This window comes from Lissotriton helveticus, chromosome 2_2 (genome assembly GCF_964261635.1).
Source record: "Lissotriton helveticus chromosome 2_2, aLisHel1.1, whole genome shotgun sequence".
Taxonomy (NCBI): Eukaryota; Metazoa; Chordata; class Amphibia; order Caudata; family Salamandridae; genus Lissotriton; species Lissotriton helveticus.
The window spans coordinates 311781181-311925359 of NC_136060.1; positions in this window are offsets into that span (position 1 = coordinate 311781181).

Genomic DNA, 144179 nt, shown 5'->3' on the forward strand with positions numbered 1-144179 from the left:
CTGGGTCAGAAGCTGCCACTCCATTTCTGCTGGAACAGTTGGGAATTTTTGAAATGGGTGAATGTCCTTTATGAGGTAATTCGGATAGTCTAAAGAGTGGGTCAGGTTTTTTAGTTCATTCTGTTGAAAGAATTGTGTGCTCACAGAAGGATCTCATCAATATCCACAGGCTTTGCCCTAAAACCAGAATGAGAACAGAGTGTTTTGAGAGGAGCTCATCTGCCTCAGCTTCCATGTCAGCCCTTGACTCTGCTGTTCCTTCCAATGCCTGAATGTGAACAATGTGCAGTGTTTTACAAAAATAAACAGTATAACAATGGAATGACGTGTCTGAGGATGGTACAATTTATTTCACCACATATTGCTGCTTTTATACCTACAATACATGTGTTACAATAGTGAATGCATATTTCACAAGACGGTAGATGGGTTCTTTTTTGGCACTTCACCTGCTGTGTTGCTGCTGAGTCAGATTTGACCAGTAACCACACTTATTAGTGCTTTTGCTAGATACACCAGGTTCTATTTCAAGTGAGAATGAAACTTACAAAAGCAAACAGAACACATCTAAGGGTGGGATGGAAATGCTGTACGCATTGCATTCTGGCAGCTTAGATCTGGGAGTAGGAAATTGTCTGAGCCCATGCCCTTCAATGAGAATCTGCTGTTTATTTGTAAACAGCCATGCACAGTAGATCTAAGGAGGATCTAAGGAGTAAATTGGCAAGTTGGAGTGTGTAGCCGATGGCCACTGTTGAGTGCACAGGGATGTCTGCACACAGTGGCTGGTGCTATGCCTAACCCCCAGATTCTGATGCGCACAGCTAGGGGCTGAGCACAGCATTATGTTTTGATTAAGGGCTTACTTTTAGAGAACGTCCCTCAATTTTGACTTCTTCATATTGAATTAAGCTTGGAGAAATTGTTTGATGGTCTGAGAAAGGGACCAAAAGTGCTGAACTTCGCAATAGGTTTTGGATGTATTTTTGCTAAATTGAAATTAGTGTAAATGGCCTAGCTCAGCAATTGATCTTTCTATTGCTTGATGAAAATGCGTTCAGCATTTTTTGCATAAAAAATAGAAAACTAGGAGTGAAGTGAAATTAAAAATATATACAGATGGCTGGTCTGCCATCTAGGTAGGATTTCCAAGTCTATCAACCCAAATTTATAAAATAAAAGATTCTACTTGGATAAAGTAATAATTTTTCCTTAGCTCCAGTTCAGATTCCTGTAGCCAATTTGGATTTACAGACCTCAACTGGATGACTGGCTGGCCACTACTGGACATGTTAGAAGTACCCGTACGAGGGTGCAATAGCAGGAGCATTAGGAGAAACATCTTGTGGCTCCCGGGAAGACGTTCGGAAGTCCCTTGGTGCAATTATTCTCCCCCACCCCATGTGAAGCCCTGGTTGTTCTATTGAGGTCCGGGGATCCAGATCCCATGAGCAGTCATTTTTTATTGGAGTTGACCAGCCGGATCCACACTTTTTTTTAAAGTTGTTTGTACAACACATTATGAAAAACCACGTAAAAGAAAAAAGAAACCCACAGTGCACCGGCGAGAAGCCAAAAACAATGCCTAGTGAGAACTAATGAGACATGTGCAGGCATCAGCGTACAGATGGTTGGAGAGCAGTCTCTGCACCCAGACTCCAATACGGACTGCTAACGTTAGCTAGCTTGTCCAGACCCTGTGCAATAAAATACTCTTCAAAGCCCTGGGCAGCTGATTTTCTGGAAATGGCCTAGACAGGTTGACTGGCTCTAGACTAGGCTAAGTACATATAGCTGGCTATTTGCATGCTTTGGTCACACGCAGTTTTGTTAGTCAGCCCAGGTTTTGCACACAGAATATGGAGGTCCTGCAAAGATGTTTTGTTGTGATAAGCAGGATAGAACATCTGGTTTGGTTGAATGGGCATTAGCACAGGGACAGGCCATATGCAGTAGGTAGGATCCTGCACCCTTAGCACTCTGCACCTGGCGGTGTTTAGATCATTCGTTGGGACTTGCCCCAACTCATGGCCTGATGGTAGGCCACACCTGCAGGCAGAACCAGCTTTGCAAAGCTGAAGGCCATGCACACTTGCTTCGAGGGAAGAGCGTGGGTGCAGATTCTTGCCACTAAAGCACAGCACACGAGGCCTTTTGACCATGCATAGAGGATCAATGGGATTGGTGGGCCTGTGCACAGAGCCTGGCCCTCTGCAAAGAGACACTGGTAAAGTCGATACACATGGTGAAGCCATGTGCATGTAGCTCGCTTCACACAGCCTGGGCAAACGCTATTGGCAGCTTCTTTAGTTGGAGAGATCCTGTGCTTAGAACCCACTGCCCTGCCAATGCATGTGTGGCGTATGGTGGAGGAGTGAGTAAAAGTCGGTGCGGCATAATTTAACTGGTAATGTAAGTGTTTTCTAGACCTTGTATTGTAACTATACTATACTTAACAGTTTAACACTGAATATACATACACATTTTATAGTTTCTATGGAGTGGCAGATGATTAATCTAAAATGAGTTCATTGACAGACAAACTACCTAATACTATAGACTTACAGAAGTTTAGTCCAGAATGGGTGCTCCGATAGTCAAACAGACAATATGTCAAGGTGGCAATAAAACATTCAGAAATATTTTTAAATCTCAAGGAGTTTACACTAACGCACTGTTGAACATTCAGTCTGGCACCATAATTCAACATAATATTGCATTTTGCATTCCAAACAGCTTTCTCTGGCAGGAGGTTGTTACCACAAATCAGTCTGACACTTCCTTCTTCTTGGAATGGAAGCTTATTTTTAAAATACACTTAGGTGTCCACTCACATATTCTTTGAATACAGCAAAGTGTCAGGTTGATTTGCATGTACAACTGGTTGACATGAAAGCTACCTTTGGCACCCGAAGCTGACATTTAAGTCTTTACTTAAGCTTAAAACGTCTAGAAAAGAAATTCAATTCTGTATCAATCAATGATAAATGGACAGAAAACCGTCCATTTTAATATTGTGAGGCATGAATCTCTGCTTGAGGAAATAATGGAACAATGATTTTTGGGGTAACATTGATCAAGGTTGGTTTCCTGTAGTAGGAGCTAAGATTGTATTTATTGTATGTTTTTTTTTTGTCCTCATTTACCACCATAGTTTCAGGTGCAGCCGCGGGTGTGGTTACGACATGCTGTCTCAGTTTATACAACTGGTAGGGATTAGGTAAGGTGGAATGCCAACATCCCTCAGCAATGGCTGCTCCTCCCGAGACAAACACCAAGAAACCATTGCAAAAAAGATAAAAAATATCTGGTGGAAATTACAGCCAATTGGGACCGGGCTTAGGACCGGAAAGCGGCTCTACAACTGACGTAACCACAGTAGTATAATCATTGGAGCCGGGGGGAAACCCCCCCCCCCAAAAAAAACCGGATATCTCAATGCTCCCAGGTCAGCAGATGCCAGAATGTCCTTTTACTTTGGTTGCCGGCCCTAGCCAGATCTAATCTGGAGACCTGCAAGACTGAAGCATACCAATCATTAACAGAGGGAGGTAAAGGGTCTTTCCATTTTTGGCAGATCTCCCTTCTGGCCAGTAAGATAGAATAAAGCAGCAGACTTCTTGCCGGATTCTGAACCCCATCCAGGATCCTAAAGATCACAAGGGGGAGCTCAAGGACTACTTGAAAGCCCAATGATACAGTGAGAATGTTACTAATCGCATCCCAAAATGGAGCCAGACGGGGACATTCAAAGAACATATGGACATCCGAAGCAGCTACCAGACCACACTTAGCACAAGCTACAGACTTCCCCTCAGGGAATTTTGAAAGTCTAAGAGGACAATAATATGCTCTGTGCAGGGTATAAAGATGGTTCCTGCGTAACCATGCAGGCTTAACGATGTTCCATAAAAGCCCACATGAAGAGGTCCAAAGATCTTGCAGATGACGGCCAACAAAAAGAGAACCCCACAGCAGGTCTGGTAGCCGAAACTCACCATCTGTTTCTTCCAGGATGAGCTTATACCACAGGGAGATCTCCTTCTTTACAGGTGGGTTATCAACTAGGCTGGATATTAGCTGACTATGACCGGCAAGTGGCAACTTATTCTCTCCAGAGGGTGAGGAAATATATGAATGGGTCCAGCTAGCTATTTGCATATATTTAAATCTGGCAAAATTCGGGCCGATTTTATTCTTAAGACAGTCCCAAGAGAGCAAGTCACCTTCAAAAAAAAGGTCACCCCAAACTTCCAGGCCTGCTTCTTTTAAGGGAACAGCCAGATGGTCTCCCACCAAGCGGGGCTTTCAGGAAGGCCCCATAGAGGTGTCTTACTACAAAAACACCCCAACTTTATAGATTTCGTTAATTCCGACCATGTTTTGGCATCGCTTGCAAGACCTTCAATTTAATTTTCTTTAAAAATGTGGGGTTTCCAAATATAAATAGGAAGCCTGACTGGCTAACTCCTTCCCCTTTAAGTTGAGCTGAATACAGGGTCCCAACCCCATAGTCAGTAGGCATTTTTAACAACATTCGGGTATGGGATAGCTGAAACGCCCATGCATACATTTTCAGGTCTGGAGCTGCCAACCCACCCTTCTCCCTGCTAAGTTTCTTCCAAGCGATTCTTGGAAGATGCTTGTCCCAAATAAAGGATGTAATTTCCGTCTGTAATTTTGTTAACAAAGATGGATCAAAATATAATGGGATGGTATTAAATAAAAAGGAAACTTTAGGTAAAATCGACATTTTGGTCAAATTAACTCTCCCTATTAAAGAAAGAGGAGGTTGAGCCCATGCTTGCATAAGTTTACGGCAATCTTTTGCAACGGCAGAGAAATTAGATGTGACAATTTGATTAATGTCTTTCACGATATTCAGGCCAAGATATCGCATGCAGGACCCAGCCTGTATACTAGTGTCCCTCTCATCATCATTCCAGACAAGCATCTCAGTTTTTGCAGCGTTAATCTCGTACCCAGACACTCGCCCAAATTCTAGAGCAGTTTTTAGGACTGCAGGAAGTGCAGTATGGACCTCAGATGTAAAAATGATGACATCGTCCGCGTACAGGGCCACTTTTGTCTCCTATAGATAAAAGGTTTGATGTTGACATCCTCCCTCAATCGTTGAGCAAAGTGTTCGATATATAAATCAAATAGGAGAGTGGAGAGAGGGCAGCCCTGCCGCGTCCCCCTTGAGATGTTAAAGGGGTCCGATAAGTCTCCATTAACCAAAAGGGGAGCATTGGGGCTCTGATATAGAAGACTAACAGCTCGACGGAAACCCTCACCTACGTTAAACTTGGCCAAAGCCCCCGACAGGTACAGCCAGTTAACCCTGTGGAAGGTCTTGGTTGCGTCCAACGTAAGAGCGGCTAGAGGGAGGGTCTCAGCTGATGCCATATCAATGGCCCCTATCAGATCGTATGTTAGCTCGTATAATTGACGCCCCTTTACGAATCCCTTCAGGTCATGATGTAGGAAATCAGGGGCCACCGAAGCCAGCCTTTTTGTGAGAACTGTAGCAAAGATTTTATAATCTACGTTCAGAATTGAAATTGGCCTATGAGACCCGCAGGCATCAGCTGGCTTCCCTGGTTTCAAAATGAGGGTGATTGAAGCACTGTCCCAAGATGCTGGGGGACGCTGGCCACGAAGTAGGATTTGATTGAACAAGATGGTAAGAAAGGACACTGTTTCTTGTTCCAGGGCTCTATAAATTTCAGCTGAGAGCCCGTCGGGTCCTGCGGCCTTCCCTTTCCTGCCATTTTGGATAGCTATCCTAACCTCTTCCTCAGAGATAGCACTATCCAAAAATAAACGCTGCTCGGCGGAGAGTACCGGAAGAGAGATCCCACTCAACCAGCCCTCAATCAACTCTGGATCGATTTTATTGTCCTCCTGATAGATTGTTTGGAAAAACTCTCTAAAAGACCATCTAATGTCTTCATCTGAGGAAAATGTGGTATTATTAACAGTAATAGAGACTATATTATTACGAACCCGATCTGTTTTGGTCTTCCAAGCCAATAGTTTTCCTGCCCCTTCGCCATATTGAAAATGGGCTATTTTACTAGCCTCCTATTTCTGCTGGATTCTTTGATTTAAAACAGAGGCCAATTGACCTTTCAAAGCTAACAGTTGGTTATGAAGCGGGTTTAACACGGAATCAGGAGAGGAAAGATTGGCGTCTATATCAAGTTGTATTTTTGTATTTTTGCTATATTTGCTTCAATGGAAACAATTTCCGCCCTATACTGTTTCCTGCGATATGACACTTTACCGGTAATAAGGCCCCTCAAGAAAGCCTTCAAGGAGTCCCAAACAACTCCAAAGGTCGCCGAGCCAATGTTAAGGCTCATGAAGTTATGGACTTCAGTTTTAAGATACGAAATATCATCTGGGTGTGAGAGTAAAGAGCGATCAAATGACCAAGTCCTGTGGGAGATCTTAGTAGGCCCCTCAAATTCCATAAAGGCTGCTGAGTGGTCGGATAGGTGTAGAGGGAGATAGATAATACTCTTAACGGTATCTACCAATCTCTGGCTGATTAATATATAATCTATCCTAGACTGATAATGGTATTTGTAATTTCGAAAGGAGCTACCCTGTTGCTGTCCTGACCTTACTCTCCAGATATCGACATACCCATATTGTTTCATTGAGCTGTGCAACAAAGTCCTAGTCTTAGAAAGAGCGAGGTGACGACTATTAGTGGATTTATCTAACACAGGGTCCAATACTACATTAAAGTCCCCCGCCAAGATAGTTGGCTCAGGAAAAGACAATAGATGTGAGAAGATAGACTCTAAGGTTGTGGGGTCGTCTTGATTGGGTCCATAATAACCCAGGATTGTAAATTGTGCACCGGCTATAACGACCGATGCAATGGCCCATCTGCCACCTGGGTACACCGTATGAGATACTAGCCTAGCTCTTAACTGTTTCTTAAAGATAACCGACACTCCTCTATTATTCATTGTTTGTGATGTGGATACCGCAAAATCGATCCACCTATACTTCTTAACAAGAGCAAGCTTTTCAGTCTGGGTTAAATGAGTCTCCTGGAGTATAATGACCTGCGTATCCGAGTCTCGTAGATACTGCATAATTTTATCAGCTCTTCCAGGAGATATATTTTAAACTACCCGTACTTACTAACCCAGACTCGACAAAGACAATCAAGAAAAGGAAAAGGGAGAGTGCCTAATTGTGACCATAAATCGCTAAACATTACCTGCTTTGTACCAAACCCCACAAAACTCAACTGGACAATGAGGACATTTTTAAATTTCTGCCACCACCCAACCCCCATCTTACCCCTGTGCCCCCTCATCCCCCCATCCTCCCTTCCCTTGGAAAACCCTTGCAATATCTAATCGGATCAAGTCCAGTAGATAGCACCCCTCCCCAAGCTCCCGCTGAGTCTCCCCATCTCTCATCCAAATTACTATGTTTTTATACCATGTGTACCAGGGGAAGGCTAGAATCATTCATCACCGTTTTCATTAAAATGTTGAAAAGATAAGGTGAGTTCTTCAAAAAGTTAACAGAAGGTGAGATGATTAAACGGGGGTAAAATTTAAACAGAAAGGAATTTTTCTTTTAGCTTTTACCCTTATTTATATATATTTTTTTTATTTTTTTTTATTTACATTTTCAACACTTTTTATTTTAGTTAATAACAAAGTTTCAAACCGAGTTAAGTAGACCTATAAGAAGAAAAATCGGTCAAAAAAAGTACTAGCCTACGCAGAAAATCCCTTATTGCCCAAATCCAATAATAACTCATCAGCTGCCTGCACAGATCTAATGTTAAACATCTCGTTATTGTGCATAATTTTTAAGGCAGCTGTAAACATGGTTTGGGCAGTTGCACCTAGTTTCCTAAATGCGTCTAAATGCCTCCCAAACTCCCACTGCGTCTCCAAGGTAACTCTAGAGAGATCAGACCTAATAAGGAAAGTAAATCCTTTCCCAGCCAATGACTTCTGTTTTAGGGCCAAGTTAAGAATCTGTTCCTTAAGTAGATATGTGTGGAAGTTTACAAGGATCTTACGTGGTTTAGACATTTGGGGATTTCGTCTAAAGGGATCCCTGTGAACCCGCTGAATATCAATAGCCAACTCCTCAATTGAATGGTCTAAGCATAGAGATTCCTTCAATAGTGTGGTAATAAACTGTTTGATATTCGACCCCTCTGACCCTTCAGGGACATTGAGGATGCGTATGTTGCCGCACCTAGCATTATTTTCCAACGTTTCCATCCTTTCACTCTGAGCCAAGTCCTCACGTCTAAGTTTAACCATATCGTCTTTAGCCTGGTCCAAGTGGTCCATAATACAGCTACTGTCTCTTCCAGTATCCCTGTTCTTGATGTAAGACCATCGATCTTATTGTTCAGAGATTCACAGTAGTTTCTAATCTCAGCTTGATTTGCAGATGACTCGTTGAAGCCTTTCCTTATATCCAGAGATAAAGAAGAGAACATTGTTAGAAGGGAAGTGGCAGTAATGCCAGAGTCCGTACTGAGGGCCGTATCCTCTATAACAGCATTGGAAAAGGTGATGGGACTGCCGTGCTGATCACCTGATTCCTCTACACCATCCCCTGCATCTGCGAAAGCTCCAACATCGAGTGCAACCCCCTTATTATTAGTAGAAGAGTCGGCGAAAGAACTGCTAGAGGATTCCACGACCCCCAAAGGTTTACCCGGCAGAGGCGGTAGATCTACCAATGGTTTAGCTCCGGATGGAAAAAACAATACTTCCCCCAAATTAAGGGGAACCGGATCACTCGGGTCGGAAGGGTTGGGAGATACCAATACACTTCCCAGATGGGGGCTAGATGGTAATAATAATACTAGTTCACCCTCACCTTCAGGTATGGGTGAAAGAGAGGTCGACAATGAGACAGAGGCTAACGAAGTGGCTGCATCCGCAACAAAAGACATAGCACGATCCACTGAGAGGTCAAGCACCTGAGGAACTGCTTTAAAGTAGGAACGTAGCGAAGGAGTGATTTTTCACCTCAAACTAAGTACTGCTTTGAGATTCTTTGTATCTCTAGGGGACCTTGTCCTTTTTGACTTTACCTCAGTAGATACAAATGAGGAAGGCTTCTTCTTTACCGAAGATTCTTCAAGACTCTGCACGGGGGGAAGACTTTACATGCACCTCTTTCTTTTTTCGCCCACGTTTGCCTTTATTTTTATTTTGAAGAGGAGATGGAAGAGGTGACGCAGATACTGCTGACACAGATGGTGTTAATGCGGATGTTGCTGAAAAACATATAGAATTGGATCTCTTACCGCACTCGATTGCGCTGGTCATCTCTAACCACTCCACCATCACAACAGAGACCGTCTGAGCCTCACTCCTGGTTGACTCGCAGCTCCGATTTATGGCGGCCTCAACAGTTACAGCTGAGCTACAGGAGGTATGCACGAGACTGCGTGCCTTCCTCTCCCTTCTGAACTCCAGCGCAGCCGCAGACCACAGCCGCAGCCCCAGCGGGAAAAGTTGCAGGTTCGTAAGCGCCGCGATTGAGACGGCAGAGAAACACTGGGGGGTGCTACGCGAGCACAACAGCAACCTCCAGGCATGGATAAAAAAAGCAGACTCCCCAGTGAAGTACTTGAAAAGAAACTCCAGTTTTCACAAAAAAGTCAATTTTCAGCGTGGATTTATTATTCCGTTAATCCTCCGCTTAATGCGCTTAATCCTCCTACAAGAACCGGTTAGAAAACCTCCATCGATGATAACGGGGCAGGCTCTAGCGGGAGCTCGTTACGGAGCACTGCAGCAGCTCAGCAAGCTGCTGCCATGTTTTCCCACTGGCCGTCCTTATGTATTCATTGTATGTTGTAGAAGCAAGCACAACATACTTTTCCGCATTGAAAGAATATTAAAAAATGACAGTGAGATTGAGCTACTGAACCCCTTCACACTGATTGTCCTCAAACATGTTTACATTAAATTACAAAAACAAATCATTAAATATTTAAGTGTGACAACAATTCTAATAATTCTTTTTTTATTAAGCGAGTTCATCTATTTCATAATCAATAATTACATAGAAAATAGTAAAACAATTTTTGAAGTGATTACATCATTAAAACCATTTTTCCATTTTTTTCTTTATTTTGAAAACGACTTTAGAAATTCAATTTGATAAATAGATACATTGATAAGATAGTGAAAAGGGTGGGAAGTATTATATTATCCTAAACTTACATTAGATGTAGCACTGGAAAGCCTCTCACAACTTGATAAAAACCAATTCATAATATTACATTTTACATTGTACATATTGTCAATAAAGCTCCTAAGCAAATGCCACCCAGAGTAAAAGAAATTTCCTATAGGATCTTGATCTTTGTGCATATCGATTCTCTAATTCCTTGATTCTACATAGTTTGGACCACCAAAGTTGACATTTTGGAATTTCCTCAGACTGCCACTTTTGAAGAATTAATGATCTGGCTATTAAAATAATAATATATAATCTTTTCTTTTGTAAAAGGCCAACATTGCAATCAGATGAATACCCCAAGTCCACTGTCTGAACATCCAACGCGTGCTCCAATTCTAATGTGTAAGAACAGTACTGATCGATCTCAGCCCAAAGCTGTCTTAATCTTGGACAGCCCCATATGGTGTGGATCCAATTCCCCCATAGAGCACCAGAAACTATTTGTAGAAATCTGAGGGTTACATTTATGGAGAAAGGCAAGAGTTCTTTAAAGCAGCCACTGCAAACTTATTTACTCTATCTCAAGTTGTAGTAGATACATGAATATTTTCTTTACACTGACATTTATCATGCACCTTCGCACAGAGCTTAGCTGCCTTGTAATTACGCAAAGAAGAAATCCACCAGCAACTGATTGATTTGCGCGTCCTATATTCTATCAGGTCGTCAGCAAGTTCCATAGTTGCTCCTGCATCTCTGGAATTTATATCTCATAAGAGATGCCTTATGTTAATATAAGACCACTTCATCACTGCTTTGAAATACTTAATGCTAGGCTCTATTTCTCTCCATCTTTTCCAATTTTCATCCCAAAAATCCCATATCTTGCGATATCTGTTATTCTCCCACCTGGAAGCAACAGTTTTACCTACAAGGGGAGGATCCCCAGTACATAAATCTGTCAGATAATTCTCTCCATTAAAAAGGAGAATATCATAATGCCTAAACAGTTGGTGCCTACACTTAATGGTCCACTGTAGAATCTTATATCTCACTTTTTTAGGAACTTTCATAAGGCCTTAAAAGTCAACCATATTATATTTTTAGAAAATAAAGTCTAAAAAAAATGATCAAACCTGCTCGCATTTGGGGACATAAAAACCCTATATCTGGTATGTGTAAAATTCACTAAATAATATTCTTTCAAGTCAGGGAGGGCCAATCCTTCTTGCACTGACCTGCATAATATATCCATTGCTAATCTGGGTGGTTTTTTAGCCCATAGAAAAGCCGACAAAATACCCTGCATCTCTTTATAAAATGTAATCCTTACATCATTAGGGATAGCAGCAAACAAAAAATTACACAAAGGTAAAATTGACATTCGAATCAAAGCAGCACAGCTCATTATTGAAAGAGGTCAATTGTTCCATTTCAAAAGTAGCCCTGTGATCTTACTTATTAAGGGAATGTAATTAAAAAAATATAAATCATTAACATAAATATAAATTCCAAGATACCTTTTGGGATTGATTGAGTAAACTGTGCAATGAAGTTCAGTTAATAAAGTGTCTGATGCAGTATTGAAAAATCACAGTTTTTAATTGTTATATGTTAGAATTTCTGAGTAATTCATATACTTGGAAAATTTCCAACATGCTAGTTTAATATTGGTCATCAACGGTGATGCTAAGTCAACATTATACAACAAAAGAGCATAGGTGATGGAAAACAACCCTGTCTTGTACCTCTGTTAACTTTACAAATACCAATATTACTAGAGTTGATGATTATTTGCCTGGATGCCCTTTATAAAAGCAAGAGATTATTTTAATGAATTTAACAGGGAAACCACATTTTCTGAGCATAGTAAAAAGGCTTTCCCAACACACTAAATCAAAAGCCATTTCGGCATCTTGTAACATGACCTGAGCCGGGATTTTTTTTGGTGAAAAGTTTTCTAAAGCTTCAATCAAAAAATTAGTATTGAAAGATAATTGCCTGCCGGGCATGAACCCGCACTGGTCTGAACCAAAACTCCTACACTTTCTATTGGCCAAAAGCGTAGTTATAATTTTATAATCAACGTTTAAAACTCTTATGGGTCTATATGAATTGACATCTTCCTTGTCAATGCGAAAAGGTGCCGGGATTTCACTCCCTTTTAAAATATGGTTGGCTAATTTGACCAACTCTGGATTTCATACTGGGGCAAACTTTTTATATAGTTTTTAAATAGTTCAGCCGGCAGTCCATTTTCTGTGCAAGCCTTCCCATTTGCCAAGGATTGCACAATGTCTTACATTTCTTTCAGAGAAATGTTAGCTACCAAATATTTTGCTTGGCTTGTCTGCAATTTAGGAATAGAGAATACTATGAAAACCACTGTCTTAAAACATTCACATCCTGTTGTGCACTGTATATTGTTTCATAATGATTAAAAAAGCTATCCGGTATTTGTACCGAATCCTTTATACGAGTTTTTGTTTCCTTATCTATGAGTGATGTAATCCTATTTTGCACTTAACGTTCTCTTACTTGCCATGCTAAAAAGTTTCCTGAAAATTCACTCTCCTCGTATACTTTTTGGAGATATGCTGAGTTAGCCAAACACCCTATGGCATAGTAATATTCTTACATACATTTCCTTGTTTGTTTAAGTGCCAGTTTGTTATTAATATTCTTATTATGTAATTATTGCACATTTTTCAGAGTGGCATTTTGTTCTAATTGTGTCCTGCGTGCGCTTTTCCTTAGTGCTATATTTTTGGAGGTTATAAAATAACATATATATGTTTAAATGCATCCCAGGTAGTCTCTTCCCTCGTAGTGTTAATATTAGACTGAAAAAAGCACATTATTCAAATATGTAAATCCGTACACCAATCTTCATCTTCGAGATTAACCTTATTAAAAAAACACCTTGCAGAAGTTATTAGTACTCCGAACACTGATGCTTCCCGCTTTACCAAAGTGTGATAAAAAAAAACATTCTGGATGTGCTTGCAGCTAATTAATTTTAAAATGTGAGCGGAGAGGAAATAATCCAATTTGGTGAAGGTTTTATATTTTGTCAAAAAGCAGGAATATTCTTACTAATTTAGATATTCTAATAATTCATAAATATTCCTTCAGTCCAAACTCTATTAGACACTTTAAACTGGAAATAGACTTCCAAACAAGGAGTCCGCGGTTCCGCTTCCGCAATTAGGATATGCCGCCTCCACTACAGTAACATAGTGTATATTTTCTATTGAGGCTTGTTTCAGGTTGCAGCACCCGGCCTCAATAGAAATTTACACTTTTAAAGGATCCCTTTACAGGGATGTGAATATAGCAGAGGCCTCGGGAGATGGCTGCCATGCTAGGTGCCCCCAATGGCACTTTCCGATAGCATTTCCATGTAAGAAAGGTTGACATGGAAAGGCTGTGGGAAACGGACATCATAATCCCAAAGGCGGTGCCTGAGCAGGCATCGCCACCATACGGGGATTATTAGTCCTTGTGACTCTCAGATGGGTTACTTGAGCCTGCCGGAAGTGAAGTGGAATCCCCCTGCGGGTTTCCCTCCAACTACCGACATTTTAATATGGCGGTCGGAGGGAAACCATCGATGTCGGGCTGAAAGCCTCCGACTAGGTGTCAGATGGCTTTCCGCTCCAACATCATAATCGGGCCCTTTGTGTAAGAGGTTGCCTACCTTTGGGAAGCAGATAGCCACCTTTTGAGCACATGGTGACTGTCCAGTTATTCTGTTAACAGGAGATACAGGTCCTATTGGGATTTCATCAAGTGCTGAGGAGTATTTCCCTTGACTGCTGAAAGTCTGTGTGAAATAATTAATTCGCAATGGGTATGTACAAGGGGGTCTATGTCTTCCTGGAGAGCAGGAATCTGGATGGAGGCGATGCGTTGGTTCTGATCCCCGCACTCAATGAAGGTTTTGTCTAAAACCCCTTTATGATGCCAGCAATGCATCGTCATCGAACCTAGTAATCCTTCGTCGATGAGCCGCTTAGTCTATCAAAGTTATGTCGTCGATCAACAACAGCATTGGTGTTGAAGGGCAATGTGTCAGTTCCAATCGGTGCAAAGTCATTGATGCAGCAGTTGTGATGGATCAGCACAGCAGAAATCCATTTAATGAGCCCAGAACTGTCTTGGCACTGCTTGGCAGGGCAGGACTCACAGATGGTGGAGTCCAGGTGTTGTTGCAGGGTTGAAGGAAGTCATTGATGGCCTTGACGCTTCAGGACAGGGGGCAAACCAGTGAGCCCTTGGAGCACTCTCGGTTCAAGTGAGATAGAAAAAAACTTCAGAGAACTCCCACACGACCTGTATTCCTTCTCTGTAGACTTTCTAGAGCTCTATGTGCTGACCGTCCCTAAATTTGTTAAGTCATAAACATAAGCATACTGATATTTATAATTTTATTACATTTTCCTAAACATATTCATATTTTTTCAATGAGAATTTCTGATTATACAAAGTTAAAAACATAATTGTAAAAACACAAATTGTTCATTAATACAGCTATACAGTTCTTCCACATTGTAATACATCATATAATTGCCATATCATAATAAAACAAATTTTAAAACTATACATATTTGGTAAAACATATGCCAATTCTAATATACAATATGACCCCTATAGCCAACCACACATAAACTTTCTGACCTCATACAACACACTATCACACTCTCATCTCATACATTACCGACCCAACAGCAATTACATACACCGAAGATAATAATTGAGAGAACACTTCAAAGAATATCCGTACTTGTCTTGTGGGTTGGGATTTCAAAACAACAGGTCAACACATGTTCCGTTCCAGTGGAATTTCAGGACCACCCATTTATCTGTTTTCAGGAGAGTGGTAGGGGGTGTCTGTAAACAAGTAAACATAAAACCAGAGGAAGAAAATGTATTATCAACCATTCCAATCTGAATTTAAAAATTGAAAAGATCTTTGACCAAAATTGGAAGATTCTTAATACAATCAAAAAAGATGACAAACTACAAAAACCTATGCTTGCGTACAGAAGGAATGCTTACCTAAAAAAACTAATTGGCCGACACATATTAAAACAAAAAGCAGACCTGCTACAAAGATGTATTATGGGTTTATCCCCCATCAAAGGTAATCACAAGTGCGGTACATGCCACGCATTTGAAACAGCTTTAACTACTGAGCAATCGGAATATAGAGGTAACACTGGTCCTCTAAAAGATATGACCAACTGTTAAAGTACAAATATAATGTACCTCATCTTATGCCCATGTGGCCTAGGTGCATCGGTGAAACTGGCATGAAGTTTAGAGCCTGATTCAGTGAGCATAAGCTAGCAATTAGGACTAACAATTTCCGTGCTCTTATGGTCCAGCACTGTTACGAGAATGAACATACAGAGAATGATCTCAATGGCTCATCTTGGAAAAGGTAATATCCAAACCAGGGCGCTCTACCTTGGAGATACGCAAAGAAAGAGAAACATATGGGATCTTTTTGTTGAACACTGTAAAAGATGGTCTGAATGAAGAAAATGTTTGGAACATCAAATGATTGGCCGCACTGGGAGCTAAGAAACCTAGGAGTATACCCCAATTATATTCATGACCCCTCTAAAGGTAAGTAGTCTGGCTCACTAAACCTTTTGTCTCTCAGGCCCTTGTATATTACATTGCCAAGGAAGGCCCCCTCCTGTAATCATCAAGGGCAGTATTTTTATGCCGCACTACTGCGAGCATTCAATACTATGCTTATTACAAGCCCTTCCAATACTATTATTAATCACTAGGCATATGCTTGTGTATTATAACCACTTTTGCGTAACCGTGCACAAATGTCGATGACCCGCATAAATGTAAGTAGTTTGTCACATCACACTTTTGGACACCAGGTTCTTCGGGCCTTTGAATATCGCAACATTAGGGAAAGCCCCTTTTGTAGTTAATAAGAGCAGTACTGTTATACCTCACCACTGCGAGCATCCAAAATGAAGCTTATTGTGAGCCCTTTCATTACTATTATCAACAACTAGATATAACCGTAATAGATCTAACTATATTATAGTGGTATTTAGTTTTCTAATTTATATGCCTTCGCATCGCAACCTTTGTTGCTCAGACAGGCATGTTAGGTTTTCTTATGCCACATGTCTACATGTAAAAGGGAGAGTAGGGAACCCACTAGACCCTTGGAGGCTTGGGTAATTAGTATATCATCAGGTAAGAGTGCCTTCAAGGAATTCCTTCTTATACTCATACTCATGTGTTATGCTCTGAGCAGTAGATTACATTGAGTTTTTTTGCAAAAATGAGTCCTTCATTTAACATGAGCAAATCTATGGAAGACTGCAAAAGAACAATACAAACCTGGTGTATACTTCTTGAAACACAAATTTATGTTGAGAAAATAAACATATTGAAGGGTATATAAAATACTGCACATATAAACACACAGTGACCGTGATTATAAAAAACAATTCTAGCTGTTCTTATCTCATTGACAATTATGTGATCACCCATTCCATACACTATATACTTAAGTAAATTGCAACTAATTTTGCAGAAAAAAATTCCTCTAGTGAAAACAATCACAAAGAAAATGTGTGCAGTTGTCGAGGTTTAGGTCTATATAGTGAAGGCAATTGTTAGACCTAAGAAAATGAATGTTTACTTATTTACAGATGCACCTTACCATTCACCTAAAAACAGATAAATGGATGGTCCTGATGAATGCAAATGAGAAATTCCACCGAAACGTGGGTTGGCCTGGTTGTTTTGATATCCCAACCCACAACACAATTACGCATATTTTTTTAAGTGTTCTCTCCATTATTATCATCAGTGTATGTAATTGTGGTTGGTTAGGTTATGTATGAGATGAGAGTGTGATACTGTGTTGTTGTGTATGACGTTAGAATGGTTATATGTGGTTGCCTATAGGGGGCATACCGTATGTTATAATTGGTATATGTTTTACCACATATGTATAGTTTTTGAATTTGTGTTATTATGATAAGACGAACATCTGATGTATTACAATGTGGAAGAAGTGTGTATATGTATTAATGAATAATTTGTGGTTTTATAAATATGTTTTTTACTTTGTATAATCAGAAATTCTAATTGAAAAAATATGAATACGTGTAAAAAAATATAAAATGATTAATATCAGTAAGCTTAAGTTTATGACTTAACAAATTTAGCGGTGGTCTGCCTATAGAGCTCTAGCAAGCCTACAGAGAAGGAATACAGGTTGTGCGGGAGTCCTCTCAAGTTTTGTTGTGTTTTGCCCCTTGCTCCCTGACCTACAAAGTACATCCAGGGGGTACCTCTTTCTACATAGTGGTTCAAGTGAGATGGGCCCAGTCCTTGTACTGAGCAGGGCAGAGATCAGAAGGCAGAAGGCAAGCAGAACGAAGCAGAAAAGCAATTCTTCCAGAGCAGCAGTTAATCAGAGTGGCAATCCTGGTAGCACAGCAGTCTTAACTGCTGGCAGAGTTCTTCACAAGTCCAGTAGTGTACTGTATTGGCAGGGTCAGAGCACCAGTATGTATACCCAATTGTGCCTATGAACTGACACTGACTTCAAAGAAGGGTCTTTGAAGTGCACACAGGCCCTTTCTCCCAGCCCTGGCTCCAGACTATCTGTATGGGATAATCAACCCTTCGTGTGGGAAACAGGACACTCTCCATGCAGGTGTAAGTGTCAGCTCCCACCTCTATTTCTTCCTGTGTTTGTAGCTGTCAAGAGGGGATGCACAAAGTGTAGCTGTCACCCAGCCTAAATGTGTATGGGAGACAGGCCGCAGGAACACAGAGTAGTAAGAGCAAAGGAGTGTCCATTTTCTAAACGTGACATTTCTAAAGGAGTAATAATATATCCAGCTTTACCAGCAAAGAGGATTTATCATAATCATTCCAATGATACAACATATGCGGCTACTCCATTCTAATCAGGAATTACAGCTTCAAAGTGTTTTAAGAAATTCTCAATGTTAACCTATGAGAGAAGTAGGCCTCACAGTAGTGAAAAATTAGTTTGGGTGTTTGTCACTACAGGGACAGGCAAAACGTAGCAGTACATGTCCTATCTTTAACCTGCACAGCACGCTGCCCTGTGGTATACTTAGGGCCTACCTTAGAGGTGACTTAATGTATTAAAAGTCATCTTAAAAAATAATACTAGTATTATTAAAAATAGGTTGTTGTACTCCTGCAAAGGTTCGCAACTCCATATCGAGGGTACACTGTGGCTACGCGGTGGAGTCGCGACTCCAGTAAGTTATAAAACCAGATTGGGCACTTTTAGAAGAGAGTAATAAAGGGTTAATATATGTATCCAATAGAAAAGGGTTTTAGAATTTGAAAAAATTAAGGGAGCATTTTAATTTCTTACTTACATTCATTTCTATGCAAAAGGAGAGGAAAATTTGCCATTACTGGTTTTTACCTTGTTGAGAGTGGTGCATCACCTTTATTGTGAGGGGAAGAAATTGTTTAGGAGTTTCTGATATTTTCATATTGTACAATAGTATTTCAGAGGTGAGTTACAAATGTGTAAGGAGTGTTATGTATTGTGTAGAAGTGCTTCAGTGTTTGTGATGACATGTTTAACTTTGAGATGCAGTATTTATAAAGCTTGAAAAGCATTAGAGAAATGTGATGTTTAAAATATGTTACCAAATGTAAAAACCTGAATTGTAGTCTGTATAATTGTAGTGAAATAAAGATTGGAAATAGGTTGTGCATACTGATATTTGTGCTTCCTGAGTGTGTAATGAAAGTAGTACAGAAAACTGAGGTTTAACTCATGTTGGCTGATGTATTCACCTTTATCCCAGTCCATGTAAGTCTATGTTTGGGAAACATCCATTAGAACATAGGCATTATAATGCAATGCCTTTACAACGCAGGCAATACAATGCAAGTTCCATTACAATGCATGGTACTAGAACGCATATGCGTCACTGACCAGCACCTTACCTGGGGTAAGCACCTGGCAGTGTTATAATAGCAATATGTGTTCTAATGGTACATTTGTTGTAATGGCTTGCATTGTAATAGCAAGCATTGTAATGGAAGTTGCATTGTAAAAGTCAGGTTGTAAAAGTATGTGTTGTAATAGTTTGCATTGTAACATCATATATTCATGAAATAAGTTTAAAAGAATGCAGTTTATCATACCTCTGCACAAATCTTGTTAGTGCTTCCACAGCATTCAGTGGCAGAAGCCTGGATCCCTTACCTAGGTAGGCATCACAGTAGCACTTGAATATAGAGTTCAATACTTGCCTTCCCTGTATAATGAGCAGAAAGTAAACCATACATTTTCTTCTGGACACATTTAAAGAGCATGTGGTGTGCAACAGAGGAATTTTAGTATGTATAGGCTTCTATTGTGTGCTTTCAGTAAATAATGATGCTACAAGAGAAAAGTAAGGTTTAAAACATGTTGGCAGATGGATTATTGTATATGGTAGGTCATATGAGTCTCTGGAAAGGTACACTTGAAGTAGGCCACATAAATGTAGGTGTGTGCTTTGAATGGAAATTGTACTCTGTCAAGTTTGAATATCTGCTTGAAATCATGTCTGAGGTATGTCTCTACTTCTAAATGTACTCTGACACTTGGGGTGCTGGTATGGACCATAACTTAAAACTAGGTCATTTATCAATCAAAGTTGGACAAATGTTGTCGGTGGTACTACAGCATTCAGTTATAGAAGCCCAGATCGCTTACCTAGGTAGGAATCACAGAAGCACTCAAATACAGAGTTCAATACCCACCTGCCCTGTATAATGAGGAGAAAGTAATGCATAGATCTTCTCCTATACAAATCTAGAGAGCATGTGGTATGAAATAGAGGAATTCTAGCATTTGTAGGCTTCTTTTGATGTATCATGTCACGACAAAAAGGCAGAGACATACACATTGACATCTTGAGAAAGATGCTCAGACTTACAACAGTAGCATGAGAAGAGTCAGCCTTTTATTTTTGTGTAGGCCTTACTTTGTGAGCTGTTAATGTATAATAAAAATGCAAGACAACAGTGAGGCTTAAAATATGTTGGCAGATGTATTATTCTATATTCTAGTTCATATGAGTCTCTGGAAAGGTTCACTTGAAGTAGGCTCTATAAATTTGTGTCTGCTTTAAATGGAAAGTGTACTCTGTCAAGTTTGAATATCTGATTGCTATCATGTCTGAGGTATGTCTCTACTTCTGCAACATGTGTTGTGCAGCTGATGAGCCTAACTTAAAAACTATGGGGCACATTCTCAAGCATGTGTGATAATTACCGCAAAATTAGCTTAACGCAACTCTTCACATCGCAGTCCATCGCGGGAAAATAACGCTGTGTTAACGTTGTATTCCCAAAACGGCAGTACCATGCGATAGTCCAATGCCTATGCATCAAATGACTACGTAAAAATTAACGTGACACCAAAAAAAAACGAAACACGAATGTGAAAATAGTAGCGATGAGGCCCATCGCGATACAAAAATCAGCGATAACCAGCGACAGTCCTGCAATTCCCAAGCGTCATGCGGGAAAATGCACCAGAAAAGAAGTGTGGAAAAGTAAATTTTGCCATGTTCTGTGTCCCTACGTGTCCTCCATCTTATGTTATGTGTGCATGATTAATATGCATATGTATTCCCCATGTTCGATTAAAGACGCAATTATAGTTGTGTCCATCTCTAGTATGCCGGTTTCCAGTTCTCGTGAATACTATGAATATCAGGCCTATGTAAAGTTGCGTTGCCACGTTTCTCAGTGTGCACGTTATTTCATTGTAAAGTCCCCGTTTCTAGGCCTCAAAAGGGCCCGGACACCAGATTCAGCTCCTGTCTTCTGAGTCCTCGCTGAGGAGCGATACAGCCCCCACCTGTATCCTCGACCCTTCACTTACTTCCTGCCTCACAGTGCCCGGCTCAGCCTGGCTCTGCCTCTGAGTCTGCCAAGAGTATGTTATGATTCTAGTTATCAGTCCAGCCCTCCTTCTCTGCATTCCTAAGCTACTGAATCGCATCAATAGTTTCCGTCATTGTCTAGCCTTTACGTCTCCATGTAAGAGAAATACTGCATTTAATGGTCATTTAATATTCTTCATCACGCACTACATGTAGAGTAATGCATGCACCATTCTTAGAGTCTGTTAGCCTTTACCCCGATAACTTTTGGATTCTATCAACATGTTCTCTAAACATCAGATACTAGATACTGTTTAGGTACATGTCGCCCTGACTCTCCAGACTTCAGTCTCTGCTCCTAGCACAGAGTTCATAGCCCCCAGCTTCTCCTAGTAACACGTCATTGTCAGTTTGCGCGCACCATTAGGTTAGAGGTCCCGGCTCCTTAGGTAGCCCCCTCCATGTTTCCGCCCCATTTATGACATATTCTGTTACGTTTGCATCACATGTCTATGTATACGCCCCTGTTACACCCATTTTCACCCTTATCTTTCGCGACTACTATTGACCACACCCACTGCTCCGCCTACTGTAATTCATTGTAATGTAACTGTTTTAGTATATATATTTGTGCACTGTTATTAAATGTTACGCCGATTCTGATCCTTCCCCCGGCAGCGCTGTCCATCCTGTTCCCGTGCAGGTTGTCCTGTTCCTGTCCTTTATGCTGTATTAAACCTGCAAACTCCTACTACCTCGAATCTTGACTCTTATTTATTGAGCTATCTGTTATTGCTATGTCCAGTAAAACCTAGATCCGGTATTATTTATTTATATACCACAGAATGGCGCCCGAACAGGGACTTGCCCTTTCCCCACGCGCCGGTGAAGCCACGCCGGCCCCCTGACCCTCTGCAGCCGTGACGGAACCATACCGTGCACGTGCAGATATTTCTGCTTCAAGTATCCCTCAGGCCCACGGAGGAGACGGAGGTGGCGGTCCAGCATCCAGACGAGGCGGTGGAGGAACGCGGCGAGTCCCGACCAGAGCCCAAGCCGAGAGTCCAAGGTCCGAGGTATCCGGAGGCCCACCCGTAACAGAAGTCCGAAGTTCGTCCGTCCGGCGTCGAAGCAGTCCAGTCCAGTCCGAGGCCTTCCGTTCTTGCTGCCCGGTGAGTACCATTGCTGGGGTAGTATCTAGACAGGGTCAATCTAATTGACTCTGGTCCGTGGGTTGGTGGTACACAGACCCACAAACGAAGTGTCCACTTCGGTGGATGCGGGTCCTGACGTGTCTCTTTATGAGACCGGTAAGTTTCGTACTGTTTCAGCAGTGCATCTAGTTTCTGTTCTAGTCAGTTCTGTTCTCGAGAAAATTCATGTATTCTGAGTATTCCAGGTAGTATTCTGTTCGAACTGTTATTTTAAATGTTCTTCATGTATTTTTAATGTCGTGGTATGAAAGTGGTGTAGTTATCGTGTTCGTTGTGTATTGTATTGTGTCTAGATTACAGTTCAGTCATGCCTTTATTCTCGAAATTACGTCAGTTAAAAACCAGAAAAGGTCTGCTAGAAGCAGCAGTTCCTGTCCCGCCTAGGGACAGTCCAGGTCATTTTATGTATCAGAAGCATGGCATAAGTGCCATATTATATCTAGATTTATGGGTAGAGTATACCAAACAGTTAGAGGAAAAGTATAGATGGCCTGTATCAGGCACATGGGATGCCGAGTGCATCATGCGAGTAGAAGAAGCATTATGGAAAAAGAAAGCCAGACAGTCACAGAAAGATGCCATCGAGTTATGGCGCAAAGAATCTCATAAGAGAACCGAAAAAGAAATCAGAAAGTCAGAATTAAGTAGAGAATCTTTAGAACGAGCCCAAGAAAGGGAATTAATCGAGATAGGTGAACGAGTCAAAACCGAACAGTCAGACAGACAGAGGCATGCCCTCATTAAGGGTATGTATCCTCTTCTTGCCGAGGGCTTGCCAAAAGCGACCCCGGAGGCATCCAGTAATTTTCCGCCACCACTAGTTCCGACTAAGCTACGTCACAAACCGACCGCAGCTGATATTTTCATCTCGTCCTATTTGGACGACACAGTCCCGGAATATGCGAATCCTGTTCCGCCAGTCCCTGTAAATAATGTAAATCTAGCTCCTCCAGACACCGGGGCACCTCTTGCAGTACCTGCTACGGTACCCCCGGTCCAGCCTACATTACAATTTCCCGCCGCGCTAGTACGAAGAGTATCAGTCGACGATTCCAGTTTAGGGGCCGCAGGAGGAGGTCCTCCTGGTACCCCGCCACCACACCAACGTAGAACGTTGGCCGAGTTACATGAATGTGCGTTACAACGTACGCCCAAATTTAAGTCCGTTGCAGACATCCGACGAGCTCTTACTGAATGCCGCTATGATCCAGTTGCAGGTGATGATAGTACAGTAATATATTCCATCCGTGTAAGACGGGTGACCGGGTATTTAGACACCCTACCAGATATGAAAGGAGATCTAGACAGAATATATCGTTTCATCCGTACAGGGGATGATCCAGAAAGTATTGGCGAAGCCATGTCTCAAAGGAAAGCTGAGATCCAGCTCATGTTATTAAAGTTCCTGATTAATTGTCTAATAAGAGAACAAGATTCCCCGACTAAAGATCAGGCCGAAATGAAAATCCTGACAAGGTGGAGTGATAATATAGCCGAGGGTAAACACAAGACTATCAGTAGTATAGAGAGTATGTACAAGAAAATCCGTAAAGAAATAATAAAGTTACACGAACAACGTAAAGCAGCACAAGTAAACGAGAAAGAAAATGACTCTTCTACTGAAGAGGTAGAGGACGAGAATCCCGCCAGAATAGCGTATGTAGGAAAATCTAGATTTCCAGACCGACATTCACGTCTAGACTACAAGAAAACTGTTCCTCATCCGGCACCAGAACAAGGTTCTCTAGAACAAGTATTTCAAGCTACCGATCACATTTTGAAATCACGAATCGGTTATAGTGAGTTAAGTACTATGCATGAACAAGAACTAGCCCGATCAGCAGTCCGATGGATTACTGATTCTACCACTTTTCCAGACGAAATAGTGGCACAAATGTTTCTGAAACTGCCTCCAGCCGAGCAACGACTGGTGGGTATGTATATGATCCAGCACCTCATTACTCTGTATGAGGGTCAACATTCTGATCCAGGTCCGTTACACGATGTCCTGAACGAGTTACTCCAGTATAGATGGAAAGGTTTAGGTACCGATTTAATTAGTGTCATTCTAGAACAGCGCCACAAATATAGAACGTTTTTGAACCCGCATTTTGTTCATGTCTCACCTCCAGAAAGTAAACCCTTTTACGTAGACAGACAGAATCCGTTACGAGAAGTACACCCAGTCAGGACAACAGATGGTGAAATGCAACGAGTGTTTGTTTACACTCCGATTACAAAGATGGAACTCTTAGAGATGAAGAAATTAATTCCCTGTCATGACAAAGATCCAGCAGGGTTCCACCGAGAATTAAAAGACATGCTCCGTATGGGAGAATACACGTATCCAGATATAATTAAAATGTTAAAAGTCCTGTTGCCCGCAGGGGTATACGAAAAACTCAAGGAAAAAGATTGGGAGGTGGGAGAGAAAAAGATCGATTGGGCAGTTCTCGAAGCTGAAGATAAGATACGAGTACCAGGTACCGGTCTAGGAGAGAAATGTAAAGAATTACCAGAATTGTTAATACAAGTTTTGCCAAGATTATTAGCCACTAAAAAGGAAGACTGGGATGCAATCTCAGCCTGTAAACAGAAACAAGACGAAGACACTAGTGATTTTTATTCTAGATTCGAGAAATGCTTTAGTATCAACAGTGGCCTCAAGACAAGTAGCGAGTCATACCCTCATCTTTTTGTTACTAAATTAGTCGAGAATTCAAGTCCACAAGTTAAGAATCGAGTTTTGAAAGTCGAAAGTACCTGGCAAGCTAATACCCCGTCCCAGATGTTACAGATGCTTCAGTATCACCAGAATAGAATCAGAGAAGAACAAGATCACGAAAGGAAACGTATGAAAGACACGAAAATGAAAGTACTAGTTGCACAATCTGTTCCTCAAGACAGTCAGAAGAGGGGTACGAATCAAGCCAGTCATTCTGCAGCTCCCGTTAAAGGGAACTGCAATTATTGTAAACAGCCAGGTCATTTCATAAACAAGTGTGCAGTTCTGAAACACAATATAGCTACCGGTAAGACTAAAGAAAGACCACGTCCGCCTAGACAAGAACAAGTTTCACAGACTTCTCAGCCACAGAATGCACAACAGACAGTTCCAGCACCGCAGCCTATCGCTGCAACACAGCATGTTACACAGCAGATGTACCAGTATGCGCAGTCCGAGTATCCAGAGTATCAGCCATATTCATGAAACAGCCTAGAGAGGGAGGTAGGCTTGCCTCTCATCGAGATACCTGTAGATCAAGAGGGTCCCTATGTTCATAGTCAAGTATTAGGGAAAGACAGAAAGTTTTCGATTGATACAGGGGCAAGTATGACCACCATTAGTCACGCCGAAGTTCCAGGGGCTCCGCTCTCAGGCTCTAGAAATGTTTCCCTTGGATTTTCAGGAAAGCCTATTGTAAACGAGATATCTAAGCCAGTTACTCTAGAAGTAGGTCCATTGTCCCGCACTACTGATCTGTTACTTACGAAGTCATGTCCAGAAAATTTATTAGGCATTAAAACACTGAAAGAATTAGGTGCAGTTATTTGCTGTTCCCCAGAGGGAATACGATTGTTCCTACGTGACTTCAAGGGTCACTATGTATTACGAGATTTTGATCCGAGATTGTCTAATGTTCCGCAGCATCTATGGGCGCAAGGTCCAACTGATGTAGGTTATATGCAAATCACACCCCATCGTGTGACTCTCAAGTCAGGTGTAGTGTTACCACGAATCAGACAGTACAGATTGCCACCTGAGGCTGTAGCAGCCTTATCCAAAATTATTGACGAGCTCATGGCTCAAGGAGTAGTTGTAGAAACTGACTCCAATGTATGTAATTCTCCGATCATTCCAGTCATGAAACGTACTGATCCAAATGCACCCCCAGTATATCGATTAGTGATTGACCTACGAGAGCTTAACAAATGTATTATTCCCCAGTACCCAGTTGTCCCAGATATCTCTTCCCTATTGACAGCCATTGATTCTGAAGCCTCATTTTTTTCAGTCATAGACCTCAAGAATGCATTTTTTAGTGTCCCCATTCATCCAGACAGCCAGTTTCTTTTCGGATTTTGTTTAAATGGAAGGAGCTATATGTTCACACGAGCTCCTCAAGGTTTCACAGAAAGTCCTAGTATTTACAGTCAAGCACTTAAGAGACAACTAGACAATATTCACATGCCAACTGACACTGCCCTGCTCCAGTATGTCGATGATCTACTGATCACAGCCCGTTCTGAACGTGCATGCGAGCGAGCATCCCTTACAGTCTTGTACTTCTTAGCAGAGATGGGGCACAAGGTGTCCCCTTCTAAGCTTCAATTCTGTGTCCAGCAAGTGATCTATTTAGGCCACTTGCTGTCCAAGAGGGGTAGGCAGTTGACACCTGACCGTATCCAGCTAATAGCGAGTCTTCCTCAGCCCAAGACCCAGAAGGAGGTACGTGCTTTTATCGGCCTCACTTCTTACTGCAGACAATGGATTCCTCAGTATGCATTTCTAGCTAAACCACTGATACAGTTAACGACACAGGAGGCAGCCGTATCGACTGTCCTCCCTTGGACATCTGAACATACACTTAGTTTTAATGAGTTAAAGAAAGCTCTATGCCAAGCTCCAGTTCTAGCAACACCGAACTACAGTAAGCCTTTTACACTTTTTGTCACTGAACGGGAAGGTACAGCATTATCTGTTCTCACACAAGATCAAGCAGGACAATACAAGCCCTGTGCTTATTTTTCGAGCACATTAGATCCAGTAGCCCAGGCTCTGCCTGCGTGCCTCAAGTCAGTTGCAGCCACAGCACTAGCTATCAGACAAAGTGATTCCATAGTATTAGGACATTCCTTGACAGTACAAGTTCCACACTCCGTGGAAGTTCTTTTAAACCGAACACAGACTCAGCACTTGACAATTGCACGTTTAACAGGTTATGAACTGACACTGTTCCAGCCACACATAGAAATCAGACGCTGCAACGTTCTAAATCCTGCAACACTGTTACCGTCAGTTACTTCAAATCCTGCCACACACGACTGTGTGGAAGTAGTTAACATTATGACAAAGCCAAGACAAGACTTGACAGATATTCCATTACCAGATCCCGACCTGACACTTTATGTGGATGGTTCATGTCTGAGAACAAGTACAGGAGAACTAGTAGCCGCGTATGCAGTGACTACTGACACTGAAGTTATTGAAACACACCGTATTGACACCCTGTCTGCTCAAGCAGCAGAGCTAGTTGCTCTGACTCAAGCCTGCATACACGCTAAAAACCTGAAAGTTAATGTTTACACAGATTCACGTTACGCATTTGGAGTCGTACACGACTTCGGAGTGCTCTGGCAGGAGAGAGGTTTCATGACTTCTCATGGAACCAGGATTCAGCATGGTCTCCTTATTCAAGCTCTGTTAGATGCCATACACTTACCGACATCTATTGCTATCATGAAGTGCAAAGCACATACGAAAGTTACTGACACTATTTCCCAAGGTAATGATCTAGCAGATCGCACAGCCAAGCTTACAGCACAGACTCCAGACATGTCAGTTAATCCGATACAGACACATACTCCAGATCCGACTACATGTATGACAGTTAAGGACCCTACTCAAGATGTCATAGATATCCAGTTACATGCTACTCCCGAGGAAATCAAGAAATGGTCCGAACAAGGAGGGGTCCAGACAGATCAGGGATGGGTAACAAAGGGTAAAGCCACATGGTTTCTCCCCGACTCTATGGTTCAAGTCATTATCAATACCGCACATAGTCCAGCACATTTAGGAGAAAAAGCTATGTTAGATAGTATCCAGAACATTTGGTTCAACAAGCATTTACGAGCTGCAGCCAAGCAGAAAGTCCGTACCTGTATGATATGTTGTCAGTTTAATCCAGGTAAAAGTGTCCCGGTGGAACAAGGTGGATTCCAGCCCCCTGACCACCCTTTTGAAGTCCTCCAGATGGATTATATTCAGATGGAGCGATGTCGAGGTTTCAAATATGTCCTCGTAGTTGTATGCGCTTTGTCCAGGTGGACAGAAGCATATCCAGTCCCAGATTACACAGCCGCGACCACTGCCAAGCAGTTGGTTCGTGAGTTCTTCCCCCGTTATGGACTCCCTAGAGTCGTGTATTCAGACAATGGCCAGCCATTCTCATCCGAGCTTATGAAACATATTTCCCTGTTGTTAGGGTACCAGTGGAAGTTCCATTGTGTACGCCATCCAGAAGCAGCCGGTCTCGTAGAGAGACATAATCAGACCCTGAAAATCCGAATTGCAAAAGTATGTAAAGAGAAAGGTGTGGACTGGCTGGTAGCTCTGCCAGTTGCCCTATTTTATATGCGCATGGTCGCACATTCCAGATCAGGTCTGTCCCCGTATGAAGTCGTATTCGGCCGCCCCCCTAACATGTGGGGTACACCTAGACCTCGAAGTATTACCGATGTTTCAAGTAATATGCTGACAGATTACCTAGCTTCCTTGATGTCTGCCCTCAACTCTTGTCGTTCACAGGTTGCTGCCGCCTTTCCAGACAATACCGAGGTGGCACCGCATGAAATCGTTCCCGGATCCATGGTTCTGGTCCGGAATTTTGATCGTTCAAGTCCGCTGGAGCCTCGCTGGAAGGAACCCCGACAGGTCCTCCTGGCCACCCGTACTGCCGTCAAGCTGGAAGGCAGGAAGGGCTGGGTCCACTTGTCACATGTGAAAAGATTTTTTGGATTGAAGCCTGTTTCAAAGAACATTTCCGAGGATCTTAAAGACTGCCAAAGTACTATTCTTAAGGACTGTCCCGCAAAAGACATTGCTACGAACCCTTCCCTGTTAGAGAAAACTCCGCAGCAGGAGTATAAGCTTAAACTAAGGTCTAGTAAAATAAGTCAGCCAGTTTGATTGTCTAAGTCCTCCCCTAGGTGAAACGGTTAGACCGGTTTCTGACATGTATATAATAGACCCCCATAGAGAGAGAGTTAGTGAGAACTCTAGAAGTTGCACTATTATTTTATGTTTTCTGCTATATTTCAGCATTATAATTTCCTGCACCAGTTATGCATTTTATTTGTGTTTTTCAGTTTCTCATGTAAATAAGTCTGTTAATGTTACAGTAGAGCACACGTTTAGTGATCTGCCTCCTCATGAACTCTCTTATCGTCTTGCTATGCGTAATAACTCCTTTATCCGCATGTTACATTATTCACACCAGACCAGCAATGCCACTAATTGTTGGGTGTGTGGTCGACTCCCCCCTTTCCAGACACCGAAGGGAGTTCTGCCACTCTTTCCTTATCCATTTTCACATAATGGTTCGTGTGGAGCATGGTCCACGTTAACGTCATCCTTAACAGATATGTCTTTTCTGAACAGTACATGTTTCCCAGACAAGCAAGGTCTTCCCCACAGAACAGGGTTAGATCTAGAAAATGAAGTTTATAATTTGGGTAATTATTCTTCGAGTTTTATGGTCCTGAATGTTCAGTCTGATTCTACTCCAGACTTACCTGCCATGTCAGTATTACCAGTCAAAGGTGAATTATGTGTCCGAAATAATGGTTCCGTACATGTAGGCCATAGTGATTGTACTACTATTGTCAAGTATAGTGACAGTGGGAAATCTATTTTCAAAGCTTCACGTCATTCTTATTTTGTTTGTGGTCAGACCGCATATGTTCGTCTGCCCCTTGATTGGGATGGTACATGTTACATTGCCTTCCTACTGCCACCAGTTTTCCTAGCCCCACCTGACTATCATAGGAATTCCCACCTAGTACATACTAGACACAAGAGAAATCTCCCGATTGTCGATTATACTGAAACTGCTCTAGAACAATACATAGATATCAATAAAGGTGTCTTCCCCTACTTAGGTACTGTCGTGAATAGTAAACTGATACGTAGATTAACCAGAACACTTGAAGCAGTAGTGATTGAGACTACTTCTGCTCTAGGTAACTTAACCGAAGAACAATCCTTTATGAGAATTGTCGTGCTCCAGAATCGTCTCGTCCTTGACGTCATACTGGCCGATAGGGGCGGGGCCTGTAGAGTCATCGGATCTAGTTGCTGCATTTTCATTCCTAATAACGCACCGTCTGTTTATTCAGCTATTACCAGACTCCATAAAATTGCCCATATGTTACACCAAGATCCAGGCACCTGGACATGGTCCGGTTGGTTCTGGAATATAATTTCCGCCTGGGGATGGAAAGTATTGTCATTTCTGGGTATTACAGTAGCGATCATATTCAGTTGCTGCCTCTGTTTACAATGTGGCCCTGCGATTTGCGGCATTTGTGCTACCTCTTGTATTCCTAGTCCCGTCCTAAATCCCGCTCCGAGAAAATTCGAGACGAGCAAATGATACTGTATGAAATGATAGATGGTATCATGAATATTGATGTTTCCTGATGGAAACGTAGTGACAAGGAGGGAATGTGGAAAAGTAAATTTTGCCATGTTCTGTGTCCCTACGTGTCCTCCATCTTATGTTATGTGTGCATGATTAATATGCATATGTATTCCCCATGTTCGATTAAAGACGCAATTATAGTTGTGTCCATCTCTAGTATGCCGGTTTCCAGTTCTCGTGAATACTATGAATATCAGGCCTATGTAAAGTTGCGTTGCCACGTTTCTCAGTGTGCACGTTATTTCATTGTAAAGTCCCCGTTTCTAGGCCTCAAAAGGGCCCGGACACCAGATTCAGCTCCTGTCTTCTGAGTCCTCGCTGAGGAGCGATACAGCCCCCACCTGTATCCTCGACCCTTCACTTACTTCCTGCCTCACAGTGCCCGGCTCAGCCTGGCTCTGCCTCTGAGTCTGCCAAGAGTATGTTATGATTCTAGTTATCAGTCCAGCCCTCCTTCTCTGCATTCCTAAGCTACTGAATCGCATCAATAGTTTCCGTCATTGTCTAGCCTTTACGTCTCCATGTAAGAGAAATACTGCATTTAATGGTCATTTAATATTCTTCATCACGCACTACATGTAGAGTAATGCATGCACCATTCTTAGAGTCTGTTAGCCTTTACCCCGATAACTTTTGGATTCTATCAACATGTTCTCTAAACATCAGATACTAGATACTGTTTAGGTACATGTCGCCCTGACTCTCCAGACTTCAGTCTCTGCTCCTAGCACAGAGTTCATAGCCCCCAGCTTCTCCTAGTAACACGTCATTGTCAGTTTGCGCGCACCATTAGGTTAGAGGTCCCGGCTCCTTAGGTAGCCCCCTCCATGTTTCCGCCCCATTTATGACATATTCTGTTACGTTTGCAGCACATGTCTATGTATACGCCCCTGTTACACCCATTTTCACCCTTATCTTTCGCGACTACTATTGACCACACCCACTGCTCCGCCTACTGTAATTCATTGTAATGTAACTGTTTTAGTATATATATTTGTGCACTGTTATTAAATGTTACGCCGATTCTGATCCTGCCCCCGGCAGCGCTGTCCATCCTGTTCCCGTGCAGGTTGTCCTGTTCCTGTCCTTTATGCTGTATTAAACCTGCAAACTCCTACTACCTCGAATCTTGACTCTTATTTATTGAGCTATCTGTTATTGCTATGTCCAGTAAAACATAGATTCGGTATTATTTATTTATATACCACATGGTGAGATGACAATGTACGAGCACAACCCCACACCTGTGACGTAGAACATATGACCATTGTCCCGCATCAAATAGGCCTCTCCTCACAAACAGTCACAATGCACATTGACATGCAGTGTGCATGTATACTGCGCCAATGCGGAAACATACATGTAACACACTGTGAAACCGCATCTTCCCTTCACATTGGAGAGGGACAATCAACGCCTCATGCACACAGACGTGTCATGTCCATGACCAATCAATTATGAAAGCATGGACGAATGTAGGGGCAGTGACTTCCACTTACGTACATGTTGCCCATGTAATGGAACTTGAGTCACAGGGTGCATCCCTGCATCATGGTGGTACGTATCGGACCCCAAAAGGAACCCTGTTGTCACTTGTAGACCACAAAGACAGCCAAAATGGAATGATTTGGGACATATGTGAAACGTCGAAAAGTGTGATTCCGTACTAACTGTGAAACACAGAACTGGCAGGTCTAATACACAGGGGTGACACACCCACCAGCCAATAACAAATCATAAAATTGTTAGCACTGCATGTCACACTCACACCTCTCTGAGTGATGTGCTTGTATGGATGAGTGACATTCACTCAGGGAATGTGTCTTGGAATGCATTTATTTGCAAATGCTGTGCTTGTGTTTATTTTGTACTGTCCCATGATTGCTAAGGAGTGTCACAATGTGACGTACTATTGTGAAGAAATTGTCAATGATGGTGCTCTTATGGACTATTCCTTCTGCGGCTGCACTGGGGTGTGGTCCACCTACCTCATCCTGCTACAGCTGCACTGGGGTGTGGTCCACCTGCCTCATTTTCCTCATCATCGTCCGGTGCATCTGTCAATTGTATCCATGGGGCATTGCTGCCTACACATGTTTTGCAACACACAACATGCAACGATCATCTTGCACACGATGTCAGGGCTGTACAGGACCTTCCACCTGTCATGTCCAGGCACCTGAAACATGACATCAACATGCCAAATGTGCGTTCCACGATGCCCCTGGTGCGTTTGTGGGCCACAATGTACTGCCTCTGGGCCTGTGTGTTCAGGGCACGGAGTGGTGTCATCATCCAAGCGCAGAGTGCATATCCTTGATCACCTGTGACAGTGCAAAGAGACATGAGTCAATAGTTTGTTCTGCATGATGTGTTGGCAGGCTCACTGGTACATTGGTGTGTGATATGTGTGACTCAGTGATTCCTGTATTAAATTGTATTTATTTATTTATTTTATTTGAAAGGATTTATATAGCACTGGCTAGACCCGGGGGTGCTTTACATGTGCGAAAAGAAAACAAGAACGAGAATACCGGAGTTGCTCAAAAGAGAAAAACACAGTATTAACAATCAATAAAATAAATGTTCCATAGTTGTCTAATAAACAGAGACATAGCACGAGCAAAATAAATTACCATATACAGTTGCTGGTGCGGGGGAAGATTAAGGGCTGAGGGTGAGATAGAGATTTAAAAAAGGATAGAGGGAGGAGGGAAGGGAGGTGGGATTAGAGTGGGGGAGATTAGACTGGGAGAGGGGAGAGGTGAGGGGAGGGAGTGAAGTAGAGGAGGATAGGGTCGGAGGAGGTCAGAGGGCTGATTAAGGACCCCAGTATTTGTCGAGGAGGTGCAGTTTATGGTCTTTTTTTAGGGCAATGTGGGAAGGGTTGCAGCGCAATTCCTTTGGGAGGGCATTCCAGACGGCGCATTTCCAGAGAAGGAGCGGGATTTAGAGGTTTTTCTTTTCGAATAAAGGGGGGATGAGGATGGAAGTGTTTGTGCTCCTCGTCATTCTGGAGCAGCCTGCTTTTTGGAGTTTGTTTGTGTGGTACAGCGGGGCATTTTGGTGTAGGGATTTATGTGTGATGCATGCTGTCTTGTATGTGGATCTTTCTTCGGTGGGAAGCCAGTTGAGAGCCTTCAGGGCTGGGGAGATGTGGTCAAGCATTTATAGTGGGTGATAAGCCTGGCTGCTAAGTGGAGCACAGATCTGAGTGGGACTAGGTAGACTTTGGGGGTTCTTGTGAGGATAGTGTTCCCATTGTCGATTTTTGGGAGAACCAGGGATTTGATGACCCATTTGAAGTCTTCAGGAGGGATGAAGGGTTTGATTTTCTTCTGGTGACGGAGAGTGAAGAGAGCTCCTTTAGCAGAGTTTTTTAGTGGTCGTTGAGGGTTAGGTTTTTGTCAACAGTAAAACCACGGGATTTCACTGAGTTGGACAAAGAGAGCGAGCAGTTGAGTGCACTGAGGTCAGAGATCCAAGTTTTAATGGGGAGTCTGTTGTTTTTGGGAGAGAAGAGGATTATTTCAGTTTTCTTATGGTTGAGTTTGAGATGGTTGGAGTGGAACCAGTGTTGGATCTTGTTTAGGGTTTGGTTAAGATGAAATACATCAGGGTGAGACCTAATCTTATAGTACAGTTGTGTGTCGTCAGCATAGAGGTGGTAGTTGATTCCTGCATGTTTCAGGATGAGGGCAAGAGGTTCCATAAAGAGGTTAAAGAGTGAAGGGAAGATGATAGAGCCTTGGGGGATGCCTAGGAAAACTGGAGAGGTGTTGGATAGACAGTCGTTCATTTTGACTTGTTGTGTTCTGCGTTGGAGAAATGAGGTGAACCATTTAAGGACCTGACTGTTAAGGCCAAAGTGGGAAGTGAGCGAGTTGAGAAGGGAGTTGTGGTTGACTGTATCAAAGGCAGCCGAAAGGTCATGGAATATGAGTAGGCAGGAATCACTGTTGTCAAGGGAAGAGTAGATGTCATTGATTATATTAAGCATGGCGGTTTCTCTGCTGCATCCTTTTCTGAAGCCGGAATGCAAGGGGTCTAGAAGGTGGAAGTTGTTAATGTGTTTATCTGGTTCAAGCAAAGCACATTTCTCCAGGGCTTTGGACAGGAGAGGTAGGTTAGAGATCGGACAGAGGTTGTTCAGGTCATTAGGGTCTGCGGTGGGATTTTTAGGGATAGGCGTGATTTGACCGAGTTGAAGTGAGTCGGGTACACAACCAGTGGAGAAGGAAGTGTTGATGATGGTAGTCCAGTAAGGAGCAATGATGTGGTTGAGATTCGGGATAAGACTGGAGGGGATAGGGCCTTTGGTGTGTGAGAACGGTTTAAGTTTGGTTATAATGTTAAGGACTTTGAGTTCAGTCACGGGAGAAAGTTTGACCAAGATGCATAGTTTTTTAGTTCCAGGGAGGGAAGGCTGGGCTCTGGGGGGGTAGTAGCAAGAGGGGAAGGGGATGGCTGAGGAGATGGGGTCAAGCCGATGGGATTGTTTAGTGTATTGTCAGCAACGAGAGGGGAGTTGGGTGGGATCACAGTTAGGTGGAAGGAGTGAACGATTTTGGTAATTTTATCCGAGAAGAAGTTGGCAATTTACACACATCTATTAGTTGATGTAGTAAGTTTGGAGGGGCTGTGGATATTTGGCTCTGAACAATGTTAAATAATTCTCTGGGTCTGTTTTTTGCCCGATCAAGTTGTATTCAGAAAGAGGAGGCCTTCTCCTTGAAGATGTGTTTTTATAGGATTATCTAGCAGCCCTGAGACAGGCAAGTAGCAGCGGGGTGTTGTCTCCAAGATCTTTCAGTCAGTCTAAGTGTTCGCCTTTCTTCAATGAGATCAGAGTTAAACCAAGTTCTAGATGGAATGGTTCTTTGTTTTTTTAGTTTGGGAGGGGCTAGGAGGTCTATGACCTCATTGGCTGTCCTGTTGAAGTGTTCGGTGAGCTCATTTGTGTCGTGGGAGAGAGTGGTGAGAAGAATTTTAGTTCAAAGTTTAGATTAGAGTTCTCCAGGAGGAATTTGGTTGAGGTTTCCGGTCCATTTCAAGGGTAGGTGGTTTTTAATAGGGGGGTGAGCAGATCCGATCTGGAACAGGATGAGGTGATAGTCAGACCAGTCAATGAAAAGGATGATGGAGATGGAAGCCAGGTCATTATTGGATATGATGGCATCGAGAGTGGCACCTTTGGTGTGGGTGAGTAAGTGACAGAGTTTAACAAGGCCATTGATTTTAAGAAGATTGACGGGATGGGTGACTGTGGGGTCAGCAGTATTGTTCCAGTGGATGTTAAAGTCTTCAAGGAAGATGTTTTTTGAGTTGAAGAGAGAGGATTTAGAGAAAAGGTCGGATAATTCCTCAGCGAAGGGAAATGAATCACCCGGAGGGTTGTAAATGTTATATAGGCGAATTGGGGGGAACCTTGGACAGTGAGTTCGACATGTACTGCTTATTGCAAATGAGTGGCTTCAATGTGTATTACATAGCCCCACTGCTGCTCCTCCCTCCCCCGAGCCTATTCACTAGTGGGAGCAGCTTGGTTGCATCACTTGCACCCCTACAGCACATCATTGTCATGCCTGTCTGCGCATGTCCACAAGCCTGACAACGACACAGTGATGTTGTGCGCTGAAGGGGGGTACGACACAGCTACTTGTCCCAGGTCTACTCCACTGCCTGAGGTGACAAGCTTGCACCTGCTGTACACATCACATTGTAATGTGGTATGGCCCAGGGCCCTGATGCATACATAATGACAAAACGGACACACTGAGATAATTTGTGGAACTGGCTCCAAATACGAGCACCCGGCACCTTTTATTGTCACATGTCCAGTGACGCCTGTGCTGGATGGGTGTTGGGTAGTGTGAGCCACACCTCACGTGGAGCGTGGAAGGGTATACTCAGACATGAGTCCCTTGCTCACTGCTCCATCAGGATTCAAGCAAGCCGGGCCGACGACGCCTGAAATGGCAGAAACCGGTCCCCGGAAGCTTGTCTCCTTTCTGGTGAAGAATTGGCTTGGTAGTTTGGTCTGCCCTGTTCCCATGATGCACTGGGCCAGGGACAGACTAATTTGCATATAGCCAGGTTCTGAGCTGGGATGGGGCAGTGAGCTAAATAACGGTGATGGATCAAGCCCTGATCTTTGGACTGGGTAAGAGTGGTCTGCTTAATTCAGACACTCTGTTCATCACCACCCCCCTTTTCTGAATCATTTTGTCCAGAATAAGCGTGGAAGGGTATACTCAGACATGAGTCCCTTGCTCACTGCTCCATCAGGATTCAAGCAAGCCGGGCCGACGACGCCTGAAATGGCAGAAACCGGTCCCCGAAAGCTTGTCTCCTTTCTGGTGAAGAATTGGCTTGGTAGTTTGGTCTGCCCTGTTCCCATGATGCACTGGGCCAGGGACAGACTAATTTGCATATAGCCAGGTTCCGAGCTGGGATGGGGCAGTGAGCTAAATAACGGTGATGGATCAAGCCCTGATCTTTGGACTGGGTAAGAGTGGTCTGCTTAATTCAGACACTCTGTTCATCACCACCCCCTTTTCTGAATCATTTTGTCCACCATAAGCGTGGAAGGGTATACTCAGACATGAGTCCCTTGCTCACTGCTCCATCAGGATTCAAGCAAGCCGGGCCGACGACGCCTGAAATGGCAGAAACCGGTCCCCGGAAGCTTGTCTCCTTTCTGGTGAAGAATTGGCTTGGTAGTTTGGTCTGCCCTGTTCCCATGATGCACTGGGCCAGGGACAGACTAATTTGCATATAGCCAGGTTCTGAGCTGGGATGGGGCAGTGAGCTAAATAACGGTGATGGATCAAGCCCTGATCTTTGGACTGGGTAAGAGTGGTCTGCTTAATTCAGACACTCTGTTCATCACCACCCCCTTTTTCTGAATCATTTTGTCCACCATAAGCGTGGAAGGGTATACTCAGACATGAGTCCCTTGCTCACTGCTCCATCAGGATTCAAGCAAGCCGGGCCGACGACGCCTGAAATGGCAGAAACCGGTCCCCGGAAGCTTGTCTCCTTTCTGGTGAAGAATTGGCTTGGTAGTTTGGTCTGCCCTGTTCCCATGATGCACTGGGCCAGGGACAGACTAATTTGCATATAGCCAGGTTCTGGGCTGGGATGGGGCAGTGAGCTAAATAACGGTGATGGATCAAGCCCTGATCTTTGGACTGGGTAAGAGTGGTCTGCTTAATTCAGACACTCTGTTCATCACCACCCCCCTTTTCTGAATCATTTTGTCCACCATAAGCGTGGAAGGGTATACTCAGACATGAGTCCCTTGCTCACTGCTCCATCAGGATTCAAGCAAGCCGGGCCGACGACGCCTGAAATGGCAGAAACCGTCCCCGGAAGCTTGTCTCCTTTCTGGTGAAGAATTGGCTTGGTAGTTTGGTCTGCCCTGTTCCCATGATGCACTGGGCCAGGGACAGACTAATTTGCATATAGCCAGGTTCTGAGCTGGGATGGGGCAGTGAGCTAAATAACGGTGATGGATCAAGCCCTGATCTTTGGACTGGGTAAGAGTGGTGTGCTTAATTCAGACACTCTGTTCATCACCACCCCCCTTTTCTGAATCATTTTGTCCACCATAAGCGTGGAAGGGTATACTCAGACATGAGTCCCTTGCTCACTGCTCCATCAGGATTCAAGCAAGCCGGGCCGACGACGCCTGAAATGGCAGAAACCGGTCCCCGGAAGCTTTTCTCCTTTCTGGTGAAGAATTGGCTTGGTAGTTTGGTCTGCCCTGTTCCCATGATGCACTGGGCCAGGGACAGACTAATTTGCATATAGCCAGGTTCTGAGCTGGGATGGGGCAGTGAGCTAAATAACGGTGATGGATCAAGCCCTGATCTTTGGACTGGGTAAGAGTGGTCTGCTTAATTCAGACACTCTGTTCATCACCACCCCCCTTTTCTGAATCACACCTCAGGGGTTGGTTGGTGCTGGCAACAACTACAACAGTGATCGGACAATCAGAAGTTCAAAGTTCAAACAGCAAGGGCCCATGACTTGAGCTGCTGTACAGAGTTAGTGGCCCTGGATGCACTGTGGCCGGCACCGGCACAGCGCCACGGGACGGTGACTTGCGATGCACTGAGGTAGGGCCACAAGAGCTGAATGGGTCCTCTTTGATGTCCAGGTCGAATGTCGTGGAATGTTACGGGGGACAGTTGAAGCTGTCCATCCAGGGCATGATGCAGAGGGCAGAAGCAAGCAGAAACAGTCTCCTGTTTACCACCATGTCAGTATCAGTTACATGATGATGAAGACAACCCCCAGGCCATAGACTCAGACACCACCAAAGTTCAACCACAGAGTGCCCATGACTTCCGTGGCACAGAGTCAGTGGCACCAGAGCTGGAAGGGGATGTAGGCTGCGTTGAGTCCTGTTCACTGATATGAACTCTGCCATGAAGAGATCAAGACTCAGAAGCAATTGTGTGAGCAACTTGTCATCAGTGTATGCCAGTGGAGTACGTCAACGAAAAAGGAGTACCTCAGGCCTGCGTTGCTGAGGCCATGATGGTCTGAGGAGGCTGCCAAGGTCGCGGGCCTCAGGCTTGGAGCTTGCACCAGCACATGGTGGGCCCTCTTTGACACACGCCGGAGTCCTCGGGTGAGCAGTTAGGCCTGGGTACACAGGGGCGGGCAAGACGAGTTCTGGGACCAACAGCCCGGGGTGCAGCAGGCGCACAGGATCGCAGGCTACACTGCTCACGGAGTCGGCCTCGTGGCGGGGTGAGAGGAGCCTCCCTGGCAGAGACATTGGGCATTCCAGAAGAAAACCACGCCCAGAGCGAGGTGCTTTTTATTCACAACCCTACGCTGGCCTGGCGTATGCCGGGCCAGTCACTGCACTCATGGGGGGATGTACCAAGCTATATTTACGCGATCTTCCCCGCTGGCTGGGGTGACATGGTTGCGTCCACTGTCCACTACAAGCCATACACCAGCGGTGTATGTCAACATGGATATGTCTGTGGTCTGCATTCTGCAGCCTGTCCAGCACATCGATGCCACACTTGGCATTGTGTACCTTCTCATTCATGGGCCACTTGCCTCCTCCGCACATGCCTGGTTCCCACCTCTCCCCACAGTCTGCTATTGTGTGGCTGAGGTGCCATGCCGTTGAGAGCTCATGTACATAGCTAGCCCAGATTACCGCAGTAAGTTGTGCTGTCGTGTTGTTGTGGGGCTGAGCCGTGCATTCACACAGTGTTAAGTTGACATGAGCTTATTAGAAGTTTAAACGCCATTTTTCCTTTCTGCTGCCTTTTGCACAGGGCACACACTTTATTAATTGTTTAGAGTTTAGCAGAGTGTTTTGCTTCACACGAGAATAATATGTTTTTCTACATTAGTAGCCTTGCTTGGTAAGCTTAGTCTGAACAGTGAGTGCCTAGGCCTTCAAGGTTATTTCAACACTGGTTGTTTTTCGGACTGATCAGCGCACGTTCTAGACATAACACATATGCAGCTGTGGCCGCCTCCGATATTGGCACGTTTAATAATGCACTGCGCAGGCATGATAACATACACTTGGAGAACATTTGTATGCTGAGAGCTTGTGCAGAACTTGATGTGATCCACTTCTGCTAAATACCAGAGGCCGCCTGTGTAATCCCAAGAGACCTTCTTTAGTTATAAAATAACCTACTAGCAAGGGAGGGTGAAATATAGGTATATTTTAAACCTGTTTCCATTTAGCATTATAACATGCTTTCGCCCTTTGTATTTTATGGAATAGTAACTATGCTGACAATCTTGTTTCTAATAATATGTCTGCTTGTATTAGCTAAGGTGCTGCGCATGAGAACACTGTGTTAGAAATAGATATTTCAAACTTGCTTGTGTCTTTTTTTACTCCCTGTTTTGGACTGGTATGAGAGTATAATGAAGGAGTGTTCTTGTTTTCCACATTGCCTGAGGTAGCCTAAGTCACGTGTTCTGGGTTGTCGAATCATTGGTTTCTTTGCTATAGGTTGGGAATGTTGGGTACTAAGGTGAGTTGTGGCACACCCTAATTCACTAAGGTCCTGAGTCTCTGTGCACAGTTCTGTGTAGGAGCAGAATCCCTGCAACAGTGTCTGGTAGGTTGGCATGTTGTCTGGCATGTTGTATGTGAGTTTGTAACATGTTCATTCCCAGAGTTGTGAGTTGCATGATTGTGAAGTTGAGGTGTGTGGTGTGTTCATTTGATACCTACCAATGAGCAGGGCATTTCCGGAGTTGCCAATCTGGAAATGCTGGTTGATGATGGACTGCCTGAAGATTTAGGAATCATGCACACTGCTTGGGAAGTTGGCGACGACATTGGTGAAGAGTCCCCAGTGGTCCACTATTGCCTGCACATTTAAGGAATGAGTGTGCTTTCTGTTGTAGTAATTGTGTGCAGTGTTGGCAGGGTGCGCTAGTAGGTCATGCGTGCAGTCAATTGCCCCCAACATTTGCGGGAAGCCAGCTACGACATAGAAGCCTTGTTTGGTCTCCAGCTGTTCCTGCACAGTGTGGGGGAAGTATAGGTACTGGAGTACCAAGCTGATGATGGCATCCAGTAGAGTTGTGAGGAACTTGGATAGGGCTGGCTGTGAGACACCTCCGACTTTGACGGTTGTCGGTTGGAAGGTACTAGAGGCCAACAGGTGCAGCACAGCCAACAGCTTTGTCTGCAGAGGGATTTTGGTGGTCCGCTGTGTTGGTACCATCAGCGTGTGGGCAATGATGTTCAGGATGCGGAGAATGGTTGTCCTTTTGAGCCTGTAGTGGGCAATGACATTCTCTGGTGTTAAGTCTGTGAGGTGCAGTTCCTGAAGGTTCGCTGACTTTGTTTGCGCTGCCTCTGTGGTGGGCCGGGGGAATGGGGGCGTGCGGGAGGGTCTGGGGGAGTGGCGGGCCTATGGGTGGTGGCAGTGGATGTTGTGGCCCTGTTGGGGGTCCGAGCTGCATGATCAGTAGCTCCATGGCATCGGTTGTTCTTCAGGTGTGACTCTGGGCTGGGCTCCCTGTTCTGGTGCAGTTTGTCATCTAACTTTACACCAGGTCAGAGCAGGTGTTAAATTACTGCTGCTAATGCACCTTATCGCCTGTTTTGTGATCTTATCGCCGATCTGGCTGGTCATTGTGAATGTTGTGGAGTGGTATTGTCGGGGCTTTTTGCTCGGAAATGCCTACTCTGCATCTTATTAGAGATAGTTGCCGGGGTCATCTGTGGCGATGTTTTTTTGCGGCTGCTTTCGCAGGTAAGCTTGTGAATGGGGTGGTATATTTATCGCCACTTTAGCTGCGATAAAGTGCTAATAACTCTGTGAAAAATCCTTGAGAATATGCCCCTTTGTAGGTTAACATACAGCTGGACAAATGTCCTACTACAGCATTCAGTCTCTGAAGCATAGATCCTTTACCTAGGTAGGTATCACAGAAACACTGTAATATAGAGTTAAAAATCTGCCTGCCCTGTATACTGTGCAAAACATAATGCATACATCTTCTTCTACACAAATTTAGAAAATAAAAGGCTACAGTCATTTTATTTCTGAGTGTGTGAGTCCCTCCTGAGGCGGAAGCCGGGAGGTTGTTGTGCCCTGTGACTCTGTGACCATTTTATATATTTTATTGCCTCTATTTTCGCCGCATTTTAAACAAAGCGCTTGATTTCTTTGCACATTGCACATCGTTTTAATTTGCTCATAATCTCAAACTCGACGTGGTATCCTACCTAAATTGTTTTCCCCCGCACTGCCTTGCTCCCTGAGCCTACCTCGGTCGATTTTGGGGCTGGGAGGCTCTCCCTCGAATCGGCAGAAGCGTGGCGGCCATTTTGGGTAGGGGAAGCGTCCAGTCACCAGCATGAAAGGCACTCCCCTCGTAAGGTCTCGCCCTTTCTGAGTGAGTGTGTGAGTCCCTCCTGAGGCGGAAGCCGGGAGGTTGTTGTGCGCTGTGACTCTGCGACCATTTTATATATTTTATTGCCTCTATTTTCACCGCATTTTAAACAAAGCGCTTGATTTCTTTGCACATTGCACATCGTTTTAATTTGCTCATAATTTCAAACTCGACGTGGTATCCTACCTAAATTGTTTTTCCCTGCACTGCCTTGCTCCCTGAGCCTACCTCGGTCGATTTTGGGGCTGGGAGGCTCTCCCTCGAATCGTCAGAAGCGCGGCGGCCATTTTGGGTAGGGGAAGCGTCCAGTCACCAGCATAAAAGGCACTCCCCTCGTAAGGTCTCGCCCTTTCTGAGTGAGTGTGTGAGTCCCTCCTGAGGCGGAAGCCGGGAGGTTGTTGTGCGCTGTGACTCTGTGACCATTTTACATATTTTATTGCCTCTATTTTCGCCGCATTTTAAACAAAGCGCTTGATTTCTTTGCACAATGCACATCGTTTTAATTTGCTCATAATTTCAAACTCGACGTGGTATCCTACCTAAAAAATTTTTCCCCGCACTGCCTTGTTCCCTGAGCCTACCTCGGTCGATTTTGGGGCTGGGAGGCTCTCACTCGAATCGGCAGAAGCGCGACTGCCATTTTGGGTAGGGGAAGCGTCCAGTCACCAGCATGAAAGGCAACGGTCATGACTTTGCGCAGCGAACGCGGTCAGCGGACGCGCCGGATCTGCGCCGGAGTCGTGCCAGAGTCCTGCCCGTCTGCGCCCGTCCGCGATCAGGACGCGGCCGAGGCCGGGTGCTCTGTGGAAACCCCATCATCTTGCTTCAAAACATATAGTAAGGAGTCTCTTTTTTCGCTACAACACAAATGCTGTGCTCTCACTGTTTCTCTTCAAAGGGACCTAGCCCTATATCCAGTGTTGGGCATACCTTGTAATATGCTGAATGACACATTGGTCCCGTGCCCCTTTGATCAGCCGCCGTCTAAGGCCCCTAAAGACACCAGCAATTTCACTATTAAGGCTGGCCTAATTAATTGTCTCTCCCTGCCTAAACATTCTCTCGATATCGCCCAGTCTCTGATGGACAATAACTGGGATTTACTTTTTCTTACGGAAACATGGCTGGAGGATGAATCTAATCCGTCTTTATGCCTGGCCATCCCCCCGGAATATAATATCTTATGCGCCAATAGAGCGGGTCGCAACCGGGGAGGTGGGGTAGCTAATATTTATAGATCCCAATGGACTATCTCTTCCTTCCCTTACACACAAATTGAACTGATTGAAGCCCTTCCCTACTGTATTAAATTAGCTGAACACACCACACTGACAGGGCTACTGATCTATCGCCCTCCTAAATCTAAGGCTTCCTACTTGGCTATATGTTTGGACTCTGTCCTTCAGGCTAGCTTACGCTATGCCAATTTTACCTTACTAGGAGACCTAAATTTACACGCAGAGGACTCTTCTGACAAGCTTTGCCTTAACTTTCTTTCTACTTTAAAAGATGCTGGTTTAAGCCAACTGGTTTCTCAACCTACGCACAAAGCTGGTCATACTCTTGATCTTGTTTGCTCGAATTTCTCAAACATCCTGATTGAGGATCCCTATCCGGTGATTTGGTCGGACCACTTTTTTATCCCTTTTTCTATTCACTTTTGCCAGCATGTGAGACCTAGAATTCCCCCTAAGGTGGTAGGACGTAATTGGAATAAGATCTCCCCTGACAGTGTTGCCCTACATCTTGTAAATACCACTCCCAGAGACGCCCCTGATTTAGATTCACGCCTGACTAACCTCAACTGCTGGGTCTCCTCTGCTATTGACTCGCTCGCTCCTATGCGACCGATTAAAACCTTTCGAGCAGCTCCCTCCGCCCCATGGTACTCCGACGAACTTCGGAAATATAAATCTTCTTGCAAGCTGTTGGAGCGCCGGTGGAGGTCATCCTATGCTATTGACACAAAACCTAAATATAAACTGGCCCTCAAAGAATACCGTAGGAAAATAATTGAGCATAAAAAACGCTACCTGGAGGAGAAAATTAATAGAGCGCATGGCTCGGCCAGGGACATTTTTAACACAGTGAAGACTTTCACAGATCCCTTGGCTCTTAAACAGTGTCTTCCAGTCTCTCAGGCCCTTTGCTCCCGCCTCTCTGACTTCTTTGAAGACAAGATCGCGAAGATCTATGACACCTTCCCCAAGAATAATGATCTAGGGAGTAATACGTCTCTACCTGACCGCATCGAGTCTTCCTCCACCTTTTCAGACTTTGAGGCAATCTCACTGGAGCACTCACTGATGGAACTGTCTAGATGCCGCTCCGGCTCACCACTTGACCCTTGGCCAGCTAAGCAATATAAATCATTGGCCTCCTTTCTTAATCCCTTCCTCAACTACATCTGGAATGACTCGTTCAAAACCGGAATTTTCCTGGAGTCTTGGAAACATGCCCAACTGATCCCGATCTTAAAGAAAGCTAATACAGATCCTAATGAGCCGGTGAACTATAGACCCATCTCTCTGCTCCCAGCCCCTGCCAAGGTCCTTGAAAAGCTAGCTCAGCAACAACTGGCAGGTTTTCTTGAATCCCACGGCCTACTTCATGAATCCCAACATGCTTTTAGAAAGTGCCATAGTACTGAGTCGGCCCTTATAGAAATGGCCGACTCCGTACGGTGGAAACTGGATGGGGGTTCCAGAGCGGTGCTGGTGCTGCTCGACTTGTTGGCAGCATTCAACACCGTCTCTCACCCCATCCAGATTGACCGTCTTCGGTCGATGGGTATTCAGGGGAAGGCCCTGGAGTGGCTGACCTCTTGTTTGTCTAATCGTACCCAGGCAGTCTATATTCACCCTTTTACTTCTGTTAGCCGTACCCTGAAATGGGGTGTCCCTCAGGGCTCTGCTTTGAGCCCACTATTGTTCAATGTCTATTTTTCTCCTCTGGCCGAACTCATTGCTAGGTCGGGCATCATAGCTACTTCCTATGCAGATGATATTCAGCTGCTTTTCTCCTACGAGAGTGCCACGCAGACTACTTTTGATCCTCTGAAGGATTGTCTGCGTGACATTTCAAAATGGATGGACCATAACTGCCTCCGCATGAATGCGGCGAAAATGGAGGTTCTCTTTTTCCATCAACCCTCCCCTCTTGATGCAACTCTCTGGTGGCCACAGGAACTCAGCCTCCCCCCTGTCCCTAAGGACTCTGTAAAAAATCTAGGGGTCAAGTGGGACTCAAATCTTTCCTTTAGTAACCAAATACAGACCGTTTCTGCCGCTTGTTTTTCCAAGATTAGGATGATTAGGAAATTCATCCCCTATCTCCCCAGTGACACCAGGAAAACCATAGTCCAGTCATTGATTACATCTCACCTGGACTATGCGAACGGCCTGTATTTAGGGTTGCCCGCGGGCCTCCTACATCGGCTCCAGACAGTCCAGAATGCGGCTGTTCGGCTGGTCTGCGGGGTTTCCCTATGCACCCATATTTCGCCACATCGCAGAGCATTTCACTGGCTACCAATCCATCAAAGAGCTGAATTCAAAGCCATGACCTTAGCCCATCGAGCAACTAGGGGTAGGGGATCGGCCTACCTCTCTGTTAGTATCCGTCCCTACTGTAACTCTCGGAACCTCTGTTCCAACTCCCAACATCTGCTTTCCATACCAAGATTCAGGAAAGCACGTTCTGGAGGTAAAACCTTCCAGGTCTGTGCCACAACTCTCTGGAACAAACTCCTGATCGCAATTAGGATGATCCAGGAAGAATTACCCTTCCGTAAGGCACTAAAAAATTTCCTCTTTTGTTAACCCCCCCAGGACTATCACTCTGATTTCACTCAGAAGCGCCGGGACACCCCGTTGGGGTAGCTGCGTGCTATACAAAATACACAATAATAATAATAATAAAGGTTTTCTGCCAGAGTGTCAACCATATATAAAAAAACTGTAGGGGTTGCCCAAATCCCCCCAACACATTGGGGCAAAACCATAATAACAGACACAAAAAGAGATATGTGGGAAATGATCCAGATAATTTTTGTGGAGAAAACAATGAAATAGTCCCTACATGTTGGCGCTCAGTCCACAGACCTATTACTTAATTAATTGAACATTCGCAATTCTGCCCCAAGCAACCTGAGTTTTATATTTTCTTTTACAGCATAAAACACATTCAACAAATAACAATAACAGTGATACAATAATCATCCATTTTCAAGGTTCCTTCCTACCCATACAGTCTAATGAATTCCCATGTCCTATAATTTCTAAAGAAAGAGTAAATAGTTTTTCTCAGCAGTAAGACATACAAAAGCTCAACAATCTCCCAAGAATACATACATCCTAAGATGAACAGAAGCTTTAAAGTACATTCATGACTGTAATCCAGTTATTTTAGAAATGTGCAATGCACAAATGGATGTTTCAGTTTGTTGCAGACAATTCAATTGCTGTTGCTCGTTATGTCACATCATATGTTACAAAACTTGAAAATTCAGAGATGAAAGAAATGTGGGAAGAAATTTCTACAGAAAAGATTCCTTGCAAGAAATTGTACAGCTTCAGCCTGAAAATGCTTTCCCATAGAGAGATAGGATCCTACGAATGTTCAGCTTGCTTGAGCTAAACCAGTTTGTATTCAAAGTAAAGAGGAATCATTTGCATAAGTCTTATGTTGGAGACATACTATCCCAAAAGAAGTCCACATCTTGAAAACGTATGTCTGTATGAAATACTTCAACATGATAGGTATAAAAAGAATGTTATAGAAAATATAAAAGAAGGACAATATGCAGTAATTGGATGTGATGGATGTTTAGTGAAAAATATTAAAGGAGATCTTATTAACCACAGAAAACTGAGTTGTGAAAACACAGATAAGAGAGAATTTTTATATTTACCACTTCAGCAACTGTTTAAGCCTTGGCATAGTGCAACAGAATTACTTGGAAATTTTGACTGCTATGAAGATTGTTTTAATGCAACTAAAAACAGCATTCAGTGAACGATTATTCCAACGTACAAATGTTAAATGATAAGATTGAACAAGAAGGAACTATTGCAGCTGAAATAGCTAGAGAAAGTTCACAAATCAGTGAAAGTTCAGGTCCAATGACTGAAGATCCACTGGAATAGTGGTTCTGTCAGGTGAGTAGCAATTTCTTTGCTTGTCTATGTAAATAGTCAGTCTTTACGTGTGTTGCAGAGGAATTTGAATGTAGAAGTAGGATTAGTAAATGGAGCAATGGGAAAAGTTGTCCGCTCACTTCTAACCCCTTTTTAGCCTCCCGTCTCTTTCCTCCTTAGGAGTAAGCTCACAGCGCCAGGATACCTGCCAGGTGACAGTTGCGCTTTACAAGTGTTTTAAATAAATAAATAAATAAAATAATTTTGTAAATTTTCAAAATAGAGATGGAATACAATTTTTGATTATAAAATTAGACCAGACTAATGAAGTAAGACGGATTAGGCATTGTGCTGTATGTTTTTTGCTTGTATGTTTGTATACAACAGTTTCCTCTGTCCCTAGCATATGCAGTAACTATTCACAAATCTCAAGGTTTAACTAAAGACAGATCTTTTGTAAATATTTGAAGTACTGTGTTCAAAGAAGGAACGGCATACATTGCATTGTCTCGAGTAACAATATTGTCCGGTTTGTATTTGCTAAATTTTGATAAGAAAGAGCTTAGTGCTGATGCAAATTGTGTAAGAGGTAACAATTATTTAAGAAGACTTTATGCTCCTCATTTAGGTGAATATCGGATATATGAGAAACGTTTAGTGTGTCCAAAATGGAAATATATCAAACATTCAACTGAAGTTGAAAATAAGAAAACAATTGAAGAGAATGTTGAGGGTCCAAAGAATAAAAAAGTGGAAAGTGATGATGATATTGTAGGATGATGATGACATTGTAGGATGCCAGTTGGAAAACAGTTCCGGTATCAACTGATAAGCTAATGCGATTCTGAACATACTGTTTCATTTACCACATCTTCAAGATAAAAACATGGGAAACCGTGAAAAACGATTATGTCCTGAACTACATTATTTATTTCAACAGTTGGTAAGTGACAGAAGTCAAATACATAATGCTTATGACATTCGACATCTTTCAGATATATGTACTGGTTCATTGACATTTATAGAACAAGACGCACAAGTATATCTAATGCTCATGCTTCTAGTTTTAGAAGATGAAGGAATAAACAATGATAACTTATTTGGAATAAGTTATAAATGGAACCATACGTGTGAAGACTGCGTATTTACTTCTACCACTGAAATAAGTAGAGAACGATTCTTCTACTTAACAATACCAGTCTGTAAACAAGTACCTTTTAACAAACTGATTAAAACAGCAAATCAGGATATGACATGTTCACATTGTAGATCAGAGATGTTGTTTACATTACAAATTGAAAGATTTGGAAAATATGTCATTTTATTGTTACAAAGTTGTAGAGCAAATGGACAAAAATTGGAAACAAAAATAATAAATTTTAAAGGAAGTCAAATATCTATTTCCGTACAAAGTTACACAACAGCAGCTATTATTTTTCATGATGACCTAATGCAATATCTGGACACTATACTGTTTATTTAAAGTGTACCAAAGGATGGATACATTGCAATGATAACCTGGAATTCAAAGCCAGATTGCCTTGTCACTTACCAAATTTCTATATGTTATTTCTCCAGCCAAAGTTTTGAGAACATAATTCGGGCTATTGAGGAAGATGTCAACGGAAAACAGAACAAATACAAGGAGATGATGGATGGAGCGCTGAAACTTTTCAGACACTCACCCCCAGTCACATATCTGGGTTAAATGCATCACTATTCTTTAGCTCACTTTGCCACCTCAGTTCAGACCCAGCTATATGCAATTCAGTCTTGACCCTATATCTCATGGGAACAGTCCAGCCCGAACTGCCAAGCCAGGTCTTCCCTAAACCGAAAATAAGCATCCGGGAACCGAATTCTGGGTAACACCCTTCATCAGCCAGGCTAACTTGAAACCAGTGGGAAAGTGAGCAAAGCACTCATACATTCACCCAGGCACTACCGTTGCACTCATCCATTCATTCAGATACTAACCTTGCACTCATCTATTCACTCATGCACTACCCATGCACTCATCCATTCAATTACGTACTACCCAAGAACTCACTCATCTACCCAGACACTACCCGTGCACTCCTCCATTCACTCAACTGCTACCCTTGCACTCATTCATTCACCCAGGCACTGCCCATGCACACATCCAATCACCCAGTCACTACCATTGCACTCATCCATTCACTCAGGCAGTACCCATGCACTCATCTATCAACTCAGGCACCACCCATGCACTCATCCATTCACTTACCTACTATCCATGCACACACCTAATCACCCATGCACTAACTATTCACTCATGTGTACCCTTGGATTCATTACTTCAATGAGATGTTACCCATGCACTCATCCAATCATCCTGGTGCTTCACTTGCACTTATCTAGTCACCAAGGCACTACGCATGCACTCATCCAATCATCCTGGTGCTTCACTTGCACTTATCCAGTCACCCAGGCACTACCCATGCACTCATCCAATCACCCAGGCACTATCCATGTACTCATCCTTTCACTCAGGCACTACTCATACACTGATCCGATCACCTAGGCACAACCCTTGCACTCATTCTTTCAATGAGGACCTACCCATACTCTCTTCCATACACTCAGCTGCTACCCATGTACTCATCCATTTACTCAGACATTAATCTTGCACTTCTCCATTCAAGTAGCCACTACCCATGCACTCATCCATTCAGCCACTACTTGGACACATTAATTCACCCAGGCACTGCCCATGCACATATCCAATCACTCAGCCATGACCCATGTATACATTGAATCACCCAAGTACTGTACTTTCCTCAAACAATCACTGAGGCACTACCCCTGGACTCATGTAATCACCCAGGCGCTACCCGTGCAGTTATTCTTTCACTGAGACACTATCCATGCACTCATTCAATCATGTATAAAGTATGCATTTGTCCACCCAAACGCACAGGCAATATATATATGCAATCACATATATATTCACTCAAACACACAAGCACTATTGCACAAATTCATTACCTTTACATCCACAAACTAATTCAATTACATACACAACATATAGTTCTTTAAACCAGAATAGGTGATTCCATAGGAACTGTTTTGTTTTTATTTTTCAACTATTTTAAAATGTGTTTGCTTTTTTCTAACTATTTTGAAGATTGATTTGTTTTTTTTGGTTTTTCTTCACAAATGAAACAAAAAACAAGTACAAACAAGTGTGATTTACATTGCAAGAAAAATTCAACAACGATGGTTAATATTTGTATTAACATAGTGGTGACAACTTGTTCCCCCCACAAAATTGTGTTGCACTTTGGACAAAATAGTCCAGCCTTTGCAAAACAAGCAATCTGGCAGGAATGTTCTTAAGTCTTTGGCCTTCTCAAGATGTTCCAGGCTGTGCGTCCTCAGAAGCTTGTCCAACTTCTTGCTCCTTCAATATTAAAAATTCTGCTCTTGCAAGCCAGGTACTATGAATAATTTTAAGCTGTCTGTACATCGAAGATGTTCCGCATGAGTATTTCCTGTCTGATCCACGTGATAATACCTTCTTGCTGAGCAGGCAAGTAACTTTTTGAGCATTAACTTTTTTTTGCCCTTCAGGAATAGAAAAAAATCCCATACCACACATTTTTTCCTTTTCTTTGGTGGCTCTTCTTCTTCCTCTAGCAAATTCTGTTCTTCCTGGTCCTCAATATCTCCAGAGGTTGTCATCTTCTCTTCCAGAAACTCAAAAAAACACCAAAACTCCTCCAAGTAGCTTCTGCTCCAATAAATGTGACTGCTGATAACCACACCCTGATGTAGAAGAAAGAGGATGGGATCTATCTTGAATTATGATGACAAGATGTTTAACCAATCATGTCTCTTTTGTTTGTGTCACATGGGGTGTGCGACACCTACTAGGTTACATCGCGTACCCAATGCAATTCCGCAACTTCTTTTTATTTTACATTTGAACTGCATTTGATTGTATCTTATAATATTTGATTTACAAATGACTGTACCTCTCCATTTAAAATAAAGTAAAGTAATCTATATCTACATATAATATTATTGGAAAATAATCCTTAGAGTCACGTCCCCTATGCGAATCCGTAAGTACATGCGATGTATCGCGACTCCTGAAATTATTATAAAATAAGCATTTGAATAATTATTCATTATTAAAATATAAGTTTCTTTACTATCTAAGCAAAACTGTAACCTTTGACTTCCGCATACAATTCTCTGTATATATATATATATATATATATATATATATATATATATTGACAACAAGTTTGTCGACTCCAACTTCCACACGGTGATGAAGCACTGGCACAAACTCCTCTTTAGGTTGGCAAAAGATGTTTTATTATTCACCAAGAACTGTCACAACGCATTTCGGCTGTCATAGCAGCCTTGCCCACATAGCGGAATGCTTGTTTGCCATTATTTTAATTACCACCTATAGTGTCACGTGATCCCCCATCGACATGGAAGACATACTTCCGAAGTGCAGAGTGTTTATTTAAATAATTAAATATATAAATAAATAAATATGCACAAATGTAACACCAGGCTTGTAATTTCTCAAAAACACCTTTTAAGCAATAAAGTTTATATTACATACCAGCCGGTATTATATTGAATCCTGCTATAAATCAGTGTTAAAATATATCTTAAAACGAAAGAGGACATATGCGTAATTAAATGTATCAAAAATAGTTTATGAAAACATTATTTCCAAGATGTTTGCCTATAGTCCCTTTTGCAGGTTTGTAATATCCGCATAAATGCTCAAGCAATCAAAATAAATACATGATATGAATGATTAATATGTGACATCATCAGCAGTGGATTGCGGGTGCGCGAAATATAGTTAGTACAACTAACTATATAGGAGCAATTTCAATGGTTTTGTATGAGTGAAATGTCCAGCTAACTATAACACCCCTAAAAGTTATAGTTTTTTGAGTGAATTTCAAAGGTTTTTTAAAAGCTAATTGCTAACTACATAAGGCCTGAAACCTATGGTTTTTTCAGTGAATTTCAGAGGTTTTTTAAATGCTAATTCCTAACTATATAAGGCCTGAAACCTATGATTTTTTCAGTGAATTTGCAAGGTTTTTTAAATGCTAATTCCTAACTTTATAGGGCCTGAAACCTATGGTTTTTTCAAAGAATTTGCAAGGTTTTTTAAATGCTAATTCCTAACTATATAAGGCCTGAAACCTATGGTTTGTTCAGTGAATTTGCAAGGTTTTTTAAATGCTAATTCCTAACTATGTAAGGCCTGAAACCTATGGTTTTTTCATTAAATTTCGAAGGTTTTTTAAATACCAATTTTTAAATCTATTAATTGTTATTTTTTTTATACTGATTTACTACATTTTTGCAGGCAGGTGTTCAGAGGGCACGCCCCCTTTTTACAACGTTCTGCAGCACAACCCCTGGCACGTTTGCAGAGGAGGAACTAATTCCCCTTGCATACTGGGTATCCCTGGGGTGCAACTAGCCCACCAGGAGCCTCCAGTATAAGCCAGGGAGCTGCATTACAGAGAGGTGTAATGAGGCCACACCCTTGTTTACACCTCTCTGCAACGCTGCCCCCGGGCGTGTTTGCAGAGGGGGAACTAATTCCCCTTGCATACTGCGGGTCCCTGGGGGCCAAGTAGCCCACCTGGAACCTGCAGTATGCACCAGGGGGCTGCAATGCAGAGAGGTGTAATGAGGCCACACCCTTTTTTACACATCTCTGCAGTGCAACCCCTGGCGTGTTTGCAGAATAGGAACTAATTCCCCTTGCATACTAGGGGCGCCTGGGGGCCAAGTAGCCCACCAGGAGCCTCCAGTATGCGCCAAGGGGCTGCGTTGCTTTGCCCCGGGGGCGGCGGTCCCCGGGGCAGTGTGGGGGGATTGTGGACCCCCCACACTTCTTTATCACTATGCCGTCGCGATTTGGTGCCCCCGGGGGGTAATTTTTTAAAAAACAGACCAGGTTTTAAAAAAAAAGAAATGTGGGCCTTTGTTGTTCTTGTGGGACCACCTGGGCAGGCCTAGGGGGTCAGGGTGTATCAACCCTGCCCCCTTTTTGTGTTCTTCACGTTTGTTTTTCTGCTTTCTTGTGCCTCGGTCTATCTACACGCACACATATACACATATATATGCATATATATGTATGTGTATATATATATATATATATACATACATAGATAAATATATATATAATCTGCATATCTATATAAATACAAATATAAATGCATGCATACATATAAATATATGCATACATATGCATGTTATTTACATGAAAGTTTGAAAAACACAATTAAAAGCAAAGCTAAAAAGCCACCTCATTACAAACAGAATGGCTTTAACTTAAACGAGGGCTAGATCTATTGCATTTTCAATGCTTGTTTACTTTGGTTCCATCAAGAAGGCATTCAGATGTGTCACACATTTGCCATAAATTCTGAATGTTAGCACTCTAGTTGCTCATTATATCACTGTAGTAAAGCTACTGCTCACCCGGGAAGTCTACTGCTGGTATTCAAAGTGCATATTTCAGTCTGCATGTCTGATTTTTAGGGCTCGGCCTCCGCCCACGAAGGGGGTGGAGCTTCGAGCTCCTAATGCTAAAGAAGAAAGAAAGGATCTCTAGGGGTCTGAACAGACACATTCCTTAGTGTATTTTGTCATCTGCCTAGTGATTCGTCTTCGCTGTGCTGTGTATGTATTAGCGTTGCCGTGATAGGATGTAAGTAATTTACGCGTGCCCGATGTGGCATATTGTGTGCGAGAACGAGCACGGCAGAGTGATTAATCTTAATTACGAGCTGTCAGAGTGCCTCACACATGTCTTGAATGCATGTCCACAAAAGCAACGGCAGGCCCCTGTATCCCCACCACACGCTCGTCCCAATTGGTAGTATACCTGCGCAACCAACCCCAGCCGTTTTCCAGATTCAAGAATGTGGTTTCTGAAAATGGGTGTGCGCCAGATCATGAAGTCCAGTAGTCAACAGTAGTGGAAAAACAGTACTTTATCACAAAAACATAAATTAACAATGCAAAAACATAAAACAAGTGGCATTCCCAACAGGGAACATCATCAGGGCAACTTGTGGATCCAAATAACTGCAGATCGTCCTGGAAATTCCAATACAATTCAATATCTTGAAAGTCCGTATTCAGAAACCTGTTGGATAAATGGTGACAATGGTCAAGTGTTTGTATGGTCACAAACGTAATCTGGTACAATGTATTGCACTTGGACAACCCGGAATGCTTACAGGTATAATCAATTCTGCACAAAAAGACCATAACAGAAGTTTGTGTGGTTGTAAACTTCGTAGGAAAGAAAAGGAATGTCACGATCACACGAACTTCTGTTACGGTCTCATGATGCAGGATTTCACATACCTGTAAGCATCATGGTTCGTATCAACTTGATACCCCTGCAGCTTCACTTCACCCACACTGCGCAGGAACAGCTGGAGACCAAGCAAGGTAACCATTGCTTAGCAGGCTTCCCGCACATGTTGGGGGTAATTGACTGCAGACATGTACTACTTGTGCCCCCTGCCAATACTGCACACAATCACCGCAACGGAAACCACATGCATTCCAACAATCTGCAAGCAAAACTGAACCACCGGGGCCTGTACACTAATGTTGTTGCAAACTTCCCAGGTAGTGTGCATGATTCCTACATCTTCCACAAGCAACCTGGCCCTGGTCCCCAGACCGGTTTGCCGCCCAGCGATGACTGCCCGACCCTGCGCACCCAGACCTCAATGCTCACCTGCCGCCACTGGCGTGTCTCCAAGAGGGCCCACCACCTGCCGGAGCGAGCTCCTCAGCCGTGGCTGGTTTCCAGGGCACAGGCACCCGGTGCATCCTGCTGCACCGCACCGAGGAGTCATATCTGTACAGCCTGCTGCCTTTAACATACACACAGTCCAGCTGAGCTCACAATTAAAATCGGGTCTTGATTGCCAGGATGGCGTATCGAGGCCTACACATCATCGCAGGCTGCACACCCGCTCGGTCCTGATACTCCCATGAGGCGGAAAGCCGGAGGATTAGGCTTGGAATATGAGCTATTGTTTTTTACTTGTGAATTGCACGATTTTAAATGGAATTCATGTTATACTGTTTGCACTATCGATTTTAATTCTAAAAATGCACGTACCACTTTAGCTCCTGTTATTTTGCTGGCTGGTGGCTCCGGTATCTTCTATTCTTTTGGTACCATCTCCCGACCCACCGCGCAGCCGATTGGGCGCTGACGCGGAAGGGGGCACAGGAACCGCCATCTTGGAGGGAGGGGAAGGTCTGCGGACTAGTTGTCGCAGCCTCCCGCCCTCCCAGAGGCATAAAACCTGCAGACCATCACCGCGCTCATTCTGATACTCCCCTGAGGCGGAAAGCCGGGGGATTAGGCTTGGAATTTGAGCTATTGTTTTTTACTTGTGAATTGCACGATTTTAAATGTAATTCATGTTATACTGTTTGCACTATCGATTTTAATTCTAAAAATGCACGTACCACTTTAGCTCCTGTTATTTTGCTGGCTGGTGGCTCCGGTTCCTTCTATTCTTTCGGTAACATCTCCCGACCCACCGCGCAGCCGATTGGGCTGTCAGAGGACGAGGTGTCCAAGGATGGCTCAGGATAAAGATCTACAGGTAGGACTGCAAAGTTGTCCCTCATGTAAAATGAATTTCCCTCCTATTACTGGGGGCAAAATCAAGGCCCTCACTCGTACTTCCACTATTAAGGGTAGATGAGGAAACCAAACTTTCAACTGTATTGTGATCAATGCCAGATCTCTGGTAAAGCATAGTGTGGAGTGTGCTGAGTTGATTCATGACCTGAATGCACATATAGCCTTTATCACTGAGACCTGGACGGATGCTGCATCTGGTCCCGACCTGGTAAAGGCTACTCCACCAAATTATCTTAACTTTGTCCTGGACAGACCAAGGGCGGAGGTCTGGCTATTATCTATCAGGCATCCATTCAGGGACACTTTTTTCCAGCTACCTCCGGGGCGTGTGAGGCCTTGGGGTTTAAACTGGATCTTTCCAATCATTATTCTTTTAAGAGTTGCCTCCTCTACAGACCCCCTGGGACAAAGTCCCTTTTTCTTGATACAGTTGGTAGTATTCTAGAGGAAGCCCTTTGTGCCAATTCTTACACCGTTCTGGGTGATTTCAACTTTTATTTAGAAGACACCTCTGAAGCTGACACCATGGCCTTAGCTGATGTGATGTCTGCAGCGGGTCTGACCCAGTCGGTAGTAGGGCCAACCCATCAGGCCGGCCACACACTAAATGGGATATTTTCCAGCCATCCTGATCTGGTATTCTCCAAAGCCGAACCTTTGCCCTGGACAGACCATGGGGTGGTGCGGTTTTCCATCCTCAGCCCACAGGTCAAGACAACTCTACATGAGGGGCAAACAAGCAGGATGTGTAGGGCTTGGAAAAACATCGACGGTACAGCTTTGGAGGAGTTGCTTATGGCCTCCGGTCCGGCCCTGTCTGCAGACGTAAACATAGCCACCGCTAAGTACACTGAGTGGATTGATGGGGCCTGTCACAAGTTGGCTCCTCCTAAGAGATGTAGACCCACTAGGCTGGCTCCATCAGCTCCTTGGTACTCTGACGTGCTCAGAGAAGCCAAAGTAGCATGCAAAAAATTAGAACGGATCTGGCGAGCTAATTACACCGAGCCTGATAAAGAGAGACTGAAAGTTTGTCAAAGGGCTTATAAAGATAATATTAGGAAAGCTAAGAGTGTCTACTTTATGGACCGTATTGAGAAGGCCAAGAATTCAACAAAGGAACTTTTCGAGACAGTGGCCAGCCTGGCTTCCCCTAAATCTGTGGTTGTGCCACCTAATATAGAACTTTGTGAATCATTAGCAAAAAATGTTCTGAACAAAGTTCAACTGATTTTTACCTCTCTTGAACCTCTTGTGGTCCAGAGTCTCTTGGAGATTCCCCATGGGAATACTCCGGCAGGACCCCCGGGGTCTAAATTCTTGACCTTCGAGCCAGTCAAGGCAGGTGAGGTGCTCAAACTTTTGTTGGCCACCAAATCAGGCTCACCCCATGATCCTTGCCCGACTTCAACTGCAAAGCTGGCAGCGGCTCCTATTGCGGACTACTTGGCTTGCATTTTTAATCTAATGTTTGAGAAGGGGTACTTCCCTAAACTTTGGAAGCGGGCCTTAATCTGCCCACTTCTCAAAAAGCCCTCCCTTGATATTGCGGATCCTAACAGCTATAGGCCAATATCCAGGCTGCCACTGCCGGCTAAGCTGATTGAGAAAATCATAAACTCCCAGCTCTGTTCTTTCCTGCGTAACTCGAAGGGCCTAGACCAAGCCCAACATGGGTTTAGGGAGGGTCACAGCACCGAGACCGCTCTTATTAAATCTATAGAGGAGGTCCGGAAGGTGCTTGATGAAGGGGGCCAGGCAGTGCTGATCCTTTTGGACCTGTCTGCGGCCTTCGATACGGTCCACCATGCTTTGCTGGTGGATCGGTTGGAGGGCTGCGGGGTCCAGGGTCAAGCACTTAACATCTTGAAAGCCTTTTTAACAGACCGGGTACAAGTGGTGGCGATGGGGGAGTTCGAATCAAGACCTTTCGAACTCCCAGGGGGGGTCCCGCAGGGTTCCTCCCTAAGCCCCACTTTATTCAATATCTATGTATCCTCTCTTGCCCCAGTGATCAGATCCTTCGGGTTTGAGTTAACATCTTACGCAGACGACACCCAGATTGTGGTCTCGGTGCTCCCGGGGACAGAGGTGGGTGTGGCAGTCAGGTTTCAGGACTGCATGTCAGCAGTTAGTTCCTGGATGGCAAAAATTGAACTCCTCCAAGACTGAGGTGCTCATCTTTGGGTCAAACACCAGTCTTTGGAGCCCCAACTGGTGGCCCATTGACATGGGACCTCCGCCCTGCCCGGTTTTAAAGGTGAAGAATCTTGGTGTCATTATTGACAACCAACTCTCCTTCAAACCCCAAGTCAAGGCGTTGAGTTCCTCTATACATTGGACCCTGAGAATTATTAGGAAGGTTCTCCCCTTCCTACCGGAGGGAAGTAGAAAGACGGTGGTGACAGCTCTTATACTTTCACGCATCGACTACTGCAACAGTATTTTCCTCGAGGCACAACAGGGGGTGCTCAATAAACTTCAGGTCCTACAAAATGCGGCCGCCCGCCTTATTGGGGGGCTGCCCAAGTTTTCCTCAGTTACCAAGGAGCTGGAGAAGTTGCACTGGCTCCCGGTGCGGAAGCGGATTCTGTTCAAGGCCCTCTGCATTGTCTTTAAGGCACTACACGGTCTTGGCCCTCGGTTCCTTCAGGATCATTTTCAATGGTACAGACCAGGAAGACAACTTAGGTCGGCCAGTCTAGGGCTGGTCAAAACGGCTCGGATCAGGAAGGCACGTTGGGGCGGAAGGAGTTTTGTTAGGGGAGCAGCATTGGCGTGGAACTCCCTCCCCCTTTCCCTTAAACAGAACGAGAATCTGTTGGCATTCAGAAAAGATCTGAAAACATGGCGTTTTTCCCTCTAGTACCCGAAAATTCATCCCCAGGAAGTATCACTTCAGCGCCAGGACACCGATTGGTAATAGCGCGCTTTATAAGTGTTAAAATAAAATAAATAAAATAAATGGAGCGTTCCTTCCTTCAACTAAATGGAGCAAAAACACAATTGATGCTTCTGGGTAAACCTCTCCCAGGGGGGTCTACTCCCCTATGGCCTAATTGTTTGGGCAGCGCACCAACGCCCAAAGACCAAATAAAAAGTCTGGGAGTTTGGCTGGACAAGAAACTAAACATGAAGGTCCAAGCGCAGAAGGTTGCAGGATGCTGCTTTAGATTACTAAGGATGATGCAGAAAGTTTTTCCAATATTGTCGTGGGAGGCTAGGAAACTAGTAGTCCAAGCGTTAATCCTTTCGCGTTTGGACTACGTGAATGCCCTTTATGTCGATCACCACGATCCACAATAATGAGACTCCAGTCAGTGCAGAATTGTGCGGCCAGACTGTTTCTGAATATTCCCCGCAGAGAATCAGCTTGAGCAGCTATAGCTTCGCTGCACTGACTGCCTGTTGCGGAGAGTATTCAGTTTAAAGCCCCCTGTGGCACCCACAAGATTATGGCTACCAAAAGCCAGCCAATTTTACAGTCAATCATTGTCCCATATCATCCCAATAGAGCTCTGCACTCTGGAAACAAACACATGGGTACTGTCCCGAGAATTCACAAGACCAGATGTGGAGGCCAACAAATCTCTTATGTTGCCTCCAGAAGGTGGAACACTTTTCCTGACTATATTTGGTTGGAAGAAGACCATCTGGCTTTTCGTAGGCAGTTGAAAACGTTCTTATTCCCATCCAGTTAAGGTGCGCACTTGCAGACTAGGTTCTTAGCGCTGGGAGGTTTTAAGGTAGCCATGCGCTATATAAGTACCATTTTAATTTCATTAAATTTTTTTCATTTAATCTTTTGCTGCTAAATCAATTGTAGGTTTTTCCACTTTCTTTGTGTTTTCAGCCATCTTTTGATTTTCTGAGAATATTTTCACAAGTTTTAGTTTGCGGTTATATTTGTAAAGATCGATTCTAGTTTGTGCTAATTCCATCTAGCGTTTAAGGCAAAAGTTTAAACCACGTTTTAGTAGTTGGATTTCCATGTTTGTCAGAGGTTTTTGTGATAGATTAATCACTTCAATTACATCTCTCCAATCAATCTTCTTGACACTTTAATTATTTGACCAGATCTGGTTACTGGAAGCTGAGAGCTATCATCAGGAAGTAATCGACAAATGTGTGAGAGCTATATCATGCTCCTGGGTAGCGCCAAATATCTTTATGGAATTACTATAATTGATTGCATTCACAACATTATTGAAACCGACCAACAGATGTAGAAAAGGTTGTAAAGTACCTGCAATCTACTTCGATTTCTAACTGATAATAACCTGTATTTTTAAAAAAAGTGAGAGAAGAGCTTTGCCCCATTTAACTGCATTATCATGTCAACAAAATGTTGACCTGGATGCCGGTCTCTTCCAATTGCCTTGTTTGCTTGATGCATGTCAACGCAGAAGCGTACAGCTCCTTCACTGTCCTTTTTGGGCACTACCACTATGAAAGAAACCCCGGGCACTGACTCGTTGGATGCTCAATAATGTCATTCTTAAGTAGCAATTCCAGTACTTTTTCAACAGCTTCTTGTAAATGAAAAATTATTTGCATGTCTCTGAGCAACAGGACGGACATCTTTATTAATATGCAACTTTACTTTCATAGTTTTAAGCTATCCTAAACCATGAAACAATTAAGGCAATTGCCTTACTATTTCGTGGTGAGCATTCATGTAATTTACGGAAATCAGTCTCATATCAGCAGCTGTACTGAAACTCAGCAGACAGCCACTTGACGCTGTACCTTGAAGCACATGGGTGGGTGCTTGAACCTTCGTTTTCTTGTGTTTCATTGTTGCTAGAAAATAACCTTGACTTTTTATGGGCGTCGATGCAGCCCATGTATACACTTTTGTTTTCAGTGGCTTAAGTCATGGCAATGGAGATAGTTCATTGTATTTCTCTTCAGGAATTATGTTTATCAATGCATCACTGTTGATGGTGGAAGGTATTCAAAAACCATTTATTTTCAATGTAGTCTTCGAACAATGTTTCTATGACTTTGGTGCTTTGGTATATCAACTGTTCTTTCACTGACATTTTTCCACACATGCAGTCAGCCCAACATGCACATTTCTGTGAGGTGAACATCGATATGGCACAACCATCTTCCTCACTTTCACTTGATATTGAGGCAGAAGAACTGCTTGACAATGAATTAGATGACGATCGACTTTGTTCAGTGTCAATTTGCCTCAATTGAGTTTGCCTCTTGGCCTTGTGGGTGTGCATCAAACGTTGATTCTGGAATGCTCTGGCCATTTTGTCTCAGTGCCATGATCCACTTACTGTTTCCTTCACTTTACAGATGTCACAAAATGGTTCTCTTTCCCACAGCCTTACATAACTTTTTTTTACATGTGGACATCAGTTTCTGTACTTCAGTCTTTTGCTTTAGTTTACTTTTTGTACTCATGACTGAGTCACTCTGGGCCCCTCCAGCCTCAATGTCAGCAGCTTGACTTATGGCCAGCTCCTAATACCCCAATACCCCAAAAATATTCACAGGATGGTTGTTTCTGGTCTAGGGAGGACCTGGTATGGCAGTTCAGACTAGACTGTTCCAATGGGGAGCAGGGTCTAGACTGATTTCTAACTGGAATGTGTGGCAAGGATGATGGTGCCCGGGATCCATGTCTGGGCATACCTGGAGCACTTAGGGTGAGAAAGCAAAAGACATACAAATGATAGATAGAATGCAGAACAAAATAAACATTCACCTCCAGTCAAAATATCCGTGTTAAATCCATTGTTCTTTTGCTCACCATGCCACCCCAATTTAGACCCAGCCATATGCAAATCAGCCTTGACCTTGCCCTCACCTAATCTAGATGGGGGAATGACAGTACTGTTTTACTTCCCATTACCACCAGGAACACCCTGATGGCAAGGGGCAATGAAACCTGTGAAATGTTTTGCTCACCATGGGAGAGGACTCCCATGGGAAGCTGAACATTGCAATTTCAGTTTCTAGAAGAAAATCCTGTTTCAGGACTTAAAAAAAACCTCCTGTGATTCTGGGCAAATCACGTAATCTCCCCGTGCCTAAAATGAATGCGTGTCCTCATGTAACGTAACTGGTGCTATGTAAAGCACTCTGACACTTGATTTGGTTCGGGTCTAGTTCGCGCTATATAAAACTCTGCCGAAAAAAAAAAAACTCTTTGATATAGGGCTCTGGCCCACTGATGGAGCCCTGTAACAAACAAAAAAATACATTGACAGGAACTGTTGTGACGGCGTTTTCTGCCAAGGCTTTATAAACAAACGCCAGCTTGGCGGTCATTTATGAACCTGGTGCCTGGTTCCCTCCACCAGGATGACATAATAATTTACTCCATCATCCTGGCAGAACAAGGAGCCATCTGCCATGATCTAAATCGGGCCTGGGTTACATTATTACACTTAACAGGTGCTATCTTTGGATTGGGACCCGATATAGATATGTTGTTTAGACTCAAATGAATTGTATTTTAAAATACTCTTTAAATTCTTTAAAGGTCAGCTTGGATTTTAAGTCACAACTTTTAGAAAGTTAGATGGTAAAGGTGCCTAAAAGGGATTCCTTGATAAAATACTGTGATTCAAGATAAATTTGTCTTAGATATGGGGATAACTAATGACACCCATTACAATAACTTAGAGAATTTCACCGTAACTAAGACACAATTATCTTAAATTACAGTTTTTTTCATTAATCCCTTGTAGGCCCCTTTACCTTCTAACTTAATTACCCAAGCCCACAAGCATTATTTGGGTTGCCCGTTATTGTTGCTATTTTTAGAAAGTTGCCATTTTATTGGTGCAGCCAGTTGTGCCTTCTGCCATTATCCTGGGCCATATAATTGAATGTTCTACTGTAGAGGTTTGTGTATTCCTCCCTGACATTGATACAAAGAGAACTGGTTGTGGGCAGGGTAGACCATTCTGCAGGATGGCTTAGGGCAGACCTGTACCCTGCCCCAGTTGCACTTCAAATTGCATTGCCTCCAGTACACAAAAAAGGAACCTCCACAGACAGTTTGGAGCCTTGATAGGGTAAGGGAAGAACTTTCCAGAGTCAGACAGAAAGGCTAGTACCAGTTTTAAACATTGGTCCCCAGACACTTCTGGACCTGTGGAGAACACAGAAGAAGTACTTCCCTACTGCTGGAAGGACTGCCCTGCTCCCCTGCTGTCTTACTGCTGGAAGGAATGTCCTGCTGCCCTGCTTCATGAGGAAGGAAGTTTGGACCTGCTTCCTGAACCAAGGACAACCAGAGTGGCTCTAACTCACAGCTGGCTGTAGAGCAGGGACAAATTAGGGAAACAAGGATGCAGCATGCTAGCACCTCATTTCTTCCCAACTGCAATTTTGTGCTTCCTAAAAAAGTTTTCGGAAAAGAAGAAATGTCTATTGTATTCTATTCATAGGTTTTATAAAGTGCATGGCTACCCAATGACGGGCTTCCCAGTGTTGTTCAAATACCGAAGCCAGGGACTAAAGGTGGTTATGGGAAGAGAAACATTTTCAATTTCTTTCTAAGACTCAAGAAATGTTCCTCCATTCTCAAGCTGGTTGGCAGAGAGGTCCAGAGTTTAAGTACAAGAAATGTAAATGAGCAACCTCCACTTCTAGCTCTCTTGATTCTTGGTACAAGGAGAAGCTCAACATTGTCTAACCTAAGAGCTCTGTTGGCACTGTGAGAGATAACCATCTTTTGGAGAATATGTTGACTTTTTTATGTTTTGCCAGATGTGCAATACACAGTGCATTAAATTGAACTCTGCAGCTTATAAGTAGCCAGTGGAGAGATTTAAGTACTGCACATGCTGCCTGTGTCTTAGGGATGCCTAGCAGGATTCGGGCAGTGGGATTCTGAATGATTTGAAGTTTTTTTCTGAATGACCTTTGGCTGCCCTAGTTCAGTGAATTCTCATAATCCAAGCTTGAGTGAATCAGTCCCTGTATCACAGTCTTCCCTACTTCCATCGGGAGCCATTTGAGAGCCTTCTTTGAAACTCTTAAAAGGCTAAAGCAACTCTTGGCCACTTTTTTTGTCTTCGGAAGCCATAGTAAGATGCATGTCCAAAGTAATCCGTAGGCTCTTTACTTCCAATTTAGGGAATGGATGTTCTGCTAATGAGGGAGGCTTGCCGATCCGATCCCAAAGTGTTGGATTATTACCGACCAACAAAACCTCTGTTTTCTCCCCGTTTACTTTCAGACAGTTTGCTGCCATCCATTTGTACACCTTTTCTAGGCAATTGTTAACTCCTGAAGGGTGTAACCTATATCAGAAGACAGCAAAACAATCAGCTGGGTATCATCCACATTTTTTTTTTTTACAACTCTTTATTCGTGACTGTGACTAGCCTTACATTTTTAATACAATCAGTGTACATTCGGTCAATCTTTTCACCTTTTCTTAACTTTACCAGTCGGCGTATTAACAATCATATATTTCCATTACATCTTATCTAATAACTTCCAAATTCCCTTTCCGCTTCAGCATTTTTCCTGTGCATGTAAATTACAGCAGCGCCCGTGTATTAACCGTCGCCCAACTCCCTCCCTCCTCCCTCCCCGTCTCCTGACCGTGCCCTGTGTACACCCTGCATTCTCGGTATATTGACTTTATTCTGTTCAGATAATGTTCAACCTCATGGCTTGGTTAACCCGTGGATCGTGCCTGTGCCTTTACATTCATTATCATTCTGCATTCCGTGAGTGCAATCATGTGTTGTTACTCTGTGACAGCTCCAGTTCTACACCCTCCATCTCTATCAACATTCGGTCCCATTCTAGAGCTACAGGGTATTTACGTTGTCCCTTCTCCTCCTCCCTACGGAGGACCGCAGATTCTGCTTTTCCCCATTTCATCAAATCAGAGCGCCACATTTCTACATTCGGGGGCCTAGCCGATTTCCACCTCATAGTGATGACCCTGAGTGCCAACAAGAGTGCTAAGTCTAATAGTTACAGTTGTGCTTTGCCGGCGTTGGGTCTCCTCCTATGTCCTATCAGGCAGGGTAGTGCCCCCTCAGGTATTTGCATAGCTGTGACAGTGTGTAGTGTGTTTCTGATCGTCACCCAGTAATTGCGTATTCTCGGGCACGTCCACATCATATGGAGGATACCAGCTTCGTAGAAGGTACATTCGTAATGGGGCTCCCGTAGACTGTGCAAAGGAGGCATGATCCAGTAGGGTGTCATCCCCGAACAGGTCACCCACTCTATCTACCCCCGTGTCCGTCCAGGGCTGTAACCTGCGTTGTGTCAGACTCCCCTGTGGTGTAGGGAGCCCCAGGAGGGGAATGTTGTCTGCATAGGGAATGGACCTAGCTGTGTACGCCAATGCCTTTTGCCAGCACCGCAAAGCAGTGAGTAGTAGGGGGTGGCAATCTCTGGGGATCCTGGCAGTGGGCAGCAGAAGGGAATGTAGTTCTCCGCGCGCCAGTCTGTCTGCCGTGAAAGCGATCTCCTGCAGGTTCCTGCCTGCCACCCAGCGTGTCAGCCATTGGAGTTGGGTATCATCCACATTTGATACCATCTTAAAGCCAGATGAACAGATAATAGCTGATAAGGGCTGGATATTTATTTTAAAAAAAGGGTGTGACTCGGGGAAGAGCCCTGTGGAACCCCACATCTTAACTGATACTTGGTGGAATAGAATAGCCCCGCACTGTCCTAAAAGTATTGCTTGTCTAGAAATGAGGTGAACCACTTTAAAGCATTCTTGGTGATGCCTATGTCTTAAAACCGATGAAGAAGGATTGGGAAGGAAACCAAATCACATGCAGCACTGAGCCAGGACCGTTTTAAGGTCTTCTATGACCTTTAGAAGAGCTATTTTGGTACTGCATCCCATGCAGAATCCTGTTTCAGTGGGATGAAGAATATTGTTGACTTCCAAATATTCTCATAGATGCTTATTAATGATCTCCTCTAGAATTTGCTGACTCCAGGGAGTAGTGATATAGTGATATAGGCCTGTAATTTCCTACCACCTCCATATTTCTTGAGTAGGGGAAGAATGACAGCATGTTTCCATTCCTCCAGGATTGCACAGTTGTCCAAGGACTGATTATATACCTCTGTTAATGCGTACAGCAAGACATGGCCCCCTTTCAATAGAATGACTATTGGAGCAGGATCAAGCGGCGAACCTGATTTGACTGATTTTGCCACAGCCAATCAATCAATCAATCATAACACTTGTATAGCGAACTACTCACCCGGAAGGGTCTCAAGGCGCTTGGGGGAAGGGGGCCGCTACTGCTTGAACAGCCAGGTCTTGAGTCGTCTCCTGAAGGCGAGGTGGTCCTGGGTCATTCGAAGGTGGATGGGGAGGGAGTTCCATGTCTTGGCCGCCAGGTAGGAGAAGGATCTGCCTCCGGCGGTGGCTCTTCGGATGCGTGGTACGGCGGCGAGGGCGAGGCTGGCGGACCGTAGCTGGCGGGTGGGCGTGTGGAAGGTCAGGCGGTCGTTGAGGTACTTGGGGCCCAGGTCGTGGAGAGACTTGTGTGCGTGGGTGAGGAGCCTGAACGTGATCCTCTTGTTGACGGGGAGCCAGTGCAAGTTCCTCAGGTGGCCGGAGATGTGGCTGCGTCGAGGGATGTTCAGGATGAGTCGGGCGGAGGCGTTCTGGATGCGTTGTAGTCTTTTCTGTAGCTTGGCTGTGGTTCCGGTGTAGAGGGTGTTTCCGTAGTCCATCCGGCTGGTGACGAGGGCTTGGGTGACCGTCTTCCTGGTTTCGATCGGGATCCATCGGAAGATCTTGCGGAGCATGCGGAGGGTGTGAAAGCATGAGGAGGAGACGGCGTTGACTTGTCTGGTCATTGAGAGGGAGGAGTCCAGGATGAAGCCAGGTTGCGTGCGTGGTCTGTCGGCTTGGGGGCGGTGCCCAGGGCTGGAGGCCACCAGGAGTCGTCCCAGGCGGAGGGTGATGGTCCAAGGATGAGGACTTCCGTCTTGTCTGAGTTCAGTTTCAAGCGGCTGTTCTTCATCCACTCGGCGACGTTTTTCATCCCTTCGTGGAGGCTGGTTCTGGCGGTGTCGGGGTCTCTGGTGAGGATCAGCTGGGTGTCGTCGGCGTAGGAGATGATGCTGAGGTTGTGTTGGCGTGCGATGGCTGCGAGAGGTCTCATGTAGATGTTGAAGAGGGTGGGGCTGAGTGATGATCCTTGCGGGACACCGCAGATGACTTCGGTGGCCTCGGAACGAAACGGGGGGAGGCGGACTCTTTGTGTTCTTCCAGCGAGGAACGAGATGATCCACTTCAATGCTTTCTCTTGGATGCCGGTGTTGCTGAGGCGTTGGACTAGGGTGCGGTGGCAGACCGTGTCAAACGCGGTGGAGAGGTCCAGGAGGATGAGTGCCGCTGTTTCCCCGTTGTCGAGAAGGGCTCAGATGTCGTCGGTGGCTGCGATGAGGGCGGTCTCGGTGCTGTGGTTTGCTCTGAAGCCAGACTGCGAGGGGTCGAGGGATCCATTCGTCTCGAGGAAGGCGGCAAGCTGTCTGTTGGCGATCTTCTCAATGACTTTGGCAGGAAAAGGGAGGAGCGAGATGGGGCGGAAGTTTTTGAGGTCGGTGGGGTCCGCTGTGGGTTTCTTCAGCAGGGCGCTGAGTTCGGCATGCTTCCAGTTCTCCGGGAAGGTGGCGGTGTCGAAGGAGGTGTTGATGACGTCTCGGAGTTGTGGTGCGATGGTGGAGTCGGCCTTGTTGAAGACGTGGTGGGGCAGGGGTCAGTCGGAGATCCGGAGTGGATGGGGTTCATCGTGCGGGCTGTGTCTTCGGTGGTCACTGTGGTCCAGTTGCAGAGGGTGGTGGTGGGGTGCGTTGGTTCAGTGGTTGGGAGCGATGGAGGTGTGGCAAAGCTGTTGTGGATGTCGGCAATCTTGCGGTGGAAAAAAGAGGTGAGGGAGCCGCAGAGATCTGGTGACGGAGTGATGTCGTTGTTGCCGGTGCTGGGGTTGGAGAACTCCTTGACGATGCTGAAGAGTTCCTTGCTGTCGTGGGCGTTGTTGTCCAGTCGATCCTTCAGTGATTTCTTCTTGGTGGTGCGGATGAGCTGGTGGTGTTTGCGGGTCGTGTTTTTGAGGGCGGTCATGTTGTCAGAGGTCCAGTCGAGGAGCCAGGCTTTCTCGAGGGTGCGGCAGGTCTTCTTGGAGTCCTTGAGTTCGTCGGTGAACCAGGGGGCCTTCTTGCTTCTGGGTTTGCTGGGAGGGTTCTTCAGTGGTGCGAGGTCGTCGGCGCAGGCGGTCAGCCACTGTGTGAAGTTGCGGGCTGCTTCGTTGGGGTCCGGTGTGCTGGCAGGTGGGTTCCGGCTGAGGGAGGTGGTGAGCTGGTCGGCGGTGATCTTGCTCCAACTTCTGTGAGGGACCTGTTGCGGGTGGTGGTGGGTAGTGGTCTTTCTGAAGCTGAAGTGGACGCAGCTGTGGTCGGTCCAGTGAAGTCCGGTGGAGTGGCTGAAGGCGATGTGCTTGCTGGCTGAGAAGATGGGGTCAAGCGCCTGGCCGGCGTAGTGGGTGGGGGTGTTGACCAGTTGCTTGAGTCCGAGGTTGGGAGGTTGTCCAGCAGGTCGGCGGTGTTGCGGTCCTTGATGTTCTCCAGGTGGAAGTTGAGGTCCCCTAGGAGGATGTAGTCGGCAGGGGGGAGGGCGTGAGGGCTGATGAAGTCCATGATGTCTTCGCTGAATTGTGTGTGTGGTCCCGGGGGTCTGTAGATGAGGGTGCCTCTGAGGGTCGTCTTTGGGTCGGTGTGAATCTGGAAGTGGAGGTGTTCGGCGGCGGTGAAGGTGTCGTCGGCTTTGCTCGTGATGCGGATGGTGTTCTTGTGGACGATGGCGATGCCTCCTCCGGTCTGGTTGACGCAGTCCCTCCTGATGATCTTGTATCCATCCGGGATGGCGATGGCAATGTCGGGGGCTGAGGAGGCGTTCATCCATGTTTCCGTGAGGAACGCGACGTCTGGTGATGTTGTGTCGAGCAGGTGCCAAAGTTCGACGGCGTGTCTGTGGACGGAGCAGGTGTGGAGCAGGATGCACTTGAGGTGGTTGCTGGGGTTCGGCTTGGCGGGCGCGGTGCATGTTTGGAGGCAGGTGAACTTGCAGGTAGAGCAGGTGAAGGGTCCGTGGAAGCATTTCACGGCGGCCCGGCAGCAGGCGGGGTTCCGGCCGGCATTGAGTGCGTTGAGGGCGGCGTTGTCGTCCTGGCGCTGGGCGCGGTCCAGGCGCGGATGGGCGCAGACGGGCTTACCTTTGGCGCGCCTTCGGCGCACAATCGGCGCTCCCGCTGTGCGTCCGCGCGGTCGCCATTTATGGCGAAGTGGGAGGGAGGGAGGAGCAGCTGGGAGGCGGGAGCGGGAAGGGCACAGAAGGAAAAAGGGGCGTGGCCGCGAGCACGGCGGCGGGAAGCGGGGAGCGGGGCGGGCAGTGATAATACAACACAGCACTGGGGGAACAAAAAATGCAGATGCAGATAACAAGATGGAAAAAAAGATTAAAACAGCACAGATGGGAAAGAACTGGAGTTAAACGGCACAAATGGGGAAAAATAAACAGACAGACTGATTTATGCGGCACAAATGGGAAAAAGAGAGATAGTGCACGCTGATACTGCGAGGGCCGGGATCAGCGAGGCAGAGGGTCGGGGTCAGAGAGGCAGGCTCTGCGAGCAGCAGTGGGTCGAGGAGCACACGCAGCAGCTGGTGGCCGTGCGGCGCGGGGGTGTCCTGAGGCAGGTCACACTCACCTGCGCCGCGCAGTCGCCATTTATGGCCAAGTGGGAGGGAGGGAGGAGCAGCTGGGAGGCGGGAGCGGGGAGGGCACAGAAGGAAAAAGGGGCATGGCCGCGAGCACGGAGGCGGGAAGCGGGGAGCGGTGCGGGCAGTGATAATACAACACAGCACTGGGGGAATAAAAAATGCAGATGCGGATAACAAGATGGAAAAAAAGATTGAACCAGCACAGATGGGAAAGAACTGGAGTTAAACGGCACAAATGGGGAAAAATAAACAGACAGACTGATTTATACGGCACAAATGGGAAAAAGAAAGATAGTGCACGCTGATACTGCGAGGGCCGGGATCAGCGAGGCAGAGGGTCGGGGTCAGAGAGGCAGGCTCTGCGAGCAGCAGTGGGTCGAGGAGCACACACAGCAGCTGGTGGCCGTGCGGCGCGGGGGTGTCCTGAGGCAGGTCACACTCACCTGCGCCACGCGGTCGCCATTTATGGCGAAGTGGGAGGGAGGGAGGAGCAGCTGGGAGGCGGGAGCGGGGAGGGCACAGAAGGAAAAAGGGGCGTGGCCGCGAGCACGGCGGCGGGGAGCGGGGCAGGCAGTGATAATACAACACAGCACTGGGGGAACAAAAAATGCAGATGCGGATAACAAGATGGAAAAAAAGATTAAAACAGCACAGATGGGAAAGAACTGGAGTTAAACGGCACAAATGGGGAAAAATAAACAGACAGACTGATTTATACGGCACAAATGGGAAAAAGAGAGATAGTGCACGCTGATACTGCGAGGGTCGGGATCAGCGAGGCAGAGGGTCGGGGTCAGAGAGGCAGGCTCTGCGAGCAGCAGTGGGTCGAGGAGCACACGCAGCAGCTGGTGGCCGTGCGGCGCGGGGGTGTCCTGAGGCCATACCTTTTTCTTTCACCAATTGAGGGATTGTAGATCATTTCATTCCAATGATGCTCTTAAGGGCCCTCTATCTTTATGCTCAATCTGGCCCGCTAAGTCCAATAGAGTATCAAAGATGTTATTCACCTTACCAAGGAGGTGGTGCACAATTAAATCACAATGCTCAACTGATATAGAAGCCCCGTTTTGGGTATGACAGGCTTGAGAAATGAATTGCAACATTGTAAATTTCTTCTGAAATACTGGAAAATTGCTTGATCTTTTCAGCAAAGTCTTTCATCCAAACCCTATGAATAGAATGCTGATATTGTTTTCAGAGATGCTTTGTAGATCTGTTTACTGGTCTCGTCACACTTGATTCTCCACTTTCAGTCATGTTTTTATACAATCCTTTTTTAGTTGTATTAGATCCTGAGAGAACAGCTGAGTTTTATCTCGAGACTGCAGTTTCATCTTGGATTTAAATAGAATAAGCTCAACAAGGGCATTAATGACCCAATGTTTAAATCCTGAATAGGATGTAGAAACATCTATATCTTATATTAAACTTAGGACAATGTCAGTATTATTTAACTCATGGAAAGGTTAATACGCTTCAACGGATGTAAATGGGGGTGGGGGAAGTTTGATGTGGCCTCGGTCAGTGGAAATACCAGAATGCCCTACTTCACTTGGCGAATCCCAGGCATAAATTCTTCTGCCATGTTCGCATAGGATGTTGACCACATTTCTTTGGAGCAGCCTTTATCTTTATAAAGAAACAGTTCCATTACTTGGCAGGGTGCAACCTTTAACAAAGTAAACCCCTTTCAACCTCTACAACCCCTCATTAAGAATGAAATGGCTAGGTTTCTGCTCTCACAGTCTGCCTACCCAGCCATCATCCCAACCCACTACAACATGGAGACAATGTATGCCCTACAAACTGCAATGGAATGACACCACCATACCATACCCCACCCAACTCCAAGAAATAGATGAACAAGCTAGCCTGCCCCTTAGAAACAGATCTTAAGGAGACATATATCCTTATTTCAGTTCAGTGCCATTCCAAGCCCTAACCACTCCATCACAGGGTGCTTATGGCAATCCAGCAGTGCTTGGTTCTAATACCCAGCCCAGAAAAGTGTGCAAGACCATCAGCTTGCAATACCTAAGCCCCTAGCAAAGATAAAAGTTACCTCCTCTCCTAGATGGCTCAGTGGATGAGAGTACCCCCAAATTTCAAGTGAAAGGCCCCCCCAACACTGAGCGAACCCACTCAATCTCACTTCAAACCAAAGCAACAAGTTCATTTAAAGCATGGGCCTAAAGGACTGGGTGTTGGAACCTACACTATTGATTGGTATACCTTACATGCAAGCCTAATCCAGTACTGGCACACTAGCTTTCCCCAAAACGTGTCTCTAATCCAATGATACCCATCAGTGCCTCCTAGATATTTATAACCAGTATATTTCGACATGACAGGGCAATATTCACAATAGAACCCTTGTCTGGCCAAGCCAAATGTTACCACTCCTCCACTTGCTTGTGACAAAAGAGGATCCCCGAAGGACTGGATCTGCTTCCTTTTGTACCCAGAGCAAAGAGGTGGACTCCAAGGCTCAGTTTGCTCTTATGTGGATGCAGGGGCACAGCAAGCCACGAGAGGTATTTTTGATGAAGTGGCCAGCCGACACTTAGGGGCTGATTTCGATGTTGGGAGTAATTGCTTCCATCCTGCACCGACTCGGAGCTTCCACTGGCTGTGTGGGCAGAAAACCTTGATTCAGCAGTCAGTTTGCCACATGATCACTGCGTCACAGTAATAACGGACAAGTACTATTAAGGGACAAGGCCACTGTTGCATATTTTTCAAACCTATATCCACAGTACAAGGCATGTCCAGAAAAATAGTGTCATACATGCCAAATCCTTTTACTTTTTTCTCAAGGAAAACACATTTTTCAAACTGTTTTTTTCTGAACAAAGCAAATATTGTGCCTACTCAGTAAAGGTCACTGCTGTGAAGAGAACCACCGTGTCAGTAGCTTCCTTTACAGCAGAGAATGGTAGTACACTTCGGTATGCTCCGTAAGGCTTAAATAAGGCCCGTCATTTATTTTGGCCTACACACATTGATTTTTCAGATGAACTTTAAACACTACAGTGGTAATAAAGGGAGGGAGGCCTCACTTTTGCTGCAGTCAGAATCTTGGAAGGCGCTAGCTATGCCTCCCTTTTTTAACTTAGATGAAATCTGTGGTTGATAATATCTACTGCACCTTTTCTGTATCCGGCTTAAGTTTATTCTGACCTGTCCATGTGGCTACCCTACTCTGAAGTTTCCATTTCATAAAACAAAAACCAAAATGGTTGCTCTTGTCAAGGTTTGCTTTAATGTGCATGTGGCTTAATATGCTCCGCTTAAGCAAAACACTTATGGGCTTATTTACAAGAGGCCTGCAATGCCAGAGCTTCACTTGTTTTTTGGCGCAAGCCTCTCAATCATATCTATGAGGTGACACGAACCCACCCTGCTTGACTTTGCATAGCCTCAAAGATAATGAGTAAGGCAAGGCAGCACAAAGCACTGTGTTACCTTACTCTGCATCTAGGAGGTGTTCCATGGGCATTGCGGTGGGTGTTCAACTGCAACACCGATGCATTTTGACACTGGCCCAGATGTACAAAATCACGTAAATCTGGGGCAGCGCCAAAACCTTACTCCTTCTCAGAGCAGGCGTAACAAGCAGAAATGTTTTATTTCTCCTTGTTTTTTCCTCTGCCATTCTGCTGCAAACATAAAATGAGAAAAATGCCTTGTAGGATTGTTTTTGTGCAGGAAGGTGCCCCTTCTTGTACAAAAACAATCCTACCTGCAATGGAGGCGCCCTTGCACCATGGTGCAATGGTGCCAAAGTTAGCTCTAGGTCGCAATTTGTGCACCAACACAGGGGGAAAGGACAGGAATGCACCATATTTAATAAATACAATGCATTTGTGCCCTTTTAATTGACCTAGGGCAGCACAGCAAAAAGACTTGCGGCCCTGCCCTACCCCAGTTCCTCATAAATGAGCCCCCCCATTTTCACTTCTGGCATCAAGAATACTATAGAAAATACTGAAGGCTATGTGGTGTGGGCGATTTCTAAGAGGAGCAACGAGTTGCCAAAGTTGAACATTTCTGTCATTGATCAATTAAAAGAAAGATTATGTTCACAGATGTAAAACCGCCCATTTCTAACTTCTGAAAGGCACGGTTGAAAGACTTTATTACTATTGATGCTGGTTTGTATCTCTTGGGGAAATGTTTCAGAGCCATAAAATGTGTAGGTTGACATTAAATGAAGCTTGACTGCCAAAATTTCCTGTTCATTGCAATCATTTTCCCTTTCGTTGTTGCTTCGCCAGACAGAAGCTGTTTTGAACGTTAATACATGCCAAGTGAGTGACTGGCACACATTGGGCCACATCCAAGGCATCAGTAATGGCTGAGACGATCTGTGTAGATCCAGGTATTAATCTGCTTCTGCGAAGGTGGCAGTAAGTTTCATGTTCACCTACCTCTAAGGAAAGGTGTGACAATGTGCCAAATTTTACTGGAGGGATGAGGAATATATAAGCCTGTGTGACAACAACTGCATAACAAGACAGTCACACAGTACACAACATTATAAAGTATAGGGAGAAGATATCAATACTTTACCATTGAAAGATCTCTGCCACCGACTGCAGAGTCTCGCATGATAAAGTATAGGCAAAGTTAAAAAGTGTATTAAACTTGGAAAACAATTATAAAAATATTTTTCAGTTAAATATCAATGTCAATCATTTTATGAATTTATTTTAAATGTAGAACTAATGACAAACACAGTGGTAATAAAAAGATTTTAAAATAAATCTTTATCGTAAATATATTTAATGACATGTAAATTATTTTTCTCAAGTTTGAATGAAAACAAAATCCCAACTAAAATAAAAAACAACTTGTTTTCATTGTACATTAGAATTATTAAAAGTGACATATAGAACAAATTAAAGGAAATGTAATGATAGTTTATAAACATTTATTGCTATGTTTATTTTAAAAAGCAAGCTTATTCAAATATTTATAATAATTAACATTATGCACTATTGTTAAATATTTTCCCAACATTAAATTATAATTCTTTATATTTTACACTATTTTAAATAATTCAATTAAAATTAACATTATTTTTTAAGGGGTTTACATTTAGGCACCTCCCTCCATTATTTTCTGTGGAAGGGTGTTGCAGTACCAGAGGTTGGTCATGTGCGGTGCTAGATTTACTACAGTTTTTAGGTCTTGCCTAGGCAGCGCATGCGCTGTCTCGACGAGAGATGATGTATACATTATAGCGGGGGAAGCTCCACCCACTTTCTGCCCATGCTTTTGCTTGGCTCAAATGTGAAATGCTGCATTCTGATTGGTTGCTGGCTTATTAGTACCGCCTCCTGACTGTCATGATGTCATTTTTGTCCTTCCATGGCTCTCGGTCCTTTTACTTCAAAAACTGTTTTGTTTCCCTGCCTCTCCCTGTTCCCTCCTGTAGTCTATAACTTCTTGGACCGCTACCCTCCCCCCCACCCTCCCGTTCGTGCCTTCTTTCATGCACCCACTGTAGTTTAAAATGCAATCAGTCTCATGGAAATACGAGCCCGATTGCACTTTCAAGACTTGTTTGTCATTTCATTGGTGGGTGAATTGGCACTCTTTGTCTCGCATGCGCGCAATGCCTTACATCGTACACATGTGTGACAAAACAGTGGTGTTTTTCCAATTCACTGCTGTACCGGGAAAGCCGTGAAGCCCGCCTTGCCGGCATGCCTATCTTCTCTCAACAAGCACAGAGGGCGCTGCGTGTTTCACCGCTGCAGGCCTGTGACCGGAGAGAAGCACTGAGGGCTGGTATTTCATCACCACCTCACCACTGGCACCCAATCCCCAGAAGTGCTGAGTGCCTGCTTTGGTTTCACCACCGCAACTCGGGCCGACTGCTCGAGGCAGGGTTCGCTGAGGAGAGGAGCCACGCTGTAGCTGGAGCGGGGCCGCGGGTCACCTAGCAACCAGAACTCCTGCGCCCACATCACCACTATACAGAGCGGAGGGCCGCCTGGAAGGAAGTCTCGTCCCTGCCTACTCATTAGAGGAGGAGAAGGTTTTCATGACTCCTTTCAGGTACATTTCATGCTCTTTGCTCGCCTTGGGTACAGCGTAGGAGCTTTGGCAGTGCCAGTGTGCTACTTCCGCCCTGTCACACTCCCCTGTCTGCTCCCCCTGCAGCAGCTGCTAAGCTCTATCTAACTCTGGGCAGACTGACACCGACCTGTCACTTCACTAACACCTCATCAATATCTGCAGTTAACTTCCTGTCCGCCTCTTCCCTGCACCCTGCCCTGCATTAACCCCCACATGCCTTGCACCTGAGCTCGTACCAATGCTTGTGTTAACTTGTTTTCAGTTTTTCCATAAATGCAGTTAAGGGTTGTTCTTAGAGTCCGTACTTTCCTCTGTTAGTGTATTTCGTGCTCATCTGCTGGAATTTTGGGCTCTGCGGCTTAGAGGCAAAGGCTGTTCTCCCCGTCCTTGGTGCGGTGAAGTTAGAAGTGAAGCATTCCAGCAGGCCCGGTTCTAGCGGGTGGGCCGGGTGGGCCCGGCCCACCCAAACATGAGCCTGGCCCACCCAAACAGGAGCCTTGGCCCTCGCAGTGAGGGCTTGAAGGCAGGCGTGCATCGCACAGGTCGTGTGTGTCAGCCGGGCCGAGACAGCTTCCCAGGCGCACACACACACAGACAGTTTAAGATTATCGCAGCCGCACCAAAGTACTTAACAGGTCTTTAAAAGACCATTAACATGTTAATTAGGCTTTGTTTACTTTTTTCACCCCTTCATCTCTGCATGGTGAAAGGGGACAAATCCTTTCTTTGACAACGGTAACCTTTGGTAACCTTTGCCTACTGTCCTGCTGCGTTGATATTTCTTTTTCTATGCAGCACAGCGGAAAAGTGGTCTGTTTATTCCTAGTCACCCCCTGACCCCTGCAGCTGCTTATCACACAAGGCTGTGACACAAAATATGACTAATGGAGTAGGTAAGAGAATGTGTTACAAAAAATGTTTTAAAAAAAATCTGCACAGGCCCAGCAGGACGCATACTTCGTATGTGCTTCATTTAAACAGTTTTTATCATTTCATCATAGCCGATGCTGGTCAACAATAAAACAATACAAAATGGCAATGTCCAGATAAAGTTGGTGATTAATGATCCTGCTTTAGAGCAATCGTTTGTCTGTTAGTATTTTTTAAATGCAGACGCACTGTATTTTATGTGGATAGCTCAGTGGGTTACTGCCTTTGTCACAGAGATCCTTGTGTTACTTCAGAAGTTACAATCCTAACAAAAGGCAGTGAACAATGAACTGCCACCAAAGAGCTGCAAACAAACATGAATGGTATAATTAGAACTTCGCTTTTTTTGTTTTGTGATATAGTTAGAACTTCCTAGTATTTTCATTATTCTAATGTTGCTAAAATGAGTGTTTGGGCAGATATACATTTTTATCAGTAAAGCTGACCCCTATGGAATACTCTTTAAAACCTAAGGTTGTGTTTCCCCAGACCAAACCCTCTTAAAATATACTACACCAGAATGGATGACCTATGATTCCTACACCTTGTAATCCTCATTGGCTTATGTGACATTCCCTGTAGACTGATTTACATACTTGCATGATTCATTGTCTCTGTAAGTGTGTGCGTGGTGTAAAGTGCTGACACACACTACATTGATATGAGCAGCGTTATACAACAAATTAAATGCATATGAGAGAGGGGATACGTAAACATGAGGGGCGCTGGTGGAGGGTGCCAGTGAGGGAATCCGAGGAGGAGGTAGTGGGAGGGGCTATGGAGAAACGAGGGGCACTGTTGGAGGATGACAGTGAGGGAATCCGAGGAAGAGGTAATGGGGTGGAGGGGGAAGCTAGGGAGAGATGAGGGGCACTGATAGAGGGTGGTAGTGAGGGAGTCTAAGGAGGAGGTCATGAGGGGGATGGGTTACAGAGAGATGAGGGGCGCTGGTGGAGGGTGGCAGTGAGGGAATCCGAAGAGGAGGTCATGGGGTGGAGGGGGAGCTAGGGAGAGATGAGGGGCACCGGTGGATGGTGGTATTGAGGGAGTCTGATGAGGAGGTCATGAGGGGGAGGGGTTACAGAGAGACGAGGGGCACTGGGGAGGGTGGCAGTGAGGGAATCCGAGGAGGAGGTCATAAAGGGGAGGGGCTATGGGGAGATGAGAGGCACTTGTGGCGTGTGGCAGTGAGGGAATCCGAGGAAGAGGTCAATAGGGGGGCATGGATGGATGAGGTACACTGTTGGAAGGTGGTAGTAAAGGTATTTATGGAGAAAGAGGTTTTTGGTGCAGCGCCAAAAAAGACTTTTGCATCAGCGCTGAAGCCGGCCCTGTCATGGCCTTTCTGTTTTTGTTTCTTTAATTAGCAGTCGGGCCATAAGGGCCACTTTGGAACATACTTTAAAGTGCGTGCTAATTATATTTATTGCTCTATTCAATGTTTTAAGTATGAAGGTGATTTTACTAATGTTTTTACCGGGAGATGGTGCCTGACATGGGGCGGGGCCCAAGGTCATCTTTGAGATAAGGTGCACTGGAGAGGAATAGTGGCTAATCAAGCTTGTAAGGGAGTGCGTTGAAGAGTCCGTGGTCAGGTGGAGGTAGTAATGAAGAGGGATTCTCCCTGAAGGCTCACACAGAGGGAGCCAGAGAAGTGTCACTTGCCTGATACTCCCACCTCAGAAACCTCCTCTTCCCATCAAAGGAACATTACATAGAAAAAACACTTTTTGTGAGTGATAAAATTAAAAAGAGATTTGGAAAAGAGTGAGTTTTACTGGGCCTTGTAAGACTAAGGAGAGGTAAAGGAGGGCCCTGAAGCAGGCCTGCCTAGACATATATGCGACAAATCGAGCCCGCAGTGGCCCACCCAAATGCGTCCTTGGCCCACCCAATTAAAAATTCCTGGAGCCGGGCCTGCATTCCAGTGACACTTGAGTGGCTCAGACGGGGCGGGAGGGGGAGCCCATGCCCACTTGTAGCTGCCTTGTCATCTGACTCCGGCAGCAGAGAGTGCGAGGGCAGAACCGTGGGGAGAGCTTTAGCAGTGCCAAGGTGCTACTTCAGCCCTGTCATTTTCCCCTGTCTCACCCCCCTGCAGCAGCTGCTAAGCTCTGTCTAACTCTGGGCAGAATGAGACCTACCTGTCGGCTCACTAACACCTCATCAATATCGGCAGTTAACTTCCTGTCCGCCTCTTCCTTGCAACTTGCCCTGCATTAACCCCCACATGCCCTGTGCCCGAGCTCATACTCACAGCTGCCTGACCCCAGGTATAGTAAAACCAGGGCTTGTTTTCTGTTGGTGCTACTTGTTGTTTATTTGTGCCAGGTTTTGAGGTGTGTTTTTAGGTTGAGCCTAGAGGCAGCGCGTATGCACTGCTCTGCGAGGCATGACGTAATCCTTCTTTGGGCATTGAAAGGGCTGCAGTTTTGCCAAGCGAAATCACTGTTCTTCTGAATCAGTCTGCCTCTTCACTTCCAGCGATTAGTTTGCCACTGTATTTTGCGTAGCGACCCCTCTTTGTTCAACCACGCTTCCAGGTACAAGCAGCGAAAGTGTATGGGTGACCAAAAACAACAACCATTGGCATAGCGAATAGGTCTTGCTTTTGGGACCTTATAATTATTTAGTTATGCAGCACAATATCTTTGGTGCAACAACAACTGTTGCATGGCTAAACACTTAAAAGGTCCCAAAGGCGAGACCTATTGGCTATGCCAATGCTTGTTCACTCTATGGTAGGGAACGTCTAGGGGGCTTTAAATGACTTAATTTGTTGACACCATCTGTGTACCAATTTCATCAATGATGAAACTAACTCGGGGACAGAGTGGGAACCGCGTCCTGTAGTCACTTAAAGGTACAGAAGTGTCGAATTAGGCCACGCTGATCTTTCCAGCTGCTCACATGAGCACCAGTTACATTACAGACGGACACATTAATTTTTTAGCCACAGGGAGATTAAGTGATTTGCACAGAATCACAGGGTGGTGTACATCAGAAAGGCGTTTTTTATGCTGACTGCACAACCGGGCCTCTATTTAACAATAAACCTGGTGAGGAAAAGATGGAACCACCAAATGAGTAAACGTGCGGTCATTTGGTCCAGTGTTTGTTATGGGGTGCGGTCTGTATTTGTGTACATCTGGCCTCGCTGTCCGTGTCCTAGTGGTAGTTCATTCATTACCTGTTGTGCTCACCCCACGCTAGCCCTAAACTGGTTTTGGTATAGCATGGAAAAGTTGGAACTTCAAAGCAGCAGCAAATACCATGCTTTTAATGTAAATGCTCCTGTACGTGTACCTTGTTGTATCACATGTGAAAAATATTTGAAGTTTTTTAAATGCATACTTCACAGAGGGGGCAGTATACTGTTAACTGCAGCTTACACAAGTAACTGAATTCTCAAAAGGTTGCCCAAACCTCTCCACAATGGTTCAGCAGTTTGGCATTTATGTGGATTCTTGGAGCTGTGTGGCTTTAGTCTGACGCGAGTGACCGTTGTGAAACATCAGTGACTTTCCACCAAATGAGTAAAAGTGCGGTCATTTGGTCCAGCGTTTGTTATGGTGTGCGGTCTGTATTTATGTACATCTGGCCTCGCTGTCCATGTCCTAGTGGTAGTGCATTCATTACCTGTTGTGTTCACCCCACACTAGCGTTAAACTGGTGTTGGTATAGCACCGAAAAGTTGGAACTTCAAAGCAGCAGCAAGTACCATGCTTTTAATGTAAATGCTCCTGTATGTGTTGTATCGCATGTGAAAAATATTTGAAGTTTTTTAAATGCATACTTCACAGAGGGGGGGCAGTATACTGTTAACTGCAGCTTACACAAGTAACTGACTTCTCAAAAGGTTACCCAAACCTCTCCATAACGGTTCAGCAGTTTGGCATTTATGTGGCTTCTTGGAGCTGTGTGGCTTTAGTCTGACCTGAGTAACCATTGGGAAACACCAGTGACTTTCCACCAAATGAGTTAAAGTGCGGTCATTTGGTCCAACGTTTGTTATGGGGTGCTGTCTGTATTTGTGTACATCTGGCCTCGCTGTCCATGTCCTAGTGGCAGTGCATTCATTACCTGTTGTGTTCACCGTCCGCTGGCGTTAAACTGGTATTGGTATAGCGCACAGCCTTTGGTATTGCCTCGTAATGCTTTAAATGTTTTTTGCACTGCTCAAGACTTTCATGCAGGCGGTATGGTTCAAAGTAGGATGGAGACTCTTGAACCGGCTGGACCCCAATGGGTACCTTGTTTTCAACAATACCTTAAGTGCATTGTGGAAAAGTAAATTTTGCCATGTTCTGTGTCCCTACGTGTCATCCATCATATGTTATGTGTGCATGACCAATATGCATATGTTATTCCCCATGTCTGATTAATGACGCAATTACAGTTGTGTCCACCTCTAGTATGCCAGTTTCCAGTCCTCGTGAATACTACGAATATCAGGCCTATGTAAAATAATGTTGCCACGTTTCTCAGTGTGCACGTTATTTCATTATAAAGTCCCCGTTTCCAGGCCTCAAAAGGGCCTGGACATCAGATTCAGCTCCTGTCTCCTGAAGCCTCGCTGAGGAGCGATCCAGCCCCCACCTGTATCCTCGACCTTTCACTTACTTCCTGCCTCGCAGTGCCCGGTGCAGCTTGGCTCTGCCTCTGAGTCTGCCAAAAGTATGTTATAGTTCCAGTTATCAGTTCAGTCCTCCTTCTCTGCATTCCTAAGCTACTGAACTGCATCAATAGTTTCCGTCATTGTCTAGCCTATGCGGCTCCATATTAAGAGAAATACTGCATTTAATGGTCATTTAATATTCTTCATCACGCACTATATGTAGAATAAATGCATGCTCTAGTCTTAGAGTCAGTTAGCTTTTCCCCTCTTGACTTCTAGTTTATATCAACATGTTCCCTAAACATCAGATACTAGATAGGGTTTAGGTACATGTCGCTCCGACCCTCCAGACTTTAGTCTCTGCTCCTAGCACAGAGTTCATAGCCCCCAGCTTCTCCTCGTGACACGTCATTGCCAGTTTGCGCGCACCATCAGGTTAGAGGTCCCGGCTCCTTAGGTAGCCCCCTCCTATGTTTCCGCCCATTCATGACATATTCTGTTACGTTTGCATCACATGTCTGAGTTACACCTACTTTTACTCTTATCTTTCGCGACTGCTACGCGTCACGTCTTATGCTCCACCCACTGCTACGCCTACTGCAATGTAATGCTATGTGTTTGCGCTATGTGTATATGCTCGTGTATCGTTATTAAAAGTTAGCGCGCTCATCCCAGATCCTGGCCCCCGGCAGCTGCCATCCTATTCCCGTGCAGGTTGTCCTGTTCCTGTCCTTATGCTGTATTAAACCTGCAAAACTCCTACTACCTCGAATCTTGACTCTTATTTATTGAGCTATCTGTTATGATATATGTCTAGTCAAAAATAGGGTATTATTTATTTATTTACCACATAATGGCGCCCGAATAGGGACTTGCCCTTTCCCCACGCGTCGGTGAAGCCACGCCGACCCCCTGACCCTCTGCAGCCGTGACGGAACCATACCGGCCACGTGCAGATATTTCTGCTTCAAGTATCCCTCAGGCCCACGGAGGAGACGGAGGAGGCGGTCCAGCATCCAAACGAGACGGTGGAGGAACGCGGCGAGTCCCGACCAGAGCCCAAGCCAAGAGTCCAAGGTCCGAGGTATCCGGAGGCCCACCCGTAACTGAAGTCCGAAGTTCGTCGTCCGTCGTCGTAGCAGTCCAGTCCAGTCCGAGGCTTTCCGTTCTTGCTGCCCGGTGAGTACCATTGCTGGGGTAGTATCTAGACAGGGTCAATCTAAATTGACTCTGGTCCGTGGGTTGGTGGTACCCAGGCCCACCAACGAAGTGTTCACCTAGGTGGATACGGGTCTTGATGCGTCCCTTTATGGGACCGGTATGTTCCGTACTGTTTCAGCAGTGCATCCAGTAACTCTAGTCTGTTCCGTTCTCGAGAAATTCTTGTGTTTCTGTTCTCAGTATTCCAGGTAATATTTCTGTCCAAACTGTAATGTTATGATGTTGTTCAATGTATTTCCAATGTCGTGGTATGCCTGAATTGTTTTCCCAATTGTTATTGTTCCTCGTCTATTGTATTGTGTTCCGATTCAAGTTTACAATGTCTCTCTTTTCGAGATTACGTCAGTTAAAAACTAGAAAGGGTTTGTTAGAAGAAGCAGTTCCTGTTCCGCCTAGGGACAGTCCAGGTCACTTTATGTATCAGAAACATGGCATAAGCGCCATATTGTATCTAGATTTATGGGTAGATTATACCAAACAGTTAGAAGAAAAGTATAGATGGCCCGTATCGGGTACATGGGATGCCGAATGCATCATGCGAGTAGAAGAAGCATTATGGAAAAAGAAAGCCAGACAGTCACAGAAAGATGCCATCGAGTTATGGCGCAAAGAAGCTCATAAAAGAACCGAAAAAGAAATCAGAAAGTCAGAACTAAGTAGAGAATCCCAAGAACGAGCCCAAGAAAGAGAATTAATCGAGATAGGTGAACGAGTTAGAACTGAGCAATCAGACAGACAGAGGAATGCCCTCATTAAGGGTATGTATCCTCTTCTTGCTGAGGGCTTGCCAAAAGCGACCCCGGAGGCATCCAGTAATTTCCCGCCACCATTAGTTCCGACCAAGCTACGTCACAAACCGACCGCAGCTGATATTTTCATCTCGTCCTATCTGGACGACACAGTCCCCGAATATGCAAATCCTGTTCACGCTCCGCCAGTCCCTGTAAATCAGGTAATTCCTGCTCCTCCAGACACCGGGGTGCCCTTAACAGCCCCCCCGGGTCAGCCCGCCATACAAGTCCAGCCCACGTTACAATTACCGACCCTGCCAGGACGAAAAGCATCAGTTGATGATTCTAGTTTAGGGGCCGCAGGAGGAGGTCTTCCTCAAACCCCGCCGCCATACAAGCGTTTATCAGCACTCGAATTACATGCTCAAGCATCACAGCGTACTCTTAAAAGTAATAAGTCTGTTGCAGAAATCAGGCAAACCCTTGGCGAATGTGTCTATGACCCAGTTCCAGGCGAATTTAATATGGTTTTATATTCCGTACGCATAAGGAGGGTGACCGAGTATCTAGTCACCTTGCCGAATATGAAAGAAGATCTAGACAGAATATATCGTTTCATCCGTACAGGGGATGATCCAGAAAGTATTAGTAATGCCATGTCTCAAAGGAAAGCCGAGATTCAGCGCATGATATTAAAGTTCTTAATTAACTGTCTAATAAGAGAACAAGATTACCCGTCTAAAGATCCAGCCGAAATGAAAATCCTGACAAAGTGGAGTGATAATATAGCCGAAGGAAAGCACAATACCATTAGTGCCATGGAAAGTATGTACAAGAAAATCCGTAGAGAAATAATAAAGATACACGAACAGCGTAAAGCAGCACAAGTAAGCGAGAAAGAAAGTACCTCCGATCCTGAAGAGGAAGACGACGAGAATACTGCCAGAATAGCGTATGTAGGAAAATCTAGATTTCCAGATCGCCATTTACGTCTAGAACACAAGTCTACTTTCCATCATCCAGCACCAGAACAAGGTTCCCTAGAACAAGTATTCCAAGCTACCGATCACATTCTGAAATCACGAATCGGTTATAGTGAGTTAAGTACCATGCATGAACAAGAACTAGTTCGGTCAGCAGTCCGATGGATTACTGATTCTACCACTTTTCCAGACGAAATAGTGGCACAAATGTTTCTGAAAATGCCCCCAGCCGAGCAGCGACTGGTGGGTATGTATATGATTCAGTACCTCATTACTCTGTATGAGGGTCAGCACTCTGATCCAGGCCCGTTACATGATATCCTGAACGAGTTACTCCAGTATAAATGGAGAGGTCTAGGTACCGATTTAATTAGTGTCATTCTAGAACAGCGTCACAAATATAGAACATTCTTGAACCCGCATTTTGTTCATGTCTCACCCCCAGAAAGTAAATCATTCTACATAGACAGACAGAATCCGTTACGAGAAGTCCACCCAGTTAAAGGAACGGGTGGCGAAATGCAGCGAGTGTTTGTATACACTCCAATCACAAAGATGGAACTTCTTGAAATGAAGAAATTAATTCCCTGTCATGACAAAGATCCAGCAGGGTTCCATAGAGAATTAAAAGACATGCTTTATTGACAACTAGAAAAGAAGACTGGGATGCAATCTCAGCCTGTAAACAGAAACAAGATGAAGATATTAGTGATTTTTATTCTAGATTTGAAAAATGTTTCAGTATCAACAGTGGTCTCAAGACAAGTAGTGAGTCATACCCTCACCTTTTTGTTACTAAATTAGTCGAGAATTCAAGTCCACCAATTAAAAACCGAGTTCTGAAAGTCGAAAGCACCTGGCAAGCTAATACTCCGTCCCAGATGCTCCAGATGCTCCAGTATCACCAGAATAGAATCAGGGAAGAGCAAGAACACGAAAGAAAACGTATGAAAGACACGAAAATGAAAGTACTAGTTGCACAATCTGTTCCTCAAGACAGTCAGAAGAGGGGTCCGAATCAAGCCAGTCATCCTGCAGCTCCCGTTAAAGGGAACTGCAATTATTGTAAACAGCCAGGTCATTTTATAAATGAGTGTGCAGTTCTGAAACATAACATAGCTACTGGTAAGACCAAAGAAAGACCACGTCCGCCTAGACAGGAGCAAGTTTCACAGATTCCTCAGCCACAGAATGCACCACAGACAGTTCCAGCACCGCAGCCTATTGCTGCAACACAGCATGTTACATCGCAGATGTACCAGTATGCACAGTCTGAGTATCCAGAGTACCAGCCATATTCATGAAACAGCCTAGAGAGGGAGGTAGGCTTGCCTCTCATCGAGATACCTGTAGATCAAGAAGGTCCCTATGTTCACAGTCAAGTATTAGGGAAAGACAGAAAGTTTTTGATTGATACAGGGGCAAGTAGGACCACAATTAGTCACGCCGAAGTTCCAGGGGCTCCGCTCTCAGGCTCAAGAAATGTTTCCCTTGGATTTTCAGGAAAACCTATCGTTAATGAGATTTCAAAGCCAGTTACTCTAGAAGTAGGTCCATTGTCCCGTACTACTGATCTGTTACTTACTAAGTCATGTCCAGAAAACCTATTAGGCATTAAAACACTGAAAGAGTTAGGTGCAGTTATATGTTGTTCCCCAGAGGGAATACGTCTGTTCCTACGTGACTTTAAGGGTCACTATGTATTACGAGATTTTGATTCCAGACTGTCTAAAGTTCCGCAGCACTTATGGGCGCAAGGTCCAACTGATGTAGGTTACATGCAAATCACACCCCATCGTGTGACTCTCAAACCAGGAGTAGTGTTACCACGAATCAGGCAGTATAGATTGCCACCCGAGGCTGTAGCAGCCTTATCCAAAATTATTGACGAGCTCATGGCTCAAGGAGTAGTTGTAGGAACTGACTCCAATGTATGTAACTCTCCGATCATTCCAGTCATGAAACGTACTGATCCACATGCACCCCCAGTATATCGATTAGTGATTGATTTACGAGAACTTAACAAATGTATTATCCCTCAGTACCCAGTTGTCCCAGATATCTCTTCCCTGTTAACAGCCATTGATTCCGAAGCTACGTTCTTCACTGTAATCGACCTCAAGAATGCATTCTTTAGTGTTCCTATTCATCCAGACAGCCAGTTTCTTTTCGGATTTTGTTTAAATGGAAGGAGCTATATGTTCACACAAGCTCCTCAAGGTTTCACAGAAAGCCCTAGTATTTACAGTCAAGCACTCAAGAGACAACTAGACAATATTCACATGCCAACTGACACTGCCCTGCTCCAGTATGTCGATGATCTATTGATCACAGCCCGTTCTGAACGTGACTGCGAGCGAGCGTCACTGACGGTTCTGTATTTCCTAGCCGAGATGGGGCACAAGGTGTCACCTTCGAAGCTTCAATTCTGTGTCCAGCAAGTGGTATACTTAGGACACTTGCTGTCCAAGAGGGGTAGGCAGTTGACACCAGACCGTATCCAGTTGATAGCGAGTCTTCCCCAGCCCAGGACCCAGAAGGAGGTACGTGCCTTTATCGGCCTTACTTCTTATTGTAGACAATGGATTCCTCAGTATGCATTTCTAGCCAAGCCACTGATACAGTTAACGACACAGGAGGCAGCCGTATCGACTGTTCTCCCTTGGACATCTGAACATACACTTAGTTTCAACGAGTTAAAGAAAGCCCTATGCCAAGCTCCAGTTCTAGCTACACCGAACTACAGTAAGCCTTTTACACTTTTTGTCACTGAACATGAAGGTACAGCATTATCTGTTCTCACACAAGATCAAGCAGGACAATACAAGCCCTGTGCTTATTTTTCGAGCACACTAGATCCAGTCGCCCAGGCGTTGCCTGCGTGCCTCAAGTCAGTTGCAGCCACAGCACTAGCTATCAGACAAAGTGATTCCATAGTTTTAGGACATACCTTGACAGTACAAGTCCCACATTCAGTAGAAGTTCTTTTAAACCGAACACAAACACAGCACTTGACAATTGCGCGTTTAACAGGTTATGAATTGACACTGTTCCAGCCACACATAGTAATTAGACGCTGCAACATTCTGAATCCTGCTACACTATTACCATCAGCTAGTTCAAATCCTGCCACACATGATTGCGTGGAAGTAGTCAACATTACGACAAAGCCAAGACAGGACCTGACAGACATTCCGTTACCAGACTCCGACCTGACACTTTATGTGGATGGTTCATGTATGAGAACTAGTACAGGAGAACTAGTCGCCGCGTATGCAGTGACTACTGACACTGAAGTTATTGAGACACATCGTATTGATACTCTGTCTGCTCAAGCAGCAGAGCTAGTTGCTCTGACACAAGCCTGCATACACGCCAAGAACCTGAAAGTTAATGTTTACACAGATTCACGTTACGCATTTGGAGTTGTACACGACTTCGGAGTGCTCTGGCAGGAGAGAGGTTTCATGACTTCTCATGGAACCAAGATTCAGCATGGTCTCCTTATTCAAGCTCTGTTAGATGCCATACATTTACCGACATCCATTGCTATCATGAAATGCAAAGCACATACGAAAGTCACTGACATTATTTCCCAAGGTAATGATCTAGCAGATCGCACAGCCAAGCTTACAGCACAGACTCCAGACATTCAAGTTAATCCGACACAGACACACACTCCAGATCCGATTACATGTATGACAGTTAAGGACCCTACTGAAGATGTCATAGATATCCAGTTACATGCTACTCCCGATGAAATCAAGAAATGGTCTGAACAAGGAGGGGTCCAGACAGATCAAGGATGGTTAACAAAGGGTAGAGCCACATGGTTTCTCCCCGACTCTATGGTTCAAGTCATCATTAATACCGCACATAGTCCAGCACATTTAGGAGAAAAAGCAATGTTAGACAGTATCCAGAACATTTGGTTCAACAAACATTTACGAGCTGCAGCCAAGCAGAAAGTCCGTACCTGTATGATATGTTGTCAGTTTAATCCAGGTAAAAGTGTCCCGGTGGAACAAGGCGGTTTCCAGCCTCCTGACCACCCTTTTGAGGTCCTCCAGATGGATTATATTCAAATGGAGCGATGTCGAGGTTTCAAGTATGTCCTTGTAGTTGTATGCGCTTTGTCCAGATGGACAGAAGCATATCCAGTCCCCGATTACACAGCCGCGACCACTGCCAAACAGTTGGTTCGTGAGTTTTTCCCTCGATATGGACTCCCTAGAGTCGTATATTCTGATAACGGTCAGCCATTCTCATCTGAGTTGATGAAGCACGTTTCCCTGTTGTTAGGGTACCAGTGGAAGTTCCATTGTGTACGCCATCCTGAAGCAGCCGGTCTAGTCGAGAGACATAATCAGACTCTGAAAATTCGAATTGCAAAAATATGTAAAGATAAGGGTGTGGACTGGCTAGTAGCCCTGCCAGTCGCTTTCTTTTATATGCGCATGGTCGCACATTCCAGATCAGGTCTGTCCCCGTATGAGGTCGTATTCGGCCGCCCCCCTAACATGTGGGGTACTCCTAGACCCCGAAGTATTACTGATGTTTCATGTAATATGCTGACAGATTACCTAGCTTCCTTGATGTCTGCCCTCAACTCATGTCGTTCACAGGTTGCTGCCGCATTTCCAGACAATACCGAGGTGGCACCGCATGAAATCGTTCCAGGTTCCATGGTGATGGTCCGTAACTTTGACAGATCAAGTCCGCTGGAGCCACGTTGGAAGGAGCCCCGTCAGGTCCTCCTCACCACCCGTACAGCCGTGAAATTGGAAGGACGCCGCGGCTGGGTGCATCTTTCGCACGTCAAGAAATTCTACGGATTAAAGCCGGTCTCTAAAAACATTTCCCAGGATATCAAGACTTGTCAAAACATTGTTCCTAAGGACTGTCCCGCAAATGACATTGATACAACCCCTCCCTTGGTAGAGAAAACTCCGCAGCAGGAGTACAAGCAAAATCTCCGGTCTAGTAAAATAAGTCAGCCAGTTTGATTGTATAAGTCCTCCCCTAGGTGAAACGGTTAGACTGTTTCTGACATGTATAAAATAGACCCCCATAGTGAGAGAGTTAGTAAAAACTCAATTCAATGTATCGTTTTTCTAAGTTTCATATTATTCATCAGCATTATGATTTCCTGCACCAGTTATGCCTTTTTCCTATATTTCCCGGTTCTTCATGTAAATAAGTCTGCTAATGTTACAGTAGAGCACACGTTTAGTGATCTGCCTCCTCACGAATATTCATACCGCCTCGCTATGCGTAATAACTCATTTATCCGCATGTTACATTATTCACATCAGACCAGCAATGCCACTAATTGTTGGGTGTGTGGTCGACTCCCCCCTTTCCAGACACCGAAGGGAGTTCTGCCACTTATTCCTTATCCTTTTTCACATAATGGTTCGTGTGGAGCATGGTCCACGTTAACGTCATCCTCAACAGATATGTCTTTTCTTAACAGTACATGTTTCCCAGACAAGCAAGGTTTCCCCCACCGAACAGGTTTAGATCTAGAAAATGAAGTATATAATTTAGGTAATTATTCGTCGATTTTTATGGTCCTGAATGTTCAGTCTGATACTACTCCAGACTTACCCGCTATTTCAGTACTACCAGTCAAAGGCGAATTATGTGTCCGTAATTATGGTTCTGTACACGTAGGACATAGTGATTGTACTACTATTATCAAGTATAGTGACAGTGGGAAATCTATTTTTAAAGCTTCACGTCATTCTTATTTTGTTTGTGGTCAAACTGCATATGTTCGTCTGCCCCTCGATTGGGAGGGAACCTGTTACATTGCCTTCCTACTGCCACCTGTTTTTCTAGCCCCACCTGACTACCATAGGAATTCCTTCCTAGTACATACTAGACACAAGAGAAACCTCCCGATTGTCGATTATACTGAAACTGCTGCAGAACAATTCATTGATATTGATAAAGGTGTGTTCCCTTATTTAGGTACAGTTGTAAACAGTAAGTTAATCCGTAGGTTAACAAGAACCCTTGAAGCTGTAGTAGATGAGACTGCCTCTGCTCTAGGTAACTTAACTGAAGAGCAATCCTTTATGAGGTTTGTCGTTTTACAGAATCGTCTCGTCCTTGACGTCATACTGGCCGATAGGGGCGGGGCCTGTAGAGTCCTCGGATCTAGTTGCTGCATTTTCATTCCAAATAACGCGCCGTCTGTTTATTCAGCTATAACCAGACTCCATAAAATTGCCCATCTGTTACACCAAGATCCAGGCACCTGGACATGGTCCGGTTGGTTCTGGAATATAATTTCCGCATGGGGATGGAAAATATTGTCCTTCCTAGGTATTGCAGTAGCGATCATATTCAGCTGCTGCCTCTGTATACAATGTGGCCCTGCGATTTGCGGCATTTGTGCTACCTCTTGTATTCCTAGTCCCAAGCCCCGTTCTAAATCCCGTTCCAAGACAAATCGAGATGAACAAATGGTACTGTATGAAATGATAGATGGTATCATGAATATTGATGTTTCCTGATGGAAACGTAGTGACAAGGAGGGAATGTGGAAAAGTAAATTTTGCCATGTTCTGTGTCCCTACGTGTCATCCATCATATGTTATGTGTGCATGACCAATATGCATATGTTATTCCCCATGTCTGATTAATGACGCAATTACAGTTGTGTCCACCTCTAGTATGCCAGTTTCCAGTCCTCGTGAATACTACGAATATCAGGCCTATGTAAAGTAATGTTGCCACGTTTCTCAGTGTGCACGTTATTTCATTATAAAGTCCCCGTTTCCAGGCCTCAAAAGGGCCTGGACATCAGATTCAGCTCCTGTCTCCTGAAGCCTCGCTGAGGAGCGATCCAGCCCCCACCTGTATCCTCGACCTTTCACTTACTTCCTGCCTCGCAGTGCCCGGTGCAGCTCGGCTCTGCCTCTGAGTCTGCCAAAAGTATGTTATAGTTCCAGTTATCAGTTCAGTCCTCCTTCTCTGCATTCCTAAGCTACTGAACTGCATCAATAGTTTCCGTCATTGTCTAGCCTATGCGGCTCCATATTAAGAGAAATACTGCATTTAATGGTCATTTAATATTCTTCATCACGCACTATATGTAGAATAAATGCATGCTCTAGTCTTAGAGTCAGTTAGCTTTTCCCCTCTTGACTTCTAGTTTATATCAACATGTTCCCTAAACATCAGATACTAGATAGGGTTTAGGTACATGTCGCTCCGACCCTCCAGACTTTAGTCTCTGCTCCTAGCACAGAGTTCATAGCCCCCAGCTTCTCCTCGTGACACGTCATTGCCAGTTTGCGCGCACCATCAGGTTAGAGGTCCCGGCTCCTTAGGTAGCCCCCTCCTATGTTTCCGCCCATTCATGACATATTCTGTTACGTTTGCATCACATGTCTGAGTTACACCTACTTTTACTCTTATCTTTCGCGACTGCTACGCGTCACGTCTTATGCTCCACCCACTGCTACGCCTACTGCAATGTAATGCTATGTGTTTGCGCTATGTATATATGCTCGTGTATCGTTATTAAAAGTTAGCGCGCTCATCCCAGATCCTGGCCCCCGGCAGCTGCCATCCTATTCCCGTGCAGGTTGTCCTGTTCCTGTCCTTATGCTGTATTAAACCTGCAAAACTCCCACTACCTCGAATCTTGACTCTTATTTATTGAGCTATCTGTTATGATATATGTCTAGTCAAAAATAGGGTATTATTTATTTATTTACCACAGCATAACTATGAAATCCTTCCACAGACTCCTGTTCGGGGGCACAGATTGCCTCACCAGAGCAAGGGGCTCAATCACACTTTCAGAAGCCATACACAACAAGCACAATTGCGCACAGCAGCAGGAGGATGGGAAAGAGGAGGGGGCCTGCGCAATTCACTCGCAGGAGCGAGCAGCTGGTGCCGTGATAATTGCTACCATATGGCGCTGAGCGCTACCGCAATTGAATCGCCACACTTGCACGCGTTGCCATTGAAGGCAATGGAACGTGTGCACGTTTTTGGCTGAAAAGCCAAAGCCATTCCAAAAGGTCTTTTTGCCTTGCAGCGCATGCGGACTGCGTAGGCGGGACCTAAAAAGCAGCATATTTAGGAACTACACCGTACAAACTTGGTGGGGGATCTCGCAGTGTTTCAATTTTTAATAGCCAATGTTAGATCTGGGGGTCTCTAATTGGCAGAGGTAAGTACCTGAGACCAAGTAGGGACCCTTGCTTCTAGTCAGGGTGAAGGAATACACACAGTAGACAACCTCCGCTCTCCCTCTAGGTAGCTTGGCGCGAGCAGGCAGGCTTATCCCCAAGGCAATGTGTATAATAATTGCACTTAACACAACAATAATCCCCAATCCACTACAAACTGAGACCACACAGGTAAGTATATTTTATAAAAATATATATCTTTATCTAGTTTCAGCAGCAAGAATAATCAGTATATGTTAATTACTTCTTCAGGTAAATGTTGCACATAATCTTAGTGGTTGCACTTGTTAATAGGACGCTCTGTTAAAAGCAGTCTCAAGTCTCTTGTCCTTCAATACCAAAAACGAGTGATATTGATTTATTTTATCTTAGCTCTAAAAACGAGCAGTGAAAACAATGCCAGCTTCAAAATCGGCAAAAAGAAGCAGCCCCTAGCGCCAGGGGCCCTAGCGCTGCAAATGCGCCTCACCCGATCTACTGGGGACTCCTTTTTCCTCGACCGGCACTGCCTCAGGGCCTCAGGCGCACCTCGCCTATCAGCGCTCACTCGCGCTCAGACCCGGCCGGTCTCAGCAACCTCTCCGCCCGCTCTCAGTCCTTCGGGGAGCGGCGGGGAGCAGAGACGGCAGGCCGGGGACTGGGGCACTTCCAGGAATCCCTCGGCGAGGTCAGGTCAGTCTTCCCCGGTCCCGGCGGTGATCACTCTGCAATTCTGGAGGTCCCGAGGACGGGGACCAATCCGGTTGCGGCGTTCGGGGCGAGCCTCTCTGCACACCCGGGAGTCAGCCAATGGCAGTGCGGCTCCCGGGGTAGGCCCACGATTTCGCTCCGTCCACCAGCCAATCAAAACACGGCAAAGACTATGACGCTGCGGCACACAGGCCAATCCCGTCGCGGCGTCAGTGAGGGGGCTCGGCTCCTCCGACCAATGGGAGCGCGGCGGCTCCGATCTTCGCCGCGGCAGCCGCTTTCACGAACGGCAACTTCTGGGGGTATTCTGGCCCCGGGCAGCGGCGGTGAACAGCGGCCTGGTGATATTTAGGTTTCAGAAGACGGGCAGAGCGCTCGTGTAGGCACAGAAAGCCTTTGGAACAATAACTCCCGAGGGGGGAGCACAACGAGACTCCGGTCTGTCGCAAGACTGTGCCGATGAGCACACCGAACCGCTGCACGGCCAGCAGTCACAAATCACGTGCCCAGAAGGGAATAAGCACGATCTCCACAGCGTTTTTGGCAAAGCTTTAGGAACCTTTATCCCTGGGTTCCCAACAGGAGGCCAGCTCTTCTCAGGCCCTTGGAGATTCAGTGAAGACACAGCACACAGCAAAGTCTTGGTAGATCAATCAGGTAGGGTCACAGCACACAGCAAAGTCCCTTTCTCCTCCTCAGCTTTCAGTTGCAACTGCAGAACAGGTCAGCCCTTAGAGCACATAGCAAGGCAATCTTCCTTCAGTTCTCCAGCAGTCCTTCTTCCAGCAGAGGTTCCTTCTTGATTGTAGAATCTGATTTTCTGTAGTCAGGGGTCCTTCTCTTATACCCCAAAAAGTATTTGAAGTCTTTTGAAGTCCTTTGAAGTCTTTGTGCAAGTGGGCCCGGAGCCCGGTCTAAACCAGTTCTGGGTGTAGCTGAGGCACTGGGGGTTTCTTGGCTTCCTTCTTCCTCTCAGTATCAGGGACAGAGGTGACAGTCACCCAGCAGGGGGGTGGAGCCAGCTTTGTGGTCAGGCAGGCACAGCCCTGTCACTATCAGGTGTGATCTCCTCCCACTTCCCTGGCAGCAGATGCTGCCTTTCATCCACGGGCTGACTCAGACAATCCCCTGGGGGCTCTGCAGCCCCTGTCACACTCAGGCCAGACAGTCAATCCACAAACAGGCCCAGGCACACAGAAAGGTTAGACAAGAGAACAGCCACTTTCTAAAAGTACTATTCTCAAATACAGGATTTAAAAACAACCTTCACTAAAAGATGTGTTATTAAATTCTGAGTTCAGGGATATCATTCACTTATGTCCCATCTTGTTCCTATGGGAAGATAGGCTGGTATCCATTGGGACCAGCTTCCCCATGTTACTCTATGGAGCAAGATAGCCTTACAGCAGTGAGCACACAAAATGGCTGCCGCTCACTACCAGAGCATGTGACCTGCACTAGTACATACTCTACATTATCCATACACTGCACCCTGCCCAGGGGAGTACCTTGAGCCTTCCATAGGGGTGACTGATGTGCACAGACAGGGAAGGGTTAGGCCCAGCCAGTGGGGACACTGGCCAGGCGGACATGGCAGTCACTGACTGCACACAGGCCCTGCGCTGGCAGGCCTGAGTCACCATTTTAGGGCTACTCATGTGGGTGGCGCAATCTGCGCTGCAGGCCCACTAGTAGCATCTGTCATCACCAGCCCTGGCACACACAGTGCACTTTACTAGGGACTTCATGGTGATACAAATATGCCAATCAGGTATATCCAATCAATATGACAATTTACAGAGGGAGCACTTACACTCTGGCACTGATCAGCAGTGGCAGAGTGTCCAAAGCATCTAAACCAGCAAAAACGAAATTCAGCACAGCATCAAAAATACATGAGTCAGAGGCAAAAAGATGGGGGAAAAACCACGCCAAAGGTGTCAGGTCTAACACGTGTCCCCTCCAGCTGAAAGTGGGGAGAACTACCCAACCTCTCGGGAGTCCTCATCACTAAGGCGGAAGAATCTGGACAGACCATCAGCATTGGCGTGTTCTGTACCAGGGCGGTGCTCCACCGTGAAGTCCATCCCCTGTAGGGAAATGGACCACCTCAACAGTTTTGGATTCTCAACCCTCATCTGCATTAACCATCTGAGGGGCCTGTGGTCGGTCTGAACACGGAAGTGAGTCCCAAACAGGTAGGGCCTCAGCTTCTTCAGAGCCCAGACCACAGCAAAAGCTTCTCTTTCAATGGCACTCCAGCTCTGTTCCCTGGGGAGTAGCCTCCTGCTAATGAAAGCCACTGGTTGGTCTCCGCCCTCTTCATTGATTTGTGAGAGTACTGCTCTAACGCCTTGCTCTGAAGCATCAGTTTGCACAATGAACTCACTGGAAAAGTCAGGTGCCTTAAGCACTCGTGCTGTGCACATGGCAGCTTTGAGGGTGTCAAAAGCAGTTTGACAGGCCTCAGTCCAATTCACTTTCCTGGGCTGATTTCTAGATGTCAGCTCTGTCAAAGGGGCCACAATGGTGCCATAACCTTTGACAAACCGTCTGTAATACCCGGTGAGACCTAGAAAGGCTCTCACCTCAGTCTGAGTCTTGGGGGGCTCCCAAGCCAGAATGGTATCAATCTTTGCCTGTAGGGGCGCCACCTGGCCGCTCCCCACCTGGTGTCCCAAGTACACCACAGATCCCTGCCCTATCTGGCATTTACTGGCCTTGATAGTGAGGCCTGCCTTCTGCAGAGCCTTCAACACTTCAGAGAGGTGTTGCAGGTGTTCCTCCCAAGTGGAACTGAACACAGCAATGTCATCCAGGTAGGCTGCGCTGAATTGCTCCAGCCCTGCCAGTACCTGGTTGACCAATCTCTGAAATGTGGCAGGGGCATTTTTCAACCCAAAGGGCATGACACGGAACTGGAAGTGCCCCTCTGGCATTAAAATGCTGACCTCTCCTTGGCCCCCTCAGTTAAGGCAATCTGCCAGTACCCTGAAGTCAAATCAAAAGTGCTCAGGTACTGGGCAGCTCCCAACCGATCCACCAGCTCATCAGCTCTGGGGATGGGGTGCGCGTCAGTCTTGGTGACCGCATTGAGCCCACAGTAGTCCACGCAGAACCGGAGTTCTGGGGTGCCACCTGGGGTAGCAGCTTTCTTAGGCACTAAGACCACTGGGCTAGCCCAGGGGCTGCTGGTGGGCTCAATAACCCCTAGTGCCAACATCTTGGAAACTTCCTCCTTGATGCTAGCTCTGACCTTGTCAGCCACCCTGTAAAACTTCTGTTTCACAGGCAGACTATCTCCAGTGTCCACATCGTGAACGCACCACTTGGTGACACCTGGGGTCAGGGAGAACAGGGGGGCAAACTGACCCAAGACTTGGCGACAGTCCTTTTGCTGCTCTGGGGTCAGGGTGGGCGAGAGGACCACAACATCCACTGACCCATCTTGCTCCTTGACTGCCAGGAGGTCAGGGAGAGGATCACTATCCTCCTCCCCTCCAGCATCTGTAGCCATGAGCATAGTCACTTCTGACCTCTCAAAGTGGGGTTTGAGGCGGTTCACATATAGCACTCTCAGGGGCTGCCTGGGAGTCTTCAGGTTAACCAAGTAGGTAACCTCGCTCTTGCGCTCCACCACCTCATATGGCCCAGATCACTTGTCACGGAGCGCACAAGGCTCCACTGGCAACATCACCCACACTTTCTGACCAGGGTGGAACTCAACCAGAGAAGTGTTCTGGTCATACCATCTCTTCATTTCCTCCTGGCTAGCCTCCAGGTTCTCTTGAGCGAGCTTCCTGAAGCGCTTGGTCTGGTTGCGAATGGCCAGCACATAGCTGAACACATCCTGAGGGGTTTTCCCACGGGATTTCTCCCACCCCTCCTTCACCAGAGTGAGAGGCCCTCTGACAGGGTGGCCATACAGCAACTCAAAGGGACTGAACCCTAAGGATTTCTGAGGCACCTCCCTGTAGGCAAATAACAGGCATGGTAACAAGACGTCCCATTTCTGCCTCATGGGCTCTTCCAGGCCCATATTCATGCCCTTCAATGTGCGGTTGAATGTTTCAACCAACCCATTTCCTTGAGGGTGGTAAGGAGTGGTGAATTTGTATGTCACCCCACACTCCTCCCACAGGGACTTCATGTACTTAGAAATGAAGTTTGTCCCCCTCTCAGAGACCACCTCTCTGGGGAACCCCACACGGGAAAAAATTCCCATCAAGGCACGGCCCACCACGGGGGCTGTGACTGTCCTGAGCGGGATGGCTTCCGGGTACCGAGTGGCATGGTCCACCAAGACAAGGATAAACCTGTTGCCTAAGGCTGTCTTGGGTTCCAGGGGCCCCACGATGTCAATGCCCACCCGCTCAAAAGGGGTGCTCACCACAGGAAAGGGTTGGAGGGGTGCCACGCACTTCCCTCCGCTCTTGCCACTGGCCTGGCAAGTTTGGCAAGACTTACAAAAGGCAGCGACGTGCTTCTTCATCTGGGGCCAGTAGAAATGGGTGACAAGCCTGTGATAGGTCTTGTCTTGACCCAGATGTCCTGCGAGAGGCACGTCATGAGCCAGACCCAGTACGAAGTTCCTGAAGCGCTCTGGTACTACCAGCACACGGGCTGCACCGGGCTCAGCGAACATAGGCTCACTATAAAGTAAGTCATCCTCCCAGTAGATCAAATGCTCCTTGGACCCCAGGCCTGCTGCCTGGTCTGCAGCCTGCTGCCGCACACCAATGAGAGAAGGGCACTCCTTCTGAGCCTGGCAGAATTCCTCCCTGGAGGGACCACCCTCTTGCTGCCACTGGGACAGCTCAGGCAATTCCCCCAGTTCGGCCACCTGCTCCCCTATAGGTTCCAGGGCATCCACCTCAGGGTCTGCTTCCTCCTGGACCGTGGGAACGGTGGGGGCTGGTTTCCCGCGCCCTCTACACCTTCCTCTCTTGGCAGGTCCCTTGGCCATTGTTCCAGGCTCCAGCTCTGCTAATCCGCCCTCTCTGGCTGTCATTGCACGGGTGGACACACAGATCCTAGCAGGCAAACCCAACATTTCCAAGTGAGTCCTGTGCTCTACCTCTTTCCATGGAGAGATCTCCAGGTCATTACCTAATAGACAATCTACAGGCAAGGCATCACTTACAACAACCTCTAAAATACCGGAGACTCCTCCCCATTCAAATGAAACATTTGCCACTGGGCAGAAGCGCACTGAACTGTCAGCTGCCACCACAGGTCGGAGTACCTTGGGAACAATTTGCTCTTCAGACACCCACCGACACCTGACAGAGGTCACGCTGGCCCCTGTGTCTCTCAGAGCCTCTATTTCCTGTCCATTGATGGTCACCTTCTGCCCGTATTTCTTAGTGTTTTGGAGCAGCAAGGTTTCCTGGGCCATCTCTTGGTCTCCTAAAGAGACAAGGGTCATCACTGCTAACCCCTCCTCCCCACTGGAAATCAAATCCCCTCCCAAAACTACACTGGCTAACGCCGGAGCGGGAGGACCAGTGGGTGCTGAGTTCTTCTTTGGACATTTGGGGGCAATGTGCCCCACCTCCCCACATGAAAAGCAAGTAGGTGGGGGCCTGTTGTCCTGTTTGCCCTTATGGGCGCGGGACTTTTTAGACTTGGGGGGTTGAGACTCCTTCTCCTGGGAACTACTTTGGGGCCCTTTAGAAGACTCCTTTTGATTACCCGTGTCCCCCCACTCTTCTGCTGGGGACCCTGTCCACCTTTGGCTGGGGTACTTACCACCCCCTTGTGGACCCTGGTGCTAGTCCAGCGGTCCGCCTCTTTAGCAAGCTCACTGGGATCAGTTAACTTGCTATCTAAAAGATGCTGGCGCAGCTCTGGAACACATAAACTACTTAAGTGCTCCCAACTAATCAAGTGACACAACCCCACATAATCAGTAACTTTGCTGCCCTTTATCCAACCTTCCAGTGCATGCGTGTACATACTCACACACTCCACCCAAGTACTTGAATCAAGCTTCTTGAAGTTCCTAAACTTCTGGCGGTACTGTTCTGGAGTGAGCCCATACCTGAGGCACAAAGCCTCCTTCATAGCGGGGTAGGATAAAGTACCTGTTGCTTCTAAGGGTGCTAAGACATCCCTCCCAGAGGCCTCAAAATGCTTCCACAATCCTGCCCCCCAACTCTTCTCAGGCACTTCATTCATCTTTAAGGCAAGTTCATACGATCTAAACCACGCATAAATATCCTCACCCCTCTGATAATTCTGTACCAGATCTTTTGGTATGTATACTTTACCCGCCTGTACTGGTTGTGCGCTGCCACCATTAGAACTGGACTCCACCTTTTCGGATTTGATGTCCAGCTCCCTCATGCTCAACTCATGAGCCAATTGGAGTTTCTTCTCCTCCAAAGCGAGAGCATTTCTTCTCTCCTCAGCCTCTTTCTCAGTTTCAAGGCGCAGTCTCCTCTCTTCTGCTTGGGATTTGAGTTTAAAAAGCTCAATCTCATGGGCCCTGGCTCTCTGATTATCCTCCAGCTCCTCTGGAGAAATAATCCTACTGGAGTGGTTGCTGCCAGCCTTTGACGCTGACCTCCTTACTGGCAAATCACTGGATACAAAAGCATTCTCCTGTGTGCCTCCCTCTCCAATAACAACTTCTGGATCACCATGTTTGGCCTCCCACCAGGCCCTCAGAGCTTTCCGTAGCTCTTCCTTGTTTGCGCTGCCCTTCGCTGGGCATCCAAGCTGTTTGCAGAATTGCTTCAGTTGCTCCTTACTGTAGCTGAACAACTCCTGAGTTCCAATTCTACTCTAACACTTGCCGCTTTCTGAGACATGATGCTTCCTACCCTTTTCCAACAAAAAGGGTTTTACCAAAAAGAAAAAATCTTGCGCAACCTGTGCTGCTAAACTAGACTAGTGATGTACAAGAAATCACTGTAGGTCAAATGCAATTATTAGTTCAAAATCCGCACCGCTGTCCAACAATGTTAGATCTGGGGGTCTCTAATTGGCAGAGGTAAGTACCTGAGACCAAGTAGGGACCCTTGCTTCTAGTCAGGGTGAAGGAATACACACAGTAGACAACCTCCGCTCTCCCTCTAGGTAGCTTGGCGCGAGCAGGCAGGCTTATCCCCAAGGCAATGTGTATAATAATTGCACTTAACACAACAATAATCCCCAATGCACCACAAACTGAGACCACACAGGTAAGTATATTTCATAAAAATATATATCTTTATCTAGTTTCAGCAGCAAGAATCATCAATATATGTTAATTACTTCTTCAGGTAAATGTTGCACATAATCTTAGTGGTTGCACTTGTAAATAGGAAGTTCTGTAAAAAGCAGTCTCAAGTCTCTTGTCCTTCAATACCAAAAACGAGTGATATTGATTTATTTTATCTTAGCTCTAAAAACGAGCAGTGAAAACAATGCCAGCTTCAAAATCGGCAAAAAGAATCAGCCCCTAGCGCCAGGGGCCCTAACGCTGCAAATGCGCCTCACCCGATCTACTGGGAACTCCTTTTTCCTCGACCGGCACTGCCTCAGTACCTCAGGCGCACCTCGCCTATCAGCGCTCACTCGCGCTCAGGCCCGGCCGGTCTCAGCAACCTCTCCGCCCGCTCTCAGTCGTTCGGGGAGCGGCGGGAAGCAGAGACGGCAGGCCGGGGACTGGGGCACTTCCAGGAATCCCTCGGCGAGGTCAGGTCAGTCTTCCCCGGTCCCGGCTGTGATCATTCGGCAATTCTGGAGGTCCCGAGGACGGGGACCAATCCGGTCGCAGCGTTCGGGGCGAGCCTCTCTGCACACCCGGGAGTCAGCCAATGGCAGTGCGGCTCCCGGGGTAGGCCCGCGATGACGCTCCGTCCACCAGCCAATCAAAACACGGCAAAGACTATGACGCTGCGGCACACGGGCCAATCCCGTCGCGGCGTCAGTGAGGGGGCTCGGCTCCTCTGACCAATGGGAGCGCGGCGGCTCAGATCTTCGCCGCGACAGCCGCCTTTCACGAACGGCAACTTCTGGGGGTATTCCTGGCCCCGGGCAGCGGCGGTGAACAGCGGCCTGGTGATATTTAGGTTTCAGAAAACAGGTAGAGCGCTCGTGTAGGCACAGAAAGCCTTTGGAACAATAACTCCTGAGGGGGGAGCACAACGAGCCTCCGGTCTGTTGCAAGACTGTGCCGATGAGCACACCGAACCTCTGCACGGCCAGCAGTCACAAATCACGTGCCCAGAAGGGAATAAGCACGATCTCCACAGTGTTTTTGGCAAAGCTTTAGGAACCTTTATCCCTGGGTTCCCAACAGGAGGCCAGCTCTTCTCAGGCCCTTGGAGATTCAGTGAAGACACAGCACACAGCATAGTCTTGGTAGATCAATCAGGTAGGGTCACAGCACACAGCAAAGTCCCTTTCTCCGCCTCAGCTTTCAGTTGCAACAGCAGAACAGGTCATCCCTTAGAGCACATAGCAAGGCAATCTTCCTTCAGTTCTCCAGCAGTCCTTCTTCCAGCAGAGGTTCCTTCTTGATTGTAGAATCTGATTTTCTGTAGTCAGGGGTCCTTCTCTTATACCCCAAAAAGTCTGTGAAGTCCTTTGAAGTCCTTTGAAGTCTTTGTGCAAGTGGGCCCGGAGCCCGGTCTAAACCAGTTCTGGGTGTAGCTGAGGCACTGGGGGTTTCCTGGCTTCCTTCTTCCTCTCAGTATCAGGGACAGAGGTGACAGTCGCCCAGCAGGGGGGTGGAGCCAGCTTTGTGGTCAGGCAGGCACAGCCCTGTCACTATCAGGTGTGATCTCCTCCCACTTCCCTGGCAGCAGATGCTGCCTTTCATCCACGGGCTGACTCAGACAATCCCCTGGGGGCTCTGCAGCCCCTGTTACACTCAGTCCAGACAGTCAATCCACAAACAGGCCCAGGCACACAGAAAGGTTAGACAAGAGAACAGCCACTTTCTAAAAGTACTATTCTCAAATACAGGATTTAAAAACAACCTTCACTAAAAGATGTGTTATTAAATTCTGAGTTCAGGGATATCATTCACTTATGTCCCATCTTGTTCCTATTTGAAGATAGGCTGGTATCCATTGGGACCAGCCTCCCCATGTTACTCTATGGAGCAAGATAGCCTTACAGCAGTGAGCACACAAAATGGCTGCCGCTCACTACCAGAGCATGTGACCTGCACTAGTACATACTCTACCTTATCCATGCACTGCACCCTGCCCAGGGGGGTACCTTGAGCCTTCCATAGGGGTGACTGATGTGCACAGACAGGGATGGGTTAGGCCCAGCCAGTGGGGACACTGGCCAGGTGGACATGGCAGTCTCTGACTGCACACAGGCCCTGCGCTGGCAGGCCTGAGTCACCATTTTAGGGCTACTCATGTGGGTGGTGCAATCTGCGCTGCAGGCCCACTAGTAGCATCTGTCATCACCAGCCCTGGCACACACAGTGCACTTTACTAGGGACTTCATGGTGATACAAATATGCCAATCAAGTATATCCAATCAATATGACAATTTACAGAGGGAGCACTTACACTCTGGCACTGATCAGCAGTGGCAGAGTTTCCAAAGCATCTAAACCAGCAAAAACGAAATCCAGCACAGCATCAAAAATACATGAGTCAGAGGCAAAAAGATGGGGGAAAAACCACGCCAAAGGTGTCAGGTCTAACAGCCAGGATATGAAAAAGATTCTAGTCAACTGTGAAATAAACACGGCCTGTTATCCCCAGTGCCAAGTTTTGCCATGTCACTATTTTAGAGATCCACCATAGCTGAATACATAAAAAGTAGCCTCAAGAGCTAATCGTATCAAAGTCAGACATGGCTGCACCATATTATTGTGTTCCTCCTTACAGTTCACCCTGTTGTCAGACATGATTATTTTGTAGTTAGATATTACTGTCAGTCAAGATACCCACTGTGTCTGCATTACTGACCCTAACTAGCAGTATTATCCATTCGAGGTCAAATATCGAGAACCCAAGTGGTGTTAGGATGCAATTACTTTGAAATATGCCTGCACTGATAATAATAATCCACATTTGTAAAGCGCACAATCAGCCATAAGGGTCTCTAGGCACTGGGGGCCGTCGGGAAGATTATGCAAGGTTTTGCCCAGAGTCACACAGTGCTGGGCTACTCTGCCGCCAGTGCAAGGGATTGAACCATGATTCGCAGATTCCGGAGTCAGTCGCCCTAGGCATGGCACCACACCTCTTCCGTCTCATCAGATACAGTAAAATTTGATTGCACAAAAATTTGATTGCACAAAAAGAATTGCCTGTGTTGGGAATTACGTTTGCAACAGGCTGCTTACATTCCATGTTTGTATTTACCGACAAGCTTCAACAGCTGATATGCAGCAAATTGCACCAATAATAGCACACAGAAGCTACTCTTATAAAATGTTAGAAGCAAATGTTGCTGCACCGAAGGGTTGTGACTCACAAGTTCCAGTGACCAACCTCTGAGTTAACAAAGTCACCCCTGTTTAAAGTCTACTCATTCCAAAGATGCAGAATCTGTGAGAGTGAGAAATGCTCCTTATTGACCCTTGCATCCTGCCCCAACTGAAAGCAAAAGCAGTTTCCAATTTCGGAGAACACTTAAACAATGGATCTTAACACACTTGCTGTGATCTAATGGTATGTACTAATCTGAACTCAAATTTGGTTTCTGTAAAGGGACAAAACTGCATTGAATATTGACTCGATTTTTGCTTACTCATCGTGAGTCACGATGAACTCAAAACATATATGTTTTGGCGTGTTCCTCAGTTTGGTGCTTACTTTCCCTCCATGTCAAAGAACAGTAGATATTTCAGCACCCAGGCTAATGTGCTGCATAGCTAAATACACGTAAGGTCCCAAAAGCTTAACCTTAGCTCAATTGTGGAAACAGAAGTAGCCATCCCTTCTGGATTTGGGGAGGACCAAGACGTGGTACATATACCTCGGATAAGCTATCAGTCACGTTGGATGACAACATGAATGCTTTAAAAAAAACTGGAACCCTATCAAGATCAATATCAGAGGGCAGATGGGGGGTGGAGAGTGGCTCAAAATGTTCCGAAATTAGATAGAGAAGGTAAAATACATAGAATGTCCTCTTCTTCCAATGAAGCCGAGCCAAACTCGGATTTTAAATTAATATTTATCGCTAATTAGATTTTCCTAAGGGTTCCTGGCTAGACAATAGTTAGTGAAGAGGGAAAGAAGGCTACAGAAGGAAAAAACAAACTGGGTCATAGTTCGTATCAGATGCGGTTGTCTGACACGGGAAGCAGGGAATCAATCACAGGTTCTGAGAAAGACCCTACAACCTTATTTGGTTGCTGGCTTACCATCCCGGTGGCATGTTAACATTTATAACGTTGAATGGCGGGTACCGCAAGTATTGTTCGACTGGATACATTGATTTGAAATTAATGATTTTCATGAATGTTCTCTGCTGTCTGCACATTAATGTGTTCCTGGTTTCCTTTTTTCTTTCCTGTTTCACTGGTTTTTGTATATTTGCATATTTTATATATCATTGCTCATGTCGGTGCAAGAAAACTCAATAAAAACATGGTTAAATACGGGTATGGCGTACTGCCTTTAAGGCCACAATCCAAGGTACACAGGAATACGAATGCTGTAATCCCTCTCCTAAAATTACTAACACTGCGTGTGTGTGAGGTATGAGGATTTGGGAATACCATTGTTTTCCGAAATACACCTAAAGAAGCTGCTAATTAATCAGGAGGGGGCATTCTTGATTGGCGTTTGTCGTGTTGGCCCTTTAATGTTTTATTTAGAATTGTGCCTCTGTAACATTCTCTGTTGTCACAGGATTCTTCCCCAGTCTCTGTGCTGACAGTTGCTGGGGAAGAAGTCCTGTGTAGGTAAAAGTTGTGGTACTGGTGGCCTGGTATTGATGTCATGACGGAGAAAATGGTACGTGATTGTGTGGTTTGTTCAAATTCTGATAAAGTCCTTAATACGTTAAAACCTGAGATGTGCCTACCTTTAGTTCCTGATGGTCCTTGGCATACTGTTGCTATGGATATTATGGGACCTGTAGGGGATAGTCACAGATTTATCATCTCTATTATTGATATTTTCTCTAGATGGCCTTGTATTACAGTAGTAGATAAAGTTGACTCCACCACTGTCTTAGAATTTATTGATAAAGTTTTTATGGAAGAAGGCTTACCTACCCAAATCATTAGTGATAATGGTGTTCAATTTTTGTCTAAATTGGCTAAATCTTATTTTGATAGAACAGGCATCACTCACAGAACCACTTCTCTTTATAATCCAAGTGGTAATGGTTTATGTGAAAGATTTAACAAAGTTCTTAAAAATGCTATCCAAATTGCCAAATTAAAAAAAGAAGATTGGGAGGTTTGTGTACATAAAGCTGTTTGGTCCTACAGAACCAACATCCATGACGCTTTGAAGAGGTCACCCTTTGAGATCATGAGGGGTCGTGTCGCTAGGACCAAATACAATCCTGTTTGGTTACATAAGAAGGATTGTGTTGACATCCGCATGAGTGAAATCAAAAACAATATAATGGAGAAGCATCTCCAGTACAAGAAGAGTTTTGACAATAAATATGCTTCTGGTCATATAAATGTTGAAGCTGGCATGTTGGTGAAAGTGAAATTACCTTGGAAGGTTCGTAAAGGTGAATCTCAATTTTCCACTCCCTTGATGGTTAAAAAAGTTTTACGAAATGCTGTTCTCCTTAGTGATGGGAAGGTATGGAATTTAAAGAGAATTGCTATTTACAAAGGAAAGAAGGATCTATGTTCTAGTTGCTCTAATTCGGGGGCATTTTCTAATGTTACTCCTGATTCTCAAATTGTTCATGATGGGAATCATGGTGGTTTCTTTTTTTCTGAAAATGTTTCTGAAAATGTTTCTGCTCCTGTTAGTACCTCCAATGTTGTAATTTCTGATGGCATTAACACTGAGTTTATTCCAGGATTTGGAAATGTATCTGTTCCTGATGGTGACGTTCCTAGTTGTATGGATAATGCAACTACCTCTGATGTTGGCAACAGGGACAGTTCAATTCCCACTGGAAATGTTAGTGATTCTCACCTTGCAGGTGAAGGGTGTTCTTCAAGTCAAAACTCCAACAACACCATTGTTAGAAATTCCAATTGCTCTGAGAATACCATCATTGGGAAAAAACGTGTTTGTTCTAAACCTATTTGGTTACAAGATTTTGTTTGTGATTGAATTGTTTTTTTTTGTTTTATAAGGAAGAAGATGTGTTGTGTTGGCCCTTTAATGTTTTATTTAGAATTGTGCCTCTGTAACATTCTCTGTTGTCACAGGATTCTTCTCCAGTCTCTGTGCTGACAGTTGCTGGGGAAGAAGTCCTGTATAGGTTGTTCCCTACCTTGCTCCTGTGCTTTTCCTACAATAAATCCTTTTATTTATAACTTCCTGTGTGGACTCTACACTACAGCGTTTTTCGAGAAAGCTATTCTTGATTCAGCTAGAAACTGTTTCCACCAGAAACGGAAATTAATTCCATTTTGGAATATGGAGCTTAGACGCTCATAAGACACTATGAAGGCAGATGCATGACCATTATCCGCGTCACAGAGCACCCTCATTAGAGGGACTCAACACAGACAGAGACTAGCACAGGCAACAAAATGAGCTTCCACTGCAAACAGCGCAGGAGTGAAGGATGGGATAGCAGTTTCACAATAGCGCTCCATCTTTAACTGCCTGTGGACCAGCCTCAATTTCTAGAGTGGGTAGGACCGCCCTTCCCTCACTGATGTTGGGGTGCCTGGGCAGGCCCTGTGACTACTTCTGAGAACTTGGGCGCCCAAAGGGGCATATTTACAAGTTAGTGGATGAGTGTGGGTTAGCTCCAAAATTGCTAACGCCGCGCTCTGTCACTTTAGAATCGCAGGGATTTTTCATGTTTACAATAGTACGGCTCACTCCTGTGTTTCTTCCTGCAGTGGTGCTAAAATCAGTTGCCTAGCGCCAACGCAGGCACTCTTGCACCATAGTGCAAGGGTGCCTGTTTTGAGGGAATTATTGTTTATGTGCAGGAAAAACAACCCAGAATGAAAATTTGCAACTCGTGCATGGTGGAGCACTAATAGAAGTTGCAAATTATCATTTTTGAAATTATTGTTTCTGTGCAAGAAGGGACACCTTACTGCACATAAACAATGATTCATGGTGTTTTGCTGTTTCTATGTGTGCTACACAATGTAATAAACACAGAAACAGCAAAATCGAGGAGAAATAAAGCATTTGTCCTTGTTTTGCTTTGTTAAGAACAGGTTTTGCCTGGTCTTAATTGTAGTGCTGCCTCCCATTTACACCACCCTTGTAAATAGGGGTTGGAGTTTTCCAGCATGGCACCTTTTCATCCAGTGTCCGTTGGTGTGTCCTTGGGTCCCAGGCACCTTCTCGCTAAATGTTGCACTCCCAAATTCCTTGGCAGCTTTTCCTCCATCCGCGCCTACTATCCTAACTCCTAAACAATGGACTCTTCTACCTAACGAGCCTTGTGGCCTTGCACCTGCAAACTGAAATACATGGGAACATCTCTGCAACTATTCGAAGTTACCATTTCATATTTTACTGAGGACAGCTTTCCCCAAGGAGAAAATCATTTCTTCTCGACTAAGGCTAACAAAAAGAAAATATAGTTATCGGCTATGGCAAGCATCATATCTAACTCAGTTCTTTCCTTGCATCCTTCTATTTCCTGTTCAGTAAATGAATAACCTTGCTCAGCGCAAAATCGTGCAACTTCGTCCACATAGCGCTTTCCAAGTGACACAAAATCTGTTCCTTCACCATGAGCCGTGCACTTTACAACAGCAATTTCCATGGGTTCCTGTAAAGCTTCCAGAAGCAGCCTAACAAATTCTTCATTCCAGATTGGTATTCCTGATGAAGTCCTGTACCCTCTCTGAGACCATAGCTGGCCATAGTCATGAACTACACCAAACCCGTATTGGCTGTCGGTATAAATGAAACCCGAATTCCCTTTGCGGCCAAGCAGGCACGCGTCAAAAGCTATAGGTTCAGCCACCTGAGCGGAGTATACTCCTTCCAGGCATGCAGCTTCGACAACTCCTGAAATGGTGCATACAGCAAATGCTGCTCTCAACTGACCAACACTGTTGGAACCTGGGATGACAGGTCACCTAGGGTAGCCTGGCCAAGGAGTAAGACACGCAATTCTAGAGGCACAAGTGTGAAGGTTGCAAACCACCCAGCAGTAAATCCACGCAATAACACATAAAAAAGGACGCTAAACCAATTTGTTAGCAGAATAAGTACTTGTTTATAAAAATAATCTCTTTGCTCTCTTGGTACTAAAGTTCACAGTTCAATATAATGCGTTCTGTCAGGAAGAGAACCAGTACATTTAAAATGGCCAATCAATGTCAAAAACACAGTACTATTAGATTATCATCACATTACATTTAGATGACTTGAAATCAGTAACACTACCTTCAGAGAGGTTAACTTATTTCAGTATCTATCATTACCAATACATTTAGTCAGATCTCAACATTTACCAGATTTGACTTCAATGAGGAATTCCAGTTTAACCAGAAGTTTAGTTAGAGATCAGCAATCTCCATGAGGAATTTATTCCTTCACTTAACCAGCAGATTTCTTGGTATTACTCCCCAATCTGTATTAAACAGGGATGAAAACGACCAGTGCCAAATTTACTCCACGGTAGGCGCTAGCGCCGCTTCCCCCTGCAGTTCACCTCCTTACTTGTGATTGAATATGCTGGAATTGTCTTGCGCCAGGCTCAACAGGGGGAACAGCAGACGAAGAGGCCGGGGAACCGAGGCTGGAGAGGCTCTCACGCCTCAGAAGGCTCCACTATGCTCACTCCCCCGCTCGGGCCGACTCCTCAGTGAGGCACTCGAGCGGAAGACAACCAAGGCAGACACCACGATGCTTCCCCGGCCCCTACCGGGCCTCTAAACACTCCCTCCCTGCTCAGGCCAGCTCCTCAGTGTGGCGCTCGAGCAGGAGGAAAAGGGCAGATAACTCGGCAAGCTGTGGAAGCCCCCGGCGCCTCTCCTCGGCGCTGGATACCAAAGACACTCCTCCAGTGGGCATGCGCGAAGCGCTCGAGCTGGTGCCGCCTCCCGCTGCGCCCGCTCGAAGGAAGGACGCTTCGCTCCCGGGCCTGCTTACTTCTTTGCCCCTCCTTCCGGGGATGACAGCGTCGGACTGGGCATGCGCGAAGGCGCCTTCACTTTCCCCTGACAACGCGTCTTTAGCGCGGTAGGCGCCCCCGGGGTCCCGCTCACGAAGGGGAGCCTCGCAAGGCTTCTCAGGCTCAGTGGATCCCGGGGAGGTGCTGTCACAGTGCGCGATTAGTGCCCCAGGAGTCCCGCTAACAGCCGAGGCGGCGCTGCCTCAGGGAAACCGGCACCCTTCACCACTTGCCAGTTCGCCAGGAAATCCAGGGATCGGCCGACTGCACGTCCGGCTAGGACCTTTCAGGACACAAGGGCACAAGCCTTCCCCGACACCCAGGAAGGTAGGAAATAGCACTGGTTCGATTTTCACCTCAGCTCCCACTTCCCAACTCTACAAGGTCCTTTTACCATTCAATACTGAATGGAGGTTGGTGTCTAGGGATGAGGGTTATTCTTCCTGAGTCCCTGTCACTGGGCAGAGGACTGCGCTCCGCAGCGCCACAGTCTCCTTCTCCTGTTCCCACCCCACAATTTTCAAGCTAGGGGTTAGTCAGGTGCCCAGGGTCTCCCTTAAACATCCACAGCGGGGACAAGACAAGGATCCCAAAGGAGGAGTAGAGAAGTGGATTAATTAGGCTGCTTCCCAGACCAGGAGATCAACCCTCGCACTAGTCTACCCCCACCTTCCAAGATAGCCTGTCCTCCAGCTGACTCTCTCAGGTAGACAAAATGGCTGCCCCGCATTCCGCCTTATATAGGCTGTCCCTCAGTGGTCCAGAATGGACCAGAAGGTTCTGGAACGCCCTAAACTAGTCTATGGGCAAGTTCTGGGTGTGGCAGTTAGGGCAGTTGGAAGCCACCATTTTGTGGTTCCAACTTTTCCTGTCAGAACAGGCCTCTGGGCCTGAGGTGAAAAACTATGAGGGGGGAAAGAACACCTATCCCCTTGACCAACACCTAGAAAAAGCTAGTGGACACAAAAATTATTAAGGGTATGAGGGGCAGGAAGGGGACAAAATAAATAATAAATTGGAGGGACTACGCAAAAAAACCAGACAGGTCTAACACGCGTCCCCCCCAGCTGAAAGTGGGGAGAACTACCCAACCCCTTGGGAGTCCTCCTCACTAAGGCGGAAATACCTGGAGAGACCGTCTGCATTGGCGTGGTCCACTCCAGGCCGATGTTCCACCCGGAAGTCCATTCCCTGTAGGGAGATGGACCACCTCAACAGCTTGGGATTTTCCCCCTTCATTTGCATCAGCCAACGAAGGGGTCGGTGGTCAGTCTGAACCAGGAAGTGCGAGCCAAACAGGTATGGCCGCAGCTTCTTCAGAGCCCACACCACCGCGAAAGCTTCCCTCTCAATTGCACTCCACTTCTGTTCCCGGGGAAGTAGTCTTCTGGATAAGAAGACCACAGGCTGATCCAGGCCCTCTTCATTTAGTTGCGATAACACTGCCCCAATGCCATGTTCTGATGCATCTGTCTGGACAATGAACTCCTTGGAGAAGTCTGGGGCCCTCAGGACCGGTGCTACACACATTGCCTGCTTCAACTTTTCAAAGGCTTGCTGACAAGCCTTTGTCCAAACTACCCGTCGAGGTTGTTTCTTGGAGGTGAGCTCCGTGAGGGGCGCTACTATAGTGCCATACCCCTTCACAAAGCGACGGTAGTAGCCTGTGAGGCCCAGGAAAGCTCGGACCTCAGTCTGTGTCTTGGGGGGTTCCCAGGCCATGATTGCCTCAATCTTTGCCTGCAGGGGCTGCACTGACCCCCTACCCACCAAGTGTCCAAGGTACACAACCGACCCTTGCCCAATCTGACATTTGCTGGCTTTGATGGTCAATCCAGCTTGTTTCAGGGCCTGGAGAACTGCTTGCAAATGTTGCAAATGGTCCTCCCAATTGCTACTGAAGACAGCAATGTCATCCAGGTAGGCAGCAGAGAAACTCTCCATTCCAGAGAGGACCTGATTCACCAGCCGCTGAAATGTGGCAGGGGCATTTTTGAGCCCAAAGGGCATCACACAAAATTGGAAGTGTCCCTCAGGCGTGGAGAAGGCTGACCTTTCCTTTGCTCCATCTGTCAAGGAGATCTGCCAGTACCCTGAAGTGAGGTCAAAGGTACTTAGGTATTGGGCAGCTCCTAGCCGGTCAATTAACTCATCCGCCCTAGGGATCGGATGAGCATCAGTCTTTGTAACTGAGTTCAGTCCTCGGTAATCCACACAGAACCTCAGTTCTGGTGTGGTGCCTGGTGGGGCGGCTTTTGGCACTAGCACCACCGGACTGGACCAAGGGCTGTTGGAAGGTTCTATCACTCCTAGCTCTAGCATCTTGGCAACCTCTCCATGGATGCTAGCCTTCACCTTGTCTGACAGCCTGTAGGTCTTTGACTTCACTGGGGGGCTGTCTCCTGTGTCCACATCATGGGTACACAGGTGGGTTTTTCCCGGGACAAGGGAGAACAACGAAGAGTACTGCTCCAATACCTGGCGGCAATCCTCTCGTTGCTCAGGAGTTAGGGATGGGGAGAGAATCACTCCCTCCACCGACCCATCCTTCTCTTGGGATGAAAAGAGATCAGGGAGAGGCTCACTTTCTGCTTCCTCGGCACCATCCGTCACCATCATCAGGATGACCTCTGGCCTCTCATGGTGGGGTTTGAGGCGATTGGCATGCAGCACCCGTAGAGGCTGTCGCGGGGTCTTGAGATCCACCAAGTAAGTGGCCTTACCCTTCTTTTCCAACACCTCAAATGGGCCTGTCCAACGATCTTGAAGGGCACTTAGCTCTCCAGGTTCCATCACCCATACTTTTTGGCCAGGGTCCAACTCCACCGGGTGAGCATTTTGGTCGTACCATTCTTTCATTACTGCCTGGCTGGCCTCCAAGTTATCAGAAGCCTGCTTCCACAACTTGGCCATCTGGCTCCTAAAGGCCAGCATGTAGCTCACCACATCCTGAGGAGGCTTCCTCGGAGACTTTTCCCATCCATCCTTCACCAGGCTGAGAGGTCCACACACAGGGTGCCCGTACAACAGTTCAAAAGGGCTGAAGCCCACTCCCTTCTGCGGCACCTCTCTGTAGGAGAACAGCAAGCAAGGCAGGAGGACGTCCCATTTCCTTCGTAGGCTCTCGGGCAGACTTCTTATCATGCCCTTCAGGGTCTTATTGAACCTCTCTACCAATCCATTCGACTGGGGGTGATAAGGAGTGGTGAACCGGTAAGTCACTCCACACTCCTTCCACATCGTCCGCATGTAAGCTGACAGAAAGTTGGTCCCCCTGTCGGACACAACTTCCTTGGGGAATCCTACTCGGGTAAAGATTCCCATCAGGGCCCTAGCCACCACAGGTGCAGTAACAGTCCTCAGAGGAATGGCCTCTGGATAACGTGTGGCATGATCCACCAGAACCAGGATAAACCTGTGACCAGCTGTTGTTGGTGGATCCAATGGCCCTACAATGTCGATGCCCACCCTTTCAAAGGGGGTGCTAGCGACTGGAAGTGGTTCCAGGGGAGCTTTCAGCTTCACTCCTGTTTTTCCACTGGCATGGCAGGATACACATGTCCGACAGTAAGTGTTGGACGCCACTTTCATCTGAGGCCAGTAAAAGTGGAGGACAAGCCGAGCAAAGGTCTTGTCCTGGCCTAAGTGTCCTGCCAAGGGTATTGCATGAGCCAATTCCAGCAGAAAGGCTCGGTATTGCTGCGGGACCACCAAGGCCCTTGATGAGCCAGGTAGGGGTACCTTGGGTTCACTGTAGAGGAGTCCATCCTCCCAGTAAATATGGTGGTGTCCCGTAGCATCACCTGCTGCCTGGGCTTCAGCCTGACGCCTCAGTCCCTCAAGGGTTGGGCACTCCCTCTGCCCCTTACAGAATTCCTCTCTGGTAGGTCCTCCCTCCACATGCCACTCAGCAGGGATGGGTAAATCCTCCAGAGAGTCTACTTCCCCCTCCATGGACTCCTGGCCCACCACCGCAGGTGGCCGATCTGTCACATGGGGCGTGGAAGCCGAAGCAGGCTCTTCCTGTCTCCGGGTCTGTCCCTTTTTGGCAGCGGGTTGGGCCATTGTTCCAGGCTCCAACCCAGGCGAACTCCCTCTCCGGGCAGTCGCAGACCTTGTGCTCACACAGGCCCAGTCAGGTGTACCCAGCATCGCAGAGTGCGTCCGGTATTCCACCTCTCTCCAAGTGTTGTGCTCCATATCATTCCCCAGCAGACAATCAACTGGCACGGCAGGGCTTACGGCAACTCGAAGTGAACCTGCAACCCCTTCCCACTCAAAGGGAACCTCAGCCACTGGATAATGGCCCATTCTGCCGTCAGCCATCGCGGCGGGGTGGAGTACATTAGGAACCACCTGCTTTGGAGACACCAGTTGACTTCTCACCATAGTCATACTGGCTCCTGTATCTCTCAGAGCCTCCCCTCTCTGGCCATTGATGGTGACCCATTGCCCATACTTTGTAGTATTTGGGGGCACCTGGATCTTTGGAACCATCTCCCGCTCTCCCAGGGACACTAAGGTGACACCCGCCCACTCACCCCCCTTATCTAAGGGCAACTCCTCCCCGAGCGCTACACTAGCTACTCCCGGTGACTTTCCTCCGGTGGGAGGGGGTGGTCTCTTTGGGCATCTGACATCTCCCTTATAATGTCCAACACCACCACACTCAAAACAGTGGAGAACCCTTGGCTGCTGGATTTGGCCAGGATTGGGGTTTCTGGGCGGGATTGCCTTAGGGGTGAAACCTGTTCCCTTCCCTTGTAAACTGTTTTGGGGACCTTTAGAGAACTCCCTCTTTTTGTCTCCCCCTCCTTCTTCTGAGGGGCGCCCTGTCCGGCCTTTTGGGAATCCCCTCCAGTCCCCTTTGAGGACACCCGGGTACTTGCCCAGATGTCCGCCTCCTCTGCAAGCTTCCGGGGATTGGTCAGCTTGCTGTCCACCAGGTGTTGGCGCAGCTCGGGAAAACATTTCTCGAGGAGGTGCTCTTTCAAAAATAGATCATACAACCCCTCATAGTCCTTCACCTCGCTGCCCTTGACCCAGCCCTCTAATGCCTTACGTGCGTAGTCAAGGAAGTCCACCCAGTTCTGGGTGCTTAACTTGTGGCTCCCCCTGAACTTCTGGCGATACCTTTCCGGGGTAAGCCCAAACTTCTTTACTAATGCTAGCTTCATGATGGGGTAGTTGGTTTGTTCCCCTGGTTCCAGGTCCAGGAAGGTGTCCCGACCAGTAGGAGGCATGTACCTATATAAACCACCCCCCCCAGTGCTTCTCCTGCACCCCATGGGCTCTTAAGGAGACCTCATAGGCAGCCAACCACTTGGCTATGTCATCTCCCTGACTAAAGCTAGCGATAAGGTCTTTTGGCAAATAGGGTCTGGACTCCCTGGCTGTCTCTTTGGATTCGCTGCCACCACTTATTACAGGAGAAGGCCCCCGTTGCAGGGCCTGGAGTTCCAACTCTTTCAACCTGAACTCATGAACCATCCTCTTCTCTTCCTTCTCCTGCTCCAGCTTAGCCAACTCCCATTTTAATTGCCTCTTTTCCCTCCTGTCAGCGAGCTCTGCTTCGGTTAAGCTTCCCCCGGAGACACTACTGCCTTTCCTGGAGTAGGACCCTGGTCCTGGGAGTAGGTTTTCCCCCTCCGGGTGGAATAATCCATTTATCTCCACAACCGGGTCCCGGTCGGCCCCTTCATCCTCCTCCTTCCCTTCTTTGTGTGCCTCCACCCAAGCCCTGAGATTGGTCTGGAGTTCCCCCTTCTTGGCACCATGCTTAAAAAATACCCCCATTTTCTGGCAGAAATCTTTCAGCTGAGCCACAGAATAGGTATCTAGGTTTTCTAATGCAAACTCCATTTTGAAATAGGCAAAACCAGATTATACACACCAGGAAATTAGAGTTGCAAGGGCAACCTAAAGCTACCTCCACCCACCACCAGGAACAAATTTGGAAAAACAAAAGGACAAATTAGGAGGGCCGCTAGGAGAAAACTCCTGGTGTAGGCTTAGTGTATTACGTTCAATTACTACTGAGTAGCTGCAACCACAGTCAGTATCCCACCGCTACCACCAAATGTTGGAACCTGGGATGACAGGTCACCTAGGGTAGCCTGGCCTAGGAGTAAGACACGCAATTCTAGAGGCACAAGTGTGAAGGTTGCAAACCACCCAGCAGTAAATCCACGCAATAACACATAAAAAAGGACGCTACACCAATTTGTTAGGAGAATAAGTACTTGTTTATAAAAATAATCTCTTTGCTCTCTTGGTACTAAAGTTCACAGTTCAATATAATGCGTTCTGTCAGGAAGAGAACCAGTACATTTAAAATGGCCAATCAATGTCAAAAACACAGTACTATTAGATTATCATCACATTACATTTAGATGACTTGAAATCAGTAACACTACCTTCAGAGAGGTTAACTTATTTCAGTATCTATCATTACCAATACATTTAGTCAGATCTCAACATTTACCAGATTTGACTTCAATGAGGAATTCCAGTTTAACCAGAAGTTTAGTTAGAGATCAGCAATCTCCATGAGGAATTTATTCCTTCACTTAACCAGCAGATTTCTTGGTATTACTCCCCAATCTGTATTAAACAGGGATGAAAACGACCAGTGCCAAATTTACTCCACGGTAGGCGCTAGCGCCGCTTCCCCCTGCAGTTCACCTCCTTACTTGTGATTGAATATGCTGGAATTGTCTTGCGCCAGGCTCAACAGGGGGAACAGCAGACGAAGAGGCCGGGGAACCGAGGCTGGAGAGGCTCTCACGCCTCAGAAGGCTCCACTATGCTCACTCCCCCGCTCGGGCCGACTCCTCAGTGAGGCAATCGAGCGGAAGACAACCAAGGCAGACACCACGATGCTTCCCCGGCCCCTACCGGGCCTCTAAACACTCCCTCCCTGCTTGGGCCAGCTCCTCAGTGTGGCGCTCGAGCAGGAGGAAAAGGGCAGATAACTCGGCAAGCTGTGGAAGCCCCCGGCGCCTCTCCTCGGCGCTGGATACCAAAGACACTCCTCCAGTGGGCATGCGCGAAGCGCTCGAGCTGGTGCCGCCTCCCGCTGCGCCCGCTCGAAGGAAGGACGCTTCGCTCCCGGGCCTGCTTACTTCTTTGCCCCTCGTTCCGGGGATAACAGCGTCGGACTGGGCATGCGCGAAGGCGCCTTCACTTTCCCCTGACAACGCGTCTGAAGCGCGGTAGGCGCCCCCGGGGTCCCGCTCACGAAGGGGAGCCTCGCAAGGCTTCTCAGGCTCAGTGGATCCCGGGGAGGCGCTGTCACAGTGCGCGATTAGTGCCCCAGGAGTCACGCTCACAGCCGAGGCGGCGCTGCCTCAGGGAAACCGGCACCCTTCACCACTTGCCAGTTCGCCAGGAAATCCAGGGATCGGCCGACTGCACGTCCGGCTAGGACCTTTCAGGACACAAGGGCACAAGCCTTCCCCGACACCCAGGAAGGTAGGAAACAGCGCTGGTTCGATTTTCACCTCAGCTCCCACTTCCCAACTCTACAAGGTCCTTTTACCATTCAATACTGAATGGAGGTTGGTGTCTAGGGATGAGGGTTATTCTTCCTGAGTCCCTGTCACTGGGCAGAGGACTGCGCTCCGCAGCGCCACAGTCTCCTTCTCCTGTTCCCACCCCACTATTTTCAAGCTAGGGGTTAGTAAGGCGCCCAGGGTCTCCCTTAAACATCCACAGCGGGGACAAGACAAGGATCCCAAAGGAGGAGTAGAGAAGTGGATTAATTAGGCTGCTTCCCAGACCAGGAGATCAACCCTCGCACTAGTCTCCCCCCACCTTCCAAGATAGCCTGTCCTCCAGCTGACTCTCTCAGGTAGACAAAATGGCTGCCCCGCATTCCGCCTTATATAGGCTGTCCCTCAGTGGTCCAGAATGGACCAGAAGGTTCTGGAACGCCCTATACTAATCTATGGGCAAGTTCTGGGTGTGGCAGTTAGGGCAGTTGGAAGCCACCATTTTGTGGTTCCAACTTTTCCTGTCAGAACAGGCCTCTGGGCCTGAGGTGAAAAACTATGAGGGGGGGAAAGAACACCTATCCCCTTGACCAACACCTAGAAAAAGCTAGTGGACACAAAAATTATTAAGGGTATGAGGGGCAGGAAGGGGACAAAATAAATAATAAATTGGAGGGACTACGCAAAAAAAACAGACAGGTCTAACAAACACTATCTCTTATACATGTACCATCGACAAAGAAAGTTTCATCAGGGTCAAGCAATGGCTCTTCAACAATGTCAGGTCTCGGTTTGGTGCAAAGTTCAGTCATATCAAGAAAATTATGGTCCTCACAATCTTCATCAAGCGTATTTGGCAATGGCATTAAGGTAGCAGGATTCAAAACAGAGCACCGCTTAAGGGTCACATTCTCCGCAGCAAGTATAACCTGCTTGTAGCATGTGAGTCTGTTATTCATCAAGTGCTGTGTCTTGGTCCTGGTCCTGGTCATCAACATTTCAACTGAATGTGGTACAAAAACAGTCAATGCATGTCCCATAACAATGCTTTCAATGCTGATACCTGTTGCAGCAACGGATTTGAGACATCCGGGCTACTGGATCTAAAGTAGATGAGAAATAGGCAACTGTTCTACGGACACCTCCATGCTCCTGAACTAAGACTGCTAATGCACAACCCTCTCGTTCTCAGCAGAACAATGAAAAAGACTTTTTGTAGTCGGGCATTCCCAGGGTCGGAGCACGACAAAGGTCCTCTCGCAACTCAAACTCGCAACCCTTCATACAGTCGTTTTCCCATGGTACCGGATCACTCACATCGTTATGCGTCAGTCTCTGCAAAGGCTTCGCCTTCAGTGAGAAGTTGGCAATCCACTGGCAACAGTAGCCAACCATCCCTAAGAACATCATGACCTCTCTCTGAGTGGAAGGCACCGTCATTTTCAATATTGCCTCGATCCTATCTGGTGACACCTTCCTTTTACCCTTCTCTATCCTCTGTCCCAAATACAGCACCTCGTTCAAACAGTATTGTAACTTATTTGGCGAGACCTTATGTCAGTAGAGCAATGGTATCAATCCTGCACGCATCTTCAGTCTCTGACGCAACAAGGAGGTCATCTATGTACTGGACGAGAACAGAGTTGTGCGGCAGTGCTAGACTCTTAAGATTCTTTTTCAAAATCTGATTAAATATCGATGGACTCTCTGTGAACCCCTGAGGGATACGACACCACGTTAAGACCCTGTTTTCCAGCCGGAAAGCAAATAAAAATTGGCTCTCCACATGCAAAGGTATTGAAAAGAAAGCCTGACAAAGGTCTATGACAGTGAACCACTCAGCTTGGCACAGGATCTGAAATAAGATCACAGATGGATTCGGTACCACTGGACAACATGGAACAGTTGTTCACCCGGCGAAGATCCTGTACAATCCTGAGCTTCCCACTTGGTTTCTGCAATCCCATTATTGGCGAGTTACATGGACTCCCCAATATCTCCTTCAGTATTCCGTGTTTGATCATAGACTCAATCACAGGCTTTATCCCTGCAATCGTTTCTGGGGTCAGATTATACTGGGGTGTTCGGGGAAAATCGACATTCTTCTTGACCTGAATCTTGACTGGCTCAACACCCTTAATCAACCCAATGTCTTTTCCAGTAAAATCCCACACCACCTCGGAAACTGAGTCTCGCAGATCATAAGGAAGTTCCTCAACTGTCAACTGTCAAGGCAGGGTACATTTCTATGCACACAGCTGATTGGCGACCTTAAAGGTAGCATCGTCATCATTAGTCTGTAATTCCACTCCTTTGGGGGTGCAATAGATGGTGCAATTGAGCTTGCATAAGAGATCTCACAGGACTTGAATCACACACCACAAATTGATGTCTATCTCTGAACGTCCCTATTCTCACAGGAATCGGTTCTGTTAAAGGATTCGTCATTTACCTATTGGCAACACCTACAACTTGCATTGTCTGTCCCGAGAGGGGTAGGTTTGGGACTACTGCGGATCTCACTGTAGAACGGGTAGCGCCATTATCAACCAAAAAGGTGGTAGGGTGACCATCAACATCAGCTTCTACGAATGGTCCCCTCTGGTCTACCTCCAGGACCGCCCCAAGAGTGCAGTCCTCCTCCCCTCTCAGCCACCGTTAGGCTAACGGGTCCAAGTAACAATCATCGCCTTCTTCAAGGAAGGGCATCTGCCGAACAGTCCGAACAGTCCGAGTCCCTGTCGATGTCTTTGGTGGCTGGGGAACCTGTACTCAGGGAGCCGAAGTCCCCCCTTTAGTCGACTTGGTCTTTGCTACTGTTGTCGTCGTCACCTGAGGCAGCTGTTCCCGCACCAGTTCCTCCTCCTGGTACCCCTGATTTGCAGGGTTATAAGGACACTCGCGTCTCCAGTGTCCAATCTGGTGACACTGATGGTAGTCTTTTGCAACGTCGCTATATCTACCCTTGGGGGGTCATTTCTGCCACTTACCGGCTCCAGGAGGGGTCGTTCTTCACCACCAGCACTGCTCAGCGCCACTGGGTCCCTGACGTTGTGGCCGCCCCCGCCGCTGTGCAGCGCCATCGCACGGCCGCGGAGCGGAGCGGACCACAACTCCCAGCGTGCCTTGCTAAACCCACCGCCCACTTCCTGCACAAGCGCCAGGAGGCGCAACAAAAGGCGGCAGCACCCGGAGAGGAGCGGGGGTCATTTCTGCCACTTACCGGCTCCAGGAGGGGTCGTTCTTCACCACCAGCACTGCTCAGCGCCACTTGGTCCCTGACGTTGTGGCCGCCCCCGCCGCTGTGCAGCGCCATCGCACGGCCGCGGAGCGGAGCGGACCACAACTCCCAGCGTGCCTTGCTAAACCCACCGCCCACTTCCTGCACAAGCGCCAGGAGGCGCAACAAAAGGCGGCAGCACCCGGAGAGGAGCGGGGGTCATTTCTGCCACTTACCGGCTCCAGGAGGGGTCGTTCTTCACCACCAGCACTGCTCAGCGCCACTGGGTCCCTGACGTTGTGGCCGCCCCCGCCGCTGTGCAGCGCCATCGCACGGCCGTGGAGCGGAGCGGACCACAACTCCCAGCGTGCCTTGCTAAACCCACCGCCCACTTCCTGCACAAGCGCCAGGAGGCGCAACAAAAGGCGGCAGCACCCGGAGAGGAGCGGGGGTCATTTCTGCCACTTACCGGCTCCAGGAGGGGTCGTTCTTCACCACCAGCACTGCTCAGCGCCACTGGGTCCCTGACGTTGTGGCCGCCCCCGCCGCTGTGCAGCGCCATCGCACGGCCGCGGAGCGGAGCGGACCACAACTCCCAGCGTGCCTTGCTAAACCCACCGCCCACTTCCTGCACAAGCGCCAGGAGGCGCAACAAAAGGCGGCAGCACCCGGAGAGGAGCGGGGGTCATTTCTGCCACTTACCGGCTCCAGGAGGGGTCGTTCTTCACCACCAGCACTGCTCAGCGCCACTGGGTCCCTGACGTTGTGGCCGCCCCCGCCGCTGTGCAGCGCCATCGCACGGCCGCGGAGCGGAGCGGACCACAACTCCCAGCGTGCCTTGCTAAACCCACCGCCCACTTCCTGCACAAGCACCAGGAGGCGCAACAAAAGGCGGCAGCACCCGGAGAGGAGCGGGGGTCATTTCTGCCACTTACCGGCTCCAGGAGGGGTCGTTCTTCACCACCAGCACTGCTCAGCGCCACTGGGTCCCTGACGTTGTGGCCGCCCCCGCCGCTGTGCAGCGCCATCGCACGGCCGCGGAGCGGACCACAACTCCCAGCGTGCCTTGCTAAACCCACCGCCCACTTCCTGCACAAGCGCCAGGAGGCGCAACAAAAGGCGACAGCCCCCTCCGCCTCGCGGACGCGCGCGGGCGGAGCCCGGGCAGAGGGCGGGCCGTCTGTGGCCGTCAGGGGACTACAGGGGACGGGACGGGCACCCCCCCTTCGATCTGCACGCCGGATAATGGGTAAGCGCAAACTTCAAACATCTGTCAATGGGGGCACATCTAAGGCTAAAATTGCGCGAAAAACTCCAGCTTCATCTAACATAATGACTTTCCTGACCTCAGCTGTCGGCAAGCTAAACCAGGAAATTGCTGATAAAGAACGTGAACTAGGCTTGGACCCTATATCGGCGGATAGTCAAACTTTGCCCACACTGACCAGACAACCAATCCCTTTGGACCCGGTAATTTTGATTGAAAAAGCACCCATTACTAGGCAACTAGATACAGATAATGCACTGGTACAAGAGGGCCAAGAGGGACAAGTGAACAATAACCAAGTTCTACAACACTCTTCTCATGATTGCACCCAGGAGCCTGAGCCTGAACCCCAGATTAACAAGCGCACTAACAAACAAATGATACATGGTGCACCGCGTTGTAAGCAACAAAATATCTCATTGAGTGCCCTGGAAATCTCTATCAAGGACATGGTGGAGAAGGTCCTTGTTGACAAGCTTGAAGGGGTACTCATACAAATCTCCAGAGACATTATAGACACTCTAAGGGAATTTGTTTCCGATATTCTAAAGAAATGTGATAGGATAAATAAATTTATAACATCCCTCGAGAAGGATCCTCGGTGCCCACTACCCAAAATCACCCCACAGTCTCTTTCTAACACTCAGGGACAACCCCAATCCCCTATGGAGCAGGGGAATACTGTACTAACCTACCTCCAGATTCCACCTGCACCATCACAAGTGTCAAATGGTCGTGGCTCTGGGCAAGGGGACAGCACACTTATCACTAAGCTACCTTTGGCACCTAAATCTTGTCCACCGCTGGCGGTGCCCATGGCACCTATGGTACCCACCCAAGATGGGCTTAACCCAGCAGAGCCCAGAAGACATCGCCCGAGACCGCCAGTTCACCTTCCACCAGAAGCTACACCTTTTGTTGCGATTTTGGTGAATATACCAGTATTAAAACCGGGGAAAACTGAGTCTAATGACTCACAGTTGGCCAATATAAAAACATGGTGTGATGCTAACTGTACTGGCCCTAATAATATCTCTGAATATATCCACACAGGTAGACGTGTGGATTGGGTGGGGTATTCTAAGAAGAAATTCTCTGGGGATTGTCTGATTGTTAACTTTAATAGACCCCATGAGGCCTCCCGTCTATTCTGGGATGCAACAGAGGTCAGAGAGGATAGGATAAGAGCAGTCCCCTTAGGTTTCTTCTACCCCCCACCAGCACCTCCGAAAAAGCTCCCTGAAAGGGCTACTCGCAATGTTTTACCAACTAAAACACACTCTATTAGCCCTTGGGCGACCCAAACAACTGGTATGTTACCTAAAACCCATGTAATACAGGGAGGCGAAATAAGAAATGGTCTGGAGCTAACAAACAGGTTCTCGGTACTTTCTAATTTAGAGGAAATTGATTGACTAGCTACTTGTGATAGCATCAGTGACCCATTGCTCACAACTAACATTAGAAATGAAAGAGGTATTACTGCTAACCTAATGAGCTGGAATATCGCAGGACTCCACTCGAAAAGGGATGATACAAAATGGTTGAATCTATTGAAAAAGTATGATGTAATAGCCCTGCAGGAGACATGGGATATGGCTTGTGATTTTTGGTTAGATGGGTATACATCCTATTTCTTAGCAGCACAACCTTCAAACTCTGGTCGTAACAAAGGAGGGTTGCAGTTCTTATTATCAGTCAAAATGAATGGATCTGCGAAGGTATTAAATACACTATCCCAAAACTTTCTTGTTTTGGAAGTCACATTGATTAATAAATCCAAATGTGTTTATATTAATTTTTATAATGCCACCCAAAGTACTGGTGATATCGAAAATCTCAATTCCCTGAATGAGTTCATGTATAATCTTAAAGAGAGTCAAACCACGCCGATATATTTTATACTGTTGGGAGATTTTAATGTACATTTATGTCAACAAAACTGTCAGTTAAAAGATACTCTGAATTTAGATATGTTTCAACCCCCACATTTTGAACATTCTGGTAAAGGGACAGCTTTAGAAGATCTTCTCCTTCAGAACGATCTTTATGAACCAGAGTTCTTTGATAGCAATGAAAGGGTCCCAACCTATAGAGCTAGGGATTGCAACACTATCATTGATTACATATTTATCTCACCGGTTATGTTGCAGAATGTTATTTTTTATAATGCTATACACACCACACACAGTGATCACAACCCAGTTGTGCTGAACATGGAGGATAATATTTTATTTTTATTTAATAAAAACTCTGAAGTAGACATTGCCGTAGATATAACCTTAAAGGATCAAGGGAGACGTGTGAAATGGAGTAAAATTATTCCTGAGGATTTCCTTTACTCCCTTAATGAGAAAGTGGGCAGTGACATTAATGTCTGCAGGGAGCCACTGAAGTTCAAAGGGAATATTATTGGGTCCTTTGAAGCCATCTGTCGTCAGGTGGCAGATGACCTAAAATGTAAATCTACAAAGAGAGAGAAAAAGGTAGAGGGGTGGTTTAACAACGCATGCTCCAAATCACATCGAGAATTACATAAAGCACTGAAAAAGGTACCCCGTGATAGATTGGAGGTGGCTAGGCTTAGGAAACAGTATAATTTGGATATTCTAATGAGGAAAAGGGAAATTAAGAAACAGGCCTGGGAGGATCTGTATGAGAAAGCAACCCTGAGGGATAGCGCAAAATTCTGGACCATTGTTAATACCCCTCTGTTCAATGGGAAAGAAAACGCACCACTGGAGGTAAATATCCCTGAGAAGGAATGGCTGGACCATTTTCAAAAAATCTATGGCAGCAACCTCGATTTAGGACAACCAGACCTAACATCGATTGACACACAAGACCCCCTCCCAAGTTTTACCATTAAAGAAGTACAGAGTGCAATTGAGGATATGTCATCACAGAAGGCTCCCGGTCCAGATGGCGTACCCGCCGATATGTTTAAAACAAACTCAGAAATGTGGTCAGTTGTACTTACTAACGTTTTCAATGTAGTTGGTATAGATAAGATAAGACCTCCAACTACCTGGTCACAGTCAGTCATCATCCCCATATTTAAGAAGGGTCAAAGGGGGGACCCTAGATGCTACAGACCCATATCTCTGCTAGATTCTTCATTTAAAATCCTTGGTAAAATAATACTAGAAAGAATCTCAGCTTGGGCTACTAATAAAAACATCTTGTGTGAAGCTCAGTATGGCTTCAGATCTGCCAGAGGTACAGAAGATCAATGCCTTAATTTACACCTTATACTGAGCAAATATACTGTAGCATCAAGGGGGATGATGTATTTGGCCTTCATGGACTTGTCCACAGCTTTTGACCTAGTCAATAGGTCAAAGCTGTGGACAATACTCCTTGAAAAGGGACTGGACCGTGCACTTGTGGATTTTTTGGCGCGTCTCCACAGTGATTTAAGGGCAACTATCCGCATGTCTCAAGAAGGGAACTGCACCGCTTTTTTTAAATCGGGAAGGGGAGTGCGCCAAGGGTGCATTTTGGCACCTATGCTCTTCTCCCTTTATATTAACTCACTGGGTGAGTCCCTAAAAATTGCCTCTACAGATGTGCCTCGCATGGGTGGTTCCGTGATGCCGGTACTTTTATATGCCGACGACACGGTACTGATGTCAAGGACCCCTAGGGGTCTTCAACATCTATTAAATACATTTGGGGCTTTCATGCAAGAGCTGGAATTAGTGATTAATGCAGGGAAATCACATGTTATGGCAGTGGGTAATTGCAAGAGTAATTCCAGAACCCTGTCCTGTAATGGTTCCGCACTTACCAAAGTTAAAGCCTTTACATACCTAGGAGTGGTGTTCGACGAGAAAGGGACATGGGCACCACAAATCCAGAACAAGACCGCTGCAGTAAAACGATCATCTGCTGCTATACTGGGGTTCGCAAAACGCCTTGGCGGCAAACCTCCAGAGGCTATACTATCTATATATAAAGCTAAAACCCTGGCAATAGCCAGATATGGAGCCTCTATTTGGGGTTATAAGAACACAACCCACATTCAAAGAGCAGAGAATAAATTCCTGCGATCCGTTCTGGGCTTATCAAAATCCACACCTGCTTTTTCAATCCATATGGAACTAGGGATGGGTTATATTGAAGATATGTTGTCCCTGGCACCATTAAGGGCATGGATTAAAACTTGGCTTAATCCCAACTTAACACTTAATCACAAGATTATCAAAGACTGCATGGGGCGGGATCGTGTGGCAGAGATTGAGTGGCTTTCATACATTAAAAAAATAGCAGGATATCTGGGCCGCCCTGATTTATATACTAACCCTGAAGGCCTAAAAAAAGATGACATTAGTTGGGTAAAATTGGAATATACAAAGAAAAGAGAAGCTGAAAGAGAATCATGCGAAATTACGAAGCCAACCGTGAGATCACATTTCTTGACAATTACATCTTTAGCTATCGAACCATATTTGGCGATAGTAAATAAACCTTTCCACCGGTGGCTTCTCACTAAATTTCGCTTCAATCAGGCTCACCTTTTGCTGGGTGAATATAGTAAATGGTGTAAGCCCCACGAGAACGCCCCCTGCAAGTGTGACGACTTCTCAGACCAGGATTCTGTGCATTTTTTTTTTTTTCTTTTTTTGTCCATTATTCAGAAATGCTAGAGAGAAATATATTAAGCCTATACTAAAAGATCAAATGTTTACCCAAGTCAAACTGGCTTTTCTGTTCTTACAGCTAATGGAAACACCTTTAATTATGTATGGGGTAGCAAATTTTCTTACAACGTCTATTAGGTCCAGACGAAAAAGACTTCAATCACCGACTACCTGATTTAGTTTTTGTAAAAAACCGTACGCCCTGTCAGGGTAGCACTATAAAATGATTGTATTATAGGCTTGTAAATACTACTATAAATAGATCATCCAGCAAACCCCTTAGTACAACCTGTGTAAATGAAGTGAAATTTTGTAGGAAACTATAGGCAGTGTAAATATGATGTAAATTCTTTGTAAAATCCTTGTAAATATATCTTGGTACTATTGGAAATTTGCACATAATGTCTCTTGTTTTAACGTTGTTTATATAAAAATTCTTTTGTATATCCCAGTGATCAACTTTGAATGTATAGCATACTTTTATGATTTTAATTTAATCGAATAAAGTGTTTTTGACTCTGACTCTACCCTTGGCTTAGAGTCGTCCCCATTTCCCTTTTTCTGTCCATTTTGTTTCCTCCCTAAGGTTCCTCCCTTGTCTGCCGATTGCATCTGGACCATCATCAGCTTGTCCTTAAGCTTTTTGTGCTTTGAGTCTATTTCATCGCTACAGTATCTAGCATATTTCAAAATCTCATCCAGCGGTTTGTTCTGCCAACAAATTAAATGTTGCTGGATCATAAGACAAACATCAGGCCTCAACCCTAGAACGAACTTTGACACAAACTGTCCCATGTCGCTAGGATTCATCACATCTAACCCACTGTACAGCTTAAAGACCTGTAACAATCGCTCATAGTACTCATGCACTGTCTCCTTAGGCTCCTGAGTCATCCGGTCTATTTTCACCCAATCAATATCCTGTGGTGGTACGTTAGATTTCAACCACGTGATCACTTGCTCATATTTTTTTATTACAAGAGGTGAGGGTCCATTCGCCTCAGCATCCCACTCTGGCTCCACAATGGGCCATTCAACAATGACCTTGTATGCTATCCACAAATCTCCTGGAACAACAATGTCAAAGAAGGTGTTCAAATCGATCCACAGCACCTTCGAGATCTTAACAAACCTCTCTAGCTGCTTGTACCACTCAACTGGGTTCTCTCGCAACTTAGGGAAATCATTCGTAAAGGCAGCCAAATCTCCCCTACTCCAGGGCACATGCACATATCCCCCATTGGCCACCTCCCGCAAAGGGTATGCCTCAATTCCCGCAGGGGGTGTCTCAATAGTACTCCTTCTAACATTCTTTTTCTTCGACCACCTTTCTTCCCATTTGTCAAGCCTACTCCACGCTTGTATCCCTATAATCAGTTCCCGAATGTGGGTCTTTAATTCGATCACTCTTTTGTCTTCCAAATCCTGGTCAGTATATTGCAGTCTGTGATTACCCTGCAACATTTTTGTCTTAGACAGATCTTCATCATATTTGTCTGCTAATTCAGTCAGTTTCTCTTGGGACGATCTATCTTTTCGAGTCATATCCTTCGCCACAAACAGCAACTCATCTGGTTCATAGAGCTCAATCCTTTCTAAGGGTAAGTTTCCTTCAACAATCTCATCGACCTCTGCTTTCAATCGCATCACATCAATTCTTTTTGCCTTTATTGCCGCACTCAAGGTGCCACGACTAGATGCACCACTCGATTCCCTGGACTCATTGTCCTGTCCCCTGCTCCTACAGATTTCAGGGGTGTTGGGAGGAACTGTCCTATTTTCAGTATTCCCATAATCCCATCCCTCTCTTATCCTGTCACTTTGAGCCCCTTCAACTGACTCCCATGTCCTCAAGTCCGGCCTCAACTCCCCTATAGATTTTGGACCTGGGTCCCTCAAATCCATTGGACCCCTAGACGAATCCGCTGATGCCGGCAATGGGGTACTCCACTCTGTAGGCCTTGGCATTTGACCCGCCCCGTGTACCATACTATCTCTTTCACTGTTTATGCTCCCTTCCGTACCCATCCGTGATGGACTCTCACCTTGTGTATGCTCTGGATTATACACTGACACTATGGGGCCAATAGTGACCGGTACTGTAAGAGCATCCAGCAGCCTCTGAGAACCGCCACTTCCCACATTCTGTCCTTCTCCTGTCGAGATTTTTCCCACAACCTCAGTTCTAGAGGGGACTTGCGGTACCCTCACTACCTCTAACGGGGTCGACTTCTCCTCCCCGGCCTCTAAATTGTATGGGGGTGGTCTCTCTGATAACAGCCTTTCTATCAAGCTATCTAGTTGGATTTTAAAGTAGTCTTCCTATACTTTCACACAAATCAGTAAGGGTTTATTGTGAGAGAAATCATACAATTAAGAAGGCGTTACCTGGCCATGTCTGACAGCCTTTATTTGATTACCCTGGATCTCCAGCCAGTCGAGTTGGCAATGCGGCAAGTGCAAGGTAATTGGGTTTATTTATTTTTTAATTTAATTTTACCTATCCTGTCATCTACCGTCTCCCCCCACTCCGCCCACCCCACCACTCTTACTTGTGCTGGGAGCCACTGCTTTCTTTACACATCTCTCTGCTGCTCATTTTGAGGTCCACCAGTTTCCCAACTGACTCTTCTACTTCTTCCTTTCGATTCTGACTCTTTTTCTTTTTGCCACTCTCCACTTTCTGATTTTCCACCTTTTTGCCACTTTGCACTTTACTTCTCTCACTGTCTCCACTTCTCACTCTGTGACTTTCGCTTTGGCATTCCTTTTGTTACTCTCGCCACTCCTCACTTGCACTTTCTGTCTCACACTAGCTACTCTTTTCCCAGTTTTTGCTGCTTTTTAACTCTGTTGATCACACCTTTGCCTCAGTTTCACGCTTTCACTCAGCCACCTTTTTCAACTGATGGTGCCTTGCTTGATCCTCTTGCTTCTTTTTCCTCTCCATAGTCTTTTTTTCCCGCCACCCCACAACATTCTTTTATCACATTCTCTGGCTGCTGCTTCCCATGTTATCCCAACCTATGCTATGGCTCTGCCCAGCCACCCACCACCCCAACCATCTGTCCCAAGTTCCCAGATCTTCTTAATGGAGGCTGCAATACAGGCCAGCCATTGAGAAGTTGCTTCCTGGGCCTGCCTGACCTATTACCCCGGTGCTTCAGCCACGCCCAGTCTGGTTCCAAATCCTGCACCTCTATGCTGCGGGTCCTGGTAGCCACCAGATACCAGACCACCTCTTCTGCTGCCATTTTTCACCACTGACTAATTTTCATTTTGCTACTCTCCACCGTTTGACTCACCACCTTTCGCATCTTTGCAGATTTCCCAATCTCTTTATTCCTCACTTGTTCTTTCATTTTGGCCTTTCTTTTGCCTTTCTTTTGCCACTTGTTCTCCTTCTTTATGCTTCCTTTTTCTACTTTCTCCTCTCCTGTCCTCTCCTCACACATTCTCTCTCTCTCTGGTTCTCATGGTAATATAGAAAAGTCAATGCTAGTATAAAAATGATACATTCATGAATGAGAACAAAATCACATCTTTATTGACCAATTCGCCCATTGTGAACACACATCAACCCTGACTCACACATACAGTCAGGCAAGTTCTAAGACCTAGGCCCAAGGTCACTGATTGATAGGTCACATGTGGGGTGGCATGTAGCCGGCAGTCAAACGCATGAACAGGAAACCCCAGACCAATCCCACAGATAGGCGCAACAACACTACAATGGTCCAGGGAGAGGTGATTGGCCCCAATAAAGCACACATGACCACAGAGGGGTATGGACGCTTCCCAAATATCATAATGTCAGATGCCACATGAGTTAGGAACATACAGCTAATCAGGACACAGCACATGAAGTGATCACGCGATCCCAATCCCGGACATCTCGACAAGTTACCCACTGGCCACATTGTGTCCACATAAGGTCGAGGCCTACCTGCACTTTCCATCATACAATTAATTTATGAGGCTGCAGCTTATATTCCTTACCATACATGGACTACCAAAAACACTTTATTGCCCACTAGAAAGGCATAAAGAGAGGCTGCAGACTGATTGTAAATTGAGACAGTCCCCAACCCCTGTGCTGTATAAATTCTCCCGGCCGCTCTATTTAATTAAGCAAACTGTTTCTTTTTTGCCAAACACCTCTTGTCTCTTGTTTTTCCGAGGTATTTCCTCACGCTAGCCGACTCCGTTAAATCCCTGGGCTTCACCCTAGACCCCAAACTAACCCTGACAAACCACATTAAGAACTCGGCGAAAAACGCATTCTTCAACCTCAGACTTTTGAACAAAATTAAACCTTACATTCCCAACAAGGACCTCAAACTAGCCACGCAATCTCTAGTTCTATCAAGACTGGACTATGGGAACTCAATCCTAACAGGCATCCCCAAATCGCACCTGGCACCACTAAAAACAACACTTCACGCGGCAGCGAGAATGATCACAGGCTGCAAAAAATTTGACCACATCTCCCCGGCACTCAAAGAACTCGAATGGCTCCCTGCGGAAATGCGAAGTACCTTCAGAACGGCCTGCCTAACCCACAAGGCCCTCCACACCGGCAAACCGGAATACCTGGCTAACAAGCTCAAAAAAGCAGGCCAAGCCAGAAATTTGAGAAGCTCTAATTCCTTGCTGCTCATCCTACCAAAAACCAGAAGGAAGAGAACTGCGGACTGCTCTTTCTCAGGAAATGCCCCCAAAATATGGAACGCCATCCCCCCGCACATCAGAACTCTACCGTCCTATGCAGAATTCAAGAGCCAACTTAAATCCTTGTGCCTTATCCGCTCCCTTGGTTGTGGATAACTTGGAGCTGCAAACGTCTCAGAATCCATGCGGTAATGCTGAATCCAGTACCAAGAAGCCCTGCTGTCCGAACTTTTCTTCTTTCCAAATTGTCTCTCGCTGATTGTTTTTATTGGGTTTGTTTCATGTTGTTCTCTTTTTCATGCTCTCTACTGTGAAGCGCTCTGATACCTTCGGGTCTTGTTAGCGCTATAGAAAACTTCTAAATAAATAATAAATAATAAATGTTCAAGCAACACTCACACTGGCTTCTTTTTTGCCACAATTTGCCACTTTTTTAATCTTATTTTCAGCCTTAGTTTTGCTCTTTAACTCTGCTCCATTTCCTTTCTTTTTCTCTCTCTCAGAATCAGCCTCTCTAGCTCCTTTTGCCTCTCTTCTATCTCATAGCCTTTTTCCAGCCTTTGTTCCCCCTGAGTCACACTCTCTCATGCTCTTCCTGCAGCTGCTCCTGCATTCTCCTGCTGCATAGTCTGGCCATGACCAACCCACTCACCACCTCCAGGATCTCCATTCCCCCTCTCAGACATTCTTAATGAAGGCTGCAGAGCGAGCACACAGCAGACGCATGCAGTGGGTCCTAGGCTGGCTCCAAAGGCAAGATTCTCTGCTCTTGTACGTGCCCAGCCTTTGACCAGTGACAGGACCCATCGTCTTTCTCCCACCCAAAGCAGCCCAAGATGTTACTCAGATGCAGCCTTCCATTCCCTGAACCCAGATGCCTCTCCTCAAGCTGCCTGGCCATCTGGATCAGCCCAAGACGCTACTCAGATGCAGTCTTCCTTTCCCTTAACCCAGATGGTTTTCCTCAAGCTGCTTGGCCACCCTGACCAGCACTAAATGAGCTTTCTCCTGCACTGCCGGCTGCTTCTCTTGTGCCCCCTAAATACACTGTCTCTCCACTCCATCATCTCCGCCCTCGTGCTCCCTCGTGTGGAGACATGAACATGCACATTGCCCATCCCACACTGGCCAGCTCCCTCCAGAACACTCGGCAAACAATGCACTGGAATCCGGGACCTCCTGTACAGCCTCTTCCTGAAGCAACTCTTCCTCACTGAGACTTGGCTCAAACCCACTTCAGCCTCAGACATTGCAACAGCCATCCCACCATGCTACTAAATGACCAGACAGGATAAAACCAGGAAACCTAGAGGAGGAATAGCAATCATCTATAAGGAGCATATCTGATGCTCCCTCATCTTGGCAAACCACTGCAACCAGCTGGAACATTTGGTGTTCAAACTCAAAATTTCTAACAACAGCACTCTTGGTGGAATCGTGCTCTATTGGCCGTCCAATCCAAGAGCTGATTTTGTCATCACCATTGCAGACATCATAGCCTACCTCATGCTCAACTAAAGCTTCTTCATCCTCATCTGGGGCCTCAACTTCCACCTGGAGGGTCACACTGACTCAAACACCACCAATCTCCTGGACTTGAGCAGAATGAACACATGAAGGACTGCACCCACACCACATGTCATCTCTTAGACCCTATTTTCACCAACTTCTCGGATATTACTGTGGACAAGCCCAACGCCTTCATCCATTTTAACCTACAGTTTAATTACCTTCCAAGAACCCCACCAACTGAAACCACCCAATGCAAATGGAATGCAATCTTCAAGGAAAGCTGGACTACAGAACTACTAAACCGCCACCTGATGCACCAAACTGACCACACCTGATTCATAACAACTTCAAGAACTGGATTACCTCCTGTGCGGATGCCCTGGTCCCACTCAGAACACAATCACTTCATATTAGACCTCAAGTAAGCTTGTACACCAAAGAGGTATGGCTCATCAAGCGCGGCTGGAAGCAGCTAGATTGCAATTGGAGACGCACCCACAATGACTGCTATAAATAGACCTACACTACCACCAGCAACTCATAGCCTCTGAGAACTCAGCTTTAAATGGATCGACAACAGCACCAATAACTCAATGGGAATCTTCTTGATAGTGAAGAAATTCAAATACCTCACCACCAGTGCCACAACTGTAACTCCCTCTGTGAAGCTCCTGCTCCCAGTTCGCTCATCACTTCCGCAAGAAAATAAGAACAATCTATGACAACATTGCAAACCAACCAGACGCCTCCACTCTCACAGCCCTTCACCATAAGGATGAGAACATACCAGAAATCCCTCTGACTTGATGGCTCACCATCACTCACACAGAGATCACTGCCACCATGTGCTCCATCCACTCCGGAGCTCCTTCAAACACTTGCCTGCACTTTGCCTTCTTCAAAGAAATCAAGCCCATCTGCACTTCTCTGTTCCTGATCCTCACCAACTCCCTCACCTGAGCTATCTTTCTGGATGCTTGGAAACATGCCACCATCCTGCCGCTACTGAATAAACTTACAGCGGAAATAACATCTCCAGCAAACTACAGACCCATCTCCCTGCTACTCTAATCAGCAAAATTCCTAGAGAACCTCACCAACAACAGACTAGCAGACCACCTCATTGACAACCACATCATGGACCCATGCCAATCAGGGTTCAGACCTATATCGCAATGAACAGGGCAATACCAAAGCCCTTATCCTATTTGACTTCTCAGTGACTTTTGACAATGCCTTCCATCCTTACCTTATTCAACATCTACATGAGATGATGATCCCCGGAGCACCTCTTCTATGGATCAGTTCCTTCCTCACAGGCCACACACAGAAGGTCATACTAACCCTCTACAACTCCAAAACTTCCAATTAATCTGCAGCATTCCCAGGGATCATCTCTCAGTCCCATGCTCTTCAATGTCTATATGGCTCCACTTGCGAATATTGTCCGAACCCATGGTCTCAACATCATCTCATACGTGGACAACACACAGCTTATCTATAATTACCACTGCATTGAGTGCGGATAGAGCAGAATCCCTAAAAACAGATCTCCATTCTACTTGCTTTCTCATTACCTCTAGCTCTGTAATTAAAAATAAAGTAAAACTTTTTGATTTTATTTTTTTGATTTTATTGACAATCACTCACCAGAGAAAGTATTTGCAATGGAAACGTTGGCTGATCCTGCCTCTGTTCCTGATCTGATTTTGGCCATACCGGTGGGATATTCTATTAGACAAAACCCCATGCACAAACCCGGTGGTGGTCTAGCAGTGATCCACCATTAGTACTTGTAGGGTACATTCCAGCCTGTTTCTTCCTTATTTTGTGAGGAATTATCCTCTAACATTGATTTATGTAAGAGTCAGGCATTCAATGGCCTTCTAATCTTTCGTTCTCCCGGCCCAAAATGAATTTTGTGTTGGCAGTTAGTGCAATAATTGAGCCTTTTATGTACTTATCTAATTTTACAATATTAGGAGCTTATTATTTTCACTCAGAATCATCTGAAGACAAGAGCACAGAACACTTGGTGATATTATGGTGAGCTTTGGCCTCCCCCCAATTTGTTCTTGGCGCTACTCATGCAGAAGGTCATATACTTGATGGAATTTTCTCGAATAATCTAGTTCCTAACTTTAGCTCCACTTTACCGCTTTTGCAATCAGACCATAAACCAGTAATTTGTAAATTTAAGGTACCTAAGAAATTATTACTGGATATCTCACCAGGGCAAATGTATAAATGAGATTAAAACAGGCAGGTTTAACGCAGAATTATCTGAAATACAGCCCCGACCAGCTTATGATTTGGACCAGGCGGCTTCTGATTATGTTGACAGAATTGGCAAAGCTGTTGACCTTTTGGCCCCTATAAAACAAAAAAGAGCCACAGAACCAAACCTTGAACTCCACAACTGTGCAGAAGGCAAGGGCGAAAATGGCGAAAAAAACTATGATCCCCCACCTTTCTGGAGAGGTATAAATATAAGCAGTTTATCAAGGAGTATAAAGCTATCATTCAGGTTGAACAGTCAACCCGTTTATCTGCAAAGATTAAGTTAGCTATAAATTGGGCTAAAGATCTCTTTTGACTGTCAAAGCCCTCTCCAACTCAAATAATAGCAATACTATTTGCCTGAATAAAATGTTTTGTGACAGCCTTGCAAAATGTTTCTAAGCAAATGTTAACGTGATATACCATGAGAATTCTTCAAATATTCAGATTAATAAAATGTTATCTTCTAATCTGGATGCTTCAATTAATTACAAAGAGGTACTGGTGGAATGTACTCCTCTTACAGTGGAACAGGTGCAAAATTTAATGCGTTCAATAAAATGAGGTGCTCCATCAGATCCTTGCCCCCCTGGAGGTTTGCAACTCGCACCTCAGTCGTAACAATGCATCTTACAGAGTTCCTTAACATTATGAATGAATGAATTAGGTTGTTTTATGAAGTGCGAGCAAATGCCTGAGTGTGTCTTCATGCTGGTTGTCTCAGGAATGTGAGAGTAGGTGTCCAGTAGCTAAGGAAATATATAGAAAAAGGCAGAAGAATCACCTAAGCCTGTTCAAAAAGCCAAGATTTCAAAGCTTTCCTGAACCTTGTCAGGGATGGAGCAGTTTTAAGATTGAGAGGCAGGCTGTTCCACAGAAGGGCTGTTAATCTAAAAGAGCTTTTCCCTCCCCATGTGGATTTCTGAAAGGCAGGAACCACTATGCTTTTTGTGAAGGCTGAACAGAGAAGTCTGTTAGAGGTGTACCATCTCAGATGTTTCCTAAAAAGATGGGGGGCCTTGACCATGAAGGGTTTTGTAAGCCATCCAGGGTGTCTTAAAATCTTTTTATGGCTGCTTATGCTGACTGGTACGTGGGAATTGTTTCTAGGAAATGAGCCGCAGCATTTTGCAGTATCTGCAGTTTCTTCAGAGAAGAAGCCAGAAGATTCGAGTACAGGCTATTAAAATAGTCCAGTCTCCCCATAACCAGGTAGATGACCACTGTTTTAAGGAGCTCATAGGGGAGGAATTGTTGCATCTTTTTCACTAACCTTGAGGAATGGAAGGAAGCGAATGTAACATTGTTACCTGTTTGGTGAGCTTCAGTTTGCTATCTATCAATATTCCCGATTTTTTTGTGTTGTCACAGGAGAGGGGGAGGGAGGCCATTTGGGGTGGTCACCATGAAGGTGTTCAGAAAGACGAGTTATTTCCGAAAAGTATAATTTCCATCTTGGAGGAATTAAGCTTTAAGCAATTTCCATTCATCTATTTGCTGACCTCATTCATACAGTTCCTGAAGGCATGTCCGGCATTCTACTCGTTCTTGGCCAGCGACACCACAATGTGGGTGTCATCGGCATATGAGGCTAGGGACAGGCCATAAGATTTTATTAGCAAGGCTAATGGGGTTCCATATAAACCAAAGAATTTTGGGCTTAAAGATTAACCCTGCGGAACTCCGCAATGCAGGTAAAATGCTTTGGATTTAAACTCGCTCATTGCCACTGTGGGCTGCCTATCTGAAAGAAATGATTGAAACAGGACAAGGGCAAGACCATCAGTACGTAGCCCCTTCAAACGTTTGAGCAATACCCCAGATTGAACATGTCGAAGGCCACAGATAAATACAACAGGACAAGAGCGGAATTGCCTCCCCTGTCCAAGGTTGCTCTGATCTCCTCTGATTGCCAGAACCAGAGCAGATTTGGTGTTATTATCCTTTCACAACCCAAATTGAGTAACGTCTAGAAGATGATTGGTGTAAATATAGGAAGCAAGCTGCTCATTTATTACCATATGTGCTAATTTATCAGGAAAAGGAAATCTCGCAATGGGTCTGTAGTTGTTAACCCCTTCGATGCTCATGACGAGCTGAGCTCGTCATGAGTTGCGCCGCTCGCATACTCATGACGAGCTCAGCTCGTCATGTAACGCGGTAAATCGAAAACAGCCGCACAGCGCAAAAATGACCGCAGCACGCATGCGGTTAAAGCATTGAGATTGGCTCTTTTCAACAGGGGTAGGACCGAGGCAGATTTCCATTGAGACGGAAAGACCCCAGCCCTGCACAGTGCTGTAAAAATATCTGCTAACTGAAGTGCACTTGGTTCACAGGCCATATGTATGATCCTTGGTGGACAGGGGTCTGAGGGGGAGCCTGATTTAATTTTGGCAATAAGAGTTAGAAGTTGTTCCGTAGTAGGCGTTGTGAAGGCCTTGAGTGTGGGACCATTGGCTTTAAGACTGGGTAGCTAACTTATGTAGTTCCCAGAGGTAAATCTATTTTAAATAGTTGTCACCTTATCTTGAAAGAATTCAGCTATGGTGTCACAAAACTGCTGACTGTTAGCTGCAGAGTTGCTAGATGAGGGTGTAGTCAGTTTGCTAATGGTTTGAAAAAGAGTCTTATTAGAATCTGTTTTTCACAGAATAATATTCTGTTTTCACATATGTCATAAATTTTTTATGTTCAGCCAGCTTAGTTTTATAATTAATCCTTTCGGAGATTTCATAGTTATCCTGCCACTTTCGCTCTTGCCTGTTACAGTTTTGCCTAGAAAATCTAAGGGTATCATTATACCACGGTTGGAAAAATCTGTTTTTAGAGGAGTGCTTTGATTTGAGGGGGGCCCCAGCATCCAGGGCACTTGCAATCCAATTGTTGTAGCCATCGCCCATGTTCAATACTATCATTGGTGTTCGGATGGCCTTCCAGGAGTGTTGATGTAAGTTCTGATGATTGCATTTTATGTAGATCTCAGAAGAGTAAGTTATGATTCACTGCTGCTCTCTGCAGCTTTCCTTGTGATTCTATCTGCCAGTTAACCATCAAATGATCTATCCAGATGGAAATTGAAGTCCACTAGTATAGTAAAATTGGAATTGAGAATGTTTGACTTCAAGAGGGTACTGATATGATCCAAAAAACTCTATCTAGGTCCTGGGGGACAATAAAGGAGGATACCATTGAACGTTTGAGATTTGGTGAGCTCAATATTAAACTGTAGAGCTTTAAAATCTATCCCAGAGACTGGGAAAAAACTGTGTGATGGTGATCACAAAAGATCAAGCTAGACCTCCTACTTTTTTTCTCTCTCTATTGTTGCAGGGTTTCTGTTCTCCCACAGAACTGTGCACAGAGGATTGGAACCTCAGCGAATTAGGGTGACCCAAAACTCACCTTAGTACCCAACAAACCCCTTACCGAGCTAGCTACAGTGTCTCATTGGTCATAACCAACTCCCAATGTTTAGACAAACCAGAACATGAACTCACCAACCTCAGGTTACGTGGAACACATGAGCACTCTTTCGTTATACAATCATTACAAACCAGAAATGGAGTAAAGAAGAACTCGTGAGCATTTGAAATGTTTATTTACTAAAGCCGTCTTCTCAGGCGCAGTATCTTAGATAATACAAGTAAACATATTATCAGCAACAAAGCTACAAGCATAGTTACTAGTCCATAGAAAGCGAATGGTGACAGCATGTTACCATGCTGTAAATCAATAAGGGTTAACCACACTTATTTCTCACCCTCCCTAACTCGCATATTATATTAATAGCTAAGAAGGTCTCTTTGGGTTGTATTAGGGCGGGCCCATACCTCAGGATCCTAGAATGAAGAGATCACATCAGCATACACCAGCTCTCTCTGCATGCGAACAGCATCAAGTGTCTTTTTGTGCCTCAAGCAAAGTAATATAAAAACCCGCCTCAAGCCCAAAGTTGGCAGAAGCTGCACTTATGTTATGTCTATGAAGGCGCGAAGATCAGACCTCATAACAATTCTGTATCGTGTTGTTCCTGAAGCTTCGGCACTCTCTGTACAGACATAGTTTATTAAGCAAAGCTGATATCAGAGTAATAACATATTATTCTCATGTAAACCACAACGAACTACTAGGTTGAAAGCTAAATCAACAATTAAGTGTCGTGTGCAGAAGCAGCAAAAGGAAAAATGGCGTTTAAACATTTAATGAGCCTATGCTAACTTAACACATTATAAAGATATACAGTAGCTATATGACACCCCCCCATGATCCGAGGACGGATTAAATAAGATAAGATAAGGGCAACTTCATGAAAGCAGGGTTCAAGAACTGTGAGCCATGAATGTACTGTAATTTTTTTTTTAATATTTTGCTCAAGTCAATAGGACTGGGAAATTGATAAATGTACGAAAAATCGCAAAATATGCAAGCTGAAAGTCAAATATCCGGAAAGAAATTATGGAAAAGTTTTTATGACAAGACCGTATAAGCAAAGTATGCAGCAACAGCCTCCAGCATGAAATCACCGTCTTCATCAGAAAACAGTTCAGCCATCCAATTCAAAAGTGGAAAAGAACATACATGTTCCCCAAGTATCGGAGCCTCTATTACCTTCAGAGGACAACTCGGTGGGTTCTCCAGAAAGCTCAGTTCCAAGAAATCCTGCGCTGCCGTGAATATATCCCAGGGACCCATTAGTCCATGCACCGCTGCTATTGCCATAATCCTCTCGTCAGAACAAACCAACTCGCGAGTAGTGATAGGACTCATCAGCTGATTAAAATCGACGCCAGGAGAAACCGGCCCGCAGAGACACAAATCAATGGCCCAATCAAAATCACAGCTCAGGCAGTGAAACACAGGCTGGACACAGGTGAAGTAGGAAAATCGAAACGATAATCCATATGCCGTGCTTAAAATCGCAAGCGGCAGTGTGCCAAAATATTCAATCATTCGGTTGCGAAACAGCGGCAGCAGAGGCTGGGCCGCTTCTTCCACATGTGGGGCATCCATATTTAAGGAAGCAGAGAACAACTAGGACGCCTGCCGCTAGTGCTAGTAAAACCGGGAATCCACCAAACAGACTCGAGAAAATGGAATGAAAGAAACTAGGGATTACTCCAAATATTTTTTCAAATAAAGTCACAAGGCCGCTGCTAACTGCTTTAAAAAAATGCGCTAGCCCAGATGTCGAGGACGCGTTAAAGATAGAATGTATCATTTCGCCAAAATGCAACGGTAAATCAGTATTTAAAAGGGCCTGAACCTCGGTCCGGGTGTTAGCTATGTGAAGCACGAAAGTTTCCAGAGCCGAACTCAAGGCCACTTCTTTCTGGGACAATAGAGCCCTCAGTCTAGTCATGCCGTTGAACTCTGCCTTCAAGGTTGGTATGCGTGGCCAAATGGAAACCTCCCTATTTTCATGTGTGGGTGGGTACAGGACATTTCTGCAGCAAACGACACGTTCACTTACTGTTACCACATAAGCTACACCTTTAATTAACCCTCAACAATCTTCATTATTCAAAAGTAAATAACTTCCATTCCCTAACAAGGTAAAAGTCGGGGTAATTGCTGGTACAGGAGTGCCTTTTAAAACACAGGCCAAGTTTGGTCGGTCCTGATGGCAAGAACCGTGTAATTGTATGTGTCTACACATTAACGAATGATCTGGAGTTTCTGTACATTCCTCCCCATTCAGATAAACTTCTTGGCCGTCCCTCAAACATCTATAACTGAAAGGAAGGGACCATACTTCATGGAGAAAACCACTACCCAAAGGCTCATAGCGACCTATGGCAACATATTTCATACAGTTAGTAAATTTATACAAAGCAAAAGGTAATGTTAACAGACCGTGGATAAGCCACGTTGCAGCTGAGGCTTCTGCCACAGAAAAAGGCAAGGATTCCAATTTCTCAATATGTAACATAGAAAAAGAAGCATCTCGCATAGAAAGCAAGCGTTGTTTGTCAGTCAAATTAAAGGGTGCAAAGAGAGAGGACACGTTCATGTAGCCCCATGGCACCTTGCCAGATTTAAGCGTTTGCAGGGTCCATGCAAATTGCATGATAGAACGTAATTGATTCTGACCATGGTACAAAACAGATACCTCATCATGCACAATATCCACTACAGAAGACACAATGTTATCTAAAGTGTAAATGCGTGAAGAAAGCATGTTAATACTATTGTCTACCACTGCAAGGACTTTCTCTAGATTTGCTTGATCTATAGCCCTAAGTCGTGTTGCAGCCTCAATCTGCGATGTTTTCTATATTTCATTGTACACAGCATATATCCATCTTTTCGACCTACCACTAGCCGGGCCTTTTATGAAATCATTTAAATCTACATCATTATTCAGTTTTGCAAAATGTGATTTAACTTTAGATAATTTAGAATGCTTCAGCCAAGTTTGACATAATTTACCCACAGAGTAAGTTGTGACAGAATGCCCAGTTTCAAAACGTGAATCTGGTTTAACCTGAGCAAAGCCGTCAGACAAACCCAGAAAACGGCGCTGGCACGAATAAGCACTCTTGTGCCACACTAGCCAACCTTTAGGGTCTATACTGGATATGTTAAAAGAAGAATTCAGCAACAGGGTCTGTAATTCTCTAATCGAAAATTGAGTATGATTACTCCAGCCTGAATATACCTCTAACTCGGGGATAGAAGGATAATTTAGTTTTTTAGCAGTAGCCAATCCAAAGCATGTCGTTTGTGAAATAGTAGAATTCAAAAACAAAATCTGATTAGGGATGAGACATGCACGGTGCAAAGCCTCAGCGCCTTGTACCTGCCAGTCCTTAGAACCCCAAACTGATTTTAGGTCAATTATTTCCTTCCATACTTCATTACCGCCAATAGCCAGCTGATCAAGAAAGGACTTCGAATACAATAGTTTTGTATCTGTAAGTTTAACCTTGGACATAGGCTTCTGTGTCATTTTGAAATAAAAGGACTCGGGATTAGACTGATTGAAGTCAGTAAAATATGTGTACTTTTTCAAAAAAGTACTTGAACTGCCTTGTATAGGAGCCGGACAATGCTCCCATTGTGTATAATTCACAGTATTCCTTCTGGATGTCGTTTTATGTAAGAAGTGATTGCCAAAATGTTGAAAGCAAAATAAATCACCATAATTAGCAGATTCTAAATATAAATCTTCAGCATCAAAGGCAGCATAGTATTTCAAATCAGAAAATAAAGACTCTACGGCCTGAACATCCCAATCATCAGAACGTATGTTTTGCTTCACCACATCCCCCATATTAACTCTAAGCACGTTAGGGACATTAACAACTTCCGTAGGGCCATGAATTTGAAATCGAACGGCATCCCACACGATTCCATCAAGGACAGGCCAAGCAGTGATGTTAACAAATGTTAAGTCTCTTCTCAGTCTATGTGCAGAATGCGATGAGGAAAGGGGGGCCAAAGTTCCATTGAGATGGCGAATGCATGTTCTTTCCTCGACATAGTGTCCATTCACCAACCGGAAAAAATAAAACACAAAACCAATTGACATAAAAAGATATATCGAAAAAAGCACCAGCCAGATATATGTCCAAGGGGGAATCAAAAAATGTTTTTTGAATAAGGTAGCATAAACTGCAAAACGAGAGGGTTTCTTCGAGGCAAGGGAAACAGAGTCAAATAAAAATCTGGATTCCGTGGCTAAACGTGCTTGCAGGTCAGGCATGGACAAATCAGTGGGATATGTATAGTTTATTTCATTTTGATCCGCACCTGGCAAAGTACTCAATAAAGGACTGGAAATCGCAGGTAATTCAATGGCCACTTCTTATTCATGATTAAAAGCAGTGGGCACAACTGAATTTCTCACAATGGAAGGACAGGAAACTGCTGGTGTCATACTAAGAAGAATCGACCACTCTGTGTATCTTGACATTGTCAAGTGAAATAAACCTGTTTTCCTTACGACCAGGAAGCGGTGGTAAAATGACTGTTCTTGTGCCCTTCACTCCAAGGACTGGAACCGGAGCTCGATAGGACGGACCAAATTCTTTTTTGTTATCGATCTTCTCACGAACCAGTTCTCCAACTTGGGGTAGCCAGCCGACTACCGGGATCTGCAATGCAACATCCGACGTGGAGGGCAAATGTTCCTTTGCAAGACCGTCTCTGGTCTTTTGTAGATTCTGTAAAACATTGCAATGTTCATCTGCGTCAAAGGAAGTGGCGCGAACCACACAGTCTAGACCGTCAAGGTCAGGGACGTACATCTTGATGCCAAAGAGCATTTCGTATGGGGTCCGCCCACCCAGAGACCTTCTAGGGAGATTATTAAGCGCACGCTGAACGCCATTGAGGTGGGTCAGCCAGTTTCTGCCAGTGCCTATAACTCGAGCTGTCAAAGATTGCTTTAAATCACGGTTCATTCGCTCCACTACACTGTTACCCTCAGGTCTGTAGGGAGACGAAAACTTGACTTGGACCCCCAACGAAGTCATGGCATCCTTATACGCCTTAGAGGCGAAAGCCGGACCCTGATCCGAATGGAAGGTACCACAGGCAAAAATCCCTACAAAGACACGCAAATCTCTAATGACAGTCCGTGAATCAGCGCTGCGATGGGGCCATACCCACACAAAGCGTGTGCATGAGTCAACTGCTACTAAGATGTACTAATACGCAGTATCAGATGAAAAAGGACCGCAGTGATCCAAATAAACACAACCTAGTGGTTTATTAGAAATGTACAACTGTGTCTGTGGCGGACGCGTGGCAGTTGAAGGTTTAATCTGCTGACAAATGTCACAAAGAAGGACATAATCACGCGTCTGTTTGTACAGTCCCCGCCACCAGAAGCATTGTTGTAATTGACTTACAGTGGCCGATACGCCCGCATGCGCTGACGCCACACCTTCATGTGCCGCTGTAATTAAGTCAGCTCTGCGATCCGAGTTGGGAATCAAACGTTCTCCAACATCAGGAATTTTCACAAAAGGAACCTTTTCGGGACTTAAGTGGTATGTGTACTTCGAAGGGAATCCAGTAGGATGTTTACCTCCCTTCTCAGTGGCAGCAACCGCCGCCAAGATTTCAGTATCAATCTTAGTTTTGGACCTAGTAACTGCTGCAACCAAGTATGTAGATACTGCTG